The 129,598-nt window shown below is 36.6% G+C and overlaps 10 protein-coding genes, 3 long non-coding RNA genes, 1 other non-coding gene and 2 pseudogenes across 49 annotated transcripts; 10 read left to right on the top strand and 6 right to left on the bottom strand.

Moving 5' to 3' along the window:
• The first annotated feature begins 12,829 nt into the window (after window positions 1-12,829).
• LOC104771346 (uncharacterized) lies at window positions 12,830-14,044 on the top strand. 3 transcript variants are annotated; one of them, XR_015593559.1, is made up of 4 exons: window positions 12,830-12,967; window positions 13,086-13,192; window positions 13,394-13,564; window positions 13,677-14,044. It is a non-coding gene; the product is annotated as an uncharacterized LOC104771346 (long non-coding RNA). The 3 variants fall into 3 exon arrangements; XR_015593560.1 differs by having other exon boundaries at window positions 12,833-12,967; window positions 13,096-13,192; XR_015593558.1 differs by lacking the exon at window positions 12,830-12,967 and having other exon boundaries at window positions 13,053-13,192.
• Window positions 14,045-16,368: 2,324 nt separating this feature from the next.
• LOC147919425 (uncharacterized) lies at window positions 16,369-17,798 on the top strand. Its single transcript, XM_087503963.1, has one exon. The coding sequence runs from the start codon at window positions 16,761-16,763 to the stop codon at window positions 17,796-17,798; it is 1,038 nt and encodes a 345-aa protein (XP_087360089.1). The 5' UTR covers window positions 16,369-16,760.
• A 4,244-nt stretch (window positions 17,799-22,042) lies between these two features.
• On the top strand, window positions 22,043-23,677 carry LOC104771344 (ubiquitin-like protein 5). The gene is made up of 2 exons (XM_019242308.2): window positions 22,043-22,369; window positions 23,571-23,677. The coding sequence occupies exon 1, from the start codon at window positions 22,148-22,150 to the stop codon at window positions 22,367-22,369; it is 222 nt and encodes a 73-aa protein (XP_019097853.1). The 5' UTR covers window positions 22,043-22,147; the 3' UTR covers window positions 23,571-23,677.
• Window positions 23,678-23,977: 300 nt separating this feature from the next.
• On the bottom strand, window positions 23,978-24,661 carry LOC104771343 (uncharacterized). Its single transcript, XM_010495862.3, has one exon. It carries the CDS (start codon window positions 24,628-24,630, stop codon window positions 24,205-24,207), a length of 426 nt encoding a protein of 141 aa, XP_010494164.3. The 5' UTR covers window positions 24,631-24,661; the 3' UTR covers window positions 23,978-24,204.
• Window positions 24,662-24,822: 161 nt separating this feature from the next.
• On the bottom strand, window positions 24,823-27,814 carry LOC104771342 (ATP-dependent zinc metalloprotease FTSH 5, chloroplastic). Its single transcript, XM_010495860.3, has 5 exons — window positions 26,078-27,814; window positions 25,759-26,005; window positions 25,493-25,676; window positions 25,226-25,397; window positions 24,823-25,141 (listed from the first exon to the last, which is right to left on the bottom strand). Exons 1-5 carry the CDS (start codon window positions 27,377-27,379, stop codon window positions 24,920-24,922), a joined length of 2,127 nt encoding a protein of 708 aa, XP_010494162.1. The 5' UTR covers window positions 27,380-27,814; the 3' UTR covers window positions 24,823-24,919.
• An 8,608-nt stretch (window positions 27,815-36,422) lies between these two features.
• On the top strand, window positions 36,423-37,301 carry LOC147919424 (uncharacterized). Its single transcript, XM_087503962.1, has one exon. The coding sequence runs from the start codon at window positions 36,423-36,425 to the stop codon at window positions 37,299-37,301; it is 879 nt and encodes a 292-aa protein (XP_087360088.1).
• Window positions 37,302-38,854: 1,553 nt separating this feature from the next.
• Window positions 38,855-40,076, top strand: LOC147919423 (uncharacterized). The gene is made up of 2 exons (XM_087503961.1): window positions 38,855-39,076; window positions 39,477-40,076. Exons 1-2 carry the CDS (start codon window positions 38,855-38,857, stop codon window positions 40,074-40,076), a joined length of 822 nt encoding a protein of 273 aa, XP_087360087.1.
• Window positions 40,077-40,173: 97 nt separating this feature from the next.
• On the bottom strand, window positions 40,174-45,976 carry LOC104771340 (uncharacterized). Of its 4 annotated transcripts, none has more exons than XM_010495858.3 (18): window positions 45,665-45,976; window positions 45,210-45,343; window positions 45,001-45,118; window positions 44,423-44,521; window positions 44,211-44,326; window positions 44,022-44,105; window positions 43,587-43,781; window positions 43,433-43,502; window positions 43,205-43,359; window positions 42,899-43,063; window positions 42,751-42,822; window positions 42,559-42,676; window positions 42,210-42,476; window positions 41,980-42,122; window positions 41,685-41,897; window positions 41,035-41,565; window positions 40,477-40,614; window positions 40,174-40,399 (listed from the first exon to the last, which is right to left on the bottom strand). In XM_010495858.3, the coding sequence occupies exons 2-18, from the start codon at window positions 45,336-45,338 to the stop codon at window positions 40,337-40,339; spliced, it is 2,676 nt and encodes an 891-aa protein (XP_010494160.2). In that variant the 5' UTR covers window positions 45,339-45,343; window positions 45,665-45,976; the 3' UTR covers window positions 40,174-40,336. The 4 variants fall into 4 exon arrangements, with proteins under 4 accessions (XP_010494160.2, XP_010494159.2, XP_087362093.1 ...); XM_010495857.3 differs by having other exon boundaries at window positions 41,980-42,128; window positions 45,665-45,948; XM_087505967.1 differs by having other exon boundaries at window positions 41,980-42,128; window positions 42,210-42,446; window positions 45,665-45,948.
• Window positions 45,977-50,009: 4,033 nt separating this feature from the next.
• On the top strand, window positions 50,010-51,791 carry LOC147919422 (uncharacterized; annotated as a pseudogene). The gene is made up of 4 exons (XR_015592286.1): window positions 50,010-50,062; window positions 50,292-50,718; window positions 50,791-51,346; window positions 51,429-51,791. The product of XR_015592286.1 is annotated as an uncharacterized LOC147919422 (transcript).
• A 108-nt stretch (window positions 51,792-51,899) lies between these two features.
• LOC147919421 (uncharacterized) lies at window positions 51,900-52,546 on the top strand (annotated as a pseudogene).
• Window positions 52,547-53,203: 657 nt separating this feature from the next.
• Window positions 53,204-56,900, bottom strand: LOC147919420 (uncharacterized). Its single transcript, XM_087503960.1, has 3 exons — window positions 56,778-56,900; window positions 53,788-53,815; window positions 53,204-53,700 (listed from the first exon to the last, which is right to left on the bottom strand). The coding sequence occupies exons 1-3, from the start codon at window positions 56,898-56,900 to the stop codon at window positions 53,204-53,206; spliced, it is 648 nt and encodes a 215-aa protein (XP_087360086.1).
• A 2,637-nt stretch (window positions 56,901-59,537) lies between these two features.
• Window positions 59,538-64,913, top strand: LOC104771339 (uncharacterized). 8 transcript variants are annotated; one of them, XR_015593657.1, is made up of 5 exons: window positions 59,680-59,819; window positions 60,870-60,916; window positions 61,060-61,150; window positions 61,259-61,341; window positions 64,779-64,913. It is a non-coding gene; the product is annotated as an uncharacterized LOC104771339 (long non-coding RNA). The 8 variants fall into 8 exon arrangements; XR_015593660.1 differs by having other exon boundaries at window positions 64,784-64,910; XR_015593658.1 differs by lacking the exon at window positions 64,779-64,913 and adding an exon at window positions 63,968-64,102.
• On the bottom strand, window positions 61,824-64,632 carry LOC104771338 (bifunctional 3-dehydroquinate dehydratase/shikimate dehydrogenase, chloroplastic-like). 7 transcript variants are annotated; one of them, XM_087506064.1, is made up of 9 exons: window positions 64,375-64,632; window positions 63,953-64,181; window positions 63,477-63,579; window positions 63,175-63,359; window positions 62,802-62,888; window positions 62,594-62,693; window positions 62,383-62,472; window positions 62,193-62,282; window positions 61,824-62,119 (listed from the first exon to the last, which is right to left on the bottom strand). In XM_087506064.1, the coding sequence occupies exons 1-4, from the start codon at window positions 64,393-64,395 to the stop codon at window positions 63,344-63,346; spliced, it is 369 nt and encodes a 122-aa protein (XP_087362190.1). In that variant the 5' UTR covers window positions 64,396-64,632; the 3' UTR covers window positions 61,824-62,119; window positions 62,193-62,282; window positions 62,383-62,472; window positions 62,594-62,693; window positions 62,802-62,888; window positions 63,175-63,343. The 7 variants fall into 7 exon arrangements, with proteins under 7 accessions (XP_087362190.1, XP_087362192.1, XP_087362194.1 ...); XM_087506066.1 differs by having other exon boundaries at window positions 62,383-62,417; window positions 62,493-62,693; window positions 64,375-64,621; XM_087506068.1 differs by having other exon boundaries at window positions 63,956-64,181; window positions 64,375-64,621.
• Window positions 64,914-65,321: 408 nt separating the features above from the next.
• LOC104771337 (uncharacterized) lies at window positions 65,322-76,491 on the bottom strand. The gene is made up of 14 exons (XM_010495852.2): window positions 76,223-76,491; window positions 75,917-76,028; window positions 75,496-75,608; window positions 70,128-70,250; window positions 69,826-70,028; window positions 69,595-69,670; window positions 69,260-69,346; window positions 69,085-69,165; window positions 68,905-68,937; window positions 68,643-68,696; window positions 68,516-68,557; window positions 67,471-67,549; window positions 67,287-67,357; window positions 65,322-65,633 (listed from the first exon to the last, which is right to left on the bottom strand). The coding sequence occupies exons 1-14, from the start codon at window positions 76,394-76,396 to the stop codon at window positions 65,565-65,567; spliced, it is 1,317 nt and encodes a 438-aa protein (XP_010494154.1). The 5' UTR covers window positions 76,397-76,491; the 3' UTR covers window positions 65,322-65,564.
• A 12,557-nt stretch (window positions 76,492-89,048) lies between these two features.
• LOC147919419 (small nucleolar RNA R71) lies at window positions 89,049-89,154 on the top strand. Its single transcript, XR_015594185.1, has one exon. It is a non-coding gene; the product is annotated as a small nucleolar RNA R71 (small nucleolar RNA).
• Window positions 89,155-123,742: 34,588 nt separating this feature from the next.
• LOC104771336 (uncharacterized) lies at window positions 123,743-126,730 on the top strand. Of its 17 annotated transcripts, none has more exons than XR_015593514.1 (9): window positions 123,743-124,604; window positions 125,048-125,312; window positions 125,403-125,516; window positions 125,611-125,702; window positions 125,807-125,854; window positions 125,938-125,971; window positions 126,055-126,088; window positions 126,170-126,216; window positions 126,294-126,730. It is a non-coding gene; the product is annotated as an uncharacterized LOC104771336 (long non-coding RNA). The 17 variants fall into 17 exon arrangements; XR_015593512.1 differs by having other exon boundaries at window positions 123,814-124,604; window positions 125,611-125,656; XR_015593513.1 differs by having other exon boundaries at window positions 123,817-124,604; window positions 125,048-125,307; window positions 125,611-125,656.
• Window positions 126,731-129,598: the final 2,868 nt, after the last annotated feature.

Genomic DNA, 129,598 nt, shown 5'->3' with positions numbered 1-129,598 from the left:
AATTTCAGCACGATCAGGAACCAGACGAGACCACGATCTCAATTACAATCCCCGATGGTTCCAACTCGCGTCTGAGAAAACATGACTCACGAAACTGCCAATAACTCATCGAGTTTAAATCCAAAACTACTTCTGTAAAAAGGAGAATGACGATGAACGACTTGGGAATAAACCTACCAAATTTCATTACCTTTGAGAACGATTTGATACGCCGAAACTATTTCCTCCCAAACCCTAACGATTCTGCTCTTTCTCCTTTAATCTCCTTCACACCACAATAGGCTCTCTCCTCTCTCTCTATCTCTGCAAACGGTGACCAGACACCCAAAAACCCTTAATTTGTCGCTTCTCCACTTATATACTTGGTTTAGTTAACTAAACCAAACCAACCAAACCAAAATCGCGAATTAAAACAAACCCGACGAACCCAGAAATAGTGGTGTCGATCGATGCCACAAGGGCGTCGATCGACACTCCTACCAAAACCGCATAATCCTGTTCGCGGATGTTACAATTCTCCCCCACCAATAAGGGTTCATCCTCGAATCCCGCAACACCATCCATCCGTCAAGGACCTCCGTGCCATCGTCAACACGGCCCGCACGTCCTCCGACTGGATTAAATACCGTCAGCCAAGGTTTCCCGTGCAACTGTTGCGACAGCCCGCACACCTTCGACTGAACCATGAGGTCTCCCTCTAGTCAATATACTCACATCCTAGACATTATTTGCTCACAACTCAGTGCTTCCCCCGTCCATGGTCGCAACCAACGAATCATCCCGGCTCGCTATTAGGCTAACCACCTTAAGCTACGGCATCCAGGAAGTCGCTCACACTTCCCCCGCTCTCAGGTCGCAACCTGCGAGTCATACCGGCTCACTGCCAGGCCATAGCCTACAGCTACGGTATCCAGGGAGTCTCACATGCCCACTCCCCCCGCTCTCGGGTCGCAACCATCCATAGACATACCGGCTCACTGCCGAGCCGCGGCTCACTGCCGAGCCGCGGCTCACAGCTACGGTATCCAGGGAGTCTCATAATCCCGCTCTTGGGTCGTCACCCTAAAGCGCGCTCTCGGATCGTCATCCGAAGCAAACATACCACTCCCACTCTCTGGCCACAAAGTCCATCGAGCTATCGGTATCACATGAGTTGGGCCCACACAATCCTGAGCAAACAAGTCTGATGTCATCAAGTATCTCCCGACTAGATCTACCTCAATTCCATTAATAGGCAAGATTTAACTATTCATAAAACTTCCTATTTTTAGAAACTTTCCTTCTTTAATGACATTCTATTTATGGAAACTTTCCATTTATAGCAACCTTCTATTTATGGAAACTTTCCATTTATAGAATTCCCGAGCTATTTCCTTTCCACATGATACACGAGTCAAAAATCCAAATGAACTCCATTTGCAATACATCCACTTCCACAAGTCACCGCCAACGGTATTTCCCGATACCGGCGTGATCCACTACTTTCTAACAACTTCCAATAGCCAACTGCACCTTCCGCACAGAAACTAAAAACACTACACAACTAACAACATAAAAAAAAAACAACTTACCGTGGAATCTCATTGAAGGCTCGAAGAGGATGATACTAGGACTCCATACCACATGCAAATTGACTAACTACTCATAATCAATTCCATCACACAACATCATGCATCCAACAATAAGAAAATAATTCAACCAATTAAATTTCCTTAAACTACTCTAAACAATCATAGAACCATAGAGGCTCTGATACCAAAATGAAACAACCCGACCTTTTTTTTTATATTAATAATTAAATACAATATAAACAATTATGCAGCCTATACTACTAAATTAAACCAACCCAAACCACGACTCCTCATTAAACCAATAACAACCATTACACACAGCGGAAACATACCAACCATACAAAACCATTACAACATCAATACAACAACAATCCTAAGCATTCTATCCATCAACCTAGCATATCTCTATCCAAGGTTCCAACAACATATCCAACAATCCAATAACACACAAACAAGACCCTAGATCATCCTCCTCCTCATCGCCATGATTCCACAACACAAACATGCACACCACAAACAACAATTGAGATGCGTAAGTATTATCACAAATACTTAGTGAGGCAATCCTCCCATCTACTGAGCTATAGACACAAGCAACTGAGAAACCAATGCTTAACAAATGACAACCAAACACAAACAAACCAGGAAAAATCACGAAACAAGCAACTTGGTGTCGACCGACACCAGAGAGGTGTCGATCGACACTGGCCAAACATGGTGTCGACCGACACCTAACTGGTGTCGATCGACACTCCCTTCGCAGACGCGAACTGCACGAATACGAACGACGAACCTCCATTTCTATCCGCCTAAAATCTGTCCCAAACTCTCCCAAAAGCCTCACGAACCTATAATAACCATAACACAACCACCACAAGCAAGAACAACACCACAAAACACAACAAATCAAGCAAACAAAGGATTCTCAGGCTTAGATAAGCCATGGTCACGCACTCACCTTATCAACTGATTATAACAACCAATACAACCAGTTGAGAGACCCTCCTAACGTCTGAAACAGCCCAGAAACACCCTACAAAAAGCCACACAACCAAAAACGACTTATAGCAAAACTGGACAGAAACATCAGAAAAAAACAGTCTCAAAGACGAAACCCTAAAATGAAAACCAACCGTTAACTACCAAATCGCTCCGGCGAAAAGCTATCCCTAGACGTCACAAAGCTTCCCGCAAAATTTCAGCACGATCAGGAACCAGACGAGACCACGATCTCAATTACAATTCCCGATGGTTCCAACTCGCGTCTGAGAAAACATGACTCACGAAACTGCCAATAACTCATCGACTCTAAATCCAAAACTACTTCTATAAAAAGGAGAATGACGATGAAAGACTTGGGAATAAACCTACCAAATTTCATTACCTTTGAGAACGATTTGATACGCCGAAACTATTTCCTCCCAAATCCTAACGATTCTGCTCTTTCTCCTTTAATATCCTTCACACCACAATAGGCTCTCTCCTCTCTCTCTATCTCTGCAAACGGTGACCAGACACCCTAAAACCCTTAATTTGTCGCTTCTCCACTTATATACTCGGTTTAGTTAACTAAACCAAACCAACCAAAACAAAATCGCGAATTAAAACAAACCCGACGAACCCAGAAATAGTGGTGTCGATCGATACCACAAGGGTGTCGATCGACACTCCTACCAAAACCGCATAATCCGGTTCGTGGATGTTACAATTCTCCCCCACCAATAAGGATTCGTCCTCGAATCCCGCAACACTATCCATCCGTCAAGGACCTCCGTGCCACCGTCAATACGGCCCGCACGTCCTCCGACCGGATTAAATACCGTCAGCCAAGGTTTCCCGTGCAACTGTTGCGACAGCCCGCACACCTTCGACTGAACCATGAGGTCTCCCTCTAGTCAATATACTCACATCCTAGACATTATTTGCTCACAACTCAGTGCTTCCCCCATCCATGGTCGCAAAAAACGAATCATCCCGGCTCGCTATCAGGCTAACCACCTTAAGCTACGGCATCCAGGAAGTCACTCACACTTCCCCCGCTCTCAGGTCGCAACCTTCGAGTCATACCGGCTCACTGCCAGGCCATAGCCTACAGCTACGGTATCCTGGGAGTCTCACACGCCCACTACCCCCGCTCTCGGGTCGCAACCCTCGAGACATACCGGCTCACTGCCGAGCCGCGGCTCACTGCCAAGCCGCGGCTCACAGCTACGGTATCCAGGGAGTCTCATAATCCCGCTCTTGGGTCGTCACCCTAAAGCGCGCTCTCGGATCGTCATCCGAAGCAAACATACCACTCCCACTCTCTGGCCACAAAGTCCATCGAGCTATCGGTATCACATGAGTTGGGCCCACACAATCCTGAGCAAACAAGTCTGATGTCATCAAGTATCTCCCGACTAGATCTACCTCAATTCCATTAATAGGCAAGATTTCACTATTCATAAAACTTCCCATTTTTAGAAACTTTCCTTCTTTAATGACATTCTATTTATGGAAACTTTCCATTTATAGCAACCTTCTATTTATGGAAACTTTCCATTTATAGCAACCTTCTATTTATGGAAACTTTCCATTTATAGAATTCCCGAGCTATTTCCTTTCCACATGATACACGAGTCAAAAATCCAAATGAACTCCATTTGCAATACATCCACTTCCACAAGTCACCGCCAACGGTATTTCCTGATACCGGCGTGATCCACTACTTTCTAACAACTTCCAATAGCCAACTGCACCTTCCGCACAGAAACTAAAAACACTACACAACTAACAACATAAAAAAAAAAAAACAACTTACCGTGGAATCTCATTGAAGGCTCGAAGAGGATGATACTAGGACTTCATACCACATGCAAATTGACTAACTACTCATAATCAATTCCATCACACAACATCATGCATCCAACAATAAGAAAATAATTCAACCAATAAAATTTCCTTAAACCACTCTAAACAATCCTAGAACCGTAAAGGCTCTGATACCAAAATGAAACAACCCGACCTTTTTTTTTATTAATAATTAAATACAATATAAACAATTATGCAGCCTATACTACTAAATTAAACCAACCCAAACCACGACTCCTCATTAAACCAATAACAACCAGTACACACAGCGGAAACATACCAACAATACAAAACCATTACAACATCAATACAACAACAATCCTAAGCATTCTATCCATCAACCTAGCATATCTCTATCCAAGGTTCCAACAACATATCCAACAATACAATAACACACAAAGGAGACCCTAGATCATCCTCCTCCTCATCGCCATGATTCCACAACACAAACCTGCACACCACAAACAACAATTGAGATGCGTAAGTATTATCACAAATACTTAGTGAGGCAATCCTCCCATCTACTGAGCTATACACACAAGCAACTGGGAAACCAATGCTTAACAAATGACAACCAAACACAAACAAACCAGGAAAAATCACGAAACAAGCAACTTGGTGTCGATCGACACTGGCCAAACATGGTGTCAACCGACACCTAACTGGTGTCGATCGACACTCCCTTCGCAGACGCGAACTGCACGAATAGAAACGACGAACCTCTATTTCAATCCGCCTACAATCTGTCCCAAACTCTCTCAAAAGCCTCAGGAACCTATAATAACCATAACACAACCACCACAAGCAAGAACAACACCACAAAACACAACAAATCAAGCAAACAAAGGATTCTCAGGCTTAGATAAGCCATGGTCATGCACTCACCTTATCAACTGATTATAACAACCAATACAACCAGTTGAGACCCTCCTAACGTCTGAAACAGCCCAGAAACGCCCTACAACAAGCCACACAACCAAAAACGACTTATAGCAAAACTGGACAGAAACATCAGAAAAGAACAGTCTCAAAGACGAAACCCTAAAATGAAAACCAACCGTTAACTACCAAATCGCTCCAGTGAAAAGCTATCCCTAGAAGTCACGAAGCTTCCCACAAAATTTCAGCACGATCAGGAACCAGACGAGACCACGATCTTAATTACAATCCCTGATGGTTCCAACTCGCGTCTGAGAAAACATGACTCACGAAACTGCCAATAACTCATCGAGTTTAAATCCAAAACTACTTCTGTAAAAAGGAGAATGACGATGAAAGACTTGGGAATAAACCTACCAAATATCATTACCTTTGAGAACGATTTGATACGCCGAAACTATTTCCTCCCAAACCCTAACGATTCTGCTCTTTCTCCTTTAATCTCCTTCACACCATAATAGGCTCTCTCCTCTCTCTCTATCTCTGCAAACGGCGACCAGACACCCTAAAACCCTTAATTTGTCGCTTCTCCACTTATATACTCGGTTTAGTTAACTAAACCAAACCAACCAAACCAAAATCACGAATTAAAACAAACCCGACAAACCCAGAAATAGTGGTGTCGATCGATGCCACAAGGGTGTCGATTGATAATCCTACCAAAACTGCATAATCCGGTTTGCGGATGTTACAAATGTGTGCTTTGTCTTTTGTCTATTAGTTTTTTGTGCTGTTTGTTCGACGTTTTTTTAATCTTTTTGATGACAAATCATAACCCGTATATTGTGTCTAACTTTCAGGTGAGTTGACATGACACGTACAAGTAAAAAGCGTGGAAGAAAGCGTGTTGATAAGAAAGTCGATGAGGAGGTAGAATTTGTGCGAACTATTGAATCAGAACCTGTAGAATCTGGAGTCCAACTACCAGATCCTGTAGAGGATCCTGAAAAAGAAGGTGAACCTGAAGGTGAGCCATTGGTCGATGCAGAACATGAAGAAGAAGAACCTGAAGGTGAGCTATTGGTCGATGCGGAACCTGAAGAAGAAGAACCTGAAGGTGAAATTGAATTATCTGTTCCTGTTGAAACAAAGAGTAAGAGACAGCGAGGACCAACACGGATGAAAGACATCGCCAAGGATCCAAATACCAGAGTTCAAGTAGAGTACACTATGATGGGAGAGCCTTATGGTGAAGGATCAGTTAAGATGGCATTATACATAGGCGCATTGGTACGGGAACATGTTCCAATCACAATTGATCGTTGGCCCAAAGTAGGTGAAGACATCAAGATAGTTCTCTGGAAATCTATTCAGGTATGCCATTTTCATTTACTTAGTTAACTTTGCTCAAATATCGTTTTTTCACAAACTTTTTTTCACTCTAATGAATGCAGGCAAGGTTTGCAGTAGATGAAGAGTATCAAAAGGTTGCCGTGCTTAAGCAGATGGGATGTTTATGGAGGGCATATAAATCAGGCATTGTCAAGTCGATAAGAGAAGCTAATACTAACCAAGAGAGGATGAATCTGCGACCTAAGAATATATCTCCTTTCGAGTGGTTTTTAAAAAGTTTTCAAATGGTTTTTAAAAAGATTTTTAAAAGGTTTTTAAACACCTTGTAAACGCTTTTACAATGTTTTTAAAAACCTTGTAAACATTTTTATAAGGTTTTTGTAAGGTTTTTAAACACCTTGTAAACGCTTTTAAATGTTTTTTAAAAGCATTTACAAGGTTTTTAAAAGCGTTTACAAAGTTTTTAAACACATTGTAAACGCTTTTAAAAAAAATTTAAAAGCATTTACAATGTTTTTATAAGGTATAAATTTCAATATTTTTGGCGGAAAAAATTTTCGATTTTGGCGGGAAATTTTTTTTTGGCGGGAAAAAAATAATTTTTGACGGAAATTTTTTCGATTTTGGCGGGAAAAAAAAAATTTGGCGGGAAATTTTTTTATTTTTGGCGGGAAAATATTTTCAATTTTGATGACTGTACATTCTTGCTGTCACTCAAAAAGGGTAATTTGGTCATTTTTATATAAAAGGGATAGTTTTAAAAATAGTCAACATGAAGGGGTTTTTTTAAAAAGGGGTATGGAAAAAGGGGCATTTTTGAGAATGCCCATTTTTTAAACAAAAATTTTCTTATACTTTTTCCTTTTTCAGTTGGGAATAGGTAAGATTAATATGTTGACAACAAAAAAGATTAATATATGCGTCTTCTTTTCCTAATATTGTATTTTAAAATTTATTGTAGTATTTTTAGATTGTTTTATTTAATTTATATTTTCATCTTTGAATTATTTTAGGTTCATATATTACTATGCTTATTATTTTCTATTGTTTATTTAATTATGTCAAATTGATTTTCTTCTAATTTTTCAACCTTGATTGGTTGGTCATAAACTCTTCTTTATTTTGCAACCATAATTGTTACCATTATTCATTCAATCCCAAAAGGAGATAACGAGTAGAAGCTCATCAACCTAATGGATGGATAAAATAGGTTAATCAAACACAAGCTTATAACAAACATAGATATATAGATTGGAAAAACATAAATCATTGTTTATAGATCCATAGGAGCTCAAAGACTAGGACACCCTGGTTTGCAGAAACGTTTAAAATAATTGATTTTGGCTACATATATCACCAAAATACACTTATTTTTTCGGTCAAGGGTCCTGAGAGAATTTCATGATGGGTGACATTCTAGAAATTGATTGTCGAAACTGTGCGAGTAAGGAAAAAATACCGGAAAATATCATTTGTTGATTTGTAGGATCGGTAAACAATTTTTAAAAGCCTCCCAGACATAACAAACCGGCCATCAAATATTGGTGGGTCCATGAGCCGAGAATAGTTGTAGGGCCCACTTAGGAAGGTGAGCACATGGACTGAGAGTGGTCGTTGAGGCGTTACAGAGACAGAGGCTACATCATGGTGTGTCAAAGACACTTCCACGAATACATTGGAAAATTTAACATTAGTTACTATCAAAAAATTTGTGTGACATTAGAAAAAAGGTGTTTACTTTCATTAGTTGTCAGAGCAAATCATTTTGAGATAGCAAAAAGAAGTAAACATGTTTTCTCCACACAGGAGGAGGGCAGAGCCGATGTTCTCTCTATGGTGTAGAAGGTTGGACACAAGGTTATCTTTCCAAGGGAGGAAGGTGGAGGAGGTTTGACGGAATGTTATCTCCCCAAGTGAGGAAGGTGGAGGAGGTAAGACGCAAGGTTATCTCCCCAAGGAAGGAAGGCAGAAGCAAGGTTCTTTCCATGGTGGAGGAGGTTGGTGTAACAACCCGTTCCGTAGACCCCACTAGCCTCATTGCTAGCTTTGCCCCCATAGGCCCCAAGCTGGCCCTGCAGGGCATCGATCCTAACCCCTCACTATGGACATGAACTATTCATCCAAATCCACCAGTAGGTTATTGGTGCGCCAGGCGTTCCTCGAACCATGGTCTCCACCCTCGAACCAATTTTAGTAATTAAAAAACTATGCATAAGTAAAAGTAAAATGGTTGGCTTAATGTGTTTATATAGACATTTTCTAGGTGGTGATAAAGAATATATTTGTAACAGAGAATATATTTAGATATAAAAAATGCACTTTTAATAGTAACATACATAAAAGATTTGTAAATAGATATAAATCAGAATATTATAAGAAAACAAAATTTATAAATAACATACAACAAATTTTAATATATTTTATTAAACTTAGTTTAGTTTATAACTCTTTAAACCCGCACATCGGGCGGGTCCTCATCTAGTTTAAATATAAAGATATGTATTCTCTCAGATCTTTGTCGTATATATAGAGAGGAAGACGTCATTCCGATGTATCAAACTCAATTAGAGTTTTCAAATATGAGCACTACAAATTAAAACCAAAGCTGTGAAAATAACGAAAAGTCAGCCAAGGAAAGGAATAGAACCAGTATGAATAATGATCAGATTGTTATGACGGAGAAGGCGCTTACCGATGAACCTCATATACGACTGAAACTAGCTACACTTCAGGCATGGGTCGACAAACTAAATCAATGCATAAGTATAAAACTCATATTCAGCTTCACATACATATTTTCATAATTGACTAATATTATTTACAAAATATAGGAATCCCAACTTACAACTATGCAGCTAAGAAAATGGTAACAACTTTAACTTTTTAACTTTTTCTCTTTTTGTCGAGACACTTTCATCTAACAAAAACATATATTTCAGGATTTCTTACAAACAATCAAAAGAAATTAAAACTAGCAAACATTCAAATTTAACCACAGATAACTTGCAAGGGAATCTAATAGATATCTTACGCTAATTATATTATATGTGTTTTCTCAATTAGAATTTGACATGTATAAACAAAAAAAAATCATTAAGCATGTATATTATTATTAATCAAAAATTAGCAAATAACAAATCTAAAAAAAATAACATAAGTTATGTCAAAAGAATTATTATTTTTGAAATGTAATAGGAACAACTAATTAAAAAAACCATTATATCTACATAAAATTTACATGTTTATATCAAAAGCTTTAATATTTGATTCTTTTTTTCTGATATAATTTTGCCGATCTATTTTGGGTATTTTATTCGTGTGGGCCCTTCAATGGAAGCTATCAGATGCAATGAAATGGAATCAAAGTATATAAAGCCCGCTAAATTAATGGAGGATGGAGACACTGATGGAGTTTCCAAAAGTAATTCTACAGTTACTAGCGTTATAAGTTTCAAATATTAGTCGGTGGTTGATGTATTTGGTGAAAATCTAGAGTTTTATCTTATGGATAAATGTCAATGATTCTGGTACTGAAACAAAAGCTGCTTGACCGAGTAATTGAGAAGCGATTTTGTAATTTGGGAAGTTGGAACGGTAAACCATTTTAAAATTGGTTTCAAACCTGATTTTTGTGGTTTTCTGAAACAACCCTTCCCGTTTTTTTTTTTTATATACCTTAAATTACTAGTGGTCCCATACCCACTAACAACCTAACAACAAAACAATAACCGCGGATAACCAAATAAAACAATTCCATTAATCCAAGAAAATTCCAACATAAATAATCCAATATCATCATAATCCAAACAAAAGAACAACCAAAAGCTAACATCCTACAATGTTCCAATGACTTAATCTAGCAACCTAACACCAGCTAGACCACAATCAATCAAGCCCCTAGAACATCCTCCTCCTCATCGCCTTTGATTCCACGATCACACTTTGCCTTTACCTGCACACCACAAACAACAATTGAGATGCGTAAGTATTATCATAAATACTTAGTGAGGCCGTCCTCCCATCTACTGGGTTATACACACAAGCATATGAGACCCTCAAGTTTAAGCAAAACAAACAACACACAACAATACATCAAACCAGGAAATCAAGTCTCGACTGAGACCAGTGTCGACCGATGCCTCACGGTGTCGATCGATGCTACAAACAATGGTGTCGACCGATGCTAAACAGTGTCGACCGATGCCACTCCAAATGGTGTCGACCGATGCTTCCTAGTGTCGATCGATGCCTCCTCTGCAGACACGATCTGCGCGAAACCGAACATCGAACTCTCCTTCCCAATCATCTCGAATCCGTCTCAAACTCACCCAATTACCTCAGAAATCACTGGGAATCACAAAAACAACGAACCCAAGCAACAAAACAACACAAACAGCAAAGAAAACACACAAACAAGAGAGATCTCATGCTTAGATCAACCATGGTCAAGCACTCACCTCAAGAACAGGAAGATTGGATTGAGAAACGTGGAAAACAACACCTCCAGAAGCTCCCCCTTCGTTTCCAGCAACAGCTAACCCTCCTACAGCCTCAGATCTCTCCAAAAACCCCAAGAACAAACCCAGAAAGTCACAGAAACGTTTTCTCTCTTTTCTCTCTTTCTCTTTCTCTCAAAAGCGGCGACTACCAACAAAATAACACGACCTAGGGTCGTTTTCCCCTTTTACACACGATTTAGGGATTTTAATTGAACCAAACCGAACCAATCGACAATTAAATCAAACCCGACCAAACCGGAAAAACATGGTGTCGATCGATGCCACCAAGGGTGTCGATCGACACCCACACCAAATTTACAAAAAATTGGTTCGCGGATGTTACATTTTCTATCAGATTTGGTTCGTAAATCGTTTAAATCCAGGTATATAGAGAAATATATGAGAACTTTTGATTAGTGTAGAAATAAGTTGAGAACTTACGATTAGATAATATTTGAGATGAGGTCATAGTTCTAAGTAATTTTAGTACAATGCGATACTTCTGAGGAGTAAATAAGACATTGATCATTAACGCGATTATGACATATATCATGTTTTGGATTTTTTTATAAAGTTTCTATTTTGTATATCTGAATTATCTAAGGCTTTATATATACCATCATGATTATAATCTTCAAATTTTTATTTTTTATTATGTTATATTAACTTTTTTTCAATTTGTCAACTTTGATTGAGTTGGTCATAAAATCATTGTAATAGAGTAGATAATTTTCACCAGTTGTTCATCCAAAATATCTTTGGAGTAAAAAAAATTATTGGTTAAAGAAATTATGTCACAAAACAATTTTAGTAATTATAATTATGCCAAGCAGCATAAAATTTGTTTAATTTTTTTAAAAGACATTTTATAGGTGGTGATAAAGCACATACTTTAACAATAAAATAATATAGGGTTTAAGAGCATACTTATAATGGTGAAACATACAATAAAATTGTACGTGGTTAGTAAAATTGTACGTGGTTATTACATTATATGTTGCTTTGATGAATTCTTTGCATGTAAAATATTTTGTAATAAGTTGTGAAACTTTTTTGAAATTTGACAATAATAATATTTTTAATGATAAGTATTTGGTAAAAGTTTTGGTGGGATATAATTTAGCTTTAGATTATTGTAATAATTGTTATAATATATTAAAAATATAAAAACATAAATAAGTATATGAAAGTTAATACAAATATGATTTTGGTGGGATATAATTTAGCTTTAGATTATTGTAATAATTGTTATAATATACTAGGTTTTGAATCCGCGCTACGCGCGGATATATTTATATAATTTGTTTTAAATATTTTTAAGATTATTTTGTTTAATAGCTATACATTGATATCTAATAATAAAATAAATTACTATATTTGTTTAATTTAATTTAACATATTTCTAGAAAAAAATTTATTAACATTATTTATGTAATTTTAGAATAGTAGAATTGTAGAAAAACATCATAGAAATATGATGTGTCATTTTCTCTTGCTTGCTATTAGAAATATCAAATTTAAAAATGTTAGATTTTGTTATTAGCCTATTAGTAAAGCAGTTATAAAAATATTTTGACAAAACATTAGAAATAACTACTATACTTTATACAAAAAAAAAACTACTAAACTACCAATATAAGTACATGTGTATATATTGTCTTCCTTTTCTTTTTCTTCGGTGATATCTAGATAAGAAATTATAAATGGATATTAAAAATTATTAACAAACCAGATGGGTGGTGTTGCATAAGTCAAATACAGATAATCAAAAACATCGTCTCTTCACAGCTCACCTACGGCGATTCTCAAGACTGAGTTAAATCCTTACGTTTCTCTTGCCTCTGTCTTCTTCTTCTTGTTCTATATCCGATTTTTGCATCCTAATCCTGTGATTGATATTGTTTTGGTGGCAAATTCGATGGATTCGATTAAGGACACGCTAGGGAAATTGGGGAAGTTGGCTGCCGACACTACCAAGAAGGCCGAGGATTACATAAATGATCAGATGAATTGGGAATTGGGAATTATTTTGAAAGCAATGTAAGCTTCTTCTTCTTCTTCTTCTTCTTCTTCTTCTTCTTCTTCTTCTTTCCTTTCGATCAAATGAATTGGGAACTAATCTGATTACCGTCTGTCGGAGAGTTTGATAGTATTGGTTATGTCTTTTGGTTAAGTTAGTTGTTCATCCATCTATGCTTCTTTCTTATTAACGTTGGAATCTTGCTTCACGTTCAACCACAGACACAAAATCAAAGTATTTTGCCACGCTGGTCAAAAAGTGATTTTGCCACGGATAATCTTATCGTTCATACTGGTGCATTATCTTCTCTATCTCAATTAAAGTATACTTTTGAAGATCAGGCTCTTCTAGGTGTAGCCTTTGAAAGCTGAAAATCTTGGGTTGTATGTAAGGCATGTCTTCACCAAGTGATTTCCAACAGCGTTTCCATAATTTTAGCGGACTGCCCACTTCGCAATATATCAATTATCAAATAAATAGTTGTACCTTCTGGTCTATGAGCAGCAGTTCAAACCCCATAAGTAACCCCATAAGTCAAGGAGGGAAGTAATGGACCTGAAGGAGGAGAAGTTGCAGGTGCCATTGTAATTCAATGAGCTTGAAGAGGACGACGTGCTTGACGATTGAAGAAGTTTTGGTAGAGCTATTGTTTTCAATTATATTGAGGTTGATTCATTCTCTGTTTTAGATGCCTATTTATACAAATACACCTAATTTAGAATTTGTAAGCTTTCCTATTTATTTTTTTTGCTGCTAAGTAGAATTTTTCCCTTTTTGTTTTAAGCTAAAAGGAGTTTTTGTAAATTTGGAAATTTTTATTTGAATGATTTAGCATGTATGCACGATTTAACATTTATATGTTTGTTCCTAAATTTACAAGTATTTTCTTATATTTATTTTATTTCCATAGATTAAACTTTTTCAAACTTAAATTTACAAATATTATCTTATATAGATTTATTTCCATATATTTTACTTATTTTCTTTTAACTTTATTATAAATAATCTTATTTTAAATATTTTCGTTTATCAATTTAAAATTTTTAATAGATATAAATTTTTATATTTTGATTAGTATTTGGAAACAAAAACTTAAATTTAAAAAAAAATTATTATATAGATTTTATTTCCATAGAATAAACTTTTTTTTAAAAAAAGTATTAATAATATAGAAATTTTTGTATTTTTAAAAGATGTTAATTAGTGATATGTCAAATCTCTATTGGTGGTTTAAAATCCTATGTGGACTCCTTAAGGAGTTTATAACTTTTACTTTTATTTAGTATAGATTAAAATATAAATAAGTGTGTGAAGGTAAATACAAATATGTTTTCTTTTCTAAATAAAATTATTTATGTATTTATTTCAAGAAATAAAATTTCTTTTAATCTAAATTAACATCTTTGAAGTACATTTTGGTTTATGCCCTTTAAGTTTTACTTATTTAATATATTTTTTACAACATTAACCCTTAAAACAATTCCATAAATAACATTGCAGAGAAACTCAAATACTAAACTTTCTTAAATTGACCAACATTTGTTACATTTATTGCCATAAAATCTTAACAACATCTATACATTCCGATTTTTCCAAAAACAACTCTACCCATTAAAGTTTTAACCTATTAAATCTCCAAAACTATTTTTGTTGATGCTAGAATCTCTCAAATTTAAATGATATACAACAGATTTTCCATAACAAAAGTTTACAATATCCATAATTATATTAACATTAATAAATTTTCTAAACCGAAAATCTAATTATAAAATGTCACATTAAATATGTTGAAAACCCCCCATATAATTTGGTTTATTTTTTATTTTTTGAGGAATACCAAAAAAATTTAAATTCTATTAATTATCATAAACTATATATATTGACATGAAAAAATTATAAACTATAAAAAATGATAATTAGGTAAAACAATTAACATAATTAAACTTGATAAAAAAAACTGTTATTGCGACGGTTGTCCTGATACTCGACGGTCCACCTCAGATTATTGCGTTTATCTCGGTCCCAACCTCATCTCCTGGTCCGCAAAACGTCAACCAACACCGTCGCGATCCAGCACAGAGGCTGAATACAAGGGCGTCGCTAACACCGAGCTGAGCTCACATTGATACGTAATTTGTTGCTTGAGATACATCGCCCCATCAAGTCTGCATCCATCGTATATTGTGACAATGTCAGCTCAGTCTACCTCTCCACAAATCCAGTTCAACATCAACGAACTAAACACATTGAGCTGGACATTCACTTCGTACGGGATAAAGTGGCTATAGGCGAGGTCCGTGTTCTTCATGTACCAACATCGCTACAATATGCTGATATCTTCACAAAGGGACTCCCTACTTCCATTCATCAAGAGTTTAGGTCCAGTCTCACCGTCTGCAAATCCGACGATGTGACTGCGGGGGGCTGTTAGGAATGATATATTCACTTCCATATGTAGATTATCTTGTCAATATTTGATTGTATATAATCCCTCTAATTTAGGAGACTTCCCTTTCTAGTGGAACCTCCTCTGCTATATGTATCGATGTAATGCATTCTCAATAATCAAGGAATCATAAACACTTTCAAAAACTTATTTTGATTTTTTTTTAGGCAAAAACTTATTTTGATTTTGGTGAGACGGGTTGGCATTAATCTCATATAGGGAGTTAAGCGTAATTGTTTTTTTTTTAAACAGTTATAGATGTGTACCATGAGATAAATGTATTACTAGACTATACATATACCACACGAGTTAAAACCTTGAAAACATTACAAAATTCCTAGACTTTGAATACTTCTATCAAATAACTGTAAAATTTTATATTTTTAAAATTAATAAAACAATAATAAAATAACAAATAAATACAATATAAATTTTAAAGTTTTAAAATTAAAAACATTGTCCCGCGGTGTACCGCGGGTTAAATCCTAGTACTTTTTTTAAAATTGTTTAGGGTTTAGGATTTATTCTCTTCAACGATTTCTGTACCCCCACATTGTGCAAACCCTTATCTAGTTAGATATAAGAGTTTTCTTTTTTTAAGTAAAACATAATTCTACCCTGGTAAAAAAATTAACTCTACAAAATATAATGCAAATGTTTTTGTTATTAATAAATTTTTAATGTCACGAAAAAAGAAAAAAATAAATATGTAAATATTATGAAATAGAATTGTGATTAATCCATCACAAGACACATGTTAGGACACTTGTCTTTGTAATATTACACCAACTTCCACTTGTCATTACCAAGTGTCTAAGTGTGTGACTCATGTCTTTTGTAATGCACTATAAATAGGAGTTGTGTAATAAGAATGACACACATAAGTTTCTTGATCAAAAACACTCTCAAAGTCTCTCTCTCTCTCTCTCGGCTGCTCTCTCCCTCTCTCTCTCTTTGTTAGTTCTTGTTTTCTTTACAAAGTGTTACAAAACACAAAACTTATAAGTGTTTTGTAGTCATAGTTCACAACACTTCTCTTCTACTACTCTTTGTTTTCTCTTGTCTCATACACTATTATATAGTGGTTTCTCAACACGTTATCAGCACGATCAACTCTCAATCCGTCATCGGTTTGAGTAATCATGTCAAACTTGGCAAAGCTTGAATTCGCCGCCCTTGATATCTCTGGAAAAAATTATATGACATGGGCATTAGATGTAAAATTCTATCTGAAAGGGAATGGGCTTCTCAAAACCATCGATCCGTCAGAAACGGGGTTAGAAGAGGAAAAAGCAAGAACCATGATGTTCTTGCGTCATCATCTCCACGATGTTTTAAAAAATGAATACATCACGAGAGAAAATCCTGCAGATCTTTGGATCACGCTCAAGGATAGGTTTGATCACCAAAAGTATGTGATCTTACCAAAAGCCAAACATGAATGGCTAAACCTGAGGTTTCAGGATTACAAAAGTGTAAGTGAGTATAATTCTGCTTTGTTCGGAATCACTTCAAGGATGGCTCTCTGCGGAGAAGAAGTTTCCGATTATGATATGATCGAGAAAACATTCCAAACTTTCCATCCTTCAAATGTACTCCTACAGCAACAATATCGAGAAAGAGGGTATACTCGATATTCTGAATTAATGCAAGTTTTGCATGTTGCTGAACAAAATAATGAGCTCGTGATGATAAATCATCAAACCCGTCCAACTGGATCAGCTCCACTTTCAGAAGTGAATGTTTCTACATCCAGCTATAATAATTGGCAAGGACGAGGACGTGGACGCGGACGCGGTCGAGGCCGTGGTCATGGTCGTGGAGGAGGTCGTGGAGAAGGTCGTGGACGAGGAAGAGGAAGAGGTTTCTCTCCTAATGACTTCAACGCAAGAAAAACCAACAAGCATCTTCAAATTAATAATGTTGGTCGCGTTATAAAGAAACAAGATGAAAGTACTTGTTACAGATGCGGCATGAAAGGACATTGGTACCAGACCTGTCGTATTCCAAAACATTTGGCCGATCTGTATCAAGCATCTCAACAGGCAAAAGAAAGGAATGTTGAGACCAACCTCATCTCTAATGAAGCTGGACCTTCTTACCATGGCCTAAACGATGAACCCCATCTTGATATAGCAGATTTTCTCATTGATAATGAAAACGGAAAATCATGCGAATAAGGCCTATATGCCATGATATGCTTTGTCATAGTTTGATATGTACTTTATGTTTATAAAATGTTTTTTCGATAATAGTTTTATTGTAATATATGATAAGATTTTTTTGTAAGACTTTATGTTATTTTATCAATGTTTATTTTATAAATATTTTATCTCAGAAAATGTCACATTTTGAGATTGAGGATGGAGATATTTGTCTAGCAGACAGTGCTACAACGCATTCAATACTTAAAGAGAAAAAATATTTCTCCTCTCTCAAAATAAAAGACTCTGCTAGAAGCGTGAGCACTATATGTGGTAATGCAAAGATTATTATAGGCTCTGGAAAAGCCAGTTTTTCAATGCCAAGGGGAACAAAATTTGAAATTGATGCATTATATTGCCCCAAGTCTCATAGAAACTTGATTAGTTTCAGAGATATCCGAAGAAATGGATATCATATAGAGACTCTGAATAAGAATGGCATTGAATATCTTCGCATAACATCTGAGGAGAAACATATATTGGAAGAATTACCAATGTTATCCTCTGGATTGTATTGCACAAAAATAAATAATTTCGCATCTTATGTTACAGTAAACTCTAAGTTTACTAGTACATTTAAGATATGGCATGAAAGACTTGGACATCCTGGTTCAGTTATGATGCGAAAAATTGTGCAAAATTCCAATGGTCATCCATTGAAGAACAAAAAGATTTTTAGATCTGATGAGTTTTCATGTGATGCATGTTCTCAAGGAAAACTCATAATTCGGCCATCGCCAGCCAAAATTGGGAATGAATCACCATTGTTCTTAGAGAGAATACATGGTGATATATGTGGACCTATCCACCCTTCATGCGGGCCGTTTCGTTATTTTATGGTAATGATTGACGCATCTAGTAGATGGTCAAATGTGTGTCTATTGACAACAAGAAACACGGCCTTCGCAAAATTCATTGCCCAAATAATCAGGTTGAAAGTTCAATTCCCTGATTATGCCATAAAGAAAGTCAGGCTTGATAACGCCGGTGAATTCACTTCACAAGCTTTCAATGACTATTGTATGTCAATAGGAATCGATGTGGAGCATCCGGTTCCTCATGTTCATACACAAAATGGCATGGCTGAATCTTTGATTAAACGGCTACAACTCATTGCTAGACCGTTAATATTGAGAACAAAACTCCCAATTTCTATATAGGGTCATGCTATATTGCATGCTGCGGCATTGGTCCAAATACGACCAAGCGCATATAATAAATATTCCCCTTTACAATTGGCATCTGGCCAAGAGCCAAACATATCCTATCTCCGTATTTTTGGATGTGCGGTTTATGTGCCTATAGCCCCACCACAAAGAACAAAAATGGGGCCACAACGGAGATTGGGTATATACGTCGGTTATGCATCCCCGAGTATAATTCGATATCTTGAACCGCAAACTGGTGATATGTTTACGGCACGTTTTGCCGATTGCCATTTTAATGAAGATGAATTTCCAGCGTTAGGGGGAGGAATTAAACAAGTACCAAAAGATATTACATGGTATACACCATCTTTGATATACATTGATCCCCCTACAAATCAACGTGAACTGGAAGTTCAGAAAATTGTACATTTACAAGGTTTGGCAAATCAATTACCAGATGCGTTCACAGATACAAAAAGGGTGACAAAGTCATATATCCCCGCAGCAAATGCACCATCAAGAGTTGAAATTCCTAGAGAGGAACTTGATGGAAGCAAAGCTAATGAACCTAAGGTTCAATTGAAAAGGGGGAGGCCAATGGGCTCTAAAGATAAAAAATCCCCGAAAGAAAAAGAAAATGGGAGATGAAAAGGTTCAGGAAGAACCAAATAAAAAGAAAAGTCCTCAGGATGATACAGAAAAATATGAGGTTTCTATTAACTATGCCCAAAATGGGATGTTATGGTATAGAGATGAAATCGATGATGATGATGATGGAATATTCTCTTTTTCTGTATCTAAAGAGATCGATCATGAAAAAGATGATCCAGATCCAAGGTCCGTATCAGAATGCCAACATAGGCCTGATTGGGAGAAATGGAAAAAGGCTATGCAACTTGAGTTGCTCTCGCTCAATAAAAGAAATGTCTTTGGACCTCTTGTCACTGCATCTAAAGATGTAAAACCTGTTGGTTGCAAGTGGGTATTTGTGCAAAAAAGAAATGAGAAAGATGAAATCACAAGATATAAAGCCCGACTTGTTGCACAAGGTTTTTCTCAAAGACCCGGAGTTGATTATGAAGAAACATATTCTCCAGTCATGGATGCAATTACATTCAGGTACTTAATGAGTCTAACGGCTTCTAAGATTTTAGAAATGTACCTTATGGATGTAGTGACAGCATATTTATATGGATCATTGGATAATGATATATACATGAAATCCCAGAAGGATTTAAGATTCCTGAGGCATTAGACTCTAAGTCTAATGAAATTTGTGCGATCAAATTACAGCGATCACTTTACGGATTAAAACAATCCGGGCGCATGTGGTATAATCGCTTAAGCGAATACCTATTGAAGAAAGGGTATGTTAATAATGAAATATGCCCATGCGTCTTCATAAAGAAATCTCCATCAGGATTTGTGATCATTGCTGTATATGTTGATGATCTAAATATAATTGGAACTCTAAAGGAGATTGATGATGCAAGAACTCATATGAAGGAAGAGTTTGAAATGAAAGATCTTGGAAAGACTAAATTTTGTCTTGGGCTCCAAATAGAACATTTCCAAGATGGAATATTTGTGCATCAATCAAATTATACGAAAAAGATTTTAAAGCGCTTTAATATGGACAAAGCGACTCCTTTGAGTACTCCAATGGTCAATAGATCTCTGAATGTCGATAGTAATCCATTCAGACCTTGTGAAAATAACGAGAAAATACTTGGTCCCGAAGTACCTTATATGAGTGCTATCGGTGGACTCATGTATCTTGCAAATTGCACTAGACCGGATATTGCCTTTGCTACGAATCTACTTGCAAGATACAACTCATCCCCTACTCGCAGGCATTGGAATGGGATAAAACATATTCTCCGTTATCTTCAAGGTACGATTGACTTGGGATTATTCTATCCTAGAAACTCTTCGGTTGGTCTTGTTGGTTTTGCAGATGCAGGATATTTATCAGATCCACATAAATCCCGATCCCAAACTGGATATGTTTTCACTATTGGAGGAACTGCAATCTCATGGCGCTCACAGAAACAGACTTTGGTCGCCACTTCCTCAAATCATGCAGAAATAATTGCTCTTCATGAAGCATCGAGAGAATGTGTATGGCTCAGATCGATGACTAACCACATACAAGAATCAAGTGGAATAATCACCAAGAAAGAGCCAACAACATTATTCGAAGACAATGCTGCTTGTGTAGCCCAAATCAAAGAAGGTTATATCAAGAGCGATAGAATAAAGCATATACCTCCCAGATTTTTCTCCTACACTCAAGAACTCGAGCAAAAGAAGGAAGTTGATATCCAACATATCCGCTCAAGTGACAATGCAGCAGACCTATTCACAAAGGCGCTTCCGACTACCACATTCAGAAAGCATATTCACAGTATTGGAATGCGTCATCTACGAGATTTATGAAGAAAGATTATACTTATCTTTTCGAGGGGGAGATTACGTTACTATACTCTTTTTCCCTTGTCATGGTTTTTATCCCAATGGGTTTTTCCATGACAAGGTTTTTAATGAGGTAGTACGTAACTCGTCAATGGTGTGATGGATAATCAAGGGGGAGTATTATGAAATAGAATTGTGATTAATCCATCACAAGACACATGTTAGGACACTTGTCTTTGTAATATTACACCAACTTCCACTTGTCATTACCAAGTGTCTAAGTGTGTGACTCATGTCTTTTGTAATGCACTATAAATAGGAGTTGTGTAATAAGAATGACACAAATAAGTTTCTTGATCAAAAACACTCTCAAAGTCTCTCTCTCTCTCTCGGCTGCTCTCTCCCTCTCTCTCCCTCTCTCTCTCTCTTTGTTAGTTCTTGTTTTCTTTACAAAGTGTTACAAAACACAAAACTTATAAGTGTTTTGTAGTCATAGTTCACAACACTTCTCTTCTACTACTCTTTATTTTCTCTTGTCTCATACACTATTATATAGTGGTTTCTCAACAGTAAAAGTAATATATGAATTTTGTTAATAATCCACTTATAATAGATAAATAGACCGACTTAAAAGGTCTATATAAATAAAAGTCTCGAGTCCCGGACGACCCATAACCATTAGAAAACACAAATCGCTTTACTTTTTGAGAGGATTCGAAATTTGGGGGCTAGGGTTTTGTACTTGTAGAAAGAGCGAAGAAGATGATCGAGGTGGTTCTCAACGATCGTTTGGGGAAGAAAGTGAGGGTGAAGTGCAACGAAGATGACACGATCGGTGATCTGAAGAAGCTTGTGGCGGCGCAGACGGGAACACGAGCGGAGAAGATTCGAATTCAGAAGTGGTACAACATCTACAAGGATCATATCACTCTCAAGGACTATGAGATCCATGACGGCATGGGTCTTGAGCTTTACTACAACTAGGTTTTGCTCTCTCTCTTTCGTTTCCTTTGTTTGCGATTAATTCGATTTTAAAGACCTTTGTGTTGGATTTTAATTTTTGATTTGAGTTTTTCGGAGAATTTAGCGAAATTGAGATGTGAATTGCAGAATTTGGATATTTAATTTGAATTTTGGAACCGTGAAAAGCCATTGTTATTCAAATCTGAGAAGCTTCTTAGGGTTTGATTTTATAGTGATTAATTCCTTGAGAGAGGCCATAAGCGTATAATTGAGACCTATGATTTGGTTTGCGTAATTTAACAAAATTCAGAGATTGTAGTTTAGTCTGAACCGACGAGAAATCCATTGCTATGAGAACCTGAAAAAGCTACTGGAGGGTTTTGATTTTGTTCCACAGTATCCAAAGTATAGATAGATATGGTCTTTGAAAGAAAATAGTTGGAACATCGCAAGGTTGATTTATAGAAAAGGGTCAGGTCACTCTTCCCATTCTTTTGCTTTTGTATCATAGAATTTAATCAACTCTGTTTGCTGTTTGCTGCTAAATTTAGAGTAGCCTATGTGTTAGCTTCAAGTTATGAGTTTCCAGTAATTTTTGTCAAAATTCAGAGGTTGTAGTTAGTCACGGAGCAGCGTATAAAATTTTTATTGAAAGTTTTTGTTGATATTGTTTCCGAACATCCAAAGCACATATAGATATGGTCCACTAAAACTAGGAAATTTTTTGCTCGGAATGAATTAGAGTGATTGAAAAGATGCTCTATCATCATTTTTTTTCCACTGAAATGTCTTTTCTAATTGTTTGTGTAATTGGAAGGTCTTAGAGTGACAGGAACCTCTTTTCCCTCTTATTCATACATTACCCGGTCTCTCTACTGGAACATGATTGATAGCTGAAATAAGTTTCTAATAGTCTTTCCATATGCAAGCTAACTTGTATTTTCTGCTCCTTGATCATTTGAGACTTTTTATTTGTCTCGGTCCATAGTAGTTTGCTATTTGAAACATTAATGTAAAGCTGTCACACATTCCATTCAATTGTTTTTATATCCCACTCATATGGTAACTTGAGGTTACCAATAGTCGGTTTGTCCAATGAACATCAAATCTAAGACGTCTATCTTCAAGGCTCGTTACAGCATTGCTTTTAATGATTTTTATTCTGTTACTTCTTACCGGTATAGGGGGCTAAATCAGTATTTGCTTGTTTCATCTGGTTCAGGCTGATTGAAGAAGCTTAGCTGAAGGGGTTGGGGCACCGACATAAAAACTCATCTGCACCATGTGGTATCTAAAAAAAGACATAAGTATGTTGTAAAACGTGATAACTTCACATGTTTGGTAATAATGACATTGACTGCCAATGGTTTTAAAACCCTCACAACCTGTCTGATTAGTTCCTGGCAATACTTTGCAGCTTGTACAACTTTTGTCTATCTTGTCGGTGCTATAGATGTTTATTGGTCGTATTCCATATTCTCCTTCTCCAAATGTTTTTTCATCTTTCGGATATACCTAGTACTAGTATCGGTTTAGCTTATATGTGAATCACATGGTACATAACTTAGAATGTGCTTCGTACCTTCGACAAACTTTGCGTTGGCCTTTGAACCATGAAATACAAACGTAAGAAGAACATAGTTTCTTGCTTGCAATTCTAACACTAGAAATCACATTTCTCTTTTTATTTGTTTGCCGTACAGGCAAGCACCATGTTTGTTCGTTCATACTGTTGTAGACAAAAAGAAAAGAACAAAACAAAAACCTTGCTTGCTTGTTAGACATGTGACATGTCAAGTTAAAGACCATGAAAGAAACTAATTAAACATTAAACACAAAAAAAAGAAAGCACTACTTCACTGAATGTAAGACTGGCCAGTGATGTCAACGTCTCTATCGCCCGAAGAAGCTGGTTGCTTGTGTTTCGGCGTCAGCGTCTTTACCTCATCCGGGCCATCTGCACTCTGTGTCTCACTGGCCGGTGGTTTATGTTGCAGATGCTCTTTCTCTACATCTTTGCCCTCTTTTTCTAAATTTGTGGTCTCTTTCTCATCGTCCTTACCGTAGAGGCCACCTCCGTAAGCTTCGTGCGTCACCGGTTGCATCTGCGAGATATACGGTGGTTGATGCTCATGTGGCTCGTACTTATCTTTTCCTTCCTCTTTGTTGTGTTTTTCATCTTCCATTGTCACTTTGTCTTGATGTCGACACCGTGGTTGGTCTATGTCTATTTGTATGAAAGTGGGTTTCCAGACACGTTTACATACCTCAACACGTGCCATGATCAGAAGACGAACACGCAAAATAGGCAAATGTTTATAATATGTGGAAGTGGATCTTGAGATGTGACTCGTGGTTCCAAAGATCGACAACCATGTCGACTTGGCTTCACCAATCGATAATTAGCGTGTATTCTAGCGTTTATACGCGGTCGTACTCTTTAACAAAGATGACGAAGTGATGAGTATGGCAACTACGAGAAAGAAACGTCTCTGACCATGTCATTGTATATTAACATACAGTATGTATAGATTGAGGCTAATTGTATTATTACAAACCAATTTTGTTGGCTTAAGAAACATACAACTCAGCTTGACCATCAATGAAAAGGCTCATGAACTCTTCTCCATCCACAGTTTCTTTCTCCATCAGGAGCTGAGCGAGCTTGTGTAGGATATCAATTTGTGTGGTTACGATCTCAGTCGCTCTTGCGTATGCCTTCTCCACCAACTCTCTCACTTCCGCATCCACAACGTCGGCTGTTGCCATTGAGTAATCCTTTTGCGATGACATCTGCAAAGAAAACAAATAAAACATGTCTTGAGAGCTGGAAACATGAGGCTGTATGTGAGTACAGTACCGAGTTTAGATATATACACTTTGACCCAAGAAAGGGTTTCCTCCTGCTCCACCAACTGCAACTTGTCCAATCTTTTTGCTGAACCCGAATCTCTCAACCATTTGGCGAGCCACCCGTGACACTTGCATGAAATCATTTGATGCTCCGGTTGTAACATTCTCCGTTCCAAAGATCACCTCCTCTGCAACCCTACCATAGCCGAAACATAATAAAGATTGGTTAAACACTTGTGGAGTCAATTCTTCTACATTCAAAAGCCAGCGAAGTTTCAGCTGTAAACTAACCTTCCACCAAGTGCAACAGCCATTTGGTTCTCAAGGTAACTTCTGCTATATAATCCAGACTCGAGTCTCTCTTCGCTAGGTGCAAAAAAGGTGAGCCCACCAGCTTGGCCACGTGGAATAATCGATATCTTGGCCACTGGATCATACTCCGGCATAAGTGCACCAACTAAAGCATGCCCAGCCTCTGCAAATTCCAGTTTAGTTAAAAAGTGAGTATTCAACACACAAGAAAAAAAGAAGCAGGATTTGAAGAAGTAGCATCTAACCATGGTAAGCAACAAGTCGTTTCTTCTCCTCGGAGACAACAGCGTTCTTCTTCTCAGGGCCAGCAATGATCCTCTCAAGAGCATCGGATATTTCATCCTTGCTTATCTCCTTTAGTTCACGTCTAGCAGCAAGAATCGCAGCCTCATTCATCAAGTTCTGCAAATCCGCTCCAGTAAAACCCGGAGTTCTCCTTGCAACCTTGTCGTAATCAACATCCTTTCCAATAGCCTTCCCTCTAGAATGCACCTGCAATAAACCGAACAAACATTATTTATCACACTGTTTCACTCAACCAAACATGAGAAACAAGGAAGAAACCTGAAGGATCTTGACTCTTCCAGCTACATCAGGCCTATCCACTGTGACTTGCCGGTCAAATCTACCTGGTCTCAGCAATGCGGAGTCAAGAACATCAGGTCTGTTGGTCGCAGCCAACACAATGACACCGGAATTACCAGAAAATCCATCCATCTCAGTCAAAAGCTGATTAATCGTCTGTTCTCTCTCATCATTTCCACCTCCCATCCCAGCTCCTCTTTGCCTACCAACAGCATCAATCTCATCAATAAACACAATGCAGGGAGCTTTCGATTTCGCCTTCTCAAACAAATCCCTAACTCTAGACGCACCCACACCAACAAAAAGCTCAACAAACTCCGAAGCAGCACACGAAAAGAAGGGCACTCCTGCTTCTCCAGCTACAGCTCTAGCCAAAAGCGTCTTCCCCGTACCCGGTGGACCAACCAACAAACACCCTTTAGGAATCTTAGCACCTAAGGCTGTGTACTTATCAGGATTCTTCAAGAAATCAACAACTTCTTGTAACTCAAGCTTAGCTTGATCAGCTCCAGCAACATCTCCAAATGTTACCCCAGTTTCTGGCACTTCCTGAAACTTGGACTTGGATCTTCCGAAATCCATAGGGCCTCCTAAACCTCCAGGACCACCAGCACCTCCCTGACCTCCCCTGAAGAGATAAAACAATCCTCCAAAAGCCAACAAAGGAAAAAGCAAATTCCCAATGAAATCAAACAATCCATTTCCAGATTCTCCTTCTGAAACCGATATATCGACTCCATTCATGGCCAAGATATCAATCAAATCCGGATCGTTAGGAACAATGACAGAAGCACGTCTGTTATCAACAGCTGTAAGCTGAAGAACAGAACCATCTTTGCTAAATTTCACTCTCTCAACTTTACCTTTCTTAACCGCGTTTAGAAACTCACTGTATCGCCACTGTGTTCCATCAGGAAGATCCGATGATTGAGCTTGTTGTGGATTCGGTGCTGTCATCATAACGTTCTGACCAAACGAGAGATTCGGGTTTGTCGCCTGAGCTTCAACAGTAATGGTCGGTGCTGGTGCTAGTGGCTGAACCGGCTCGTTAACTGCTAAAGCTTGTGGAGACGAAGACGAGAACAACAGAGCCGCTAACGCAGCTTGTGATGGCAACGATTTCATCAGCTTTTCCGATTGAGAAATTTGGCATCTTCTACGAGAGATGACTGAGGAAGGAACAGACTTTGTGGTGGTTTTAGGGGTCGGAGCTGAGATTATGATTCGGGAACCGAGGAAATTTGAAGAAAGAAGTAACGGGTTTGAAGATGTGGTCGCCATTGAAGCTGATTTTGGAGGATAAAAATTCGATTTTTTGAAACTGAATTATGAAGAAAAAGTAAGGACCTTTGAATTGAAGGAAGAAGTTTTGTTTCTTCTCTTCAATTTGGGATTTTTATTTGGAGAGGAGAATCAAAGAGAAATCATATAAGCAGTTTCGACTGATGATTGCTTGAGGTTCGTCTACGTGTGTTATCACATATCCAGTCGTGATACTAGCGGATACGCAAGAGTCCCAAATTTCAGTGAGAACTCCTTATTGGGCTCAATGTAAAGCCTACTATATTTGTAAATGGGCTTAAACTGGATTGTAGACATAGAAACTAGACCGCTGAGGAATGGAAAAGGTGATTAATGAACATGGGAAGGGAGGACAAAAAAGAAAAGAAAAACAAAAAGAGACAATATTGGTGATGTGAAGGAATTGATAAGAATGTTTTAGTTGTCAGTGTGTGGATAATGATGAAGGCAAAACATTTGGATTGGTGCGCTACACAATCTTTAATCGCTTTGATTCATTGCTTGCTACAAAATGTTTCATTTTTTTTTTTTGCACCAAAAAATGTTTCATTATATTCATACTTCTTTTTTTCAACAAAAGAATTACCTCAAACGAACCAATTTGGTGGAAAATTGTTTACAAACGGAATATGGTGCGGACTTGTGCGCGCTTGGTGTGCCAAGGAATCTGCCCTAACATTAGCGTTGCGAGGAACATAAATCAAAGAAAAAAAAGAAAACTCCTCCCTGTCTATCACTATGTCGTCTAAATATGGTGCGAAGGCCGGCCAGTTGTGAAGAGAAAACACCATTTTCACCAAGTCGGAATAGTCCGTAATGAAAGTCACATCCCGGAAGTCATGGCCAATCATACATCGCATGGCCCACAAAAAAGCTTCATCCTCAGCATGAAGCGGGGAAAGGCTGCGCCGGTAGTTGGTAGCTCCGAGTAATGGGAACTCTCTCTCTGTACAGAAGTACAACACCATCCTGCACCTGAAAAAGAAACAGACTCTTTCCAAGAACCATCAACAAAACATCGAAATCCCGAGTAAACCAAGGGAAGTGTAAAAGTCCTTCTCCGAGGCGTAGGAGAAGAGAAGAGAGGAGTGGATGGACACTCCAGATCCCCTACGTCCTCCTGAGCCTGAAACCAGGAGGACTCCTCCCCCTCCGCCAACCGCACCACTTCATCAGGATGTTCCACCTGATTCTCAAAAATCCTAGCATTTCTTGCTTTCCAGATATACCACATGAGCCAAGGGAAAGTCCCCACATGTGAACCCGGATTGTTACGCCCTAGAAAATAGTCGACATTAGAGTAGATAGAATCCGTCAGGAAATTCTGGGGACCCACGGGTACATGGGCCAAAGCCCAGACCTGACGTGCTAGAGGACAGACAAAAATAGCATGATTAATAGTTTCCTCCTCCGCCCCACATCTCATACACCCAACATTACACGCGAAACCACGCCGTTTCAGGTTCACTGAAACCGATATACAGCCAGTCAAAACTTGCCACATAAAATGTTTTATCTTAGGTGGATACCGAACCTTCCAGACCTCGGCGAGAAGGGGGGTGATATCCGGGCCCGACCCAAAGGCTTGGAAGGTACTGGGAACACCCAACCGTGCTATATCATAACCTGATTTAACCGTATATTTGCTAGACTTTGTAAAATGCCACTCAAAGTAATCCGCTTTCGGACAACTACTCAATGGAATAGCCTTAATCAAAGAAACATCCACATGATCAAAATGCTCTAGAAGCCGATCCCGACACCAAGTATGCGTGTTCGGATCAATAAGCTGAGTTACATGAAGATTAGGATCTGTAGCAGACTCGTTAGATAATGGTGGTCTTGGGGATTGATCTGGAATCCAGGGATCAGTCCATATATATATGGTGTCACCCAAGCCAACCCTTTTAATAAGTCCTTTGTTCACTAAAGATCGAGCAGATACAATACTCCTCCATCCATGAGAATAGGACCGTATCGGTTCCATAGGAGTAGAGTTTTGGTAGAATCGGCTTTTGAAAACCCTGGCAAACAGAGAGTCCGGGAACTCAATCAGATGCCATAACTGTTTAGCCAATAAAGCCTTGTTAAAATCATCAACATTCCTAAATCCCAATCCACCCATCTGCTTGCTGCTGCAAAGTTTATCCCAAGCTAACCAATGCATACCCCCACTCTGACCAGTACTACTCCACCAAAAATTAGCAACTGCGCTCGTCAGTTTGGATGTGATTGTTTTCGTTAAACGATAACAAGATATCACAAAACTCGGTACCGCAGTCGCGACAGACTTAATCATTACCTTCTTACCCCCTTTGGACAACAGTTTTGCCGACCAACTAGTTGTGCGGCTCTGTAGCCTATCCCGAAAAAAAGAAAAAACCTTCATCTTGGAGCCCCCCAAGCTTTCAAGAATCCCTAAATACGATCCCATCCCACTCAAAGTGGTGATCCCAAGGACCCCCTGCATCTCCAACCTAGCTGATTCGTCCACCGTGTGACCAAATTGGGTGGAAGATTTCGCAAAATTGATTTGCTGTTTGGATGCAGCCTCATACTGCTTAAGGATACCCAAAACGACCCCACACTGATCCTTATCCACCTTGCAGAAGAAAAGATTATCGTCCGCAAACAGAAAATGGGTAATGGGAGGGCACTTATTGGCCACCTTAATACCCGTAATTCGCTTATCCGCTTTCGCCTTGCGAATATTTGCAATCAAAACCTCCATACATAGAATAAATAAATAAGGGGATAAAGGATCCCCCTGCCGTAATCCTCTATCCGGCACAATCTGACCATTCGGCTGACCATTAATAAGAACTCTATACTCGACCGAAGAAACACAATAACAGCTCCTACCTCGGCACACACACCAACTTTGATGGGAAGAAGCGGACCGCTAGGAGGAACTCGAGGACTGCCACCTCCAGAGCCTTACCGAGCATCATCATAAGAGCCCCAAGCAGAGGGAGATGTCACTCGACCAGAAGCATCGCGAAGAAGCCATTCAGACGCCTACCCGATGCCTAACCCGATGGGATACACGATGCCTTATCCGATGCACCCATCAAGCACCCAGTCGGGTGATTACTCGGGACTTTTCCCTTCGCCTTACCAGATGCTATTCACGATGCCGTATACGATGCACCCTGCGAGTGGCTACACGGGTGATCATTTTGGACCTCTTCCGCCGTACCCATCGTACTACCCGATGCCCTACCCGATGAGCTACGCGATCCCACCATCGATCAACCCCTTGGATGCTGGTCCGAGTAAGTTGTCTGTGCATATTTTCGAGCTCTCTGACGAGCAAACACCGACACTTGCTGAAGCCGGAGACGACCCTGGCTACACGTTGGCGGGTATGGAGGCTGTTACAACCTCCTTCTTCACCAACACTTGAGGTACCAATTTCATCTGATCCTTGTACATATCATTGCATTTAGTTTTCTTTTATTTTTTGTGTGATTCTTCGATTCTTTTTCCAACTTTTATTTACACAGAGACTGTGTAATTTAAATTTGGGGGAGGGTCCTAGAATATTTTTAACATTGTGTTTTATTTTCTTATTTTTCTTATTTCAAATTGTTGCATGCTAGTTTTATTCATTTGAGTCTGCATCTATGTGCATTAAAAAAACCCAAAAAATTTTGAAAATTTTTTTTAAAAAAAAAAAAAAAAAAAAAAAAAAAAGTGTTCATGTAGTTGCATTTACATATTAGGATTGAGTCTAGTTTGTTTCATATAGGATTGTTGCATATGCATCTTAGGGGACAATGATTAAAACTACCTTATTTAAAATCAAACCTTAGGATTGAAGCTATAGCCCTTAGTCACAGTTCATTGTTGCTAGATCAATCTTTGGAAAAAAATAAAAAATCTTTGCTTAGACCCTTGTGTCGTTTGAATGCTTCCTCCTCTTGTTTGAACATTAGAACATCTCCATATTATTGGATTTAATTTGAACTTTAATTGTCTTGCTTATGGAACTTGAATACTTGCTCATGGTAACTCTAACCTCGGGTTAGCACTCCATTTTACCAACCTTTTTCGCTTAACCTGATTCATTTGTCCTACCCATGAACCCAAACCTTTCTTTCAAACCTTTTTGTGAATTGTTGAGTGAGGCCTTTTTCATTGTGTTATAGGTTGTTAAACCTTGAGAGTATTGAGAACGACAAAGAACTGCCTCTTGATTTAGCTAAGTTAGAATTTGAACTAGCTAATAGATTCAGTTTTGAAAGATAGGTGGTTAGAATGTTTATTTGGGGTTGGGTTGTGGAATTAAAAAAAAAAAAAAAGAGAAAGTCCCTAAGGTTAGAATCAATTAGCTCTAAGTCTCTAAGTAAAAAAGGAGAGAAAAGATCTTGCTATAGTCTCCTAGAAAAAAAAAAGAAAAAAAAATATATATATATATAAAAAAAATATATATATATATATATATATATACATATTAGGAGTTTAGCAAAGAAAGAAAAAAAAAAGAAAAAAAAAGAGAGCTAGAAGTTTAAAGTTTAAACCTTAGGGAGTCAAAAAAAAAAGAGTTAAAATCAAGGATGTGGGTAGTTTAATTCTAGGGGGTTTGATAAAATTAAAAAAAAAAAAAAAAAAAAAAAAGAGAAAATGAATGAGAAAAGAGTAGATCATCAAGAGTTAAGCTTTGTATGCCCAAATTGTTCTCAATCTTAGATAGTTTTCACAACTGTCTAGCATTCCTTCTTTTGAGAGAAAACCACCCAAAGAATTTGTTTGAAACCACCTTACTAAAAAGCCTTAACCTTGAAACCGATTGAGCTTGATTCACCTTCCATTTGCAAGAATTCGCCAAACACTTAATTGAATGTGAAAGAGATGTTCTTTATCTTTAGTTGGAGGTTGAACTAGATCGATGCATGGTAATAAGCATAGAAAAATATTTGTAAGTATGTTGATTGATCTTAGCACCATTAAACTATCTTTAAGGACTATAGCTTGAATCCTTCGCTTAGCATATAAAGGTTATGAGTCCCCACTTTCAAACTGCACCCTCCTACTTCCTTGCTAGAGGACTAGCAAGATTTAAGTTTGGGGATCTGATAACTCTCTAATTTACATGTTTTTAGCATCCTTTTTGTCAATATTTTGCATTGTTCATACCTCTAACTTAGCATTTTTAGGTCATTAACTGTAGGAATTCACTTTTAGACCATTTAGGGTGTTGCATTTTTGCATTTGCATGTTTTGGATGAAAACAGGTGCTTAAGAGCCTATAATGGGGAAAAACAAGGACAAATCCGAGCATGTACCCGAAGGAGCCATCGAGCTGGAAGAACAAGTCCGAACCCCAACACGATCGAGGAGGATCCAAGAGAATGAAGAACAACCCGAAGATCCACCCGAGGAGTAACCCGACTTCATCCTTGTGTACCCCATCGAGTAGACCATCGGGCAAATCTGGGAAGATAGGTCAAAGGGGTTTCCATATATAAACCCCTCCTCTCCTAGCTCACAAACGAGCACGCCGCAGACCCTCAAACCAGAGAGTGAGAGCTTCTGTGAGAGAACTGAGAGACTCAAACACTTTTCCCTTTTGTTTTACATTTTATTTCATAATTTTTTATCATTTTCTTTAGATTTCTATCATGTATTCTTTCTGCTCTACTCTACCGTTTATTATAATGCAATTTTCATTCTTATTCGTTGTTATGTTTCTTGTTATCATGTCTGAGTAGTGTAATAAAGTTTCTAGGGATGGGATATATGATTTTGTGTTCTTGATCGGTTAGGATGCCTTAGTTTGATTGTATGTGTTTGATAGATTTCCTTCTAGGTTGGTGTTCTTAATGCTGTCAACATACCGAGAGGTTGAGATTAGATCTAAGGTGTTTTACCACCGAGAGGTGTAGATGAGATGCTTGAATCAACCAATGCTAGAGGTTTACTCACTTAGCCTAAGAGATTAGATGAGTAAGGGGTTTACTGACAATAATGAATCGGATCTTAATGTCTGCTTGGTCATGTTTCTCAAACGAGAGTTGGGTAGGGGAGTGATCAAAGTTGATTGTTGCTAGTGCGAGAGGGTGGTAACAAGTTTTAGAGGTTCATTGTCTAGGAAATATTTGCTTGAGGCATGTAAGGCATCTGTACTGGTCAAGGATACTTAGGATTCGATTACCCCATCCTTAGAAGCTTTCGTATTTTAATTGTTTGCATTTTCATTCATCACTCGATCTTATACCCGATCAGGTACACGATAACCTGCATCGAGTAATACCTCGAGTTGTTCATATCCCATTTGCTTACTCGACCACCCCACCTGATTCTGTACTCGAATGCTTGCATCGAGTGCTTAGGTCGTGTGGTCTCTTGTTTGTATTCTTTCCTTTTATTTATTTTAGGATTGTTAGATGAAAACCCTATTTGCTTGGCTTGACTTGTACTGTTCTGATCATATCCTTCCTGCTAGCAATTAACAACCATTTGGATTGATAACCCTTTGTACTACAACTGCATAGGGAATTGATACTCTGGGTGAAAACCTGTCTATCACCTAGTCAACAGTTGCTTTACTTAATGGTATCATTAGTCCGAAGACTGCTTTTAAACCTTAAGACAACATGGATGCTAGCATGGTACAAGAGTCCTTGGAAAACCCTGGTTTTAGAATCTTTTAGAGATGACATCCTAAAAGCTGACGGCGGTTTGAAACTCGGCATTATGATCCCACCTCTACGGAGCGGGAGTTACCGATGTTTCACCAGCTTGCTTTCTTCATCGCTTCCTTTTACTAAGCTCTCAATTTTGCAAATCATCTAGTTATTGAAGTCCCCTCCTATAAGCTTGAAGATTAGTGGTATTATGACCACCATTCCAAGGAGTAGTGGTTACCGCCACCTATATAAGAATCTCCCACCCAACCTTAGAACCACATTCACCTTTGTAGTGACCAGTAATCATAACACTCTCAACCCCGCTCTCACCTATGGCAAAGCGCTACCTCAAGTAGATCTTCTCATTTCGGTGAGACCTTCAACTTTGGCCTTTTCATCGCCACCCAGTCTTAGACTCAAGATAGTGGCCACCTTCCCTTCCATTGACCGGTTCATGGAAGCTGCATCGATATGCCTTGACCTCACAGGTTCCAGATTACTAGTCAGCAATTGGTTCATAGCTCTCAAGCTCCTTCTATCGTTTGCTCCTATCTTTCTTTGTACTCTTGTTGCTTTTGGGTTTGGGGAATCCCCCCTATGATGTTGTTTAAGTTAGCTTACTTGTTGTGTATGTTACTTTCTATCTAACTAAATGAAAGCATATCCTTTGTTGAAAAAAAAAAAATTTGGCTTGGTGTACAGTAAACTTAACAAGTACAATTCAATCGGGATTATATCGCAACAGTTTCATTTTTCTGAATAATTCTCCTATTTATTAGTTTTTTTTTTTTACCATTTACAATAATGATGCTGAGAACAATTGCGAATTTTAATAATATTTCTCTGGAATAATTTTTATGAGTTAATAATATAAATAACGAGATCGACGTTTCCTGCTGGATTAAAATTACTTTTAGCTTTTAATTTTAAATAAATTAATACATTATTTATATTAAGTAATAACATGCGTTATCCAAGATTTAAATTAAATTTTGAAATAGATTTTGCTGTAAGTAAAAGAGGTCCGTATACCCAATCTTTAAAACGGGTTTCGGGTACCTGATGGGTTATTATCCAATTTTAACATCCTTAGCAGTAACTAATGATTTTACTTTGAAATTGGTAATGAATTACAGATATCGTATGAAAAGCTTGTTCTTTCGTTATTATATACTTATTATATATGACAAAGGATTTATGTTTAGCGGATTTTAAAATTTTGATTAACTTTTTTAGAAATCATATATCTTATATCAAAATCACTGGATAGCTAAGCATCCTTTGACCAAAACTTTCGATCAAAACCAAATTTGCCAGTAAATATATATGAAAAAGGAACAGTTTCTTTCCAAGTATATTTGCCAATATCGGGAGTTATGGAAGTTTCTAAATGTGGAGACTTTCTCTCTCCTAAAAGGCGAAGGGGAAGGCGATTTCTAGGGTTAGCCGTCAAGCGAGAACTTGATCTACCATAACAATCCAACCATTGACAAACCATGGACCACGGAATAAAACATGTGAGAGATCTGCTTCACTTTCAAGGATAAATTGTACTTTATCTTCTCTCTGATCATCTGATCGCACTAGAAGTGCGAAGGATCGTATCCAGTGGTCAAATGCGACTGAGAAGAGGCAAAAGATGAAATCAAAGATGGAGTGGAAAGTTAAGGAGATCCCTACGGCTTAGGAAACCACTCCTATTGGTATGAAGAAGGATGGCAATCCAATTTTGGCACAAAATAAAAGAAGGAGGACTAGTGGAAGCGGTGATCGGTCCCTAAAGAAGTTGAAAGTAAGCTCCACTGGAAGCCAAAATCATTCTCCTTCGGTCTTTGAAAGGTTAGGGGATAATGGAGAAAATTTGGTGGGTCAAGGAAAAAGCTCTTCCTCTGAAAGTAACAAGAAAGGAGGTCCATCAATTTTTGACCGTTTGGGTTCTACCTCATCGATCTATAGTTCTCTACTGGCTGGGAGCCTTTCTATGTCGAGTCATTCTGCTTCAGGAGCAGCACAAGATCTAAATCATTATGTGGATCGCACAGAATTTAAACTCCTTTCCTCTTTTCAGATATCTGATGGGGGAAGGAGAACCAAATAGAAAGAAGGGTTGATGGTCAATTCCAACCCTTCAAGATCAATATGAGGATATTGAGTTGGAACTGTCAGGGGGTGGGGAATACCCTTACAGTTCGACACCTAAGGGAAGTGTACTTCCCAGAGATAATATTCCTCTGTGAGACCAAAAAGAAAAGAAGCTATTTGGAAAATGTGGTGGGGGCATCTGGGGTATTTTGACGTTCATACTATGGAACCGGAAGGTTTTGAGTGGTGGTCTTGCACTTCTATGGAGGGAGTTAGTGGATGTTAGAATTTTACACTCTGATAATCGTATGGTAGAAGTCAGTATCAGATGGCAGGATAAGGAGTTTTTTATGACTGGGGTCTACGGAGAACCAGTGAGAAGTGAAAGAGATAAGGTTTGGGAAAGGTTGCAACGGATTGGTGTTGGTAGAAGAGGTCCATGGATGCTAACAGGTGACTTTAATGAATTGGTTGACCCTTCAGAAAAAGTTGGTGGTCCAGAAAGAGTTGATGCCTCTTGTTTAGTATTTAGAAGTATGCTAAAAGCTTTCGGTCTATGGGAAATTAATCATTCAGGTTACCAATTCTCCTGGTTTGGTAATACAAATAGTGAATTGGTCCAGTGTCGATTAGACAGGACAGTGGCATATCAAGAGTGGATAGAGTTATTCCTGCAGGCTCAAGTGTTGTATCTTCAGAAGGTTAGCTCAGACCAGAGTCCTCTCATCAATAATCTCTTGGGGAATAGCTGGAGACGTAGAGCAGAGTTTAAATATGACCAGAGATGGATTACTCAAGAGGGTTTCAGTTCAGTTGTAGAAGTATTCTGGAAGGAACATGCTGGCAATCAACAACTCTCCATAAAAGAGAAACTGGATCGCTGTAGAAAAGAGATTTCTATTTGGAAGAGGGTGGCTAACCCAAACTCGGCAAAGAGGATTCAGGAGCTTCATTTCCAGATTGATCAAGAGACCCGATGTTCTCCACTCTGCCTAGTTAAACTAAAAGAGCTGAAAAGAGAGCTTAACGATAAGTATTTTAAAGAGGAAGTTTTATGGAAACAGAAGAGTAGAGCTACCTGGATGGGTAAAAGGGATCGCAACACGAAATTCTTCCATGCCGCCACTAAAAACCATAGAGCACAGAACAAAATAAAGTCGCTGATGGATGAGAAGGAGAAAGAATAGTATGCAGAAAGCGACTTAGGAAGGGTTGCAGAAAAGTATTTTAAAACTCTGTTTACTTCTGACGATATGGGACATCAACTAGAAGTTATGAAGAACTCGGAGAGCAGGGTGAGTTAGGATTGGAATAATTTCATGATGAGTCCAGTTACCAAGGAGGAGGTGAAGAAGGCTACTTTTGATATCAATCCCGGTAAGAGCCCTGGTCCGGATGGTCTTACTGGATACTTTTTCCAGCAATTCTGGGACAGTTTGGGAGATATTCTGACGCAAATGGTGGCAGATTTCTTTTCTTCTGGATCATTCCATAAGGATCTGAACAGAACAATTATCTGCCTTATTCCTAAGAAGTTGAATGCGACGAGACTTACTGATTTTAGACCAATCAGCCTTTCAAATGTGGTTTACAAAATCATCGCCAAACTCCTAGCAAAAAGACTGAAGAAGGTGCGTCCCATAGTTATTTCAGAAATTCAAGCTGCATTTGTTGAGGGCAGGCTGATTTCTGAAAATATCCTTGTCGCCCATGAACTCCTCCATGCTCTAAATTCTCCCAACTCATGTTCTCAGGAGTTCATTGCAATAAAAACAGATATTTCAAAAGCTTTTGATCGAGTCGAATGGAGATTTCTCGAGGGAGCTATGAGGTCACTGGGTTTTAGTGAAGGTTGGATCGAACGGATCATGTGGTGTGTGAAATCAGTTAGTTACCAAGTCCTAATTAATGGAAACCCACATGATGCTATTACACCAACGAGGGTATCGAGACAAGGGGATCCACTGTCCTCTTATCTGTTCGTCATTTGTACTGAAATGCTGGTGAAAATGCTACATGATGCAGAGCAGAAAGCGCAAATTACAGGGTTGAAAGTGGCAAGAACAGCTCCTCCGGTGTCTCATTTACTCTTTGCAGACGACAGTATGTTCTACTGTAAGCATGAGGATGGTGAACTTAACAAGATAGTGAGCATAATTGATGAGTATAGTCTGGCCTCGGGTCAGAGAGTACACTATCAAAAATCCAGTATCTATTTTGGCAAACAGATCCTTTCGGACCGTAGAGAAGCAGTTAAGAGATAGTTGGGTATTACTCAGGAGGGAGGAGACGGTTTCTATCTTAGTCTGCCTGAATCTTTTGGAGGTTCAAAGGTGGAGACTTTGAACTATCTAAAGGAGAGGATACAAAGCAAAATTTGTGGATGGCAAAACAACTTCCTATCCTCTGGTGAAAAGGAGATCCTCCTTAAGGCTGTAGCTATGGCGCTTCCAACATATCCCATGTCTTGCTTTCTTCTCCCGAAGGCAATTCATAAACAGATAGCTTCTGTCTTTGCTGACTTTTGGTGGAGGAACAAAAAAGATTCTCGAGGAATGCATTGGAAATCTTGGGATCAGCTTACTAAACCGAAGGCTTAAGGGGGGATTGGATTTCGAGATGTTGAGGCTTTCAATATAGCTCTACTTGGGAAACAAACCCCATCTCTCCTTGTTTTCAGAACTTGGTCTCCTCTTTAACAACAGTTCATGATCTAATAGATGGCAGCAGAAAAGAATGGATGCAGGAGTTGATTGACTTGGTCTTCCCGAAAGAAGAAAGAAGGATGATTGAGCAAATAAGACCTGGAGGGAATTGTACTAGAGATACCTATGCTTGGGATTATACAAAGTCAGGAGAATATGCTGTCAAGTCAGGGTATTGGGTATACTCTCAGATTGTTAAGAAGAAAAATGCTCCTATGGAGATTTCCCAACCAAGTCTCAACCCTATATTCGAGAAAGTTTGGAGCAGTAAAGCAAGCCCGAAAGTGCAGCATTTTTTGTGGAAATATTAAAGCAATTGTATTTCGGTGGCAAGGAATTTAGCTCATAGGCATATTGCAAGGGAAGCTAGCTGCATAAGATGTCCAGGAAGTGTAGAAACAGTAAACCATCTCTTCTCTTCCAATGCACTATTGCGAGACTGACTTGGGCTGTCTCTCCTATCCATGCTCCCCCAAGAGGAGAGTGGTCAGACTCTTTATACACCAATATCTATTGGGTTCTCAATTTTGATAAGGAATGTCCCCAGTTAGGTAATCAGGTTAATCTGGTGCCATGGCTTTTATGGAGATTATGGAAAAATTGAAATGATATGCATTTCAAGGCATATAATATAATGCTAATGATGTTATCTCCAAGGCGCTTGAGGATTTGGAGGAAGGGGTGAAAAGAGAGGTCCTTAGTGATATCTCTAGCAAGCCTCAGCCGAAGCACCAACTGGGTAACAGGGGAAGAGGAAATGTGATCGAGAGATGGAGGCCTCCTCCTATGTCATGGGTTACTTGTAACACATATGCTTCTTGGCAGATGGAGGCTCAAAGATGCGGTATTGGCTGGATCCTTCGTAATGAAAAGGGAGATATGATTTGGTCGGGTGCAAGAGACCTTCCTAGAGTTAGATCTATACTGGAAGCGGAATTAGAAGCAATGAGATGGGCGGTCTCAACATTATGTAGCTTCCGGTATGAGAAGGTAATTTTTGAATCAAACTCCCAAGTCCTGATGAATCTTTTGCATAATAAGGAGGATTGGCCAAGCATCTCACCAGGGCTTCATGATATCAGAAGAGGAATGAGCAATTTTAAAGAGATTAGGCTTGTGTTTCAAACTAGAGGAGCAAACATGGTGGCTGATAGAATATCAAAGGAATCTCTTTCTTTTCAGTATTATAGTCCTAAGCTTTATTCTATCGTTCCCAATTGGTTAAAAAACATTATGGATTTGGAGAAAGTTATGTAAACTTTGGATAATTAATATTTGATGTTGAGCCAAAAATATATATATCAGTAGTTATGAGGTATTGAGGGGGTGAGAGAAGTGGGTAAAGATGGAAATATCAAATCAAATCGGCCCTTTAGAGACCAGATAAATTACGGTTGCTTGTGTTCAGCAGAGTAGACCATCCCAAACTCTAATTCTTAATACATAGTGAAGGATCTCAGCAAATAAACAAAAGATACTCCAAATATCTGACACTTATGGAACCAATTCTACACAGCTTATGGACCTTGATCATCTTTTAGCCGGCCTTCAATATCACGTCTTAGCAACTCCGCATATTCCTGCAATGCGAAAATACAAGTATGATAAGGGAAACGTTACCATCACTAAGGAAAAAACTAATCTGTTTGATGCTTACGTGAGAAAGAACTTCATCACAACAAAGCTCGTTCACAAGGTCGTCTTGGCTCACAGCAGCATTTTCGACCATAGCACGGAAAACATCCTCTGGTGGATCAGAGTTCTCAATCATTTGCGCCAAGGATTGAACATTTACCTATGTGGACAAAATTTAGAAAAGGCATTCATTACAACGACATAGACTAAGAGACAATGTTGTTTATTGAGACCGAATCAATCAAAACCCAAATGAAAATAAAAGACCCGATCTGAAAAACTTAGATCTTGCTAAGCAAAGAAACTAAGGATGGTTTTACTTTTTCTACAACTGAAAAGACAACAAAATCAGAACCAAACGGGAACTTTACTTCTTTTGGAGCAAATCTATGGCTGATTAAAAACCAAAACTGGACATGACTTCAAACCAAACCCCATATAAAAAAAACCATACTAACTCGATCCATACTAGATTACGTTCTTCTTCAGTCACTGTTTTTGTCCTTTACTTAAAATCAAAGCTCAGAAAGTCCAAAAAAAAAAAGAAGAAAAAAAAACAAATCAAAATCACCAGACATACCTGAAAAGGTTGAAGATCATCAGGCTGCTGTGTTGCGGGTTGAGGCGATGGCCCTCCTTGGCTGAAAGCACGTGAGACTAGAGGCATCATTTGTTGGACCATTCTAGAAAAATCAAAACCACCACCCTCGCCTTGAGCTCTGCCTGACATCATATTTTCTATCTCTTGCCCATCCACCTGTTGGGCAATTTGTTGGACTGTGTTCATGATCTGTGGGTTCTGAGTAAACTGCTGAAGCATATTTCTCAGCATATTTGGCGAATCCACACCAGCTTGTCGAGATACCCCTGCTAGCAATCCATCCAATACAGGGCTCTCCAAGACCTGAGACATTGCACTTGAGACATCTAGCTGATCATCTGAACCTTGCCCACGTCTCAGACCAGTCTCAACTGAACGAGAACTACCAGAAAAGAGAGATTGCAAAAGCTGCTGACCACTACTCCCACTGCTCTGTTGCAGACCTTCAACTGTAGCTGAAGTCCCACTATCTTCATTCTTGCCTAATACCTTGGGCTGCTTGCTTCGTTTCTGTAACCATAAAAAGCATACTATGACTATGAGAATTTGGAACCACAGACTTGTGGATATGCTATGCAATGAAAATGAAATAGCAGCAACTTGCCACTTATTTTCAACTCATTTATTACCTTACGGTCTAAACCGCCAAGCCCCAATCCAAGTGGTGTAGCTGTAGCTACCTCTGGAGTAGCCTTCTTGGTTTCTTTGGTATCACCGGTAGAATCTTCCCCATTGCTTGTGGATTCTCCAGACGGAGCTGAAGATTGTCCTGTAGTAGAAGAGATATCTTTTGCAAGGGCTGGATGCCCTAAATCTTCACCATGTTCTTTTTCACTTGGATACTGGTTGAAAAGCAAAAAAATTAGTGGTAGGGAAACCATAGTGAACAAATAAATCAAACATCTGATTGTAGAGAAGACATACCACCGAGTTCCTCCTTTCAGATGGTAAGTCATGCAATGTTCCACTTGAAGACTCAGGTGTGCACGAAGCTGCAATGTTGGTAGGCTGCTCAGGTATAGCACCCGCAACCCCATGGCCCGTAGACATATCCCGCTCCAGAGCTTCTGTTCCTAATTGATAAGTGAAGCAGAGCTTGAAAGATTGAAAACATTTTACCCACAATCTAAAACTTTAGTCAGCAGGCAACCTACCCGGTGGAATCTGGTTTCTTCCTTGCATATTGTTTACTAATTCTCTAATTCTTGCATTGATTTGGGCAACTGAAACAGAACCATCCAAACCAGGTTGAACCCCAGCAGAAATATTCTCACTGGTAGAGCCTGGTGGAACAGCAGCAGCAATGATGTTTCTCACTGGGAGTCCCCGAACTGAACTTGTATCGTTGTCACCGTCTCCTTGCCCTCCTCCATTGCTTCGCTGGTTCCCAACTGATGACATCATAGGTGAATCTGATGTGCCTGGTAATTAAGAATGAAATTCTATGGGGACGAATTGTGCAGCTAAGTCTAATGGAAAAAAAAAAAGGTGAACTTCACCAACCAGCGTGTATATGAATGTTAATGTGCCGTTGGGGAGCTTCTAAACCAACTGGTCCAGTTACTGGATTTGATGCGACAGCAGCACCAGTAAAGAGAGAGCTGGTTTGGTGAGGAAAAGGCTGCAAAATACAGTACAAAATTACATAAAAGAAGAAAAGTTAGCTTAGAGAAATAGATGAGACTAGAAGCTAACCTGAGCCATAATAGGATTCGGTCCTGATGGAGATATATAAACAGCAGGCCCAGCATTCACATAGGATAATTCCTGTAGATCACAGTGTTTGTGAGCCGCATGTCAGGAAAAATAGGAACAGTTACGAAAGAAATGACCCAAAACGGACCGGAGACTGTGCCATTCTCAATGTCAAAATTGTGCGCCCAAGCTCCAGTAGGAAGGCCCCTAAATGTTGCATGGCAAGGCCTACTTGCACAGCCTCTGTCTGGATTTGTGCCCTGAGAGTAGGATCTGAAGAGGACCCATCTTGCTCTAGACGTCTGGCAATATGCTACAACAATGTTGTTGAAAATCACAAAGAGCACATGATTAGATGACAATGCATGCTAAGCATATACTTCGCAATTTCTCGATAAGGAACGAACAGAGAAAGACGGAATCGATTAATAAGCAGTGTGAAGAAAATGTTTACCGATAAAGAAGAAACACCTAAACCACTCAGTAAATGCTGAGCATTCCTTAGGACAACAGAGAGTGCTTCAGGTGTTGATGCACCGCGTCGACTTCTAGGCAACTCTTCCGTTGGTCGGCCACCAGATGTAGCAGAAGACGTATCTGGCTGATAGCCTGGAGGAACATCCAATTAAATTATTGATGTGTTCTCTATCCAATATGACAATACAAATTTAGATCACAATACCATTTCGTGATAATGCCTGCTCCATCCGATTAATGAACTCCATTAGGGTATCTAACGAATCCGGAATAGGCTGCAGAATTAGAGAGTTACATTGTAACATAACAAGATTAAAGCTCTAGTCTCAAGATCAAAATACCACGTGACTAAGAACTACCATTAGAAATGAAGGAATAGGAATTGCTGTAGCTGCTGTAACCGGAATCTGAACAACATGAGGCATCGATGCTTGAAATGATACACCAGGAAATGCTTGCCTAGGTTGTGAATGACCTGCAGCTTGGCTTTGACCACCAATGCCAGGCGCTCCATCAGATGTATTTCCAGGAGGAGGATGAGACGAAAGATTCGACTAGGAGAAAAGAAATAAAATCGCATGCAAGACTGAGTTTAGAAACAGGTAATAGTGAATGACAACTAAATCTAATAAAACAGCACACATCAAAAGGTAACAGCAACTGACTCTCAACAATCCTCAATGTAAAAAACTTCTACCAGCAACAATGAAAAATCAAGAAAAGAGAGCAAAATAGCAGACTAGGCACTAATAAGAAATAATTTCTAAGTAGAGAGTGAAGAGAGAATAACTCACGGGCATAGAGGGTGTGCCAATAGTACTGTTATTTAAAGGATACTGTCCACCAACTCCAAAAGAATTTAGAACTGCTCCAATTACCTAAGCAAAACAAAAGTAAAAGTTTGTTAGCCCAATCAAACCATCCCATCGGACAAACAATATATTCCCCAGAAGACACCAAAATCACAAATCCTGAAGGATTACCCGGCTAAGATCTGGAACAATGCCTTCAGTCTGATCTCCAACATTAAAACTCCCAAGAACTACGCTGTGGGAGACATGTCTTCCATTTCGAGATGGTCCACCATTTGTACTATTTCCTGGTGAATCAAATAATCAGTTGAAATCAAGGTTCTGGGATGGTTTTGGTAACAGCTCCTTCAAAACTCAGAAAGGGCATATGACTTAATAATTACCATCATTTGCAGTTGCCCCTTCTGAAGGTGTACCAGATGTAGGAACTGATTCTGCTGGCTGCCTCACAACCAAGTGTAAAGTATGCCCATTTTCCAAATCTAAGACGAAGTCAAGTTATTAACCATACTGAAGTAAACCAGCGATGGAAGGCAACGACAGACATAAATCTCAGCTTAGCAAAGGAGTAAATGTATATCTTTCATGGATTACAGCTTCCACTACAGAGTAAGATTCACAGAAGAAATCAGCAGAAATTACATGGCATTTCATGAACACACTATTTAGATCTTCCTTAACTATACAAAAACAACCATATGCGTTATGCGGGTGCAGAAGGTTCTTGGTAATACTTCCAATATTTTATCAAAAGATCGAGCAGTCTTTCTCATGTTTATACAAAATTGCCAATGAACTTGTTATATAAAAAGCATAGATGCACTTAATCAATCAAATGCCAGACTTACGACAGATTTTGGAAAACATGCATTTTATACACAGGGCAGAAAGCATAATGCAACAAACAGCTACACTATAACATAATGTCTACAAGTTAATAAAGTAGGTAGCACTAGGATACGATACTCCGAGAGAGGATGATCATCTTTCAAAACCCTTCCTCGGAAAATGAGCCGCTGCTGACCAACAGCCACCCCTGTCTCACTAGCTATCTTCTCCTTGAAAAGTGAAACTGTTTCCTGAAACAATTCAGACCCCAAATAGTATCAGATAATATAAGCATACTAAGCTTAAAATATGCAGATGAAGCAGAAGACGAAGATTCCTTACATTCTTGTTCACTTGAAAAGTATATGTCTGTGAGTCTAACGTCTTGATGTTAAGCTCAAGGGTTGATTCTGGAGTTTTCTCAGATGCATTGTTGCTACTAGAGCACTGGTTAATGGGTTGATCTTCCATGAACCCTAAAGTATTGAAATTGAAAACACACAAAAGTTCGTAATCAATCATCTTTCCATCAAATCTAAATCTAAACCAAGCAGCATCCTTAGCACCCCTTACGCACACATTTCCAGATATTGATCAAAAGGAACACAATCAACAATAAGACACAAACAAACGACTCAGACCTAAATGCAAAGTCATTGTAATAAAACTGGTTAAAAAAATCAAAACTTTAGCCGTCCTAAGGTATAAACAACGCCAAATCAGAGATAACAGATACGAAAAAGGATCAAGCGCCAAGAAAAAACATCAAATTCCATGAAAAGTAACGAAGAATGAACCTATTTTTGGCGTCGCTGGAGATTGAAAAAATTGAAACTTTTCTTTAGATGATGGAACCAAAGCTAGAAAAAAAAGGATCCTCGGATTGAAATCTAGAGTAGTATCTCAAAATTGATCCAGGGACGAAACCAAAGCCTGATTTGTTCGGAGTTAAAGGGGAAGAAGAACAAGGACGATTGTGTCGGAAATTTTGGTGAAATTGAAAAGAAAAAGAAGAATCTAGAGGAAGATGCAACGACGGCGTTTTTAAAACCTGAATTGACGCATCCGCGAATATAGGCCTAAATGTGGACTCTTCTATAAATAAAGTCATATTAGAGCTGGGCCTGGACTCTCTAATGCGTACCTAAGATACTTCAAACATGTGGTTTTGTTATTTTCCAACCAGATAAGATAAATGCGTCACTGATTGTAAAAAAAAAGTCACTGACTCACTGTATCGTTGGTCATATCCCAGCTAGGCATGGCCAACGTTATAGTTTATTAACCACTGGTTATAATTAGAAATACTGTTTAATTTTAACTGTATCTAATCATTACAGTTAATACGGTTTTGGTTGAGATGGTTACGGTTATTTAATAATGGTTGATGTTATTTGATGTTATACAATGGTTGATATTAGTATTTATTTTTAATTGATATATTCTTTTAGGGTACTCATATTTCTATATATCATATGATTCATATTAAATATAAAATTACTAGTATATTTTATTATTTTTTAAAAACGATTATGGTTAAAAAATTACGGTTGAACTATGCGTTTAACCAACAGTTTTGATACGGTTACGATTAATTAACGGTTATGGTTAATATAATCTAACCATATATTTACGGTTAACAGCTATGGTTTTTATATGGTTACAATCTGGTTATGATTTGGATAAGGTCCGATTATGATCCGGAATATGGTTACGTTTTAATTTTGGTCATGCCTACTCCCAACCAACTATGCCCGGATTATATTTGACTATTGAATATTTAAAATTAGTTAATATAGTTTTTTCGTTTAGTTTAAAAAAAGGAGGGAAAAAGAGTGTAGAAATGTATTTTTCATTTTATATACCAATTGAAATAATTTTCCAAACATATGATGAGTAACTCAATAACATAATACTTTTCCATACCATAATAAGATTATTAACTATTTAAATATTTGTCAGAGTTCATAATTTTCTCTGAAACAAATTACCAAATTTTGGAATTTAAAGTTGAAATCATATACATAACATTATATATAATAAAGTAATGTGAATCTCCAGAAAAAAAAACACTGATACTCTAATAATATAAAATGTTTTTCTAACCAACTGATTTTCAACACAAATGTAATAACAGAAACAGATTCTCTTACTTTTGCTCTCGTTAGGACCAAAGAATGACAAGAGGCACAAAGATCTGGATTTGGATCTGGTATTCAAAAACCGATCCGACTTAACTCCAAAGCGTTACCCCCAGTTAGTTCTGTGAATGTCTCCATTAATGCGGCATACATGGATAGAGATGGACGAGCAGGTTTGGGATAGATTTTTGCGGACCACTGAGATTGGCTCTTCTCAAAAGGATCAATCACAACCCCTCCCCTGCTGTCTGATCCTCATTGATGGCCGAAGTACTAGCAACTCTTATAGCAGTACGAATTGAGATTGCATCGGATTTCACCAACGTCTTCTTCGCTTCAGACTCGTTAGCCCTAGTCAAAGCATTCAACTTGGAGCCCTAATCCAAAGAATTCCAAGGGATTCTCCATGATATCATGGATATATCTTCATGTTTTTCTGTTTGTGCCTTTAATTTCATCCCTAGAGATCTAAATCGCCGAGCAGACGCTTTGGCCAAAGAAGCTCTTAGGCTTTGTAAGAAACTATCGTTAACTGATGAATAGAAATCATGTTTGACCAAAAGGAAAAAAAAAAACTTCTTTGTTCCATACATCGAATCAATTTTCGACATTAATTGCTTCAAGTAAGAACCATCAAGCGTACGTGAAACCCCATATAACTCCTAATATTGTAACCAAATTATTGTACTAAATTATATTTTTAGTGTAAACTAAATAAATATATAATCCACTAAAATGAAAGAGCTAAGAAATATGGCAACGGAAGAAAATATTAAAAGTGAAAACATCACACATAAACCTATTAAGATTGTTGTAAAGTCATATATGAATTGTATGCAATCGCTGAAATACGATAAATAAATCATGAATTGCAAAGTGACCACTCTAATTGGTTACTTCACGTTGTGGAACACATTCTTTCGATAAATACATCCCACCGATACGACACTATGACGAACTCTTCCGCAACTGCTCTTGTACACTTCTAAATCTAGACACAACAACAAAGCAAAGTAAGAAGAATGTACAATAATTCCAAAACTCTACCTTTGTTTGGTTTTATGATTTATGTTGTAACGTAGCATCGACGACTCTTTGTCTAGAAGCCTCTTCTTCTACACATGCGTGATCCGACCACTAATCAGTTTCCACACATCCTTAATGCCTCTTCTACACATGCGTGATCCGACCACTAATCAGTTTCCACACATCCTTAATGCCTCTATGTACTAAAGTATGACAGGGAAAGCAAACCAAATTAACAACCCAATCACATACATCTTTTTCATATTATTTTTCCTTTTATTTGGATAATTAAAATTAATTGATCCTCGTTCAAGGAGAACTTAATTGATGTTGGAATATGAAGCATTGATCTAGAGCTCAATCAATAGATTTCTTCATCTTCCAACGTAGAATATGTTTGAGGTTCCTCGTTATCGCTATATCTTTAACGGAAAAACAGCTTTTTCATACCTGGACAAAGCCCATTTTTCGATTCATACATCGGACTATGATCTTTGCGTAAAAATACATCGACTTCAGAAACAAGAAATACATACCTCAACTATTGTTTTTGTGCTAAAATATACAGAAACGTGATTAACACTACAAGAAAAACTGTTAATAGCCACATTCAAGCTTCAAAAAATTCCTAGCTAGAATAATTTAGCCACGGAATAGACACAACCTTGAGACGAAGCAATGCATAGCTAATTAGTGGCAATGTTGTGGCTAATTAGCCACAAAAATAATTTTGTGACTAACTGTGGCAATTTTCAACAACTAGCCACAATAAAATTAATGGTCCAATAGCCAGACAAAATTAATATACATTTCGTGGCCCAATATAGCCACAAATTTGGTTTGAGTAGATTTATGGCATGCGCCACAAAAGTGTTGTAGCTATTTGTGGCTATATTGCTTTCTATATCTGTCAAATCACGTCACTCAACAAAAATTATTTAAAAAAAAAAGAATTAGCCACAAAATCGAACTAGTTATTCGTGGCTATGATCACGAAAAGTTTTGTAGATATTTGTTGCTTGTATACTTTTCAGAATTGTCATATCAATTCATTTATAGTACAAAATATTTTTATGAACCCAGCAACAATTAACCACGAAAGATGAATTTAGCCACAAAATAAATGATGCTATTTGTGACTTTTTTGGTTTTGCCTCTGTGGCTCTTTACGTCAACAAGTAACGAGATTTTTGTGGGTATATGTGGCCACAACACAAAGATTAGTGTCTATGCGTGGCATTTAGTTACAAGTACTTTGTGGCTTTATAGAAATTAGCCACGAACACTTTGTGTCTATCTGTGTATATTAATTAGGGATACATAGTAACTAAATTGTGGCTAAATTATACACGACTGATGTCGATGCAATTTGTGGCTAGTATCTATGACATCATTTGTGGCTAATCGTGGCCAATAATAACGATGCCTTTTGTGGGTTAATTGTAGCTATTATAGACACAAATAAGAGCGTGACACTTTTGTAGCTAATTTGCCACAAATATAGTTGTGGTGAATTTGTGGCTATCTGTCCACGTATAGCCACGAAACACAGATAGCTACAACGCTATAGCCACAAAAAAAATTCTGATTTTCCCTTGCTATGGACTGAATAGCCACAAAATATGGACCATAGCTGCAAAATTATTTCTGGCTAAAGACAGATTTTCTGGTAGTGTAATTAATAACTCTGTTAATTTCTCTATTAAACCAATCTGACGTTGAATCCACGTGTGAAGGTAGAAGCAAACGACGTCATTTTGGTTTATTTGAGAGTGTTAATTATTGACCAAAATGACGTCGTTTCTCATTTTTCCTCAAATCTCTCTCTCTCTCTCTCTCTCTCTCTCTCTCTCTCTCTCTCTCTCTCTCTCTCTCTCTCTTGTATCGATCTCTCACGAAAGAAGAACCCTAGAATTTGGGGATTTTGGGGTTTCCGGTTAATCGGAAAAATAAGGAACGCCATAAGTTAATTGCGATGAATCTCGATGTTACCGATGAGACGAGAGTCGAAGAGCCAGTTCCTAGAAAGTAAATTTCTCCTTTTAACATTTCTGAATTTTGTTATTGTTGATCCGTTTTTGCGTTTTAATGGTAGATGTCGATAGATAGTTTGAGTATTTTTTATTCCTAGTTGCATAGCGTGATTGATTATTAATGGGTCTGTTAATGTAATTCGATTTTGTGTTGGGGATACAAAAAGTATCGGTTCTTTATTGTTCCAATACAAAAATTCATAGAATTTTCTTTCTTTTTTCAGCCCTGATGATGCTACTTTCCATATTTACCAGGGTGGAAAGTTTGTCAATGCAGAAGGTAATGTGGTTACATATGAAGGAGGTGAGACTCACACTCTTGAATGCAAGCCGGAAGCAGTTTTTACAAATATGTTGGAGTCTCTTCGGGTGTCTTTGTTTGGTCATAGGATCTGGTACAAACTTCCATATGAATCTTGGAGAGAGTTGAAGCTGCTGTATAATGGGTCTAAGAATTTTCAGAGGATGTGTCTAGCTGCTATGTGGACAAAATCAGTTGAGCTATATGTGGAAAAGGATGAGATCTCTGAAGTAGATAATGGGGATAGAGGTCGTGATGATGACAATGGGGATAGAGGTCGTGATGATGATAATGGGGATAGAGGTTGTGAAGCAGCTAACGAGGAAAGAACTTGTGATGGTGAAGATGATGTAAGACCAGATTATGTTTGAGGCGGTGATGATGATGAGGAAGATGATGTTCGAAATGGTGATGATGAAGAGGAGGGTTGCAATTCAGAGGCAACTCCAACGAATTCAAAAGATGAGGATGATGGTCAAAAAAAAGTATTAGATACAAAAAAGGAAGTGGCGAGATAAGATTGGGGCAGGTATTTGACAGCATACCGCTATTCAAGGAAGCTGTGGTTGATTATTCTCTGCAAACATGAAATAATGTGAAGTACACAAGGTGGGGATCCGAGAAATCTGAAGTGAGATGCGCTCTTGGTGGTGGTTGCAACTTCTGAATCTACATTTCTTTTCAAAAACTCAACAACATCTACCAGGTCATGACTTGTGATGATGAGCATTCATGTGTCCCTAACAAGTTTAGCAAGGTAGTGAAGGATGGAGTCATTGCTAAGTTATTATTGAATGACATTAGGAGAAATCCTAATTACAAGCCAGAGGCGTTACAAGAAACATTTGAGGACCGTTACAACTTGGTGGTGACAAATGATCAATGTAGAAAGGTGAAGGCTAAAGCAATACAAGTCATACAAGATGAACATGATCAGCAATTTGCTCGACTAAAAGACTACCGTCTAGAGCTCATAAAGTAAGTTCATGTCCTATTGTAACTTTTGGAACTTGTTGTATTTTGACTGTTTAATATTAACTTTGTTACTTGTTTTTGACAGTTCTAATCCGGGATCAACTGTGGAGGTGGGAACAGTCCGAACTGATGATGGTATTGAGAAGTTTGACACATCCTACGTCTGCTTGGCAGGACTTCGGAAGACATTTAATGCTCATTGTCGACCCATAATTGGGATTGATGGTTGTTTCTTGAAGAGCAATGTCAAAGGTCAGCTGTTGGCAGCTATTGGAATAGATGCCAATAACCAGTTCTATCCGGTTGCAATGGGTATTGTGCCTATTGAAAATACAGAGAGTTGGATTAAGTTTATTAAACTTCTTAAAGAAAATTTGAATCTGGGTGATGGAGAAGGATTTAGTCTTATTTCAGACCAACAGAATGTATGTTAATTTATCTACTTGTAATGCAATATATAATATGAGTTTAACATCTAATTGTAATGCTAGTATATAATTTTTTATAGGGTTTGCTTATTGTTGTGGAACAAGAGCTTCCCAAAGTAGAACATCGCATGTGTGCTCTCCACATATATGGGAATCTAAGGAGAGCATACCCAGGAAAAGAATTGCCTAAACACCTATTTTGGGCTGTTGCAAAAAGTTTTAATGAGGCGGACTATAATAAAGCCATGGAAGAGCTGAAGCAGTTCGATCAAGGTGTTTATGAGGCAGTGATGATGAAGAATCCTAAGAATTGTAGCCGTGATTTTTTCAAGTGCACGTCACTTTGCGAAGATGTGTCGAACAACTTCTCAGACTCGTACAACAACACTATCAACCAAGCAAGAGAGATGCCATTGGTAGAAATGTTAGAGACTATAAGAAGACAAGGCTTGATCCAGAATGATATGAGAAGAAAGAAGGCTGCAAAGAAAAAGGGAAAATACAGTTTGAAAGTGGCCAAAACAATAAAGAAGAGCAGAGACACTTGAAGTATTGTTAGGTAATCCCTTGTGGCAATGGGCATTATGAAGTGGCTGAGCATGTTCATCATGGTTTCAGGGTTGATATGAATGCAAAAACATGTGCTTGTAGTAGGTGGAGTATGACAGGGATACCTTGTCTTCATATTTTCCGAGTAATTGGGTTGAAGAAGAATCAGAAGCCTGAAGATTTTGTTATCTCTGACTGGTTATTGACATCAAGATGGGTGGCTTAATACAATGAACAACTGATGGGAGTTAATGGTATGTACTTTTGGGAGAAATCCGGTGAACAAGAGCTTCAGCCACCACCAAGAGAGAAAACTAAAGGGCATACAAAGAAGCAAAAACGAATCAAGGGGAAGAATGAGTCTCCAAAGAAAAAGAGAAAACAAGGAAAGGAAGTAGAAGAGGAGGCTCCTCCAAAGAAGGTGAAAATAACTAGAGAAGGAATCACTTTGCATTGTTCTCAATGTAGCATGACTAGACATAATACAAGAAGCTGTATAAATCCTGGGGTTCAAGGTAAGCCAGGTAAGCCAAGAAAGCGTCGATGGGAAGGAGGTCCAAGTCAATCAAGTCAACCAAGTCAAGCCTCACAAGCATCTCAGATTTCACTTGGTGATTAATTGTTTTCTAGCTTATGATGTTTCAAATTGTAGGATGATATTTTTTGGATGTTTATGATTCGGTTAGGATGTTGGTTTTAGGATGATGGTGTAAGGTTAAGGATGATTCGGTTAGGATGATGGTGTGATGGTTTTTCTATGTCACCTATTTTGGATTCGGATGAAGTATATAAACCTAAAGGTTAAGGATGTTTGACTCCAATTGCATTGCATAGCTCTTAACATTGCATTGCATAACTCTTAAGTGATACAAACTTGTCATACTTAAAAGAAGAAAGCATACACAACAAACATCACAACACTACACACAATCAAATTTTTGACCCAACGTAGATATTGAATCTCTTTCTCACAACAAGCAATCACAGCTTTCGGTTCTCCAATCTCCTTCTCACATCCTTCTGCAACAGCTTTGTTGGCTTGAATTTCATTTCTGTAGTTGTTCGATACGACCTCACATGTGCGTGTCTCCATTGCTAAACTCTCCATCTCAGCTTCCACATCATATAAACCTTTCTCTAAGCTTCCCACATCTCCTTTCAACTTCTCAACAACAATCTCAACCTCTTCCATCTCTTCCACCATGGATATATCGGTCCATTTGAACAAATGTCCATTATTTTTCTTTGAGCCGTAAGGGCAACAATGAAAAATTCTCCCTGGATTCTTCAATGTTTCTGAAGTCTTGATTATAGACGAAGCACCACATCTACATTTTTTAGGTATTCCTCTTTCTGGTCCACGATGTGTGAAGCTCAATCCTAAGCCAAATTCCCACATCAAAATTCTGCATTTATATTCTTGAAATTGAACAATTGAAATTAAACCAAACACAAAACCAAACTTACCCGAACTAGATGACGAAGATATTGGATCCTATTTTTCCGATTAACCGGAAACCCCGAAACCCCCAAAATCTAGGGTTCTTTTTTCGCGAGAGATATCGATACGAGGAAGAGAGAGAGAGATTTGGGGAATAATGAGAAACGACGTCATTTTGATCAAAAATTAACACTCTCAAATAAATCAAAACGACGGTGTTTGCTTCTACCTTCACACGTGGATTTCACGTCAGATTGGCTTAATGGAGAAATTAACAGAATTACTAATTAATCATGTTTATGTATATGTTAGCACAAAAACAATAGTCGAGGTATGTCGATCTTATTTTCTAAAGTCGAGGTATTTTTACGCACCGGCCATAGTGCGATGTATGAATCGAACACATGGGCTTTGTCCAGGTATGAAAAAGCCGTTTTTTCCTATCTTTAACCCAACAAAAACATTAGCAAATGGATGTCTCACTTTAGATCATAGATTTGTGTAATTAAAGCTCTACAACAAAGAAAAAATTATGCTAGAGAGGAGATGAAACAACCCGACCCGTTTTTATTTATTTATAAATATATAATATAATTAAATACCCCATAATATTTAATTACAACTCAAACAATAAACCAACAACAAATCAATATGCACAGTGGAAGACAAACCAAACCAACTCCAATTTAATATAAATACAATATCAATCATAACCAATATAAATTAGCAACCTAGCATACTTCTAACAAGATTCCAACAACAAAATAACATAAACACAACATAACAACCGAGACCCTAGATCATCCTCCTCTTCATCGCCATGATTTCACGCTACACATTACCTGCACCACAAACACAATAAGATGCGTGAGTATTACAAGAAATACCCAGTGAGGCAATCCTCCCATCTACGAGCTATACACACAAGCAAATCAAGGGTACAACCACAAATAAAACATAAAAAAACATTCATTGAACAGGTCACCCAATAACACATTCACCACACCTACATATCATCACAGAAAATAAGTCATACAACTCAATCGCTCAGATAAGCTCATGGTCACGAACTCACCTTATCAAACTGATTATAACAACAAATACAACCAGTTGAGACTCTCCTGACGTTTGCAACAGCCCAAAAACGCCCTACAACAAACCACACAACCAAAAACGACTTTATAGCAAAACTGGACAGAAACATCATAAAAGAACAGTCTCAAAGAAGAAACCCTAAAATAAAAACCAACCATTAACTATCAAATCCCTCAAGTGGAAACGCTAGCCCAAGACGTCACGAAGCTTCCCACAAAATCTCGTGTAGATCAGAAACCAGAAGAGACCACGATCTCAGTTACAATACCCGATGGTCCCAACTCACGTCTAAGAAAACATGTCTCATGAAACTGACAATAACTCATTAATTTAAAATCCAAATCCACTTCTGTAAAAAGAAGAATGACGATGAAAGACTTAGGAATAATTCTATCAAATTTCGTAACCTTTGACAACGATTTGATATGTCAAAACTGTTTCCTCCCAAACCCTAACGATTCTGCTCCTTCTCCTTCTCTCTAAGATAAAGCTTTGTTGATCTCTTTCTCCTTCTCCTTCACACCAAATCGACCAAGGCTCTCCCTCTCTCTCTCTGAGGCTCAAGTGTCGACAATACACAAAAAGAAAGGAGGGCTTTTGGTTTAGTTAGATTAAATTAAGTTTTCATTAAACTGAAATAAATTAAAATCTACACCTTTGGTTTAATCAACCCAACCCAAAATATAATCTCGGAAAATGGATGTTACAATTCTCCCCCACCAACAAGGATTTGTCCTCGAATCCCGCAACACTGTCCCTTCACCAAGGACCTAGGTACAACCGTGACCACAGCCCGCACATTCCCCGACCGGACTGAACACCGTCAGCCAAGGTTTCCCTTGCAACTGTCGCAGCAGCCCGCAGATTCCCTTGACCCAACGGTACACCCAACCCTGACCCCACTGGTCAGCACAACCCAAAACACAAGATCATTCCCGACCTTCAAGGTATACATCCAGTCACTATGCTCATAACCACATTCTAGACATTTTTTGCTCTCTCACTCATACATTCTCAGGTTGCAACCTTCGAACTGCACCGCCTGCACTCTCAGACCGTCGTCTTTGAGCCATACCATCTCACTCTCAAATCGTCACCCTCGAGTTCTCGGTATCAGGGGTACTACTCATCCCCTCCGGAGAACTAATTATCTCCTCTGCCACTCTCAGGGTCGCAACCCGTCAAGCCCGTGGTGCACTAGGAGAACTAATCATCTCCCCAGGAGAACTAATCATCTCCCCAGGAGAACTAATCATCTCCTCCGGAGAACTAATCATCTCCCCAGGAGAACTAATCATATCCTCATGAGCAAACAAGTCCTAACGTCTATAAGCATCTCCCAACCAGAACTACCTCCAGTGGTTCACGCAAAACATCGCAATGTCTTACCAACCACCATATTCCCTCACCGGAATATCACCACCCATGACCACTCTTCAGGCCAACACTAGAACTTTCACAACCATTCGGGTGTTTAAACCCGCCTTCCAAAAAAAAATAGACAAGTTCTAACATTCATAGAGCTTTCTATTTCTTTGCAACCGCACTTTCCATAAATAGGCAAGCTTTAACTATTCATAAAACTTCTCATTTTTAGAACCCGCATACCTCGTAGCACCGTGACATCACCAATCAAAATCCATGAGAACTGATCATCTCATCTATGACCACTCTTCAGGTCAACCTCTAAACATTCCCGCCACTCCAGGCATATCACATCCCCTTTCCAAAGATAGACAAGTCCTAACTATTAATAAAACTTTCTATTTATGGAAACTTTCCTTTTTGAAACTTCTTATTTAAGGAAACTTTCCATTTCCAGAATTGCATAATCCCTTAATCCATTCCACATTAAGATTCAATAAGAACTAATCATCTTATTAAATTCTCTCCAACAATATTTTCAGTAAATCCACAATACGGTCATCTTGGTCTGAGCAAAACCTGTTGCCACACTCACAGCACCCGCTAAACCTCCATTAACACCAGTAAGCACACCGGCCACACCCTCAGGTTCCCACATAAACCTGACCCTCCCGGTCATCACACATAAACTCCTCCCCCGAGGTTGAACCCCCATCAACCCCGAGATCCGTATCCGGTCTCAACCGAAAACCTGAGATTAAAACCCCATCAATCTCCTAAATCCACATCTGGTTACAATAGGAAATCTGAGATTGAACCCCCATCAATCTCCTTAATCCACATTCAATTACAATGCTTATCCCCACGTCCTTCACCCTTTTGCCCCCAACTCATCCGCTCTTAGGTCGTAACCTTCAAGGCTTACCGATCTCACTCTCAGCCCCCCCCCCCATCTTCGAGCAGTACCGTCTCACACTCAGGTCTAACCCTCGGGATCTCGGTACCAGGAGAACCCCCATCTCCTCAGGAGAACCCCCATCTCCTCAAGAGAACCCCCATCTCCTCTGCTACCCTCAGGACCGCAGTCCTTCGAGCTATCAGTTTCTAAGGAACCCCACGTCCCCTCAAGAGAATCCCAATCTCCTCATGAGTTGTTCAGGATCCCCAGTCCCTATATCGAACGGTCATAACGTCTAGAAGAATCTTTCCAACCAGGACCACCCCCGTGATCCGCGTAGAACATCTCAATGTCCTACCAACACCATAATCTCTCCCAGAATATCACACTGCCGTGGCCATCCCCAGACCTCACTCCAAACATCTCAAACACTTTGGATGTCCCTCGGTAACCTTTCCAAAAATGGACAAGTTCTACCTCCCGAAAAAATTTCCATTTTTAGAAACCATCCATTTATGGAAACTTTCCATTTATAAAACATTCTATTTATGGAAACTTTCCATTTATAGAATTTCCGAGCTATTTTCTTTCCACATGACACACGAGTCAAAAATTCAAAAGAATTCCATTTGAAACCATCCACTCCCACAAATCACCGCCAATGGTATTTCCTGATACCGGCGTGATCCACCACTTTACAACAACTTTTCAATAGCCAACTGCACCCTCTGCATAGAAGCTAAAAACACTACACAACTACCAACACATAAAACAACTTACCGTGGAATCTCATTGAAGGCTTGGAGAGGATGATACTGGGACTCTATACCACATGTAAATTGACTAACTACTCATAATCAATTCCATCACACAACATTATGCATCAAGAAACAGGAAAATAATTCCACCAATTAAATTCCTAACCCCCCCCCTAGAACCGTAAGGGCTCTGATACCAAACTAAAACAACCCGTCCCGTTTTTATTTATTTAAAAATAGATAATATAATTAAATACCTCATAATATTTAATTACAACCCAAACAATAAACCAACAACAAATCAACATGCACAGCGGAAGACAAACCAAACCAACTCCAATTTAATATAAATATAATATCAATCATAATCAATATAAATTAGCAACCTAGCATACTTCTAACAAGGTTCCAACAACAAAATAACATAAACACAGCACAACAACCGAGACCCTAGATCATCCTCCTCCTCATCGCCATGATTCCACGCTACACATTACCTACACCACAAACACAATGAGATGCGTGAGTATGACCAGAAATACCCAGTGAGGCGATCCTCCCATCTACGAGCTATACACACAAACAAATCAAGAGTACAACCACAAATAAAACATAAAAAAACCATTCATTGAACAGGTCACCCAATAACACATTCACCACACCTACATATCATCACACAAAACAAGTCATACAACTCAATCGCTCAGATAAGCTCATGGTCACGCACTCACCTTATCAAACTGATTATAACAACAAATACAACCAGTTGAGACTCTCCTAACGTCTGCAACTGCCCAGAAACGCCCTACAACAAACCACACAACCAAAAACGACTTATAGCAAAACTGGACAGAAACATCATAAAAGAACAATTTCAAAGACGAAACCCTAAAATAAAAACCAATTGTTAACTATCAAATTCCTCCGGTGAAAATGCTAGCCCAAGATGTCACGAAGCTTCCCACAAAATCTCGTGTAGATCAGAAATCAAAAGAGACCACGATCTCAATTACAATACCCGATGGTCCCAACTCGCGTTTGATAAAACATGTCTCATGAAACTGACAATAACTCATCAATTTTAAATCCAAATCCACTTCTGTAAAAAGCAGAATGACGATGAAAGACTTAGGAATGACTCTACCAAATTTTGTTACCTTTGACAATGATTTGATATGTCGAAACTGTTTCCTCCCAAACCCTAACGATTATGCTCCTTCTCCTTCTCTCGAGGATAAAGCTTTGTTGATCTCTTTCTCCTTCTCCTTCACACCAAATCGACCAAGGCTCTCCCTCTCTCTCTCTCTCTCTCTCTCTCTCTCAGACTCCAGTGTCGACAATACACAAAAAGAAAGGAGGGTTTTTGGTTTAATTAGATTAAACCAGGTTTTAATTAAACCGAAATTAATCAAAATCTACACCTTTGTTTAATCAACCTCACCCAAAATATAATCCCGGAACACGATGTTACAGGAGAGAAGACGAAGAAATTAACGTATAAAGTATAATTTTACCTTTGTATGACGAGTGGATGTGAAATCGCTATGGAGAATCTATATTATGAAAGATGGTCAACTCTCTCCATCTCTCTGCCACGTCAGTAGTGGAGAGAGTGCCAGGTATTGTTACAAAATATAATGAGCTTCTCGCTTCCTCTTCTATGTTTTAAAAGCTAGGAAATTTAAACATTCGATCGAGTCCCATTACCTAATCTCTGAAGATTATATAACTGCTTCAATGTTAATTGAATGGCTATGATTTTATCGCCCTCTTTTATCCAACCCAATTTTCTCAAACTTCAATGTTCCTTGGCATCAATAACATCCAAATTATCTTTATTTGTCCATTGAACCGAAGGCTCTGAATCTAGTTTCTCGATTTTTCGAAGGAGAACGCGTGATAAAGAAACAACGAAAATGGCATTAACTGTGGCATTTGAAAGGTAGATATTAAGTGCTAATTTCATTTGTTACATATTGTTTCTAGGGTAGTCTCATATCTATTTTTCGGTTGTGACTTTTGAGTCGATCACCGTCGTTCTATTTTTTTTTTTTAATTCCCACTTTTGGTGGTTTTTGTCTATCTTGGTTTCTGATTGAACATAACTTCATTTTTATTAAGAATCTTTTGTCGCTTCTAATACCAAAAGTGACGGATTAGATGTGAGCTCTATGGAACATGATGATATATCGTGGATTTCTAGGTTTTAGACAAGAATTAGGATGAAGTCAAAGGTTTATGATTCTGATTTTTTGCTATACTTTTTCCTTGCCACCATGTGAACTAAGAGATTGATGTTCAAGGTTTTGTGTCTTTTTAGTTTAAGATTGTTTTTAGTTAAGAGATTAGCTATGTGTCAGTTTCTTATTTCAGTTTTCATGGTTTGTGTTAGATAGTTGGTCATGGAAGCTGTTATTTGTCTTTCATTTATTCCTGAGGACATGCAATTAGTAAGTAGTTAAGGAACACCATTGTTAGGCTTTCGGATCTCAAAACTGAAACTCCATTCTTTAGTTGCAATGTTAAAAAGTCTCCTCACAGTCATATTCATTTTACTTCCCTTTATATATGCTTGGGAGAGTTCTCAGAGTGCTTTATCAATCACGATTTTAGTTATAATCCTTTATATTATAATTCACAAGTCACTTGGCCAACAATAATCTGACACATGGAATTTAAAAAAATATACAGAACATTCTTTTTTCCCCCTTTTAAAAAACACAAATTCCTGTTTTTATAAATAAGAAAATGAGAATTTGTTATTGAGAAGTTCCTATAGTATTTCACCCACTCTTTCACGATTTCATCATCTCTTTCAACCGTTAAGTCTTTACTCTATCAATAAAGTCACAAAATGTAACTCAGAGTTTTCTGTTTACTTGAATTACGTTGCTCACTTTTCTATTTATATATTCCCACCTGAAAAAATGTTGCACATTCTCACTTCTTATATGTACCATCGACTCCTGTTACAACACCATTCTTATTTCAGTTTTTATGGATTCGTGAAGCTATATCCCCATTACAAAAAAGCTTCAGGTAAAAATATCAGTTTTTTTTTTGTTTGTTTTAATTTGGTAAAATGTTAATTCCCTATCAATTTTACTAGCATATAAGGAAAATAACTCAAATTCATCCATTTTTTTGTGTTTCTTACATATTTTTTTCTTTAAATGACTTAGGAGATGCATATGAAAGAAACTTATACCATTTCCCAAAAACAAATTGATCTGCATGACAAACCTGGAGATAATCGATTCATTTAAAGAGAAGGCTGATTTCTAATCTTATTTTTGCGAGCGTTCATTTCTTATTTTAAAATTTTCAATTATTTTTAATATCGAAAGTAACATTTTAAAATTTTGTTTGCTTGATTTGCAGAAAATATGGTTGTTGAAAGTTTCTTCGATTTTGGAGAATTCTTCCAACTTCAAAGTTGTAACCCATAAGAGCATAAACAAAAGGTAACTAATTATGATCTCTATCATCCTTAAACAACTTTTTTTTTTTTGTTAAAAGGCATCCTAAATTTGTGTCTTGGCTACGAACAAAAAAGAATGATGAACTATGTATTCTTTGTATTTTCTCTTATACGAGAGCTTATGATCGATATATTTATGTTAATTATCAACTCATTAAGCAAATCGATATATATATGTATAATTAGTTCTTTAATGTCTCACAATCACTTCACCTTTTATATATAAATCATAAAAAGTTACAATATAATTAAGGTTTTAAGGAAACTAGGATAGTAGGGATTGTTTTTTGTATTTTTTTGTAATGTTGTTTGTAATTTTAGTTCTGTTAGCTATCTCCTCATAAAGCTAAGACATTTAAGCAATCCCTCCTAAGGAGTACAAATCACTGTTAAAATAACTCAAACTTGCTAATGCCCTTATAAGACAATACTCATAATACATTCAAGCTCATAGTTCAGTCTTGATTGAAAAATTAAATCGCTATCCATCATTATATGAATTCAAATAATACACTACATATTGTAGTTGAGCATTTCCAACTACAATACACTACATACATTACAAGTCTCAAACCGAAGTCTTAACCTAACATTACAACTGCCACAATCAACAAAAACATGAACCTAGAGACTCTTCTTGTTGTCTTCAAATGCCTTAGCCAAGTTACTAAATCTTATGCTGACGTATCACTCAATGTGCTCCACCACTTATCCTCTCACAATCTCTGCTCTTGCTGGTCTATTATAACAATATTAAGTAGCTGCACCAAAACCTTTGTAAGTTATAACCTACAGAAAGAAAACAAAAATAGATTCATGTATAGAAACACTAACCACACAAGCACACAAACAGAGAACGTGTGTCTGTCTCTCTCTTCATGCCAACAACCTCCATTGTTGTTGTGCATCTCCATGGTCTGCTTGCTGCAATGCAAACACCAAATAAGTATGAATTGTGATCCAACACAAGCACAACAACGAAATCAAAGTTTAAACAGTTTCTAAGCAACAGTCAAAATCTTACCTTTCTACCATTAGCATGTGAAGTTGTAGGAGTTTCTGCACAATTATACAAAAGGTTTAAACTCCACGCAGTCACACACTGCAAAAAGAACTGTAAAAAAACAAACATACATGTGTTAGCATGCTTGGAGCTCCTTCCCACCATACACAAACGTACATCACAACTTAGTCCAAAATGTGATTTCTTTCTCAGTTTTTTTCTTAGTACATACCTAAGTTCTTTTCAGAACTCCGTGGATGTCAATATATAAGAAGTCCCCATCAGAGTTTTTATCAACTATTACAGATGTGCTAGTGTTAACTGCCAAATAACTACTCAGCTCCAGCAAGTTAAACCATCAGCCAGAATCATGAGTTAGTCTTCACACATAACAAAATTGGAAGAAGAATGAATTAAAAAAAGGCAGAGATGATAATTACCATTCCAAAAAAACAACATAGCAAGGACAGCTAATGGATAATCCAGCACTAGAGAGAGATGCCTCAGCCAAATCGCTTGGGAATTTTCTGAAGAATAAAAAACAAAAGGGATCAGTTCTAACTCAAGAAAACAACACAAGTATACAATTCTTAAGACAAGAACCAAAAATAATGTTGCCCTATTCAATTCTTAAGGTGAAAAAACAAGAAAGACAGGACCAAATTCTCACAATGCATAATACCAACGATACTGTCCATATTTTTATTAAAAAAGGTACAAAATTGTGCATGTGCATCAATGCCAAATAACGAGAGATGTCACTAACATTATTGCACGAAAGAGATAATAAGAGGGTTCGTTGTATGTATGTACCTGTAGAAATCAACGGACTTGAACTTAGTGGTTGAAACCATGGTTGTGGCAGAGACAGATCTCGACAGTGAGCTCTCTCTCTCTCTCTCTGTGTACTACAATACCACTCTCGCCTGAATTTGAAATAGATCGCTTTGATAAATCCAAAGTCGGCCGTTTGAGTGGTCTTTCATTTATTTCTAACCCTAAATGCCAAAACAAAATCAGTTCTTCCCCGTCCACATAATAGCTACAGACGGAGAAAAAGACCAAGAGCAACAAACAAAGGACATAGAGCAAAAAGAGAGAGTGAAGAAACTTACAGAAAGCATCTAGCAGAGACTGTCCCACTAAAGAGACTGTCCCTGAAAGACTGTCCCTGAAAGCATCTAGCAGAGACTGTCCCACTCTCTGGAGATCCATAAACTAAAATCAAAGAGCAATACCAATACACACTCAGGTTAAACCAATAACAATATCACTTTGGTTACTCACTTACATTCACAATTTGGATAAGTCAGAGAGTGATAAAACTTGAGAGAACAAACAAAAGAAAATGAAACACATAAACAAACCATTGAATCAGTTTAAATTTAAGAACACTGAACAAATATAGCCCACTCAACTACAAAAGTATATGCATTTTCTTATTAAAAAAAGGTGAAACGAAGTCTATGCTCTACTATGGAAAAAAAAATAGTGTAAAACCCACAAGATTACTTCACATGACACCATAGCACAAGTGAAATGTAAAAAGTGACAATTTTGCAGACATAGACGAGTAATCCTTTTTACTTACCACCTTTTTTAATAGAAATGGATGCAGATTGTTGGTCTTCCTCAAGAGGGTTAAAATCCTTAAGCCAATCTAATCGAAATTCAACCAAGTCATCACCCAATTCTTGTGCTTTAAAAGTTTCAAACACCATCATGTCTATTGAATCCGCCATCACTGGAGCACAGATCAAGCTCGGATATTTCACAATTTCTTTACTTCCTATCTCCACTTCTGTGGAATTTGAAGCCACCTAAAGGGTCACACAGAACAGAACAAGGATATAAATTCTCAAAATCTAGATAAAGCTTCGTCTTTTCAGTTATATATATATAGTTTCAAACTCAGAGAAGAACAAAATCTGAACATCAAAAGTCTTCTCCGGAACATAATCCAAAAGATAATTGAACATCAAAAAGGAAGAAAAGGAAGAAGAATTCACTAACATAGACGTTGGAGGGTTCCATGCTTCGCCGGCGCCGTTGATCGGAAAACAAAACAGGTACCAGCACACTCCTAGTTTGCAGGGAAAAGAACTCGGCGGAGAAGGTTTTGGATTTGAAGCGGAGAGAAGAATCGGCGGCGGAGATTCTTAAATTTTGGTTTTCTTGATCGGTAGAAATAAATCAATATGTCCCTCTTTGCAAAAAAAAAAAAGATGACTTGTATTATTGTTATAATTTAATTGGTTACAGATTTTTTCTAATGTGTCAGTCTCAGCTTCTGAAGCAGAGTTGTCAACACCTTGTGAGAAACCAACAAGTTTTATTGTATTGATTGATAAGTCACTGTAATTTCAAGTTTAATTTAAAAAATTGCAACAAGTTTTTTTTTTTTTTCTCTGACTTAGTGAAGATGGTGTCTTCGCCTGCCGAGTGGCCAACATTCACACCTTATTTGGAGGACATTCTGGCTGATAAAGAGGAGTTCACGTCATTCTCCATAGTCTACATTCCTCGTTCACAGAATGGTAGAGCAGATAACCTTGCGCGGCGGGTCCGCACAGTTCCGCATTTAGCTACCTATGTAAACAATGTTCTTTCGTATTGGCTCATTTGAGCTAATCTTTCTCGCTGTTGTCAAAAAAAAAAAAATTAGAACATTTTTATTTGTCGTAATAGAACTTCAGATCAAACTTTGGTTTTAATCCACTAAAATTGTTTTAATTTTTTTTTTACATAATTCATCATTACCATATAGTAGCATTTTTATTCACTCATTCATTTAAAATCAATATAATTTTATTTTCCCGTACTACGTACGGGGTAGGATACTAGTACAAAATAAACTACCATCAACTTATTATATTATGTTAAAATATTATGACATATATACAAGAAATTGAATGGTACAAATATCAGATTTTTTTTTTAGTTTGCGTAGACATCTAAACTAAACTTAAAAAAAAAACACATCTAATTAATTAACAAGAACTGTCATTAAATATGGTGTCTACCCTAGGAGCTGAGCTAGTAACGAGCCTAATAAACATGCTAATATTGTTGACCTTGGAAATCATAAGCCCGTTTGCAACATTAAGGGTTTAAACAGAGCATTAAGCATCAACGACTAATGTATTTAAAACCTTTATATTTTGTTTCACTATGTATAATCCATAAGTTTTGAACTAACTGAACTATGGAGATCCCATATCTGACATTGGAGTTGTTGCTCTGATCATGATGCTTTGGATGAAGGCTACAGTCTACAAAACAAAATATACTAAGCAACATTATCATTCTTAGTAAACGAACAAACAAATGTAATATGATATTGATAGATTAATCATTGAAAAAAATATCTGTTTTACACCCAACGTAATTTTAACAATCATATTTGATTCAAGAAAGCAGTAATTTACTTGGGAAACAATATTTTGTTATTTATATATATAACAAATCCAACGACTTAGCTATTTTCATACATACATATATTTTTAAAGATTTTAGTTAAACAAAAATTAGCTAATTAAGGTTAATATAATCAAACTCATATATCAGTGTGTTAATATACATATTCTCCCCTAATAAACATATATACTAACATGAATGGAAATATCATTAGATTTGTATTTGACGTTTGTGTTTTATCAACACTTACAAGTTGAAATGAAGCATCATTTAGGAGTTTTGGGTTAAGAGAGGTAATGGCGATTTCAACTATGTTAACGTTTAGTATAAATCTGAATATTAAAATGAACTATTGTTTCATTTGATTACTAGATTTTAACCCGCGGTACACCGCGGACATATAATTGTTATTATAATTTATATTTTATGTTTTATCTATTTGTTAAATATTGGATGTTCTGTAAATAGAGGAATAACTAAATTTTCCGGTTGTTGTGCGGCTAAATATTTATATTATTTTTTTAACCCGCAATACACTTCATGACCATTTGTTTGTTATATTTAGTTTGTTTTGTTTAATGTTTGAGATATATTTTGGTATTTAATTATTAATAACAAAAAATAAGAGATCCAAATACATAATAAGTAATTTATACGCTGTGATTAAGACACATTTTTCCTAATAATTTAATTATTTTACACAATCTTAGTTAAATCAACTTGATTTTATGTCAAATATTCTAATATTAGTAGTGTTGATAAATAATTAATGAGGATTTAACTTGTGTTAACACAAATTTAATAATATTTTATTAATTCCAACATGTCCTCTTTATAACTCATCTACTATATAACCACATTATATAGTATTTTAAACTTTTTTAATTTTATATATTCCTAATAATTAAAATTTTTATTAAGTTTATATATGTTACTTACAATATTTAAATAATGTCAATCGAAGTTTTTCTTACGTTAAGAATCAAAGTTCACAGGTTTTGGAAAATAAAATAGGAATCAAATTGTTGTTTATCTTGTTTGCGAAGGATTCAAATATAGAATATCTTCAAAACACAACAGAATGTATGGTTATGATAGTTTCTATTTCCATATTGATTGCTGTTATTCTTTTAGTTGGAATGAAATATAAAATATTTAGAAAACAAAATCTGAAGTAATGTTAGTTTTGGAAATTTTTTAAGGGTTAATATTCTAAATAATTTTTTTAATAAACAAAACTAAAAGGGCATAATACAAAATGTACTTCAAAAATGTTAATATAGATTTATCAAAAATCTTAAAAGTTTGTATATATTTATTGAAAAATAACTAGTTGATTGGTGATTTTTCATGGGATAAGATAAATTGCCATTTTGTATAACCTGAAACAACATATACTTTGTGAAACCCTAAAATGCATTACTTTGTTGAACAAAACATGATTTTGTATATTCGCATGTATACTATCTTTACTGAATTTTTAGTAGAGAATTTGTGAAGTATATTACCATGGTGAATCCCGCACACATTATACTGAAACCTGGGAAATTAAATGGAGCTCTTTCGGACAGAAACCAGTCTAAAAAAAGGAAAAAAAATGTACATGCGTTAGTAGCAAGTGTTGCATTTTTATTTCATAAGTTTTGGTATATAGCATTAAGAAGAAAAAAAAGTTTCTGAAAGTAATGAAACCTGTTAAAGGTGAAAATGCCAGGGGGGAAATGACATTTGCAAGGGAACATATACTTGAAATAATCCCTTGGGCTTTCCCCTGAATAAGTTACCAAAAGTTAGAGTTTGAATAGACTACTGTCCAAACCAATCTCACATAAATGAAGTAATAATGTTCAGTTTCATTACAGTTCAATTGGTTTGAGTACAATATATATATCCCCTATGTAAAAAAATGAAAGTACACAACTTTTTTTTGTAGACTATATAATTTTTATAAGTTGGTTACAAAATATGTATAAATTAAATATATGTTGGTTACAAAAAAAATTATAGATTAATTGGTCAATCTATGGGCTATATGAATACACTTAAGAATATCTCAAATAATCCTCTTAAAGAGTTTATTTCAATGATTTATACAATTTCCAAAATAAAATCTTTAGTATTCCATGTATTGTACAAAATTTATATTGTTAGACATAAAAAAAATATTGGCAATTTATCACACTTAATGATGATTTTGCGAGATCTTATTGTGCAGATGAAAATAAAATATTACCTAAGCACGGGTCATATTACAAAATTTTCACCAAACATGTTTAAAATTTTTTTTTTAAAAAATAATAATAAATAAACATAACCATTTCTCATACATAAAATTACAAAATTAACAATATAAAACTTATAAAATAAGTGTTTTATCCAAAAAATACTTTTTAAAACAATCATATCAATTATATTTTATTTTTAAATTATAATATAGAGCACAAATCTTAATCTAGTATATATACTTCCATACATCAATATGTTATTCGGTTTCAAATAATTTTTTTGCTCAATTTATATGTCGAGAAATTAATAATTCTATAAAGTAATTAAATATATACCCTAGTCTCGACGTTATTTATTTATTGAGATTTTTACTATATAATCTAATGTCATACTCTCTTTTTCTATAATCTATAACATCCTACCTTTTTTTTCTTTGAAATCATTTATCCAATTTATCGAACAAGTCCTTTGGTTTTGACTTTTGACTATTCTATAACAAAAATTAAGTTACCTGTTCGTACGATGCTACTTGTTTCGAGACAATGCTCCGTATCTGTATAGTTGAATTACCGAATTACAATAACTATAATTAAATTATAAACTCGATGAAAATCATATATCTAATACATGAAACTTACACACGATTGAGGAAATACAGAGAAAAGTGCAGATATGGCTGCAATATATGGAACCTGCATGTGAGTTTTAAATTTTCTTAGCCAATAAGGATCTCACAAATCTACATATCTAAACTAAAGATGCAACTTTCATGAATCCCCAAAATGATATAGCAAAGACAATGAACTATCGAAAATAAATAAATAAATTGTAAAGTATTTTCGGATCAGCCGGTAGGGTTTATCAAAAAAAAAAAAAATAGTATAAAGTTAGAATTAGTACCCATGAAGACCATGCCACACAGAGGAGGAACATCTGCATAGTTGGAGACTAAAACATATGATAAAGAAGACTACGGAGGATCTTATTTTTTCTTATATAAATTTTTTAATTAGGCAACCAATCATATGTTTAATATTAGCTTGAACAAATCGCCGAAAAGAATAAGGACATGCTGCTTACATGGGCAGAAGCAAAAAAAAGACCAATTGAGAGCAATCTCTCCTCTTTCAAAGCTGGAACTAAAATGGGCATGAAGAGCAACTGTGAAATAACTTTTTTTGTAAGTTAAACAATGTGAATTAGATTAAGATCACACAATTATCAACAGAAAGTGAACATATTAGTTGTTATCCACCTGTGAAATAGACCCGGCTGCGCCACATATGATCATCAAGTCTGCAAACTGGTCTTTGTTAAAGTGAAACTTGGCCTTTAAATAGTACTGCGTGAAACAATCGACAAAAAAATATTTACTTTTCTAGAAATGTACAGTTTCGAGGAATGCACAAACTAATATAATTTCTTTTTACTGTTCACAATCTCCTTAGTTATGCCACGCCATAGCGCCATACAATAATAGTATTTTAAATTTATAGTCCCTAACTAGCATTTCAAATGATAAATTAAAAGTATGATTCACAGTTCCGTGCAATAGTTATTTACTCTTCGCATCACATAGTAAAAGCGTACCATAGACGAAGCATGTAGACCTGCCTCACCAAGACTACTGAAGAAGGATACCACCGCAACTTGAAAAAGTGGAACGCTGGCAAATGAAAGCAAGTGTTAAGAAGTCATTTTAAACTTTTTTAATTAAACTAATAAGATTAAGAAATTAGTTGACTTTTTCACTAATCATGAATCTTCTACCCTCTCAAATTATAAGGAAAAAAAAATGAAGTAAGGAATAAGTAAACATACCTGCTTCTCATTAGAGATGCCATTTCACGTACCGAACGAAATGATCTGAATATTCTATTTCTATGTCCAGGACAGTCTTCGAGTAAAGGAGAACTCAGATTTTCGCTTGAAACAATGGGAGCCCCTACACTGTTGTCTTGGATAGAATCTGGTAGCAAAAGCCTCATGTACACTGTTGATAAAATCGCCAGTGTTGCTGCGACCTAATTAACGAGCAGAAAAATCAAAGATTTAAATGAAAATTATTCACTAATAGATAACTATACATATAAACATATACATCTCTAACTAGATAAAAATACTTGAAATGTAGTGGCAATAGATAAAAATCGAGCGCAAAGAGTGGCGCAGACAAATGCACAAGATGCAATCCCGGTAAGTATTCCAAATGCGGAGGCTCGTTGCCCTTCTGATACGTTATCAGCCTGAAAATTTGTCCAAAAACTTATAAAGATTGTTGTAGTTTACTAAAGATTTCACTTATTCAATACAAATATTTTGATAAATATTTTTAACATTATTCACTAATGAGTTAAAAATATTTCGTCACATGTCTAGAAAATATCATATAAAAAATCTAATGAATACCAAATAATCTTTAACTTTTAACACTAATCTGAGAAATATTTTGAGAAACTTATAAAGATTGCTAGAGTTAACTAAAGATTTCACTTATTCACTAGAACGGCCATACATATATCAGGATACGTTACTTTATGATAGTTTGAAATTTGAATCATAGCTTTCCGCTAGCTTATTTCAGTACTTTTGTGGTTAGCAATTTGTTTTCCTTCGTTGTAGTTTTTTTTTTTTTTTTTTTTTTGTCAACCATTAGGCCACAACTGGTCGATCTATTAGCCAAATTCTTACATTCGTAGGAACCGGTACTCGATCCCGGGTGTGATGGTGCCTTCTATATATGGACTTATCTCCTGCCACTGCACTAAGATCACTTCACTTCTTCGTTGTAGTTTTTTGCTTCTTCTTTTTTTCTTTCTCTTTAACAATTTTCTTTTATATAAATTTTAATGCTTAGTAAATCATCTAAATTTTGCACATAAAAATAAAAATCTAAGGAAACAAAACTAAAAAATAAGTAAACTGTTATCACTCTAAAAATAAGAAATACTCTATGTTGTCACTAACCATAACCACCTGACTCTATACAACTTGAACTGGCGTTGCTGGTAGACTGCAATTAAATTATATTCATTTAAGTTTTAGGTATTTGCTTGATAAAAATTTCTATGGTTTTGGTCAGTAATTAAAAAAGTAAAATTCCTGAAATATTAATCTTTGAAGCTGGCATAATAACAAAATTTTTATGGTTTACTATAGTAACACTCACTTTCTAAACTTAGGATTGTGAAGTGTGCAGAAAACCAAAGTATTGAATTTTAATTGCTGTTTGGTTTAATTAAATTTTTTGGTTATTTCTAAATAACCAAAAAATCCCTAATCTCCTCCATAAGTCTATGTCTCTTCTCTGTTTGTTATTGTTGACATTTTTCTGATCAGAGATAAGGAGAGAAACAGAAGTAAGTCTTGGTTATTTGGTATAAAGGAGAAAGAGAAGAAGATCAACCTTTTTCTTTAGAGTAAAGAGAAAAACAAAACTGTCAGGGTTTGGGAGAATGAGGATCCAACTGATCAAATCGTTTCGGAAGGTATTGAGTTTTGGTAGGATTGTAGCTAAGACATTTTCGTAAACTCTCCTTTTTACAGAAGTGATTTAATCTTCTATGAGAACTCTGCAGTGTCGTGGGGCGTTTCTTCTCAGTCACGAATTGAGACCAGCGGGTGTTTGGAGCTCGATTACGGGTTCATATGAGACCTGATCGTGACAAAGTTTTATGGGAAGATTCAGGACATTTAGACCTTTCTTTTCACCGGATAGATTCGAAAGTTAACGATTCGTTCTGATTACATGGTTTCACATATGAGATTGCTCTTTTCTGTTTTTCCTGCCAGGTTGGTTTCAATGTTTGTTTGCTGTTGTGATTGGTTGTAGGAGCAAGTTTGGTTGTTCCTAGAAATTGGAGAGCCTCTCTTCTGGTTGTAGTTATTTTCGTGAGTGCGTGACCATGAGCTTATCTAAGCGATTGGGTTGTATGACTTGTTTTGTGTGATGATGAGTAGGTGTGGGGAATGTGTTATTGAGTGCTTTGTCTAATGACTAGTTTGCTATGTTTTATTTGTGGTTGTACACTTGATTTGCTTGTGTGTGTATCTCATAGATGGGAGGATCGTCTCGATGGATATTTCTTGTAATACTCACACATCTCATTGTGTTTGTGGTGCAGGTAGAGGTAAAGTGTGACCATGAGATCATGGTATTGAAGAGGAGGATGTTTTAGGAACTTAGTTGTTATGTTTTGGTTTCTGCTAGGTTGCTAGAATTGGAATGTTGATGTTAAAATTATGAGTTAAGTTGCTAGCTCTTGGTTTATGATTCTTGTTAAATGTTTGTTTATTATTATTATTATTTTCCGCTGCTTATTTTTGTGATTTGGGTTTCTGCATATTTAAATAAATATTTGAGATATTTATTTATTATTTCTTATTTCTTATTTATCATTTAAAAAAAATGTGTCGGGCTGTTTCAACTATGCTGCAAAATCTTTTTGACTTTTGTTCCTAAAACTCAACTATGTGAAGGTAAATAAATTTACTATAAACAACCTGATCCATTTTTTCATAATAACTAAATATCCAATTTTATTTAATTAAACCATATCATACCACAACCATCACTAAAACAGACACTAACCAACTCAAAATAATATAAACCAAACATCAACATGTACAACGGAAACATATAAACCAAACTATCAACCTAACCAAGGTTCTAAAAACAAAATAAGACGTAACCAACAAGACGCATTTGAGACCATAGATCATCCTCCTCCTCATCGCCATGATTCCACGTCACAGTTTATCTTAACCTTAACAAGGTGAGTCGAACAACAAATACAACCAAAAGAGACTCTCTTCACGTCTACAACAGCCTAGCAACGCTCATTAAACCCCTTACGGTGGAAAGCTATCCCACAAAATCTTGTATCGATCAGGTAACATACGAGACCACGATCGCACTGACGATCCCCGCTGGTCCGATGAGATCATTTGTGGATCAAAAAGCCAAACAAGTTGCTGAGACTTATGAGAGGACCATAGAAGAGAGACAGTCTGAAACGAACGTTGATGGTTCAGAGAGTTCAACACATCCGACTCTTTCCCTTGATGAAAGAAATGAAATCTTCCTTCAGGTAATTCGTTTATCTCTTTTGTGTGTGATTTTTCTTTGTCAATTTTGGTTTCTTAATGTGAATGATGATTGATGTTGATTATGTGCTTAACAGTCTCTTGGTTTTCTTTAAAATTGTTTAATGAACTATGCTTAGGAACCTAGAATATTTGATGTTGATTCTGCATTTCGTTTTCTGGTTTGTGCTGATTAGTGAATGTTTATCGTTTGGTTTAGTGCACTCATAAAGATACCAAAGGCAACCCATTTGGCCTTGGATCACTTGTTGATACACTAAAGAAAGGAAAAAGGAAAGAGAGTTAGCGAGCTCTTCTACATCAACTCTTGCGGAGCTTCAAGATCAACTTCGGCGCAAGATATCTGAACACGATTCTGAGAATGCACGACGTGATCAGGAACACCGAGAGTCTCAAGCTGAGATCAAGAGGCTTGCCCTCTTCATGAAAGAAAACTGTCCTGAATACGCAGCTTTTAATGTTTCTCATCCTGCAGCCACCGAACCAGCTACTGTGCCTGCAACCACTGCACAACCCACTGATGGAAGCACCACACCAGCTGCCAATTCCCCTACCTCTAATACTTCTTCCAACTGAACTTATAATTCCCCTTTTCTTTATTTATGAACTTGCTTTTGAATACTGTTTGTTAGATGTTTAGGATGATCTTTTTGTTTAGGATGATAAGTTTTCTTGTGTGGTACTTTAAATCAGCTTTCCTTTTAACTATTAGCATTTCAAATTCTGAAATTAATCAGATTTAGGATTGCTAAAACGTTACTAATTTATGACCAAAACAATTCCAAAATGCGACTCAACTGCCACTAAACTAAAACAAACTTCGCAACCCTTTTGGGACTAATAGGTCGTCTGTAATCAGTCGCTAAACCCAGACTCTACAATTAATCCCAAAACCGTCACAAGCATAGGAATGTTATATATAGTCACAAAATTTTCCCTAAGTAGACTTTGTTGCGGTTTAGTCGGAAATGTATAACTACCAATTCTAGTCACATAGTCGTCGCTAATATACGACTATATTATGGAGTCTGCAATACATCACAAATCAGCGACATTGTTGCGACCAACATATTTTGCGACCGATTTTTTGCAACCATAAAAAATAGTCACAAAGTAGTCACAAAAACCTTATTTGCGACTAATGAGCGACTATAATAGGAGTCGCAAATGGCCTGTTTTCTTGTAGTGTACTCCAGCTCAAGCACGCTTAACTTTGGAGTTTTCCCTGGACCCTTAACCGAAAAGATAAGTGCACTTTGGTGACAATGTGGCCAAATCAATTATTTTAAATCTCTATGCAAGTCTCTGAAACTGGGGTGTCACAATTCACCCCCACTAACAGATCGTATCGTCCTCGTTGCACACCAAGACCGTCACCCCCAATGGTGTGAGCCCACTCGACTCTACACTCGTCTGGGTTCGGCTCTGATACCACTTGTAACACCCCGACTGCCACTTCTCGGTGGGCCCCATGTCTACTCCTAGTTCATGGGTCCACTTTCTTTAGTGGGCCTCACGTCCTCTCACTAGACCCGTGAGCCCATCCATATCTGACGGCCAGTTTGCTACGTTTGGGAGGGTTTAAAGACTTGTTACCGTCCCTAAAAATCACTACATGATCTTTTCCTGTATTTTGTCTTCACTCGCACAGTTCCGACAGTCACTTCCCGGAAGGTCACCCATCCTAAGACTACTCCAGCTCAAGCATGCTTAACTTTGGAGTTCTTTCAGAACCTTTGACCTAAAAGATAAGTGCACTTTGGTGATATAGGTGACCAAATTAATTCTTATAAACCTCTGCGCAAGTTTCTGATACTGGGATGTCACAAATAGAGAAGAGGGCATTGAGGCTATTATAAGCATCTCTTAGGGTTTTCTCTGATAACCAACACTAAACCCAAATATAAACTCAAATATTTCATTAATTTCTAGAACACAGGCGATAAAGTTAGCTATTTCCATATATGAATTTTGAATAATTTTTATACTTTTCTGATATTACTTTTTTCATTAGTATTTGCGTAGATGACATACACTTTTGAATGTACTTTAGTCTTTAGACCACCAAAAAGTGGATTGCTTACATATGCATATGGCATATTAGTTAATAGAAAGAATAAGCTTATTTTTTCATTGCTAAGCAAAACTATGCAACTTAGTTTTACTATCGGTTAATTACTTAATATCGGTTAGTTACAACTACATAACAACACTATTATACTGTTAGTAGCAATGCTCCCAGTTTTGTTGTTCGGGTTTGTTCTCTTCTCGTTAAAGACTGTTAGTTCTACTGCTTTGTATACTTTCTGGGATTATATCTCCAACCTTAATAAACATTCTTCACGAACGCAAAAAGAAAAAGAAAAAAAGGAAGAAGGAGCATACCACGTAAGCAAGGGCAAGACAAAGAACACTTCCTTCGCAAATTATCGAAGTGAAAGTCTTCAGTACATAGTAGACGTAGAAGATGGTTGTCCCTCTACTATATGCTAATGTCGCTGTAATTACTAATCATTAATATATTTTCAATAACATAATTTTTCCTACATTTGAAATGACTTTAATTAAAATAATTTCCTCTGTAAGAAAATGACTTTGAACCATAACTATATGAATATTATGTATACAAAGTAAAAACTATTTTCAACACTTTTAGTTCAAATTTCCCTTACAGTTTTTTTTTAAAACAGAAAAAACAATTATGTGAAACATTAGAGGATGTGTTTGCTTTCAAGCAAGGAATAATAGACGTGGATTTAAAGCTTATGTAAGGTTCAAAGTAGGGACCATGAATGAGTAAACATACCAAGAGGCAAAATGTTGAGTGTCATTGGAAGAGTAAGTAAAGATTTTCTCCCATGCTTGTCCGACAAGCTTCCCACCAATGGCATCATCATCAACGATCCCACACCCGTGATCTAATGAACCGAATAAATATTCTTTATAATATTTTGCCACAAATTCAGAAAATAAAGAAATGACTTACTTTACATGAAAAATGCACTTATTTTGTGTTTTTTAAGACATAAATAATGCAAAAATATTTGTAGTTAATAAAACGGAAGGATTAGGAATAACGATACAAAGTTTTATTTGCAGATAGTATACGTACAATTTGTTGAAAGCCGGAGAGGTAAATGACGAGAGAACACTCATCCTTTCCAGGACATAGCGCCGCCATGCTGACGTCTGTAATCACCGGAGCCACAATGAACACTGAGAAGCAGTACAAGAATATCGTCATGAAGAGGTGTCCTAGTCCCTGAAATGTAGTCGTTTCCTCCATTATTAAGAGAGGTGTTGTAACAACTTGTAAGTAAACAAGTGAAGAAATAGTGAGAGAAGATTTTTTTTTTTTTTAAATGCATGAGAAAGGATTAATATAAAAGAATGAGTAAAGAAGTGTTGCTTCTTATGGCTTTCATTCGCTTTCGACAATTACTTTTTGTACTCTTACTTCTTGTTGAAGTATAAGCAAAGGCAACGAATCACATCTTACTTAAAACAATATTAAAAAAAATCAATTATGGACCCAAGACTCAATTCAAGTGAGAACGTTGTGTCCACTCAAGTCTCAACATACTTAACAAGGACTTAATTTCATTCGAAAAATATGTTTATGTATTTTTGTATGTTTTGTTGTAAACTTGTAAGTAATATAGTTGCAAATTAAAATTTAATTAAAATATAAAACTGTGAACTATGATTGAACTATAGTACTTTTAATGAATAAATAGGTTAAACTCGCGCTACGCCGCGGGATACTTTTTATAACTATTTTTAAATATATTGGATTATTGAAAATATATTTTTTTTAAAAATTAGATTAACTGTAAAAACTATGGTTTATACAATGATAAGATAGAAGATGCATTTAATGTTTGGTTGACAAAAAAAAAGATAGAAGATACATTAATAAAATAAACAGAGAAATCTCAAATTTGAGATGACTTATAAATATTTATATTTAAATTGGTTAGACTTAAATAATTAATTGTATAAATAGACTAACTAACTCTAATGTATGTTCTGTTTTATTTTCTTTAAATTTTGTGGGACAGAAATATTATTAATATAGTTTGAATTTATGATGTACTTTTTGTAGTTTATACAAATTTAATCACATAATTGTTATATAGTGTTTTTTTATGGTTAAAATTTTTATTATCAAGCACAATTTATTACAATGGTTTAGCATTCTTAAACTGCAATCTCAAAAACAAACCTTCCAAAAACTTAATTCCAGATAAAACAAAACAAAAGCAACTATGCCATGAATATGAGCTCACATATTCAATTCGCAGTTTAGTCCATAAAATAACTCAGTAATAGATCTAAAGCAAACACCATTGAGCTAAATCCTATAGATTCACATCAATTTGGACAATGTTCACAAGCCAGAACTTGTTTACATTATAAAGCTTCCAACTTTATTCATAATCTTCAATCACCTAACAAAGAAATACTCCGAAAGTGTCAAATTTCCCTTCTACCCTCGAATCATGGCGAATACCGAATTCGTAACGAGATTCAATCGGAGAAACTCAAAATTTCTCTTCTACCCAAAACCACAAACACAAAGATAAATCAGAAAAAAAAACTCATAAAAAAGTCTTAGATTCGAAGATAACAACACATTTTATTTTCCATATGATCCACAGTCTCGGCTTTTGCTTAACTCGATGGAATTCAAAAAAAAAAAAAAAAGAGGCAGCTGCTAGAAGGAGGAATTTTTTTATTTAGATTTATTAGACCATCTACATCTCATCGTTCTCTCAAAATACTACATTTTAATTATTTTTTAATATTATTATATATTTAAATAAGAAATTTGGAAAAAGAAAATAATAAACTTATTAGAAACTGACACATGTCCTCTTTGTCCAGAGAGTCGATTTTTACGATTCTAGAAGAAGAAACGCTTCTTAATTTTTATCTTTCTTTATTGTTATTTTTATTTTTAATTAATAATACTCCTAAAAGAAACTACCATTGGCCATGCTCTTATATCTTTTTTAAAAAAAAAATTGAGAAGATATACGACTTGAAAAAAATATATGTTAATATTGATTTTTTTAATTGGGTTATGAATATTTTTTAATTTGGGTTAAAAATATTATTTAGAAGAAAAAATCCTTAACCAACACGCAAAAGAAAATAAAAAAATTTAAAGTAAGTCTACCTCATTTTATTAAACGTATATGATTCTGAGCCATTGCTTTAGAAATATTTCTCTCATAAATCGGTGAATCTGGGAAAGCGATGAAGATGTTCATATGATTTGCTTGTACGTTAGACTGCTAACTGTTAAACGACGTTGTATCACTTTATTTGATTTATTTGGGCCATAATGAATATCGAAGCCGAGTAGGAAGGACTGCCTTGATCGTTCGACATGTGTGGAATATAATTCAATTTTTATTGGCAGTATATGATGAACTGTATTAATGTTATAATTTGATAGGGTAGAGTTTTTTTACTAATGTGTCAGTCTCTGCTTCAATGTTGAAGCTGAGGTGTCAAGCTCTAGAGAGAAACACTCCATCTTTTATTGTATTGTTAAATATTTATTCGTGCTGGATTTTGGCTAAGTTAAGGTCCAATATAATTTAATTAAAATATAGTGGGCCAGAGAATTAGAATAAGGCCAAATTGTGAGAAAGAGATCCGAGGAAGAACATCCCGAGTCCAGCCGAAATCCCCTGAATCCAACTTATCTTGTTCGAAATTACTATTGCGGACTTTAGCTCCTACAATCTATATTAAATAAAAGTAGAAGCTATAAGCTCCTAAACCTGTCCACTTAGGATTTAAACAACTAACAGGGATTCAACATCTCACTAATTAACATTTTTAAAATTTTTAGAAGTTTCTATATTAAGATTTTTTAAAACGACCAATCGAAATCAGACATCTCAATATTTAACAGTTTTGACATTGTGTAAAATTTCTATATTAAAATTCTTATAAGTAACTATATGCACAACATCCCACATCGGCTAGAAATTTTGTAGACAATGACTGAGAACCATTATAAATAAGACTAATATGATTCCAATTACGAATGAGCATGAAACTTGATTTATCAGGCGTCCAAATTAAAAATTTAAAAAGTTTAAAATATTGTAATAAATGAAACTTTTAAAAGTTCAAAAATATTATAAATATTTATACTTTATAGAATGTTTAAAAATATTATAAATACCCCTATAGAAAGCTTAAAATATTATAAATATTTAAACTACATCTAAATTTTAAAATATCATAATATTTAAACTCTATAAAAAAAAAAGATTTAAGTATTATTAAATATTATATAATTGATTTTTTAATATCTTGAAAATAACTTATTTATCTCTTTTCGTGCTTTACATCTCTTATGAGTTGTAAAACATGTTTTTTGTATGACTTGATAGGTGATTTGATATTGTTTTAGTAAAATTTTTATTTTTGGGTCAGAGGAAGAAGAATCACGTTGCAAGACTTTGATTTGATGTTGTTTGAGTTAATTTTTGAGGTTTAAAGAAAAATGATTGACGACAAACACATTTTTATTAGCTATACATGTGTTCATTTTACTTTCTCTGCAAGTAATTTACAATTGTAGTATTAAAGGTTTTGGTTCGAAAAGTTTCAATAAACCGAGTTAGTATACGGGTGAAAGATTGAGTGCATGTAGTGGCTATGCTGATCGATGAAATTTTATGAGAACAGAGGCAATGATTTTGGTTTTGAAGTTTGATGGGTTAACAAATTATGTGGTAGTCTAAAAAAAAAGGTTTTAAATGATTATTCAGTGGAAGAATGTGAGGAAGCTGACGAGAAAGAGGAAGAAAAAGAGTATGACGAAGAACCGGACGGTAAAAGTAATGATAATAATTATCATGAAAATTTGACAATGAAAACGACGAGAAATAATATGTAGAGTAAGAAAACAGTGGGAAAAACACAGAGACATAGATGGTGGCGGTCAATTAAATATTAAAAAACGAGATTAATTCATGATTCTAAAAATGTTTTGTTTTTCTGGTGGTCAAAGAAATGGTTTAGTATATGCAAGGTCATGAAACATGGTTTGTATGTGGGTGATGAATGAATGATGATGAATGTATGCAATGATGAGATATGAATGGATGGATGGTAAGGTGTTTCAATTCCCCTTATGATGTTGCAGTATAAGAGGTATCAATCCTAAATGAGTGTTTGTGAACAATTAAGATATGTATATGAATCTAAGTTAAGCCAAATGTAAAGATTGTTTGTCACTAACAATCCTAAGATGAAAATGTAAGATGCAGAAAGTAAAACTAAAAGAACTAAGAGCTAAATGCAAATAGAACAGAATGATTGCAGCTAATATGAAACAAGAACAGAAATAGAAACTACTATGATGAACTAATGCAAGACAATGATGAACAGGACAATGAGTAAATGAAACAGAAATGCAAATAGAATGATACTAGAGATAAGACAGGACAACTACAAATCATAAACTAAGAGTTCTGGGGATGAACTCGAGCAAGCACTCGACCGAGTGTAGGTCGCGTACAGGGTCGAGCTGGAATAATCCGGGAAACAGAGCAACACAATAAAAACAGAGCAATGCAAATACGAATCAATCAACAAGCAAGCAACAGGATTAAGACTTAAAAATCAATAAATAAAGAAGGCCTTGAGGAGGGATTCATGGGCTGAACTAATCATTGTGGTTATCTAACTTGGTCAACAAATCTCAAGCAAACTTTGAGCTAATCTCTAGACATATAAATCTAAGACAAGTTTCTTCCACTCTCATGGCAAGAAACAATCAAACCTATGCAATTCTAGACTTGTTCTCACACAGTAAAGAATCTACACAAGCAGGCATTAAGCAATATATCTCAAACCAAACAAGACCTCTAATCTCTTAGCAAGCCTAATGGTAAGCTCTAGATCTAGCCTTATCTATGCTTCTTAAACATTGGTGTGATGCTAAGAGGCTTGAAATCAAACCCTACCCTCTCAGATATAGGATCAGCATTAAGAACATCTAGCCTAGAAGAGATCTACAACAATCAAGCTTGACAAAATCACACAAACCACAAGATCAATCCAGCCTAACCCATCCTCAAGATCCTAAAGAACTACTCACAAGAACACATGATGAACAAAGTAAAAAATCCAGAAAATGTTGAAACTTGCATTATTAGAAAGATAAAACAGAGATCTACAATATTGAAGAAAAAATAAAACTCGAAATCTTTATATCTTGAAAGTTATGAAACCAACAAAATATAAGAATCTAGTCTTTTCTCTCTAAAACAAGTACAAAATATAAGGAAAATAAAAAGTGCAAAAAGAATAATTCCCAAAAGGGTAAAAACTAGGTTTAGAGAATATCTAAAAGCTGGACTCTTTTGGTGGCTGCAGGTACAAGGCTTTATATAGGAGAGGGAGTGGAAGCCCTAAAAGTACTAAAAGACAAAATAGTCAACGGCTCGGTCAACTCGACATGTGCTCGGTCGAGTGGCAGGTCGAGCTGGCTTCTCTCGTACATTCTCCACTCGGTCGAGTCCTCCTCATCACACGGTCGAGTGTCTAGTCGAGTGTGCGGTCGAGTTGGACCCCGGACCTTATTGTTTCAGCCTTAACTCTCTTGCTTTTCCTTGATGGTTGCTTCACTTCTCCTCAGCATTGCTTCCATGCTCCTTAAGTTCCAAAATCACCTGTTTATGCATGAAAAGATGCAAATGCAATGCAACTAAACTCTAATGCATGATTGGTCCTAAAGCTACACAATAATGGTGAAAATGGATAGCAAAAGATACAAAAGATGTGAATAATCTAAGGGAAAACAAGGTAAAATATATGAACATCAACACCCCCAAACTTAGTCTTTGCTTGCCCTCAAGCGAATAATCAAGACATAAGAAGGTAAGTGAGGTTTGAAAGTGAGATCTCAGCTCCTAAAGCTTGCAAATAGACCATCTAGAATCAATGTCCAAGTTACTAATACTATGATGCAAGTTGAATGAGCTGTACTTAAAGACTTTAGACAAGCATATCACAACCTTTACTGATTTGAGCCTTAGATGTCCACATGCATTCAAATCAACCATTTCCTTTAACATTCATTAATCAAGAACATGAATCAATTATATGCAATGCTTAAACTCATTTGGCTTGGAGATAAAGGTTTTGAGACAATGATGGTCTTTTTTTAGAGTGGGGCTTGTCAATATCAAGGTTCTCTCATGAAAATGGATTGAGCTTTAGAAGAATGCTAAAGGTAAGAACACTTAGATACATACAAGAACAAAAACTTGTCTACCCAAAGGTACCTAAAGTGTTTATCCTAGCAATCTAAACCCAAATGATCCTAGTGCTACCCTTTACTTCTTCTTTTCTCTTTCACCTTTTTCTCTTTTTGGTTTTCAAGTCTTAGGAGAAGTTTCTTATTTGATCTATCTAGTGGGATGGGGGATTCTTACTTATTTGCTATGGTTCTCTTTTCTTCTTATTCTTAAGACATATAAGCTTTTTGCTAGACTTTCCTTTTCTTTCTTTTTTTCTATCTTAAACTAGAACCATTTTCAACAATACTTTACTTCCCATCCTTTCACTAGACTTTGTTTAAACATAATCTCCTCTTAAAGACTCTACCCTTTTTCTTTCTCTTTTCTTTCTTTTCTTTTTCTTTTTATAACAGCCAAGTCCCAAACCCAACAAGTGAACCACCTAGTCCTATCTAGTTTGAAAAATGCAAACTAGAACTACACAAGGTCTTACTCTTGTCAGTTCAAACCTAACACTTTCTACCAAGCTCAATCCCAAAAATAGGCCTCACACACACAAGAATAAACATGGCTTGAAAGAAGGGTTGGTTAAGGGGTAGGGAAACTGATTTCAATGGTTAATCAGCTACTTGGATCAACAAGAATGGTAAAAAGGAGAAAGATTATCCAAGTATGTATATGGTATCCATGAGTTTAAAGCAATACACACATTGATAATTATAAGTCAATATTAGGCTCTTATTAGTAGGAAATGGTTTCAAATCTCAACATGCTTCAATTTAGACCAAATGCAATGCAGGAATTCAAGGCTTGGTTCAATCTTATGCTTCTAACTACTCAACTAGCATCAAAGTACTATTAACTTGGGCATTGATCCTAGTCTAGTGAATTAAGCAAGCTAACAAGGAAATACTCATCATAGATCCCTAATGCAAATATTATACAATCCTACATGAAACATGCTAAACAAGATCCTAATATGCAATGCAAACTACATGAACACTCTTTTTTTTATAAAGACTTTTGCTAAAAAATTTCAAATTTTTAGGGTTTTTCTATGCCTTAGATGCTATGCAAATACTAATATGAAAATGCTAAAAATTTGAAATAAGAACACAAAACACAACATCAAATGCTATCTCAAACCCTCCCCCAAACTTAAATCACACAGTCCTCTGTGTGAAAGAAATTTGTAAGAGGATTCAAGATTAAAAACAAAACACAACAATGAAATGCAATGATATTTACAAGTGAAGGTGATGGTGGTACCTTAGGGATTGTGGAAGAAGTTGTCCACATCCATCTGCATGCTGTCATAGGAGTAGTTGGGGTCTTGTTGGTGACTCGGAGGTGGAGTTTGGGGCAGCTCGACGACGGAGATCGACCGGCACTCGGTCGAGTGCGTGTCCGAGTGGGGGGGTCGAGCTGGACCGCGTATCTTCCTCTCTTCTTCTGTTTAGACTCCCTTGCTTTCCTGACCTCAAAAATACCAAAACAAATCAAAATACCAAAAATCCTAAGTAATATAGACAGGGATACCTTAGGGACTTCCTCCCTAGTGAGCTTCTTTAGAGTCACTAAGCTTGACTTCTATAGCTTTTCAAGCTTGAGGGGCATCCTTGAGAAGCATTGTGCACTTCTCATGAGTTTCCTTCTCTCCCAAGTATTTCTTAACTCTCTGCCCATTAACTGTGAACTCACTACCATCCTTGTAGAGAAGTGTGACAGCTCCATATGGTAAAATCTCTTTTATTTCAAAAGGACCTCCCCATCTACTTTTCAATTTCTCAGGGAATAACTTGAGTTTTGAATTGTAAAGCAAGGCTTGGTCTCCAGGCTTAAGGTCCTTTATGAGAATCTTCTTATCATGGAAAGCCTTAGTCCTTTCCTTGTAGATTTTGGAGTTTTCATAAGCTTCCAATCTGATCTCCTCAAGTTCATGCAAATCAAGGCTTCTCTTAGCTTGTGCTGTTTCAAGATTCAAGTTCAGAAGTTTGATTGCCCATAGAGCCTTGTACTCAACTTCAGCTGGAAGGTGACAAGACTTTCCATACACAAGCTGGAATGGGGTTCTTCCCATAGGAGTTTTGAAAGCTGTTCTATAAGCCCAAAGTGTTTCATCAAGTTTACTAGACCAATCCTTCCTTGTTGCTCCTACTATTCTTGATAGAATGGCCTTGATCTGTTTGTTTGACACCTCAACTTTCCCACTTGTCTGAGGGTGATAGGCTGTAGACACCTTGTGCTTAACTCCATACTTCCTTAGCATTCCTTCAAAGATTTTATTGATGAAGTGTGATCCTCCATCAGTTATCACAACTCTTGGGATTCCATACCTTGGAAAGATTATGTTCTTGAAAAGTTTAAGAACCACCTTGTGATCATTAGTGGGGCTAGCAATGGCTTCCACCATTTGGAGACATAGTCCACTACTACCAAGATGTAGGCATTCCCGTTTGAAGGAGGATTAAAGGGTCCCATGAAATCAATTCCCCACACATCAAATATCTCAACTTCAAGAATTAGATTTTGAGGCATCTCATTCCTTCTTGTGATGTTTCCCATCCTTTGGCAAGCATCACACTTTGTGATGAACTTGTGAGTGTCTTTGAACAATGTAGGCCACCATAGACCAGCTTGTAAGACTTTTTGGGCTGTCTTGAAAGTTGCAAAATGGCCTCCATAAGCAGAACCATGGCAATGTCCTAACACTCCTTCAACTTCATTCTCTGCTATGCACCTCCTAAACAATCCATCTGATCCCTTCTTGTATAAGTAAGGTTCATCCCAATAGTATCCATTGATGTCTTTGAGGAGTTTCTTCTTCCTATAGGAGTCCATGTCTGCTGGGACTTCTTCACACACATTGTAATTGACTATATCAGCATACCAAGGCAGATCCTCACTCTCAAGTGCCATCCACTCCTCCATTTCGTCCTGCTCGATCGGGCACCCAAAAATACTCGGCCGAGTGCGTGTTCGAGTGGGAGGTCGAGTTGGGAGCCGTGTTGACCCAATCAGCATCAATTTCTCCTCAGGCATTGAATCATCAATTGGAATCTCCTCTTCTATCCTCATCCTAGACAAGTGATCAGCTACTCCATTCTCTATCCCCTTTTTATCAACTATTTCCATGTCAAACTCTTAGAGAAGCAAAATCCACCTTAACAACCTTGGTTTTGTATCCTTCTTTGAGTAGATGTGCCTTAAAGCAGCATGATCAGTGTACACAATCACCTTGGACCCTACTAAGTAGTTTCTGAACTTTTCAAAGGCAAATACCACTGCTAAGAGCTCTTTCTCTGTTGTTGAATATCTTCCTTGAGTTTCATCCAAGGTTCTACTTGCATAGTGAATCACATGCAGCTTCTTATCTTTTTTCTGACCTAGGACTGCTCCTACTGCAAAGTCTGAAGCATCACACATAATCTCAAATGGAAGATCCCAGTTTGGAGCTTGGACTATTGGAGCTGAAATCAAAGCAGCTTTGATCTCCTTGAAAGCCTTCAAGCAATCTTCATCAAAGTTGAACTCAGTCTCCTTACAAAGCAACCTTGTCAATGGCCTAGCTATCTTTGAGAAGTCCTTGATGAACCTCCTATAAAACCCAGCATGCCCAAGAAAGCTTCTTATGTCCTTGACTGTTTTTGGTGGTTGAAGTTGAACCATGACTTCAATCTTTGCCTTATTAACCTCAATCCCCTTCTCTGAAATCTTATGACCAAGAACTATCCCTTCTTCAACCATGAAGTGACACTTTTCCCAGTTCAAAACCAGATTTGTCTCCTCACATCTCTTTAAAACCCTGCATAAATTGGCAAGACAAGAAGGAACGGAGTCTCCATAGACAGAGAAATCATCCATAAAAACTTCCACAACATCCTCAATGAGATCAGAGAAGATAGACATCATGCATCTTTGAAAAGTTGCTGGAGCATTACATAATCCAAATGGCATCCTTCTATAAGCAAAAGTACCATATGGACATGTGAATGTTGTCTTCTCTTGATCATTAGGATGAATAGGAATTTGGAAAAATCCAGAGTATCCATCCAAGAAACAGTAGTGAGTATGATTAGCTAATCTTTCCAACATTTGATCAATGAAAGGAAGAGGAAAATGATCTTTCCTAGTAGCTGAATTAAGCTTTCTATAGTCTATACACATTCTATGCCCTGTAATGGTTCTAGTGGGGATTAACTCTTCCTGATCATTCTTTACTACAGTTATTCCTCCCTTTTTTGGGACACAATGAACTGGTGAAACCCAAGTACTATCAGAGATAGGATAGATTACACCAGCTTCAAGCAACTTAAGGATCTCTTTTTTAACTACTTCTTTTAGGTTGGGGTTTAATCTTCTTTGAGGTTCAATGCTGGAGTAAGATTCATTTTCAAGATGGATTCTATGCATGCAAAGACTAGGTGAAAGGCCTTGAATGTCATCCAAAGTATAACCGATTGCTTTCCTATACTTCCTTAGTTCTACAACTAGCAAATCAAGCTCATTTTCACTCAACTTAGCATTTACTATCACAGGATAAGTAGAGTTCTTACCTAGAAAAACGTACCTTAGCCCAGATGGGAGAGGTTTGAGCTCTACTTTTGGTGCCTTTAGTTCGGACCAATCATCTGTGTATGACTCGGCATTGCACACGGTCGAGTGGCTTTGGTGCTCGGTCGAGTGTGTGCTCGAGTTGATGGTCGAGCTGTCCAAAGTTGCTAATTGAACTGACCAGACTTCCTCTCTTTGTGCTGGTAATCTCTCAAAAACCTCTGGATGGTCTGATTCTCTACAGGAGTCCAATATCTCCTCATAAGCCTTGGTTTCTTGATGGATGAATCCTTCCTCCCCACTTTTGGTTAAAACAGTTCTAAGGTGATCTTGTTCTGCTAGTTCTTCCATCAATTCCTCTGATAGTTTGTCCATCTCTTCAGTCCAAAAGACTTGCCCTCCAATGGTTGGTTTCTTCATAGCCTCCACAATGTCAAATGTCATTTTGAAGTCCTCTCCCAAGTTAAGATCAATCTTCCCTTGTCTCACATCAATTATTGCTCCTGCTGTAGCTAGAAAAGGTCTCCCTAGTATCAAAGGGTCCTTTGGTTCTTCATCCATTTCCAAGACTACAAAGTCTGTTGGGACTTCTACTTCTCCAACTCTAACTGGTAAATCCTCCAAAACACCATGTGGTAATCTTATTGATCTATCAGCCAAGATCAAGGATATATTGCATAGCTTATACCTTGTAAACCCTAGGCGCTTAGCAACTGATAGACGCATTAGGCTTACTGAGGCTCCCAAATCACATAGGCATCTGTTGAAGGTTATAGGGCCTATAGAGCAAGGTAGAGTAAAGGAACCAGGATCCCTTAGCTTTTGAGGGTTCACTTGCTTTGTGATGATGGCACTGCACTCTTGGCTAAGAATCACCATCCCTTGAACTTCTTTGATCCTTTCCATCACAGCATCTTTCAAGAATTTCTGGTAAGGAGGAATCATCACAAAGGCATCTATTAGAGGCATTCTAAGCTCAATCTCTCTAACTTGTTTGTCAAACAATGCCTTGTATTTTTCAACCATCTGCTTCTTAAATCTTCCTGGGAAAGGTAGTGGAGGCTTGTAAGGAGGAGGAATGAACCGGACTTCTTTTTCTTTGGAAGCAACTAGCTTAGTTTTTTCTTGAGAGGGTGCTCGATCGGGTGCTCGATCACACACTTGGTCGAGTGAGTGGTCGAGTGGTGGGTCGAGTTCGATGGCATTTTCATTCTGAGTTTCTTCTTGTTGAAAACCCTCCCCTTCTTGATCACCACTGTCCTCAGCGTCTGGTAAAGCTCCCTCTCTTGTTGGTAGAACCCTTCCACTGCGTAGATTGATAGCATGAGCAGATTTTATAAAGTGCATAATGGCCTTGCCTTTGTTATTTGGGGCATTAGCTAGTTGATTCGCCATAGTCACAATCCTGGAAGTAAGTGTGTCAAACTTGGCATGGAGTTCACTGTATACATCTGATATCCTCCTGTTCAACTCAGTAAATCTGTTTGCTGCCTCAATCTTTCCTTGTGTTTGCCCAATCAACAATTGCTGTATCATGGCTCTTAAGTCTTGTTCTTGGCCTTGGTTAGTCTGAAACCCTGGTGGGGGACACAACTGAGGCTGGAACACTTGATGTTGTTGCTTGGGGACATAGTGTTGTTGCTGTTGAGGCTGTTGAGGTGGATAGACTTGGTCTTGAGGGTTGGCCACATTGGTACTCCTATAAGAGAGATTGTTGTTCTTGAAACCTCCTTGGTTGTAGCCTTTGAATCCTCCCTAGTTTTGCATGTAGCACAACTCAGCAAACTCAGTCTCCCCCTCTTGAACTGGAACCTCTTCTTCACCAATGAAGTGAATAGACTTTTGTTGGCTAAGAAGGATCTTGTCAAGCTTCTCATTGACCATCTTCAAGTCCTTCTTGTACTTGTCTCTTGATCAGTTGAGGAACTCCTTATGGTTCTGTCATAGTCCTCATTATAGTTGCCATCTGACTGAGCAAGATTCTCAACTAACTCCCAGCCTTCTTCCACATTCTTGTTGAGGAAGTTTCCATTAGAGGCTTTGTCAAGAAGCATCCTTATCTTGGGAAGCACTCCTCTATACAAGGTACTCAAGAGTGACTCATTGCTAAAGCCATGATGAGGACATTGAGTCTGAAATCCTTGAACCTCTCCCAAGCTTCACAAAAGCTTTCATTGTTTCTTTGAGCAAACCCAGAAATTTCATTTCTCAACCTAGCTGTCTTTGCATTTGAGAAGAATTTTTCCAAGAAAGCCTTCTTGCAAGAATCCCATGTGGTTATTGCTCCAGTAGGAAGAGTCTTCTCCCAAAGGTGAGCCTTGTCTCCAAGTGAGAATGGGAAGAGCCTCAACTTGAATCCATCTTCACTCACTCCATTGATCTTTGTAAGACCACATATTCTATCAAACTCATCAAGATGATCTAGTGGATCCTCCATTGGCAACCCATGAAACTTGTTGGCTTGAATCATGGAGATCAATCCACTCTTGATCTCAAAGTTGTTGTTTGGCACTGTTGGAGGCACAATACCAGCCCTTTGGTTGTGGGTGTTGGGTGCATCTCCAGCACCAATGTTCCTTGGTCTTGGAACTTGATCTTGTTGCTCCATGATCATTGTATCCACTTGCTGAACTTGAACTACTCTCCTTCTCTGATTTCCCAAACCCTTTTGCTTCCTATGGATGTTGTCAATAGGCCTTTGAAGATTGTCTTTCCCCTTAGACCTTGTGTGCATCAACAAACGCGAGTACAGACTCGAACAGGTTCACAATCGAGCTCAGGCTCGTGTGGGTGGTTGAGTCGACTGGGAAGTGGTGTCCAAATGTACACGGCTTCTGACTCGATCAAGTGCTCGATCACTGCTCGGTCGAGTGGTGGTCGAGTGACTGGTCGAGTGGTACCTGAAATTCAACTTCAACCCAGCAACAGAAGATTCGAGTACAGCAACTTCACAAGAGTATAAACGAACTTAATCTTAGACTAATATGGATCCTAAATGTCACAAAAACACACTCAAATGGGCAACGGCGCCAAATTGAAACATGGTTTGTATGTGGGTGATGAATGAATGATGATGAATGTATGCAATGATGAGATATGAATGGATGGATGGTAAGGTGTTTCAGTTCCCCTTATGCTGTTGCAGTATAAGAGGTATCAATCCTAAATGAGTGTTTGTGAACAATTAAGATATGTATATGAATCTAAGTTAAGCCAAATGTAAAGATTGTTTGTCACTAACAATCCTAAGATGAAAATGTAAGATGCAGAAAGTAAAACTACAAGAACTAAGAGCTAAATGCAAATAGAACAGAATGATTGCAGCTAATATGAAATAAGAACAGAAATAGAAACTACTATGATGAACTAATGCAAGACAATGATGAACAGGACAATGAGTAAATGAAACAGAAATACAAATAGAATGATACTAGAGATAAGACAGGACAACTACAAATCATAAACTAAGAGTTCTGGGGATGAACTCGAGCAAGCACTCGACCGAGTGTAGGTCGCGTACAGGGTCGAGCTAGCAAACCCTAAACCCTAAACCCTAAACCCTAAACCCTAAACCCGGGAAACAGAGCAACACAATAAAAACAGAGCAATGCAAATACGAATCAATCAACAAGCAAGCAACAGGATTAAGACTTAAAAATCAATAAACAAAGAAGGCCTTGAGGAGGGATTCATGGGCTGAACTAATCATTGTGGTTATCTAACTTGGTCAACAAATCTCAAGCAAACTTTGAGCTAATCTCTAGACATATAAATCTAAGAAAAGTTTCTTCCACTCTCATGGCAAGAAACAATCAAACCTATGCAATTCTAGACTTGTTCTCACACAGTAAAGAATCTACACAAGCAGGCATTAAGCAATATATCTCAAACCAAACAAGACCTCTAATCTCTTAGCAAGCCTAATGGTAAGCTCTAGATCTAGCCTTATCTATGCTTCTTAAACATTGGTGTGATGCTAAGAGGCTTGAAATCAAACCCTACCCTCTCAGATATAGGATCAGCATTAAGAACATCTAGCCTAGAAGAGATCTACAACAATCAAGCTTGACCAAATCACACAAACCACAAGATCAATCCTGCCTAACCCATCCTCAAGATCCTAAAGAACTACTCACAAGAACAAATGATGAACAAAGTCAAAAATCCAGAAAATGTTGAAACTTGCATTATTAGAAAGATAAAACAGAGATCTACAATATTGAAGAAGAAATAAAACTCGAAATCTTTATATCTTGAAAGTTATGAAACCAACAAAATACAAGAATCTAGTCTTTTCTCTCTAAAACAAGTACAAAATCTAAGGAAAATAAAAAGTGCAAAAAGAATAATTCCCAAAAGGGTAAAAACTAGGTTTAGAGAATATCTAAAAGCTGGACTCTTTTGGTGGCTGCAGGTATAAGGCTTTATATAGGAGGGGGAGTGGAAGCCCTAAAAATACTAAAAGACAAAATAGTCAACGGCTCGGTCAACTTGACCTGTGCTCGGTCGAGTGGCAGGTCGAGCTGGCTTCTCTCGTGCATTCTCCACTTGGTCGAGTCCTCCTCAGCACACGGTCGAGTGTCTGGTCGAGTGTGCGGTCGAGTTGGTCGAGTATGCGGTCGAGTTGGACCCCGGACCTTGTTGTTTCAGCCTTAACTCTCTTGCTTTCCCTTCATGGTTGCTTCACTTCTCCTCAGCATTGCTTCCATGCTCCTAAAGCTCCAAAATCACCTGTTTATGCATGAAAAGATGCAAATGCAATGCAACTAACTCTAATGCATGATTGGTCCTAAACCTACACAATAATTGTGAAAATTGATAGCAAAAGATACAAAAGATGTGAATAATCTAAGGGAAAACAAGGTAAAATATATGAACATCAGGTCTTCAGTTCGAATGTCCAATCCGTCACGCCTGGACGTCCAGTTAAATTCATGATTCTTTTGATCAGATTTAATTTTTTAGCACAAGTGATTTTTATATTTCTTTAAAATTGTGTATCTGAAATAAAAGTTTTGCCTTAATAGTAACTTAAAGTTTTCTATAAGATAATATTTCATAACTCTCATCAATCATATATAATTTTCTCCGAAATATATAAAATAGAACCACGCGTAGCTTGGATTCAAAACCTAGTATTTATAATAACATTTGTCAATTCCAGTATCATAATACAAAAAATGATGATATAAAATGTTTACATATTTCATCAGCTCTCTTATTTTTATGATGCACAATTTTTAAATATTTTTGGAGTGCTTCATTATCATTATTTTTAATTCTTTCAAATTTTCATTTTGGTAATTATTGAATATATATATATATATATATATATTGTGTTCTAAATATATATAGAACTTGATATCTACATTTTGATGGTTAGACAAAGAGTCTTAACAAAATCATAAATTTGGTATATTTAAAAATAATTTTTTGAATATATATTCTATTCGACAAATATCTATACTATTAATTGGGGAGTACACTTAAGGATTCAAAAAAAAAAAAAAACATAACATATATCCATGTTGCCAAACAGACCCATTTCCTTACAAAAAAATAATAATAAATAAACTTCCCTAAAACAATGGTAACAACTATTAAAAAAAAAAAATAATTAAATTTTTAATAATTGGTTATAGACTTTGTATCTATTTTTTTGTTATGGGTATAAAACATAAATAATTAATTTCGAATATATTAAGTTTTCCAAATATTTTTCTAAATTAAATATTAAAAATGTATAGTTTTCTAAATGAAATCAAAGCCAACAAGATTACAAAATGAAATTTAAAATATTATAATAAAAACAAAATTATTTCTAGCCTACATAATAATAATAAAAAAATAAACTTCCCTAAAACAATGGTAACAACTATTAAAGAAATAAATAATTAACTTTTTTATAATTGGTTATAGATTTCATATCTATTTTTTGATATGGGTATAAAACATAAATAAATAATTTCGAATATATTAAGTTTTGCAAAAATAATATTTACAAAAACACAGAATTCTCATAAGAAAAACAATCTACCTTTTTTTTTTTGTGCAATGTTGATGGTGGTTACTTTGTTTGTAAATTGGTTTATTAATTATCTTTTAATAAACCGATCAAATAATTACATCCACTCCGACATATTTGTGATCAAGAATTCCCAAAACTGAAAATAACCACAAAGCAACCAAAAGAAACTTTTTGATCCTTACTATTTATAATTAAAAACAACATAAACTCTCACCTATATATATAATGATATACCTTTAGAACGTATTATAAATAAATATTATATCAAACAATAATATTTTATTTTGAGCTAATTTATCTATTTATTTTCCTCGAAAATATTATTTTATTTTTGAATTATATCGACGCTTACAATCTTATATGTAACATGTTTTTTTAAAAAGCATTAAAGTGTGTTTTACAATATTAAAATTTTAAAAACTAAGAAATGTAATGCAATATAGATGAGCCAGACATAAAATAATAAGAATAAAAAAGTCAACTAATTTTGAAATATTGTTTTATTATATGATATAGAAATATACTGTGAATTATATTTATGTTTGTCCCAAGTGGTATTTTAGTAATTTTTATATTCGTTCCATCCCGTTTCCAATCGGGAATAATTTTTTTTTGTCAAATATCAATATCGAGAATCTTCACTATTGGAAATGCATTCTCTATACAACTAGAATTCAAGTACAAGACGAAACATGAATTACATCCACTCCAAAATATTTGTATCCAACATGTTTTTATTATTTTTATATTTTTTTTTTTATACACTCTTATGTCTTTTTTTTTTTTTTTTAAAGTTATAATATAAATGCTATATCAAGTCATTAATTTTGGGTACGCTGTGTACTAATGGGTCTCTGTGACAACCCGTCCTGCGGACCCCACTAGCCCACCACTAGCTGCCTCAACGGACCGTCCGTGGACCCCACTAGCCCACCGCTAGCCGGCCCAACAGACTCCAAGCTGGCCCTGCAGGGCATCGATCCTAACCCATCACTGTGGATATCCCAATCCACCAGTAAGTTATTGGTGCGCCAGGCGTTCCTCGAACCCTGGTCCCTCACCCTTTAACAACCTTCCCACAGGACAAGCTGTCACCAATTGATCTGCAGGTCAATTGGTGACAGCTTGTCCAGTGGGAAGGTTGTTAAAGGGTGAGGGACCAGGGTTCGACGAACGCCTGGCGCACCAATAACCTACTGGTGGATTGGGATACCCACAGTGATGGGTTAGGATCGATGCCCTGCAGGGCCAGCTTGGAGTCTGTTGGGCCGGCTAGCAGTGGGCTAGCAGGGTCCACAGATGATCCGTTGGGGCAGCTAGCGGTGGGCTAGTGGGGTCCGCAGGACGGGTTGTCACATAAAATCGATTGGTGACAGCTTGTCATGTGGGAAGATTGTTAAAGGGTGAGGACCAGGGTTCGAGGAACGTCTGGCGCACCAATAACCTACTGGTGGATTGGGATATCCACAGTGATGGGTTAGGATCGATGCCCTGCAGGGCCAGCTTGGAATCTGTTCTGCCGGCTAGCAGTGGGCTAGCATGATCCACAGATGATCCGTTGGAGCAGCTAGCGGTGGGCTAGTGGGGTCCGCAGGACGGGTTGTCACATAAAATCAATTGGTGACAGCTTGTCCTGTGGGAAGGTTGTTAAAGGGTGAGGGACCAGGGTTCGAGGAACGCCTGGCGCACCAATAACCTACTGGTGGATTGGGATATCCACAGTGATGGGTTAGGATCGATGCCCTGCAGGGCCAGCTTGGATTCTGTTGGGCTGGCTAGCGGTGGGCTAGTGGGGTCCACGAACGGTCCGTTGGGGCAGCTAGCGGTGGGTTAGTGGGGTCCGCGGGACGGGTTGTCACAGTCTCAAATTTGTAACCCGCACCGACTCAAAGCCAATAATATCCAAACTAAACCGAACCTATATATTGAAAAATACCTAATATGTTCTATTTTTCTAAACCGTTTAACCAAACGTGATCGGGTAATATCCCAACCTGAACAGGTTACCCGAAGGTCCAACCCTACTAAAAATAAGTTTGCAAAAATAATCTGTATATATATTCTATATTGCAAATCTGATTACAAATTTAGTTTTTAAAATTCACCCCGTACGTACGTGCGGGTCCGAACCTAGTACAGTTTAATCAAAAAACTCAATTACACCGAACTAACTTATTTTAGTTTATTTTACAATGCTTTTGAATATTACCAAAAAGCATTATCCATGTAGAACTTTTATTTCACATTTTTCACTGATTGAGTTAATTATGTCAGTTTCAAACCAACTGAACACACAATATATGTGGAAAAAATTATATACTTTTTATTATTATATGAAATATGTGGTGATTTAATTTATTTTTTAAAAATATGATCAAACAAATATCAAATAAATATTTTTAACAAAATCTTCAAAATATTCCTTAATTAATATTTCATTTTTTAACAAATGATATGATAAATTTTTAACAAATTTAGTTTATTTTTAACAACTATAGTTTTTTTTTAACAAATGATATGATTTCAATTATTCAATTCCAAAATATTTTTTTCTCATTGCAGCTAAAAACTATCTACACATAATTTTAGTTGCAATTGTAATAGATAAATTAATGATTAATTGTAGATTATTTAAATTATTTTAAGATTAAGATTACAATTGGAGAACCAAGTATATAAATTATTTCAGGATTTATAAATTCATAAATATAGTTCATGAACATGGATTCTTTATGTGTGTTAGAGTTAAATATTATGCAGTTATGGAAATGGAAATTTTTCTGAGTAGTTACAACTTGTCTATTTTCGGAAAAGGCATGAGGATGTTAAGTGGAAGGGAGGTTTGGCATGGGCCTTAAGAGTGTTCATGGTTGTGTTAATATTCCGGTGAAGCAATATGGTGGTTGATAGGACATTTTGATATTTTATGCGAACCACGTGAGGTAGTTCTGGTCGGGATATGCTTATAGATGTTAAGACTTGTTTGTTCATGAGGATGTGAATAGTTCTTCTATGGAGATGATTAGTTCTTCTGAGGGGATGATTAGTTCCCCTGGTGTACCCCTGGCTTCAGGGTTTTGGACCCTAAGAGTGGCAGAGAAGATGGATAGTTCTCCTACGAAGAAGATTAGTTATCCAGAGGAGATGAATAGTTTCCTTAGTACCATGATCTCGAGAGTGACGATCATAGAATGAGACGGTATAAGTCAAAGATGACGATATGAGAATCAGAGTGGTACAACTCAAAGGTCGCAACCTGAGAGAGGATGAATAGGAAGCAAATAATGTCTAAAACGTGGATATAACCATAGCGAGTGGATGTAGGTCTCTAAAGTCGTGAGTCATTTCGGGTTTTGGTTGTGTTGGCCAGTGTGGTCAGGTCGGGGGGTGTGAACTATTGCGACGGTGGAAACATTTTGCATATGGGCTACGGTGTTGTCAGATTCGAGGATGAATATATTGTTAGTAAGGGAAAGTTGTAACGCCCACGAACCAAAAATGATGGTTTTGGGGTGGGTGTGTCGATCAACACCATAGGGGTGTCGGTCGACACCAACAATTCTGGTTTGGTAGGTTTATTTTAAGTCATCGGTTTAAAGCGGTTTGAGATTTGGAAAGCCCTAGTTCGTGGTATCTAAGGGGAAGGTCGACTTTAGGTTTGTGTAGCGTGGAATCATGGCGATGAGGAGGAGGATGATCTAGGGTCTTGATTGTGTGTTGATGGTTATGTTATTAATGATTGGAACTTTGTATAGAAGCATTCTTGGTTGTTGGATAGAATGGTTAGGAATTATTTATATATATTTGAGATGATTATTGTTATATGTATTCCGCTGTGCATGTTATTGGTATTACGGTTTGTTAGTGATATTTATGTTGTTGATATAATTAAATAGCATGTGATGCTTATTTACATATTATTTATTTAAAAAATGGGTCCGGTTGTTTCAGTTTGGTATCAGAGCCCTTACGGTTCTAGAACGGGTTAATAGATGGTTTAGAGAGGTTTAGGAATTTAATTGGTTGTTCCTGTTGCTTGATGCATGATTTTGTGTGATGGAATTGAGTATGATTAGTTAGTAAATTTGCATGTGGTATGGAGTCCTTGTATCATCCTCTTCGAGCCTTCAATGAGATTCCACGGTAAGTTTTCATTACGTTATGTAGTTGTTTAGAGTTTTTAGTCTATGTTCAAGGAAGTGCATATGACTAATGGAAAGTGGTGGATCACGCTGGTATCGGGAAATACCGTTAGCGGTGATTTTTTTAAAGTAGATGTGTTGGAAATAGATTTTCGACAATATAAGTTGGAGACTTACTTCGTCAATGGTGGCTGGAGTGCCACTGTTTAACAAGTTAGTAATTTTCATTCTGGTCAAGTGGGGGTCTGAGGGTGTGGTCAATGTGCTTACTGGTGTTGCTGGAGGTCCAGCAGGTTCTATGAGTGTGGTAACAGGTTTTTGCTCAGACCGAGATGAATGTATATCGAATTTACTAACAATGTTGTTGGAGAAAAGATTTAATAAGATGATTAGTTCTTATGGAATCTTGATTGTGTGATGTTTATGCGGTTCTAGAAATAGAAAGTTTTATGCATAGTTATAACTTGTCTATTTTGGTAAAAGCATGTGTAAATACCCGAGTGCCTGGGATGTTTTAGAGTTGGCCTGAATAGTGGTCATGGTGGTAGTGATATTCCGGTGAGGGAATATGGAGGTTGGTTGAACATTGTGATGTTTTACGTAAACCACGGGAGGTAGTTCTGGTCGGGAGATGCTTATAGATGTTATGACTTGTTTGCTCATGAGAAGATGATTAGTTCTCCTGGGGAGATGAGTAGCTCTCCAGAGGAGATGATTAGTTCTCCTTGGGAGATGATTAATTTTCCTGGGGAGATGATTAGTTCTCCTGAGGGAATGATTAGTTTTCCTGGGGCACCGCGAGTTTGACGGGGTGAGACCCTAAGAGTGGCAGAGAAGATGATTAGTTCTCCTAGGGGATGATTAGTTCCCCAGGGGGGATGAGTAGTTACCCTGGTACCGAGATCTCAAGGGTGACGATCCAAGAGTGAGATGATATGGCTGGATGACGACGGTCTGAGAGTGCAGGCGGTGCAGTTTGAAGGTTGCGACCTAAGAATGGATGAGTGAGGGAGAAAACAATGTCTAGGACGTGGATATGATCATAGTGACTGGATGTAAACCTCGGAGGTCCGGAGTGATCTCGGGTTTTGGGTTTTGCTGACTAATGAGGTCAGGGTTATGTAGACCATTAGGTCACGTGGGTGTGTGGACTTTTTGAAACGACCGACCCTTTTTTTTTTAATAATAAATAATAATAATAATAATAATAATAATAGAATAAATAAACTACAACTAGTGGTCCCATACCCACTAGCCACCTAACCACATTCACAATCAACAGCGGAATAACAAACCAATAAATATCCAATAAACCAATAACTAATAAAATCATAACCAGTATTAATTCCAATCACAAACTAATGATCCAAACAGCATAAATCATATAACCAGCAATCCTAAACAATGTTCTAGGACTCAACTCTAGCAACCTAACAGAAGCCAGACAACCAAGCGAACCACTAGAACATCCTCCTCTTCTTCGCCTTGATTCCATGATCACACTTTGCCTTTACCTGCACCACAAACACAAATTGAGATGCATGAGTATTTGATAAACACTCAGTGAGGCAATCCTCCCATCTACTGGGCTATACACACAAGCGACAATGATTCCAAAGTTCCACAACAAGCAACAAACAAACACACAAACCAGGAAATCAAACATCGTCTCGCTGGAAGGGAGGTGTCGACCGACACCATCCTAGTGTCGACCAACACTGGCTCAATGGAGTCGACCGACACTACCCCACAGTGTCGATCGATGCCCAATTTGCTGGTGTCGACCGACACCAAGTGGTATCGATCGACACTCCCTCTGCAACTGCGATCCGCGCGAAGTCGAGAGTCGAATCTCGCTCCCAAATCTCCTCCAAATCGTCCAATACTCAAAACCCAAGCCTTATACCTCCATAGGAACCTGTAACAACCAATCCCCAGCAAGAAAAACACACAAACAAGCAACAACAAGCAAGAACAAGGGAATCAAAGGCTTAGATTAGCCATGGTCATGCACTCACCTTCTAAAATGAAAATGAACCGTTAACTATCAAATCCCTCCGGTTAAAAGCTATTCCTAGGCGTCAAAAAGCTTCCCACAAAATTTCAGCACGATCAGATCTCAGATGAAACTGCAATCGATCCCGAAACTCCCGCTGGTCTCAAACCGCGACAGAGAAGAAACGCCCCACGAAACTGCCGATATCTCCTACAATATTAACCCAAATTCACTTCTATAAAAAGGAGAGTGTACGAAAATCTCTTAGCTACAACCCTACCAAAACTCAATACCTTTCAAAACGATTTGAGTATACAGATTCTCCTTCTCCCAAACCCTGACGATTCTGTTCCTTTTTGCTTTGAACACCAAAATCAAGTTTACTCTTCCTTCTCCTCTTTCTCTTTGTTTTCAGCGGCTAGGCAACAACTAAACACGACCTAGGTCATTCTCCCACTTAAATATCACGGTTTAATGGTTTTTCCTAAACCAAACCGGTCCAAATCGATTAAAAACTCAATCTGGTCGAACCAGAAAATCAGTGGTGTCGATCGACACCCTCACCCAAAACACTCAAAATGGTTTGCGGGTGTTACAATTCTCCCCCACCAAACTGGATTCGTCCTCGAATCTCGAACAACCATCAGCCAAGGACTCCCGTGCAACCGTCTCCACGGCCCGCACTCCTCCGACTGATCTACAGAAGGTCACCTCTAGGCAATAGACTCACGCTCCAGGCGTCATTTGCTCTTGACTTTTTGGAATTTCCTTTACTCATAGGCCTAAACCTTGAGTTTTATTGGCTCCTCATCAGACCTAAGTCTGCATGCCAAATGTTGGCTCCTCATCAGGCCAAAGCCCGCATGCCATAATATATAAGAAAAAGTCCAAACTCGTCTCTCGGTTGCCACCCTACAGCACGCCCCCGGATCGTCATCCGAAGTCGATATACCAACCATACCCCCGAGCCACAAAGTCTCTGAATATGGCAGTACTAGGAGAACCTAAGTCCCCCAAGAATTGCGAGCAAACGATTCTGAACACGTCTGAGTCCTATCCCTATCCAGGTTTCCTTCCCGTGGCTCGCGTAAAAACATCTCAATGTCCTACCAACCACATATTCCCTCACTGGAATACCTCATGACCACACAAGGATCATATACACGCCACAAGGGCCGCCACAAAGGCCAAACAAATGTCCTAAAGAGGACAGCCACCAAGGCCAAACAAATGTCCTAAAGAGGACTGCCACCAAGGCCAAACAAATGTCCTAAAGAGGACCGCCACCAAGGCACTCTAGCTAAACAGCCCGCCACAAAGGCCATCTGTCCCGAAGGACCGTCACAAAGACCATCTGTCCCGAAGGACCGTCACAAAGACACTCTGGCTAAACAGCCCGCCACAAAGGCCAACTGTCCCGAAGGATCGTCACAAAGACTATCTGTCCCGAAGGACCGTCACAAAGACACTCTGGCTAAACAGCCCGCCACAAAGGCCATCTGTCCCGAAGGACCGTCACAAAGACACTCTGGCTAAACAGCCCGCCACAAAGGCCAAACAAATGTCCTAGAAAGGACCGCCACCAAGGCCACACAAATGTCCTAAAGAGGACCGTCATAAAGACACTCTGGCTAAAAAGCCCGTCACAAAGACCACACATTGTCTAAAAAGACCGCCACCCATGGGCACACTGACTCAAAAGTCCGCCACTAAGACCACACACAAGCCCCCTTTACGGCTCTCTACCGCTAAAATGGACAAATTCTAACTCCCATAAAACTTTCCATATTTAGCACTTTCCATTTTTGGAAACTTTCCACTTTTGGAAACTTCTCCTTCAGGAAGCTTTCCTTCACAACCCCGCCTCACGGAAACTTTGTACCCCAACACCACCTCATCTTGTTACTGAGTCGCACAACCAACCACCCCAAGCGACCGAGTAACAAGAGAGATGGGCTGGAATACTCCATTCCCGCTCCAGCCACGGATTACAGATGGGACCAGGCTAAACAAGCTCAAGTCGCGGCTTGCTTCTCATACCACCTCTTGAACCTTGCCTTCATCTTTGCCTCAGGCTCCCAAGTCTGCTCCTCAACACCATCACAATCCCACAGGACTCTCATCTAAGGAATCTTCTTCTTCCGAAGTTCCTTGATCCTCCTCTCGAGAACCCTCACTGGTCTCGCCTCCACTGTCATGTTAGGCTGAAGATCCTCAGGAATCTTAGCCAACACCTCCTCACCCTCACGGAAACACTTCCGCAACATAGACACATGGAAAACCTTATGGAATGCACGCATCACCTCAGGTAACTCCAGTCTATATGCCACTGGTCCAACCCGCTCAATCACTCTGAATGGACCCATATACCTCGGACTCAACTTAGTCTCTGACAATGACCTGTTCGGACCCCGCAACATGGCCATCTTGAGGTACACTCTGTCTCCTACCTGAAACTCAAGATCTCTCCTCCTCCTGTCAGCATAACTCCTCTGCCTATCCTGAGCCTCCTTCATGTTCAGCTTGAGAACCCGAATCTTCTCTGAGGTCTTCTGAACAATACTAGCACCAAACATGCTCCTCTCCCCCACCTGAGTCCAGCATATTGGTGTACGACATGGTCTCCCATACAAAGCTTCATAAGGAGCCATCTTAATACTCGCCTGATAACTGTTGTTGTAAGCAAACTCTACCAGGTTCAGGTGATCTGCCCAATGGCCACCCCAATCCAACACACACATTCTCAGCAAATCCTCCAGCGTCTGGATCATCCTCTCAGACTGTCCATCTGTCTGGGGATGATAAGCTGTACTCATATGCACCTTAGTGCCCATCTCCGCCTGAAATGCCTTCCAGAACACCAAAGTGAACTTAGAATCTCTATCAGACACAATGCTCGCTGGCACCCCATGCAATCTGACTATCTCTCTCACATACTTCTTAGCCAAGACCGCTGCTCCATCAGTCTTCTTAATGGCCAGAAAATGTGCAGACTTAATCAACCGGTCCACAATGACCCAAATAGCATCAAAGATCCGTGACACGGGCAATCCTACCACGAAATCCATGGTGATCATATCCCACTTCCACTCAGGAATGGGTAAACTCTTTAGTAACCCGCCAAGAACATGATGCTCAGCCTTCACTAGCTGACACACATCACACCTCGAAACCCAACTAGCCACATCCTTCTTCATCCCGACCCAATGATAGTACCTCTTGAGGTCACGGTACATCTTAGTCGCTCCTGGATGAATGGATAACTTGCTCGCATGAGCCTCTCTCAGAATCTCCTGTCTCAACTCCTCATCCTTGGGCACACAAACCCGACCGTGCACCAAGATAGTACCATTATCTGAGACCTGATACTCTGAATCCACATCCTTAGAGGCATTTACCAGCCCCAAATCCTTCTCCTGAGCCAACCGCACCCTACTCAGAAGATCTGCTCTATCTACTGCTTCCAAACCCAACGGTTCCTGTGAAACAGCACATAAGCTCAAAGCACTGATCTCTCCTACCAGAGACTTCATCTCATGGTCCTGTAGTAACCTATCAAACCAAGGAAACTCCTGATCTTAGTGACATTCTGTTGTCTAGGCCAATCCCTGATAATCTGAATCTTCTCCGGATCTACAGAAACTCACTCTGCATACACAATGTGACCCAGAGAACCCATCTCACGCTTTCCAAAACTACACTTGCTCAACTTAGCAAACAACTTCTGCTCCCGCAGCTTCTCCAGAACTGCCCTCAAATTCACTGCATGCTCCTCAAGACTCTTAGAAAATACCAGGATATCATCGACGAAAAAGATGACAGACACGTTCTGAAACTCCTGAAACACACTGTTCATCAATCTAAACGCTGTTGGCGCGTTAGTCAACCCAAAAAGGCATCTTCATGAACTCACAATGCCCATACTTCGTCCTGAAAGCCGCCTTTCTCACATCTGTCTCATCTATCGGTATCTGATGATAACTCGACGCCAGACCTACGTTGGAGAACCAAGTAGCACCTCCCAGCTGATCCAACAACTCATCAATCCTGGGAAGAGGGTACTTGTTCTTGACAGTGACCCGGTTCAAACCCCATTAGTCAATGCACAAGCGGAAACTCCCATCCTTCTTCTTAATAAATAACACCAGTGCTCTCCACGGTGATACACTAGAACGTATAAATCCCTTGCTCCATAAATCCTCTAGTTGCTTCCTCAGCTCAACTAAACAAATACTCAAGTATGCCGACATCAACTCGCCGCCACCTAAATATCAACCCTCTTGTTCGTCCAAGAACCTCTAATAACTTGCCACTTAGAGAAACTTCCCCAAGGTAACTTATTCCAGAAATAGTTTTTCCACTTGGCAATTCTCCACAGTAAATCATCAATACGAGCATAATAAAATAAACAAGTACCATACGTTCGCATATTCTGATTCACCGCGTCAAATGCTTTGCAGGCAGCTAGCTCAAACCACTTGACTTATTCCCTCCAACAAGATTACCAAAACCTTGAATCTAGCAACCCTATCCATCTCCAATGAACTTCATCCAGTATCGTCGCAACAATTAGTTTATCCTGCCATGACGGCTTCTCGTGAACTTATGTATCTGGCAAACATGCCTTTCCCGGATCAAACCTGCTGTAACTCCCCTTCTCGGGACTCCAGCACCACCGGCCTCACAATCCTGGCGCACAGCCAAACATTCAGAACCGCTCTGGTCATAAAACCCTGTCCCAAAGGTCAACACATCCAAAACCCGAGATTAAACCACCGTCAATCTCTCGAGGTCTACATTCAATCGTTATGTTTATACTCACGTCCTAGGAATTGCTTGCTCCCAACTCTTCCACTCTTAGGTCGCAACCTTCGAGTCATACCGATCTCACTCTCAGACCAGCGTCTTCGAGTTATACCGTCTCACTCTTGGACCACAATCCTCAAGATCTCGGTATTAGGGGAACTACTCATCCCCTCAGGTGAACAACATCCCCTTTGCCACTCTCGGAGCCCTCAGCTCCTCGAGCTATCGGTATTCAGGGGAATCACCATCCCCTCAGGAGCAACAATCCTTAGCGACTATAAACATCTCTCGACACAACTACCTCCTGTGGTCCGAGTATAACATTGCAATGTTACACCTGCCTACTCAACTTATAATATCCAACTAGATTAACTATCAAGCAGAGAAATATCTGCTCCAACTGCATATGTCCACCTATCCGCCTCTCTAGGCCCGATACCTCTTGAGAAATAATCTCATACCGGTCATCTACAACCGCTCCATCCTCTTAACATAAGGTGGAAAGTCCTCAACATCCGCAGCCCTCGACTGCACCCCGCCACATGCGGCACAACTGGAGCCTACATTGGTACCCCTCTCAGTAACCGCTCCAACAGCACGCCAACAGATCCGCCAAGCGATCATCTTGACCCTGGGCTCCACCTGCTGCAACCCCACACCTGGGTTCCCAGCACCCCCGGCACGCTCACCGGCTAATCCTCTCTGGTCCCTCCTGATACGCTTGCGACCCTCTGACGTACCTCCTCGTGGAACTCTGGACCACACACTCGCTGGCCTTGGGACCCGCCCGACAATGACCACGACCACGTCCCCGTCCACGACCAACAACTCAAACACCTTAACCACTGATCTTCCAAGAACAGAGGCTAACAAGCAGAAAACAAATCAATATCACACAAAGAAACATAACAATAACTCACCATGAAATCTCATTGAAGGCTCGAAGAGGATGTTCTATGACTCCATGCCACACACAATTGACTAACTCACATAATCAATCAAAGCATGCAATCCAAAACATCACAACAGAATAAATAAACTACAACTAGTGGTCCCATACCCACTAGCCACCTAACCACATTCACAATCAACAGCGGAATAACAAACCAATAAATATCCAATAAACCAATAACCAATAAAATCATAACCAGTGTTAATTCCAATCACAAACTAATGATCCAAACAGCATAAATCAAATAACCAGCAATCATAAACAATGTTCTAGGACTCAACTCTAGCAACCTAACAGAAGCCAGACAACCAAGCGAACCACTAGAACATCCTCCTCTTCATCGCCTTGATTCCACGATCACACTTTGCCTTTACCTGCACCACAAACACAAATTGAGATGCATGAGTATTTGATAAACACTCAGTGAGGCAATCCTCCCATCTACTGGGCTATACACACAAGCAACAATGATTCCAAAGTTCCACAACAAGCAACAAACAAACACACAAACCAGGAAATCAAACATCGTCTCGCTGGAAGGGAGGTGTCGACCGACACCATCCTAGTGTTGACCGACACTGGCTCAATGGTGTCGACCGACACTACCCCACAGTGTCGATCGATGCCCAATTTGCTGGTGTCGACCGACAGCAAGTGGTATCGATCGACACTCCCTCTGCAACTGCGATCCGCGCGAAGTTGAGAGTCGAATCTCGCTCCCAAATCTCCTCCAAATCGTCCAATACTCAAAACCAAAGCTTTATACCTCCATAGGAACCTGTAACAACCAATCCCCAGCAAGAAAAACACACAAACAAGCAACAACAAGCAAGAACAAGGGAATCAAAGGCTTAGATTAGCCATGGTCATGCACTCACCTTCTAAAATGAAAATGAACCGTTAAGTATCAAATCCCTCCGGTTAAAAGCTATTCCTAGGCGTCACGAAGCTTCCCACAAAATTTCAGCACGATCAGATCTCAGATGAAACCGCAATCGATCCCGAAACTCCCGCTGGTCTCAAACCGCGACAGAGAAGAAACGCCCCACGAACTGCCGATATCTCCTAGAATATTAACCCAAATTCACTTCTGTAAAAAGGAGAGTGTACGAAACTCTCTTAGCTCCAAACCTACCAAAACTCAATACCTTTCAAAACGATTTGAGTATACAGATCCTTCTTCTCCCAAACCCTGACGATTCTGTTCCTTTTTGCTTTGAACACCAAAATCAAGTTTACTCTTCCTTCTCCTCTTTTTCTTTGTTTTCAGCGGCTAGGCAACAACAAAACACGACCTAGGTCGTTCTCCCACTTAAATATCACGGTTTAATGGTTTTTCCTAAACCAAACCGGTCCAAATTGATTAAAAACTCAATCTGGTCGAACCAGAAAATCAGTGGTGTCGATCGACACCCTCACCCAAAACACTCAAATTGGTTTGCGGGTGTTACACTTTTGCAATAGTTGCACACAAAAACCTTGGCTGACAGTGTTCGGTCCGGTTGGAGGATGTGCGGGCCTTGGTGACGGTTGTATGGAGGTCCTTGGCGGATGGATGGTATTGCGGGATTCGAGGACAAATCCTTGTTTGTGGGCGAGAATTGTAACGCCCGTGAACCAAAAATCCCAGTTTTGGAATGTGCATCGCTTGATGCAAGGCTGCATCGGTCGATGCAATGTATTCTTCTACGGGATAAGTTAAGTTAAAACGCATGTTTGGGTTGCGTTTAAGGATTGAAAGCCCTAAAGGTCGATATAAAAGGCTTATTGTCGATTCCATTGACTTGTTTTGGCTGTGTTTCACTTCTGCAAAAGAGAGAAAAGTTTCCAGAGAGTTTCTTGTTAGTTATGTGCCTGTTCTTGAGAGATCTTTCCCTGTTTGTGGAGATCTGAGGCTGAGGATGTGGGTAGAGCTTGCTAGGAGGCGGTCTTTGTGGGTTTTGGGATCAGATTTGTCGTTCTTAGAGGTGAGTGCGGGACCATGGATTATCTAAGCAACTAGATGTGTGTTTTTTTGTGTTTTTGGGTGTTGATTGCTTATGTGGTTGTTTGTGAGTGTTTACCTTGAGTTTGATGGTCTTTGGAGGATGTTTTTGGCATCACGAAGCCAAGAGAAGTCGGTGTAAATCGTGTTTGGTGATGCTTCGCATTACTGCATCGATCGATGCAAGGTGTGCGTCGGTCAATGTAGTTAGTGATTTTGGAGGAGACACAAGGTTGCATTGATGGATGCAAGGAGTGCATTGGTCGATGCAGCTAGGGATTTGGAGTTTGCATTGATCGATGCAAGGAGTCGGTCGATGCAAAGATGTTGCATCTTTCGATACAAGTGTTGCGTCGGTTGATGCAAGGTCGTAGGATCATAGATGTGTTCAGAATTGCCTAGTTTGCTTGTTATATGTATTGATTGTGTTTGTCTTTTCGCTTGTGTGTATAGCCCAGTAGATGGGAGGATTGCCTCACTGAGTATTTGTGTTATTACTCACACATCTCAATTGTTGTTTTTGGTGTGCAGGTATGTGACGAGGAATCATGGCGATGAGGAGGAGAATATCTAGGGTCTTGATTGTGTGTTGATGGTTATGTTATTAGTGATTGGAACTTTATATAGAAGCATGATAGGTTGTTGGGTAGAATGGTTAGGAATGATTTATATATATTGGAGATGATTATTGTTATATTATTCTGTTGTGCATGTTATTGGTATGATGGTTGGTTAGTAATGTTTATGTTTGTGGTTTAATTAAGTAGTATGAGATGTTTAATTACATATTAATAAAAGAACAAACAGGTCAAGTTGTTTTAGTTTGGTATTAGAACCCTTACGGTTCTAGAGCGGGTTAATTGGTTGAATTGTTTTCCTGTTGCTTGATGCATGATACTGCGTGATGGAATTGGTTATGAGTAGTTAGTCAATTTGCATGCGGTATGGAGTTCTATTATTATCTTCTCTGAACTTTCATTGAGATTCCATGCTAAGTTTTCATTGCGTTGTGTGGTTGTTTAAAGTTTTTATTCTATGTTTAAGGAAGTGCATATGACTAATGGAAAGTGGTGGATCACGCCGGAATCAGGAAATACCGTTAGCGATGATTTTTTGAAAGTGGATTTGTTGGAAATTGTGACAACCCGTCCCGTGGACCCCATTAGCCCTCCCGCTAGCTTGTCCCATGGGCCCTAAGCTGGTCCTGCAGGGCATCGATCTTAACCCTTCACCGTGGAAAGGAACTCACATCCAAATCCACCAGTAGGTTATTGGTGCGCCAGCCGTTCCTCGAACCCTGGTCCGCACCCTTTAACAATCTTCCACATGACAAGCTGTCACCAATTGATCTGCAGGAGTGCCACTATTTAACAAGTTAGTAATTTTCATGCTGGTAAGGTGGGGGTCTGAGGGTGTGGTCGGTGTGCTTACTGGTGTTGTTGGAGGTCCAGCAGTGCTGTGAGCGTGGCAACAAGTTTTGCTCCGACCGAGATGACTGTATTGCGGATTTACTAACAATGTTGTTAGAGAGAAGATTTAATAAGATGATTAGTTCTTATGGATTTTTGATGGTGTGATGGGCTAAATGTTTATGCGGTTCTAGAAATAGAAAGTTTTATGAATAGTTATAACTTGTCTATTTCGGTAAGAGCATGTGTAAATACCTAAGTGGATGTGATGTTTTAGAGTTGGCCTGAAAAGTGGTCATGGTGGTGGCGATATTCCGGTGAGGGAATATGGAGGTTGGTAGAATATTGCGATGTTTTACGCAAACCACGAGAGGTAGTTCCGGTCGGGAGATGCTTATAGATGTTACAAATTTTTTGCTCATGAGGAGATGATTAGTTCTCCTTGAGAGTTGAGTAGTTCTCCAAAGGAGATGATTAGTTCTCCTAGAGAGATGATTAGTTCTCGTGAGGGGGATGATTAGTTTCCCTGATGCACCGCGGGCTTGAAGGGTTGTGATCCTGAGAGCGGCAAAGGAGATTATTAGTTCTCCAAGGAGATGATTAGTTTCCCGGAGGGGATGATTAATTTCCCTGGTACTGAGATCTCGAGGGTGACGATACAAGAGTGAGACGGTATGGCTCTAGGACGACGGTCTACGAGTGCAGGCGGTGCAGTTTTAAGGTTGCATCCTGAGAATGGATGAGTGAGGGACAAAACAATGTCTAGGACGTGGATATAAACATAGTGACTGGATGTAGATCTCGGAGGACGAGAGTGATCTCGGGTTTTGTGTTGTGCTGACCAGTGGGGTCAGGGTTATGTGGACTGTTGGGTCACGTGCGTGTGTGGGCTGTTGCGATAGTTGCACGGGAAAACCTTGGGTGACGGTGTTCGGTCCAGTCGGAGGATGTGCGAGCCTTGGTGACGGTTGCATGGATGTCCATGGCGGATGGATGGTGTTGCGGGATACGAGGACAAATCCTTGTTGGTGGGGAAGAAATGTAACACCCGTGAACCAAAAATCCCAGTTTTGGGATTTGCATCAATTGATGCAAGGCTGCATCGGTCGATGCAAGGTATTCTTCTGCGGGATAAGTTAAGTTAAAACGCATGTTTGGGTTGCGTTTAGGGAATGGAAGCCCTAGGGGTCGATATAAAAGGCTTATTGTCGACGCCCTTGACTTTTTTTGGCCGTGTTTCACTTCTGCAAGAGAGAGAAAAGTTTCTAGAGAGTTTCATGTTAGTTGTGTGCATGTTCTTGAGAGATTTGTCCCTGTGTATGAATATCCGAGGCTAAGGACGTGAGAGGAGCTTGCTAGGAGGCTGTCTTTGTGGGTTTTGGGATCAGATTTGTCATTCTCAAAGGTAAGTGCGGGACAATGGTTTATCTAAGCGATTAGATGTGTGTTTTTTATTTTATTTTTGTGTGTTGAGTGCTTATGTGGTTGTTTAGGAGTGTTTGCCTTGAGATTGGTGGTCTTTGGAAAATGCTTTCGGCATTGAGAAGCCAATAAAAGTCGGTGGAGATCGTGTTCGGCAATGCTTCGCGCGACTGCATCGATCGATGCAAGGTGTGCGTCGGTCGATGCAGTTAGTGATTTTGGAGGAGACGCGAGGTTGCATCGATGGATGCAAGGAGTGCATCGGTCAATGCGAGGTTGTGTCGATGGATGCAAAAAGTGCATCGGTCAATGCAAGGTTGCGTCGATGGATGCAAGAAGTGCATCGGTCGACGCAACTAGAGATTTGGAGGTTGCATCAATCGACGCTAGGAGTGCGATGGTCGATGCAAAGATGTTGCATTTGTCGATGCAAGTGTTGCGTCGGTCGACGTAAGGTCGCAGGATCACTGATGTGTTCAGAATTACCTGGTTTGCTTGTTTTGTGTATTGATTGTGTTTGTCTTTTCGTCTGTGTGTATAGCCCAGTAGATGGGAGGATCGTCTCACTGAGTATTTATGATAATTCTCACTCATCTCAATTGTTGTTTGTGGTACAGTGTGGTCTCATTAAATTTGAGGGCCTTTGAAAAAACCAATAAAAACTAAAATCTCTTACTATGTTTTTTTTAATATAAAAATGGACCCTTTTTCCCTTAAGAAAACTTTTGAAATTTTTTTGGACCTTGGGAAAATGCCTATGTTGCATATGCCCTGAGACGGGCCTGTTATGGTGTGTAGATATGTGACGTGCAATCATGGCGATGAACAGGAGGATGATTTAGGTCTCGATTGTGTATTGATGGTTATGTTACTAATGATTGGAACTTTGTATAGAAACATGATAGGTTGTTGGATAGAATGGTTAGGAATTATTTATATATATTAGAGATGATTATTGTTATATGTATTTCGTTGAGTATGTTATTGGTATTATGTTGGTTAGTGATGTTTATATTTTTGGTTTAATTAAGTAGTATAGGATGCTTAATTTCATATCTATCTTATCATTTTTGGAGTACAATTTTGTGTCCTACTTTTTGTCATCCGGGTTGGGTTTTTTTTAAGGATTTAAACCGATTATGGCAGTCGGATCTTTCCTAATTTTGTCACACGGGTCGGTTTTAAATTTTGATTTAAAATCTGATTACACTATCGGATCCTTCTTTAAATCCTTAATTACTAACATTCTAATTAATCCTTCAAAATTCCGAGATAAACGTGTAAGGAAATATATATACAGAAAATCAGTTACTAATATGCATTTAATCAGTAGGAATCTCAACAAGTAAAATCCGGGTAGTTTAAATCTCAAAAATACAGCAACACGATAAAATTTATAGAAATTAGAGATTAGAGGGGGGTATTGAATTAGAATTTTAAAAGATTTTGTAGGATTTATTAAATTTTGGATTTTGAGAGATTTTAATGAGATTGTATGATACTTAAGTGGATTTGTTATTATTTTTATTTTATAAAAAACAAAGTAGTTTATGATTTTGTGAGATTTATTGAAAGATTTTAAGAGATTCACACACAAAGGCAAATAGGTTCATCGACTTCTCAAACACAAAAGTCATGTATGTGTCTAATAATTATGGTTTTAATGGACAACACAATGGAAGATGTTTAGAATATGATTTTTCAGACATGTTCAACATTGCAAAGGAAAACTGCAGAACTAATCAATTGTGGCAAGCAGACTAGAGAGAGGAGAAATGAACAAAATAGTGTCGCCTAACGCTACTGAGCCGAAGGATAACACAACAACTGGGAGAGAGGAGGAGACAAGAAAGAGTTGTTAAAGGATCAGGAATGGATCACTCCTCAAAAGTCTGGTCATAAGAAGGGTCCTAGTCCGAAGACGTTTCAGAAGAGTTGTCTTCTGCAGAAGACGTTTTTTCAATGAAAAGACACAATTGATTCAAAACTGGAATCTAGGGATCAATTCGTTTCTCAAAAACCAATCTCGATTCCGATATTATGTTTTGTTTTGTTTTGAAACCTTTTTTATCTCCACAATTACCGTAGTAATTGAAAAAATTCACGCAAATGTATTTAACCCAAAAAAAAACAAACAAACAAAATAATCCTACGAGAGTTTGTGTAGTAGCAACCGAAAGGCCAGAAACGCCGGTCGCCAAGTAATCAGAACGAAGAGTGTTTGAACTGGTCAGATTTGTCTTCGATGACTTCAGCACTTCAACCGCTTCATGGACTTTTCCAGCTAAGTCTTCTGGTGACTTCAGCAAAATAAGCAACTCCGGCTTGTCCATTTCCAAAAGCATCCCTGTAATTTTCTTAGCAAGTTGGGGCTTGAGTTTCTCCACATGAGGGTAAAGCAGCTCTCCGATCATTTGCTTTTCCCTCCCAATTGTATCAGCCTGTCTTTGTTGGTTTAATTTCTTCATATCTTTCCCACGACCATAGGATTTGTTATGCTGCATCTGCTGGTTCGAAGAATCTCTTGACAAAGAAGCATTTGAGTAGACTGATACATATGGGGCACATACGAAACAACATTGCTATCCAACTGTTCGTTTCTGTTCTGCTTATTGTTTCTGAGAGAAAGAAAGAAAGAAGATGACAAGAATAAAACGAAACCTTCTTTTTCCGAGAGTGAAAGAACAAAGGAAGATGATGCCTTTTTTTTTTCTTGAGAACTTCGATTTTTTTTTTTTTTCAAATCCTTCAGAATAACACATATGGAGGTGAGATTGTTTCGTTCTTATTTTTCACTAGTTTTCAACTAAAGAACTATCCAAAATCTTTTAAAATCAATGTTAAAACACTTTTACAAAATAAATTGTCAAATTTGAATAACAGTGGATTTTATAAGATTTTTATAAATCTATGATTGAATAACAAAATATTCTAAGTTACTTTGACTGATTTTAAGAAAATTCTAAATTCAATAACACTGGATTTGGATAGTGATTTAAAAATCACAAATTGAATAACAGAAGATTTTAATAAAAAACAAGAATCTTTTAAAATTCTAATTCAATACCCCTTCTAAATGTTGCACAAATCTCGCAATCGTTTTCTACTCATATCGTTTTAAAATTCTAATTCAATGATCCTATCTCCAATATACAATCTTCCTATAATATGGCATTCGAGCATTAAACATATGAATTTCATAACTACAGCCGAGCATTTTTAAGTATATATATACCTTATTAATCTTACCTAAATCAAAACACTTCGGATCTTATAATATCTTCTAAACTTGCGAATCAAGAATTGGACCAACTCACAATACCAAAACCCTATCATCATCTCAAACACTATATATGTGTCATTCACGACGACCACCTACCAAACTAAATACCACACCTATTCTAAACGAAATGGCCGCTTCATTTGTCTATCTAAGAAACATACGTCATTACAAAACAGCTTAGCAAGTTCAGGTTAAAGTTTTCTACTCATATCGACAATACACACAATGATCCTATCTCTTATTCAAACTACTTATCCTTGGTTAAGTTTCAGAAAATATTGAGTGCTGATCTAAATATTGAGTGTTTAAATTTTGTTGAATTCTCATTCAACACTAATGTCTAAATCTCATTTAAAATTGTAGATGTCAAAATTGAAATTACCACACAATCTCAAATCACGAATTTTGAAACTGCTTGATCAACGTTATTTAAAGGAAAAAGGAACATGCTTTTGCTTTCTGCGATGTAAACAAATAGTAGAGACTGATGATTGTTGCGGTCGAATGAGGAAGAAGTTGTCATCGTCAGAGTGGAAAGAAGATACCTGGGCATTAGGAACTCGCAAACGGTGCTTATCTTTCGATTCATCAACAACTGTTCAGAATTTAAAGATTAACATTATTAAATCCACAACGTTTTATGATTTATACTATTAAATTATAAAACTATGCAAACTTCACAATTATATACCAAAATTCAAACAAAAACTTTTAAGTTGAACTAAAGAATTGAAAGTAAACACTACATTATATTAATTTACCCCGTGTTTCGTAATATAGCGGATATAATCCAACATTTTAGATATTTTATTCTATAACTTTTCCCAAGTTCAAATAAACAATTATATAAATATATATAACATTGTAACATTTATATTCAAAATCAAAGAAACTCTATTTACCTATAATACTTTTATCATCTAATTTGTGTATTAAAAATTTTTAAAAATGATTGACCCGTGATATACCACAGTTGTTTTGCAAGGATGACGGAAACCAATATGAGAAAATTTTAATAAGAAGAAAACAAAGGGAAAGTATAGTCCAAAAGCACGAACATCTGGCACATATGGCAGGACCTATGCTAGAACTGGAACTTGGTCGTGTGGGTTGATTTCTAAGCCATAATCATCCGGGAACTAAGTCATATCATCAAATTAATGCTAATTTTAACTTACCAAGCCATTTTATCCGGGAACTCCTATAGTTTCTTTAATCAAGATAATTTTTTGTCACATTTATAGAATTTTTTCTATTATATTTTTAATTAATTTGTAAAATATATTTTACACCTAATTTGTGTAATTAATTTTTTTAATGATAAATCTTGTTTGATTTTAGATAAATAAAAAGTTTTTATCGTTGTAAAATATTGTTAAGATACATCAATTGACATGTCAATTATTCGAATATTGATAGTATTGACAAGACAATAAAATGAGAATTTAAACTCAAGTTGTAGAACTATGATATTTTAAATCTTTAATATGAATGTCAATCAAAACTTGTCTCGTCATATAACCCATTTTGTGGTATTTTAATTTTATTAAGGTTTGAATATATTGAGAAGTGTTATTGGTTTGTGATTTAAATAAAGTTTTAAAACTTTTAACTCTTTTAAAGTTTGATGTTATTAGTCATTTAAAATCTTAAGTAATATGTGGTTAATGGATTATGAATTTTATAAAGTGAATAAAAGTTTTGTGTTATTCAAGTAATACAAAAGAATCTATGACTGTTAATGAATTCAATTATTATGTTATTGATTTATGATTTTGTAAACTTTTTTCTTCACAAAATACAGACATGAAAAGTATCAATAAAATAGAAAGATATTTGGGAGACTTTACAAAATTATAGAAAAACTAATCAACAAGATTATAGAAACTCTCTAGCAATACTTTCGTTTTTTCACTTATTCATTTTTAATGATTTTATAAATTAGAATTCAATAAAACCCTGTGATAGTAATATTTATAAGTAAAGTTAAAAATTTATTATATTTGATATAGTTAAATAATTCAATCAAATTGAATTCAACGTAATATAAACTTTTAAAAATGGATGCTTGTTAAGTTAATGTTTCTGGTCATTCAAAATTGGATTGATTTTTGTCTTATTAATGACTATGCAAAAAAACGTGTAATATAAGAAATGTTACTTTCATTTATTAAAGGAAAAAAAATGGCTAGCTACATCAAGTATTAGAGAATGCATGGTCACACATGCCAAGTATAATATTGTATCATCAAATACACGAAGTATATGTATTGCATGGCCATATGCATGAACTATATGACGTTATGTGGTCAACACCATAGACATACAATCCGGTACACCGGTCGAATAATTCCAGCGAATACCAACATTGACTCCGGCATTGACCAACATTGACCAAAAAATTGTATTTTTGAAGTTAATATATTCGTTCTTATAATTAGTTACTTTTATTTTTGAAGCTAAACTAATAGTTAAATAAAATTATTAATAATTATTTTCAAGAAATATATATATATATATATATATATATAACATATGTAATTATTAATGATTTTATATATATAAATCTCTGATCATCATATTATTTAAAATTTTAAATACTACAAGAATCAATAAAATCAAATTCAACTATTTTCATTAGAAAATAATATGCAAAAGATTTGAGTATATGACTCTTTACTTTAAAACTTGCATGGTAAAGAGTATACAAAATTTTAGATACCCTTTGGTTATTAAAAATTTACATACTCCTAATAACATGTAAACAATAACAAAAAATTAACACTATTTACTTTTAATAGATAAAATATAATGATATATAATTATTTTCAATATATAATATAAGGGCATTTGCAAAAATCCTCTTATTCTATATCCTTTTGCAAACATATCCTAAAATCAAGATAAAATCTATAAATATCTTGAAAATAATTATTAATTATTTTTATTTAACTATTATTTTAGTTTTAAAAATAAAGATTAATTAATTATAAGAATAAATACATTAGAGATACCTAAGATATTTAGATATTGAATAGAATGTTTTCTAATCATGAAAATTCATAAATAATTTAATATAGTAATTTATTATTTTGTTTTTTCATAGAAAAAAAATAAAATACAATTTGTTTTGGTCAATGTTGGTCAACGCCGGAGTCAACGTCGGTCTTAGCCGGAATCATTCGACCGGTGTACCGGATTGTATGTCTATGGTGTTGACTACATAACGTCATATAGTTCATGCATGTGGTCATGCAATACATATACTTCGTGTAGTTGAGGATACAATATTATACTTGGCATGTGTGACCATGCATTCTCCAATACTTCATGTAGTTAGCCATCTTTTTTCCTTTATTAAATTAGTATCTTGTGTAATATCTTACTAAACTAACTTAATAAGTTAATTTTACTTTATGAAATGTATTTCAAAAATCTTAATATAGATATCTCTATATATTTAAGCAATGTTGTTAGAAGTTTAACCCTACTATCATGTGGCATATTATATGTTCATATTGCATTTTAACTAATTTATAACTAACAAAGAAAAGTTTATATTGGTTTATAAAATAAGAAAACAATATTTTTAAAATTATAACAGATCTCATTTATTGTTTCAGAATTTTAGAAAACAATAGCAAATAATTTAGAATAATTAAAAATCATAATTTTATTTATAAAACTAATATCAAATATTTGCATCCCTCAATTGTTTAATAATGAAAGATATATTTTAAAACTAATATACAACATTACTTATATTTTAAAAATAAACGATATTATATCTAATTTATTAAATATTTTTTTGCACTGCACATCAACACAAACGACATTTTATTAAAATCTAAGAAATCACAAAAATTATATTTTATTTAATATAGTACTAGGGAGGTACCCGCGCTTTAAGCGCGGTAATAAGATTTTAACAACAATAGTTTTGTTACTTCATGATATTTACTTTTCTGATTTAATATGTAATAATTGACATATTTAAACATAGTATTTTATCTTTTGAAAAAGTTTAAAATGTTTTATTGGATTGTTAAGTACTTTTTGTGTTTGCATATATACATAAAGGTTTATCTTACTAAAGATAAATAATACTCTCAATGTGAAATATTAATTGAGTCTTTTAAATAAACAACTAAGTTGTAGTAAACAGATATTGAAATTCAATAAGTAAATTCTAAATTTTTAAAAGCGTAAGCAATTTCCAATAGTTCAATATTATAATGTATTATCTCAATTACAAAATAAAGATGAGAGTAATGCAAAGTTGGATTTCAAGTAGCGGTTAATACAAAGATACTAAATTTTATAGACATTCAAAATGAGGAAAAAATAAACGGCCAACACCCCATTCTTTACATGTGAGTGCTTGAGCTTTCACCTTGTTGGTTCATCACATGGTTTATATAATAACGTCCAACAAATTTAGACCTGTAAATTATAAAGTGTTGTAAGAAATTTTACTTTAACATCATACAAAACTTGTTTCAATATACATAATTACATCTTACATACCCTCGTGATGCTCCAGTCCTTCAAACTCTGGTTTTATGAAGATCTTCGAAGAGGCCAAGGTGTTTTCAAGACACGGTGCACCTACAGACATTTATAATTTTAAGTGAATATATTGGTTACCTTATGATGATTATATCAGAACTAATTTATGTTACATACCTTCATATTCTCCCACCCTCATAAACCGCATTACACATAACACAGGTTCGGATTTGTATATGAGATGGCACCCGCTTGATTGCCATATGGTCATGAATTGAGAAGCGTAGTTGTCTTTGAGACGACACTTCACAGTCTCACACGTACATGTTTATCAAATAAATAAAAATCTTAACAGAGACAACTCTAAAACGTAACTGTCTTAAAGGTAGAGTAAATATCTTTTTACTTGCCATTCAACAACATGAGAACAACTTTATTAATATCAATGACACTCACAGGCTTTCTTCTATCTTCAACATCCATTATACACGCACAAACATCTAGTTTGGGAAAAAGACAGAATTTAGGTTTCCAAAATGTAGCTAATCTATTTTTGGTAAAGTTTAAGTCGTACTTTTCTATGAGAATGACCAATACACAAAGTTTCATAAATCCTAAAAAGAATCTAGTTTTTAGAATACAAAGATACCAATTAACTATATTGACGGATTGTACCAAAATAATATAAAATCAATTAAAGAAATACTTACCGAAAGAGATGGGATGATCTATTCTTCCACGATATATGTCATCCAAATCCTTGAACCGAAAGTAATTCTTAGGACTCAATGATTCGAGCAGCGTCATATTGGTATCATCCGTAAATTTAATCTGATAAGGATGATGAGTATTCCTCTCCTCCATGGTTGGATTGATCACTTTGAAATTTCTAATACTGTACCACTCACCATCGTCGATATATTTTGGGAGTTTAGCGAGTGTATCAGGTAAATAAGGAGCTTCAATTGTGTCACCTTCACAGTTTAACAACAATTGTGTAAGAAGTCTTATATACAATAACTGTTAGAACTTGAAATTTAAGTAAAAATCATTCAACTAACAACCCTAACCTTTACATCCACAAGAAGCAGAACTCGTTTGGTAAAGAACTCTCTGACTCTTCAAGAATGTAAGACTTTGGCGTTGATACACCAATTAGTTCTTCTGTGTAGCAGATCAACAATATAATCGAACCTCATGATTTTCTCAAATTAGGTTTTTTCTTGAATCTTCTCTGTTATCGAAAACAAAAAGTAGATTTTTGATTTGTAAGAATACAAAGAGTCACAACTAAACGTTGCGTCTTAATCTTTTTAGTTTCTCACCTTTAGTCTGATTATTAAAAATTCTAATATTATATAAATAAATACAGTTTTAATATAAGGTTTGTCACACTTGCATGTACAAAATACAATTTATGTTAACATATTGAAGATGTTTTCACGTTTTCATTTTTAAAAACTTACACTTAGATATTAATATGAAAAGGTAATATTATTAAGGGGAAAAAATTGAAAATCTGATGAAACTTGTATGAGCTTTGCAAACTTGATCACACTTCATAATATCTCGCAAACTCCTATCCAACGTTTCAAAACAAAATATGTTCATCATTGGAGACTCATCCCATATAATGAGCTTTGCTTCTCTAATCAACTCGGCAATATAGGATTGACCATCTATCGAACACGTTGTATATTCGTCCACATTGATGGATATACCAAATCTAGAATGAGCTGTCCTACCACCCGTCATAAGTAAAGCAGGGATACCACTTGATGCAACATTAAGAACAATATCATCCCTAGATCGTATATCAGCGCCAAGAATACTCCACAAGAATATTTTTCTAGTACCACCAAATCCATGAACAAAAAATATACCTCTATTGTTTCAATTCACATCATCAATAATTTCTAGGATGACACTTTTTTGCTCATCGGTTGACATACGTAACAACCTGTCGCAATCCTCTCTTTGGTCAGCACGTTTATAGTTCTTCTCATCTATGAGAAGCCTATTCTCATTATTATCCATCATAGATTGGTCTGGTTTAGGATTCACAATAGTTGAAAGAGAGCTTCCATTAGACCGCATAATCATTTCAATCTCAGCTAAACATAGGTTTGTTATCTGATCCTGACTTAACATTAGACATGCATTATAGAGTATTTTGATTTTAGTTGACATATTTATGATCAGAATAATAATCGTAAACGTCTGTGTACACCAACATATCTTAAAATTTTATTATATATATTTATAAAAATAACTATATATGTACTTTGGTTGTTCGTACGGTTCCTTTGGAAATACAAAATATCTTTGAACAATATATCTTTTGTAGTGATCCAGAGATCGAGAGACACTGAATCACCTTTCGAAAGCAATAGTATGACAAACAACTTCCTTAGAAACGGCCCAAAACACCATGTACTTACCTCCTTTATAGCTAAAATATATTCTTTGTCGTCATCCAATAATCCCAATGCAAAGCATGCATCTTTAAATTCCTTGTACACATCTTTACCAACTGACAAATATGATCAGTTTGTGACAAATATAGAGTATTTTAATTTTAGTTGACATATTTATGATCAGAATAATAATCGTAAACGTCTGTGTACACCAACATATCTTAAAATTTTATTATATATATTTATAAAAATAACTATATATGTACTTTGGTTGTTCGTACAGTTCCTTTGGAAATACAAAATATCTTTGAACAATATATCTTTTGTAGTGACCCAGAGATCGAGAGACACTGAATCACCTTTCGAAAGCAATAGTATGACAAACAACTTCCTTAGAAACGGCCCAAAACAGCATGTACTTATCTCTTTTATAGCTAAAATATTTTCTTTGTCGTCATCAAATAATCCCAATGCAAAGCATGCATCTTTAAATTCCTTGTACACATCTTTACCAACTGACAAATATGATCAGTTTGTGATCTAAGCTCATATTTATTTCCGTTATTCAGAACCATGGAGTCTTTTATATGATCCCAAGTATTGAATTACCCAACATTGATTACTTTTCCAATGACATCTTAAAATTTAAGACGTAAACTCATACCAAAATAGTGCATAGTACATTAGAAGTTAATTACGGGAGATTTTAAATTATGGAGCAAAGGTAACTTACCGACCAAGTAATCATCACAATAAGATTTGTCCATTCTTATTTTGAAGGATTCAAACGTGAAACACGATCAGTCAGAGAATACAGACCATTATATAACCTGCACTAAGCGAAACCCGTAATTATAAGCAAATTTAGATTTTCAAACGCATTGAATGAAAAATTTTTTTAAGAACCTTGGGAAATATTTGAGATTTGATATCAATCATAAAATCTGACCAACGTCTATATATATAACCTAAGAGATTGCTATATATTCCTAAATATATAAAATTATTTAATAATATAAAATTTGTGTATTTAGAATAATAGATATGTGTAAATATATAACATATATATCTCTTCTATATGTTAATTTACTGATTTAAACAATACTTACTTACATCCTAATCTATCGATAATATAAAATCTAAATAAAAGACTAACCAAAATATATTTATTTCCATCTTTATCACTTTAAGTTTATAATAAATACAAATAAACATCCATTTAAAGGAATTATATATAACATATATATATATATATATATATATATATATATATATATTTTCTGAGATATGTTAATTTTCTTTTTCAACAATAGTTATTTCCATCTTTATCATTTCAAATTTGTAAATTTTATTTGAATCGTAAATTTTATCCTTTGCCAGTATGATTTTTACAAATAAAGGTATATAACAGTTATTTGAGTTGTCTAATATATATATTTTCTATTAAATATGTGTAACTGACCAAACTATATTAATTCTGATCTTTTGATTTAATTGGACGTCTGGTGCTTGTTGAAAGCTCCGGATACCTTTCGGCTAACAACGTGCATACAGAACTTTTTTTCGAAATTTTCAAACGAAGAGTAAGTTTTCCTATTATAAAACTTTCTTACATATTTATCGTCTTAAATTCACCAAATTTCAAAAATTTGAAGATATACACGATTATTTTGACATTCATTTATGTATAATTTATTAATCTATTATAGAATAAATTAGAACTTTTGCAGAAACCTTTATAAATAAATATTTTCATAAATCCAAGCTTTCTTAAAAATTTAAGATTCTATTATACAAAAGTCATAAAATAAATAATTCTATTGTTAATAAATTAAATAACCTTTAATGGTACAATTAAAAAAATTAGATTAAATTAAAGAAACAAATATTATAGGAATATTGCAGGGTGAAAAAATTGTCTTCTTTTTTATCTTGGCTTCCACATCATGTCTTTATGATACCAAACGGATGGGTTTGAAATTTCAGCATAAGCAATTTCTTTGGCTTGAGTAGCTTGTGTATTGAATATAATCCAATCTGAAAATTTAGTTGTTGTAGTCGTTGAAGGAATCATAACATCATCCTCATGACCATCCTCATTGTAGTATTCTTTAGGTTTAACCTGTTCAATATTTTTTTTTATAATGAAAAGTAATAATTAAAACATAGAATTATTATCAATTCTCATATAACATCATTGTTTAAATAATATACATGAATGTAAGCTAAAGATAAAAATTAAACAATTTTGTTTCTATATTCCCAAAAATATACATGGCTATTAACGATCATAGTTATCCTGCAAATATGGCAATCCAAGTGTAATCAACTTATGAAAAGAAATTATATATAATAGAAATATTTTAACACGTTAATCATTCTGATTATATAAAATAATACCTGATATTAATTAGAAACAAATTTATTGATCGATATTATCTTTTACATTAACAGAAAATAAAAGAATAATAAGATCCATATGCAATATATTTCTTTAAAAAGATGGAAGATAAATATAAGAATATATTATAAATATTTGATTGAAGAAATTTTTTGTTTTTAGTGTTATTATAATTTTGAGAACATAATAAAAGAATTAAATTTATAACCTCATCAAAAAAGCATAATATTATACCTTTTTCGAAAGGTGAACCAACAACAACTAAAGCTTTATGATTTATGGACTTGCTTTCCAAGAAACCACTATACGAACAAAAAAATAAAAAGAATGAGTCGATTAATCATAAAAACAGAAAATCGGAATACAAATAAAAAATGTTGAGAAGATGATTAAATAATTAAACGTAAAACCTCTACCAAAAAAGCACAATATTATACCTTTTTGTAAGGTGAACCAACAACAACCAAAGCGTTATGATTATTAGATATTGCTTTCCAAGAAACCACTATATGAACAGGAAAATAAACAGTATCAGTTGATGAATCATAAAAAACATCAAGATCGGAATACAAATATAAATTTGAGAACATGATTAAAGAATTATTGAAATTGATAAAACTATAAATTCAAAAGAAGAGAGTTTTTTTCTTTGTTGAGTTATGGTGAAAGCAAACGATAGCATTGTATTTATAGTTGTAAATGATATATTTTTTTAGGGTTTCCAGTAAGGAGGTGTATTGTCGTCGAGTTTTTTTTTTCCTGCAGAAGTCCGTTAATCTATAAACAATCTAAGCCCATTAATTATCTCAAATCTGTAGAATTTATAGTATAAAACAGAACTATAGTTGTAAAAGGGGTGTTTTCCAAGAAATTTAGGGACTAAATTAGCAAATTCTAGTTTTGCAAATAACTTTTTATGCAATTAGATTATTTTTAAATCGATTTTTGATTTATTTTTAATGCGAAAATAGGTAAATTTACGTTTAGGGGCAAAATATTTCAACGTAAGGGCAATTTCATTAATGGTATAATGGTAAAATTTTGCTGAAATTGAATGTGGGACGTTTTCACTTCTCGTTTAATATAATTGATATACAATTAAAAATAAATCAAAAAGCTAAATCTAGATTTCTACACACGACCGCTAAAAAAAGTTAAATCAAGATTTCTAATTTTCTGGATTTTACCAAATTTATATAATCCATGAAGTTAAACATTGTATCATATACCAAAAACAAAATGAAATCAGCGTATGAAACTAAGTAAATTAACTGTAAAAAAGTATAAAATATACAAAATAAATAAAAGAAAACTTTTACTATTATTTATAGAGAAATTATCTAGAATATTACTAAAAATACTGTAGTCTTATTACAATAATAATACGTTTGAAAACCGGCTTATTAAAACAACTTAACCAATGGCTTAGAGGGCGAAGGACAAGAAAGTCAGCAGAAAAGATTCGCTACAGATCGATACGGAAAAGTTTAATTATTACTTATAAACCAGGATTGTTTGTTTTATTACCGTAGTGTCATTTACATGAGATTGATTCTTTTTACTTTGATTCATCTTCTTCGACTAAATCATGACATCCAAACAAAAGAAACACCATATTCTTGTTGGAAATTAGTGTCCCGAGGGAGAAGAAAATTATCAGAGCTAGACAATCGTTAAGTGGGCTCACTATTCACTTTCTCTCTCGAGAACAAAGTTTCAGATTTAGTTTTTTTTTTTCTGCTTTTCGGTGCCCAGTTCTTCATGGAGGGCCTGAGTTATCGGCTGAGCAGCAGCAATCAGAGTGAGCAATCTTTCACTCCCGTCAGCGCAGTAGTGGGTTTCTGACAAGCAACGCGGCAGTGACGCATCCACGGTGACTGGGAATCTTCGCCATTTGTATCATCGGCGCCTTGATCGGTTGGAGATTCCCTTGCCTCATCTGTCGTGGTTGCTTGTTGTGGTTGCGGCGGAAGTTGCTTGTCGGAAAGGAGGGTAAGCTGCCTCCTTAACCACCACGATTAGCTTTTAACCAAACCGGATCTGTGTTTGATTGTCTCGGGAGAAGATTGTTAGTAGCCCTAGGAAGGTGGCTGAGGGTTAGGCTTGTATCGGTGAGTTGCTAGGTACAGGACTCTCCGTTCACGGGGTGCCAGATAGTCGGATGATGGGTGTTCCCGGGAGGTGTGTTGTAGAGCGGCAGTTCTCTTGAGTCGAGGCGGACCCGTATTGTCATAGTCACAAGTTGCAAGAACTCAACAATGTCGTAGCTGTCTCAACTTTGGGAAGTTAACCAACGAGCAGCTTTCTGATTTCCAGGTATCCAAACCCTTCCTTTATTTGGTTTCTCTTTGTTTTCTAGTTCCAGTTGTCAGTAATACTTTCGTGAATCATGGAAATAATTATATATACAAAAGATAGGCGAGTTAACGTTGATGAAGATGTTTCTACAACAAGTACAATATGTTTTAGCTTATTCATAATTTTCCCAATAAATAGTGGCTGACCTCTTTTTCGATATGTGATGCAAGCTGAGGTTTTTCTGGATATCTCTATTGAGAAATCTACAGAGTTTGATGATTATTGTCATAGTCACCAGCCCCCTATCGCATTCATCAAGGCTGACGTTAGGGGCCTATTTGGGTCTTTGTTTTGTAATTTTGGACCTCATTTTACTGTTCTTGATGTTGATGGGGAGGAACCACACTCTGGTATTATTGCGTCGGTTAGCAATGAAAATCTTGGGTTTGTATCGTGTGTAGATGATAAGAGGCTCGAGTTTGAGGATGGAAATCTTGTTGTTTTCTCTCATGTTGAGGGGATGACCGAGTTAAATGATGGAAAACCAAGGAAGATTAAAAATGTGAAGCCGTATTCATTTACCCTTGAAGAAGACACCACTAACTATGGGAGATATATAAAGGGCGGCATTGTGACTCAGATTAAACAACCAAAGGTTTGAAGGACGAAGGTGGTTCAGGGCAAAGCAATCAAATGACGTTCTTCTCGGAGCTGTTGGATGGTGTGGTATAACTGGAACTTTCGTTCTTAATTCTTTTTTTTGACCATCCCATATTTTTATTTTGGATTCATCTGAAATTAGGATTTTTGTTGCAGGTTCGTGTGGCTCTTGAAGTATTTGTCAATTTAAGACCGATAACAGTGTTACCACAAGTACAGTATCTCTCATACGCAGATTACTGCTTATGATCATCTGGGAGCTTACTGGAGGTCAGTATTAAGTGTTCTTGATCATGTTCTTAATTTTTCCATTTGTTGTGATTATCAAATTGTCGAAGTTTGTGTCTTTCTTTATTGAATATAGGTAATTACAATGCGCATCCTCGGGGTTTTACCACAAATGAACAAAGGTAAGCTTATGGGTTTGAAGAATGAAGAAGATTCAGAACCAAAAAAGTAACAACATCAAACTGTATAGGTGTCTTTGACTCAATACGTCTTCTTTTCTCCTTCACTTTAATTTGCCAATCTTTAAGTCAGCAACTTGCTTTAAATCGCAGATTCTGGCCTGTGAAGAGAGCAGCTAAATGGAGTTAATTAAGAAGCAGGTACATTAAGTTTTATTTATTTCTTGTTCTTCTTTTTTATTAACAGTGTAACAATAATCTTAGGTTTATGTTTCGTTTTGCAGGTTTGCTTTGAGAGCTAAATGAGTCAAGAAGCAGGTACATTGTGTTTTTATTTTTTTTTTCTGTTTTCTTTTATCAGCAGTGTAACAAGAATCTCAGGTTTATGTTTCGTTTTGCAGGTTTGCTTTGAGAGCTAATTGAGTCAAGAAGCAGGTACATTGTGTTTTTATTTTTTTTCTGTTTTCTTTTATCAGCAGTGTAACAAGAATCTCAGGTTTATGTTTCCTTTTGCAGGTTTGCAGAACTTGTATGTGTTTGAAAGGGTTGAAGCTAAGTATAAGGTATATATAGGTCTTTGTCTTCCCTTATGTGCTTCCTCAAATTTCCTCAAATGTTCTCTCTTGTTTCTTGCCGATAGTTGAAGATGTTTATTAAGCTCCTTCCTCAAATCAAGCTCTTCGAAGATTGGATCAAACATGACCCGGTTTGATCCATCTAAGCAAAGTGATCCACCCGATCAACTTGCTTACCTGTTGTTTCACCACGACCTTACGAAGACTCTGATGTTTAGAAGATCCCAAAACGACAAGATTTCTGTTTACACGTAAAGACTCAAAGAAAGGGAAACTATCTTTTCTTCGGTGATCCTCTTGCCTTTCTTCTCAAGTCCACGTCCATCTCTTTTGATCCAGGCCCTCCTCCATTACTTCGCATATCTAGTTTCCTTTTCTGCGTATTTTATGACCGTTTGGTCTTTATCAATTTCTATATTTAAGTTGTTTGCTTCAGCATTTTGTATGGATGCATTTTCTAAGTAATAAAAAAAAAAAATTAGTTTGTCGTTTGCTTCAAAAACATCTTCTTGTTTTTGTGGTTCTTATAAGTGTGTGGTTTCCCCTCACTTAGCTGATTCGTTGAGTCTTTTATCTTTGTGCGGATTCTCCTTACATAAAGCCTCAAAACCGGTTACTCTATTCACTTTCATCACACACACCTAGACACTTTCGCAAGCCGTTTTGTACTAGTGTGCTCACAAGTGTGTGTGACTCCATTCTTGAACACCCCTTCGCATTTTCAAGGAACAATCAAAAAGTTTAGAGTGAAGTCGTTGTCTAGCACCAAACTGCAATCTTCAAACATAATATTTGTCCTCTAAATTTCCTGCTAGTTCTAGTATCGTAAACTTTCTCACTGAATCAAACTCTTGCTAGCATCTAATTTATAGGATATTCTACAAACTCTTGCTAGCAACTAAGATAAACAATATATTACTAAAACATTTTTGGCCAAAATTCTAAACATTATTAATAGCGCTAAAGAATATTTTATTATTGTACTATTTTATATAATGAATTCATTGTACCCCATTGTGATTTAACATCGTTATAGTTTTTATGAAGATAATATGGTTGTACCCCTTATCATATTTAGTAATTTCTATCCTTACCAAAATATTTAGTTTCAACATTTTCTGTACCCCTTAAACATTTTTCTTAAATATTTATTTATATTTTTTATTTATTAAAAATTAAGAATAAATATATTACCAAAACATTCATGGCCAAAATTTCTAAACATTTTTATAGTGTCCAAGAATATTTTGTTGTTGTACCCTTTTATATAATGAATATCATCGTACCCCATGTGATTTATTTTTATATTTTTTATGATGATAATATGGATCATGTGAAAACGAATAAAAAACAGATTTTTGGCAGTGGGATATTAATTTTAAATCATCACACATGTAGTAAAATTAACCAAAGACAAAGACAACATGATGTTAGTAAAAAATTATTTGGTATATACATAGTTTTACATAGTTGTCCAGTTGTACTCTCATATTCATAGTTGAACTTTTGCATTTTTTCCGTATTTCCACTTGGACTATAATATAAATTATTAATTAGCAGTTGGCCACAAGATTTATCACTATTAATTAGCATATACAAGGTTTTCATAACACAATGTTTATAAAAACTTGGGTTTCATCTATTTTGTTTAATTTGAGGTGATCACTTACTAAGTCTTCTTTATACTATAAAGAGTGTTTTATGTGAAAACGATAGTATATATTAGAAAGTGATAAATTCTTGTATTGTTGATTAAACATGGTTCTTTAATAGTTCAATATGTAAAGAAATTCTTATAAACCTTAATTATCATTTTCATATTTTAAATAAAAATACAAATCTAAATATATATTTAGTTGTACCTAGTTGAACTGAGTAATACAATTCGACAAATACTATTTATGTTATCTAAACATTACCCTCTATAGTTCTAATGTAATTTTGTGTGGTTATTATTCATTACCTCTCAGAAATATAATAAATAAAGAAACAGTTACGAATTACATAGGTTGTTCTAGTAACATCTCTTACTTGTTCTAGTAACATCTCTTACTTGCTCCATTTCTGGTGAACAACAACGACAATATTAGCTAGGGTTGCAGAAAAAGATATGTTGAAGATGACTACAAAATTACAATAATATATTTCATTAAAATGGATTTATGGACGTACACTAAGCAAAAGAATGTTATGTACGTACTAATCTCAAGTACATTATGTACGTACACCAAACTGCAACATACATTAAACAAAAGAACGTTATGTACGTACACCCAACAATATCTCTACCATATTTTATAAGTCTACCGCTACATTTTTATAAATCTGTCAGAGAAATCTATTAACTATATAAGTATACCAAAACAATTTATTAGCATCTTAAGTCTGTCAATTATATCTATTGCAATGCTTAATAAGTCTATAAAAAATATCTGCACTACCAATAAAATCTATCTAAAAACTCGCCCAATTAATAAGTCTATCATCAAACACAATTAATCTACCAAGTTAATCTACCGAGAACATAAATCTACCTAATTAATCTACTTTACACAAAGTGTACCATCACTACAACTAAATCTTCCATTTTAATCTACCGTACACCTACTGTTTACCAACTTACTATACCAACTTTCTCTACTATTTTTATGTACCCGATTTGTATACCATCAAACTAAGGATAGACTTTCTTCCACTTCCCAATGTTTTTTTCTTTTCTTAATGGCATTTTCTGTAATTGCATTTTTTCCTAACACTAGTTTTAGGATACAAATGATACATAAATTATTATAGTAATTATCAACTTTTTTGTACTACTCTAGTAATAAGGAAACAATTTAGTAATATTATAGCAACTCTCCCTTATTTATAACTAATAAATTATAATAAAGTTTACGCGAACATTTCTCTGTGTTGTATATTACCGGTAACTATCTAGTTTTATGTATTATACTAGATTTTAACCTGCGGTATACCACAGGACAATTTTTTAACTAAAACTTTTTTATTTTTATTTATTTTATATTTATTATTATTTTTCTTTTTTTATATTGTATAATTGTATTTTGAAAGTTACTTCTCGGATTTCAGCCGTATACCACAGAAAATGATTTATTTTTTACAGTCGTAATTAAATCAACTTTATTTACTATTTTTATATTCAACCCGGTAATACATATACAGTAAAATATTAGATTAGTTACAGGAAAAAAAATCCTAAATTATCATATAAATTACATGATTATCATGCTCACATATTACTCTATTAAATCATTATAAAGTGCATAGAGCATTTAATAGTTACTTTGGAATCAATTAAACAATTATCATTCAACAAAAACTATGAACAACTTCGCCAAACTCATCTCTT

Source organism: Camelina sativa, chromosome 20, assembly GCF_030686135.1.
Source record: "Camelina sativa cultivar CO46 ecotype springtype chromosome 20, ASM3068613v1".
Taxonomy (NCBI): domain Eukaryota; kingdom Viridiplantae; phylum Streptophyta; class Magnoliopsida; order Brassicales; family Brassicaceae; genus Camelina; species Camelina sativa.
The sequence above is the reverse complement of the archived record's forward strand: the minus strand, read 5'-3'. Positions and strand labels throughout refer to the sequence as shown.

Excerpts from the sequence above, each read along its gene's own strand:
- LOC104771343 (XM_010495862.3), bottom strand. The coding sequence starts at position 24,630 with ATGGCACGTGTTGAGGTATGTAAACGTGTCTGGAAACCCACTTTCATA.
- LOC104771344 (XM_019242308.2), top strand. The coding sequence starts at position 22,148 with ATGATCGAGGTGGTTCTCAACGATCGTTTGGGGAAGAAAGTGAGGGTG.
- LOC104771340 (XM_010495857.3), bottom strand. The coding sequence starts at position 45,338 with ATGGAAGATCAACCCATTAACCAGTGCTCTAGTAGCAACAATGCATCT. Across the intron at positions 43,064-43,204 it reads TAGGTGTTTCTTCTTTATCG|CATATTGCCAGACGTCTAGA; the intron begins GTAAACATTTTC and ends ACATTGTTGTAG. Across the intron at positions 41,898-41,979 it reads CTGAAAGGAGGAACTCGGTG|TATCCAAGTGAAAAAGAACA; the intron begins GTATGTCTTCTC and ends CTTTTCAACCAG.
- LOC104771338 (XM_087506064.1), bottom strand. The coding sequence starts at position 64,395 with ATGGAACCCTCCAACGTCTAT. Across the intron at positions 64,182-64,374 it reads TGGAACCCTCCAACGTCTAT|GTGGCTTCAAATTCCACAGA; the intron begins GTTAGTGAATTC and ends GTGACCCTTTAG. Across the intron at positions 63,580-63,952 it reads CATTTCTATTAAAAAAGGTG|TTTATGGATCTCCAGAGAGT; the intron begins GTAAGTAAAAAG and ends CTTTGATTTTAG.
- LOC104771337 (XM_010495852.2), bottom strand. The coding sequence starts at position 76,396 with ATGGAGGAAACGACTACATTTCAGGGACTAGGACACCTCTTCATGACG. Across the intron at positions 69,671-69,825 it reads GCATCTCTAATGAGAAGCAG|CGTTCCACTTTTTCAAGTTG; the intron begins GTATGTTTACTT and ends TTCATTTGCCAG. Across the intron at positions 69,347-69,594 it reads GTCTACATGCTTCGTCTATG|TACTATTTAAAGGCCAAGTT; the intron begins GTACGCTTTTAC and ends TGTTTCACGCAG.
- LOC104771342 (XM_010495860.3), bottom strand. The coding sequence starts at position 27,379 with ATGGCGACCACATCTTCAAACCCGTTACTTCTTTCTTCAAATTTCCTC. Across the intron at positions 26,006-26,077 it reads GAAGAGTCAAGATCCTTCAG|GTGCATTCTAGAGGGAAGGC; the intron begins GTTTCTTCCTTG and ends GGTTTATTGCAG. Across the intron at positions 25,142-25,225 it reads ACCCTTTCTTGGGTCAAAGT|ATGTCATCGCAAAAGGATTA; the intron begins GTATATATCTAA and ends TTTTCTTTGCAG.
- LOC147919423 (XM_087503961.1), top strand. The coding sequence starts at position 38,855 with ATGCAGGAGTTGATTGACTTGGTCTTCCCGAAAGAAGAAAGAAGGATG. Across the intron at positions 39,077-39,476 it reads TCAACCCTATATTCGAGAAA|GCGCTTGAGGATTTGGAGGA; the intron begins GTTTGGAGCAGT and ends GTTATCTCCAAG.
- LOC147919424 (XM_087503962.1), top strand. The coding sequence starts at position 36,423 with ATGGTAGAAGTCAGTATCAGATGGCAGGATAAGGAGTTTTTTATGACT.
- LOC147919420 (XM_087503960.1), bottom strand. The coding sequence starts at position 56,900 with ATGACCGGGAGGGTCAGGTTTATGTGGGAACCTGAGGGTGTGGCCGGT. Across the intron at positions 53,816-56,777 it reads TTGCTCAGACCAAGATGACC|GATCCAATATCTTCGTCATC; the intron begins GTATTGTGGATT and ends TCGGAAAAATAG. Across the intron at positions 53,701-53,787 it reads ATCTTCGTCATCTAGTTCGG|GATTGAGCTTCACACATCGT; the intron begins GTAAGTTTGGTT and ends AATTTGGCTTAG.
- LOC147919425 (XM_087503963.1), top strand. The coding sequence starts at position 16,761 with ATGTCAAACTTGGCAAAGCTTGAATTCGCCGCCCTTGATATCTCTGGA.